This window comes from Vulpes vulpes, chromosome X (assembly GCF_048418805.1).
Source record: "Vulpes vulpes isolate BD-2025 chromosome X, VulVul3, whole genome shotgun sequence".
Taxonomy (NCBI): domain Eukaryota; kingdom Metazoa; phylum Chordata; class Mammalia; order Carnivora; family Canidae; genus Vulpes; species Vulpes vulpes.
In genome coordinates this window covers 120,249,580-120,361,879 of record NC_132796.1, presented here as the reverse complement: position 1 = coordinate 120,361,879, position 112,300 = coordinate 120,249,580, and the positions used below count along the sequence as shown (strand labels likewise).

The following is a 112,300-nucleotide window of genomic DNA, read 5'->3' as shown; positions in this document are numbered from 1 at the left end:
CTCCCCGTGTGCGTTAACCCCTTCGCTCCCTCCGATGAGCCCAGAGGGGGTACAGTTATTTCCTCCAGTTCGCAAGCGGGGAAACGGAGGCACTGGAGGCTAGGAAGCTGCATGGCCAGTTGGTGGCCAGGCCGAGAGTCCACTGCAGGGCCCCTGTACTTCACCATCGGGCCACGTGGTCCCGAACCCTGAACCAAGGGGAGAGGGCCTGCGGGTGACACGCGCACGGGGGTTTCCCCCTGCCCGGAGCACAGGCATGCTCGAGGTGGGTGCAGAGGTGAGCAAATGAGGGAGGACCTGGACTTACGTACGTCACCACGACCTCGTAAATAGCTGTGAATTTGGACAACTGTAAGCCGGTGGCCCTGGGTGGAGAACGTGGGGGAGCGTGGAGCAGTGGTGGCTGTGGGCATGGAGAGAGGGGGGCGCGTGGCAGATACACTGGAGGGGACGGAACCCTAGAGGCCTGGTGTTGGACGGGTGGGGTAGTGGATGGAGGAGAATCCAGGGGACCCCTGGCCCTTTCTGCTGGAGCGTTGCTCCCTGCAGGGCAGGGGTGCCCGCAGAGAGGGGTGGGCAGTGTGAGGAGGGACGGGCGGACTGAGGGCTCTGTGAGCAAGAGGAGCTGGCCAGGGGAGTCGTTGGGGTCTGAGTGTGAGAAGCTCAGCACGAGGTGACTGGAGCACTGGGATGGGGGTGGGGACTCGGAGGGGAGATCAGGGGTGGCCCCGGAAGCGGGCGACCCAGAGCCCAAAGGCCCGGCAGGTGTAGATGTGACTGCCTCCAGCCATGCACCCTCCAAGGGGGAAGACCAGGTCGCCGAGAGGGGGCCAAGGGAAGGGTCTAGAAGCTCCAGGTGGGGCAGGCTGTTGGGGAGGGCCGAGGAGGGGCTGGCTCTGACCCATAGGATCGGAAGGACTGCCCTCAGCAACCCCGTAGACAGCTGGCCCTCTCTCCCCAAACGTTCCTCCGTCCACACCTAACGCCCACGTGTGTCCCCGGTGACATCAGGAAAGACAGCTTCCAGCTCAGTGGTGGGAACAGCTTTCCTACCTTTCCACGGAAGAAAAGAAACCTGCCCTCACTCCACCCGGTTTTTAACAGGTGTGTGCGCATGTGGCCTGCAAGGGCCCCTCGTCCCAAGGCGGTGGCGCCCGTGGACGCCGCCCGCTGGCTTTGTGGGCTTTCCTCCTACAGAAAGGGAGTCGAGCTGGAGGATTCGGGCGGTGACCCCGGCCCCTCGCCACTGCCCTTGCCCGTGTCCCGGGGAGGGCTGGGGGGCGGCCTCCACCATCCGTCGGGGCGCCCCGTGCTGCCGCGCCCAGCGTCCGGGTGAGCGCCGGGGTCCGGGGCACCGCGAGGAGCTCCCCGGGTCCCCGGCCAGGGGCACTTGGGGTTTCCAGGCTGGGGCATCGTCCCAGCTGCTGTCCCACGTCCGCCACCGCCACCGCGTATGCGTTTCTGCGGGCCGCACGGTCACCGACACTTGCTGCGAGGGCTTTTCCTTAGTCCTTCCTGTCCGTGCTGTGGGTTCCAGGTGGTGACACCTCACGGCGCTCTGACTTGTCATCCGCTGCCTACCAGTCCCGTTGAGCTTTTCCATGCTTCCTTTGCTGCAAAATGTCCGAGCGTGGCTTTGCCAAGGTTTGTTTTTTGTTTTTTTGTTTTTTGTTTTTGCCAAGGTTTTGATGTGGGTTGTCTTTCCCCACCAGCTGACGGGTTCTGTGTACAGTGTGGGCACCAGTGTCCGATCTGTTGCATCTTCTCCGGGCCTGTGACTTGTCTTCTCAGATTGCCAGTGGCATCGTTGGGTAAGCAAGTCTTAATGTAGATTTAATTGCCCCATCATTCTTCTCTTTTATGCTTTGTCCTTTTAGTCTTGCTTGAGAAATCTTCCCCTACCCGAGGTCAGAGAAGTTGTCTCCTGGGTCTCTTTTCTCAATTTTCTTTAAAGATTTTATTTATTTATTCGAGACAGAGAGAGTGAGCACACAGGCAGGGGGAGTGGGAGACCGAGAGCAGGGAGCCCGATGGGGGGCTCCATCCCAGGATCATGACCCTAGCTGAAAGCAGATACTGAACCCACTGAGCCACCCAGGTGCCCCTTTTCTAAATATTATAAAATTGGTTTTCATACTCAGGTGCTCTTTAATGCCTCTGGAGTGGGTTTGTTTGCAGCTGGTGTGAGGTAGGGGTCACGTTTTTCTCCTTTTCCATGGGAGGGCTGTCCACTGATGTGCACTGAGCCCTTGGTCACATGCCCTGTCCGAGGTCTGGGCAGCTGGCAGCTCTGTCCTCTGTCCCTTTGGTGTCTTTGTCTGCCTCTACTACACTTACGAAAGCTTGAAGGCTTCCTTTTCCTTCTCCTTGCTTTCCCCGTCAGATTGTTGCTCCCCCTCCTCATCTTCCAAAATTATCTTGCCAGGGCACCCGGGTGGCTCAGCAGTTGACTGTCTGCCTTTGGCTCAGGTCGTGATCCCGGGGTCCTGGGATGGAGTCCCACACTGGGCTCCCCGCAAGGAGCCTGTTTCTCCCTCTGCCTCTGCCTCTCCCCTGGCTTGTGTGTGCACCCTCTCTCTCCTGCTCACTCTCTCTCAAATAAATAAATAAAATCTTTTAAAAAAATTATCTTGCCTATTCTAGGGCCTTTAGTTTTCCTTAAAACTTAAAAAAAAAAAAAAACCCAGCTTGTCAAGGTTTTGGAAAAAGTCTGTTGGGATTTCTTTGAAGGGGTAAATAGAGATTTTGTTGAATTCTGAATTACTTTGGAGACTAGCTGTCCCTAGAATACTGTCTCCCCATCCATGAACATAGTGTATCTCTTTTTATTAAGATCGCTTATTTTTTTTTAAAGATTTTATGTATTTATTTGAGAGATTTCGAGAATGAGCAAGGGTAGAGGCAGAGAGAAGCAGGCTCCCCACTGAGCAGGGAGCCTGATGTGGGGCTCGATCCTAGGATCCTGAGATCATGAGAGCTGAAGGCAGACCCTTAACCGACTGAGCCACCCAGGCGCCCTTATTAAGATCCCTTAAATACATTGTTTCCTAGAGGACTGGCATGTCATTACTTATGATGCCATAGTAAATGCTATCTGTCTTCTTTCTCAGTGACCTTCTGTGTCACTGATGTGAAATCTTTTTTTTAAATATTTTTAATTTATTTATTCATGACAGGCACAAAGAGAGGCAGAGACACAGACAGAGGGAAAAGCAGGTTCCCAGCAGGGACCCTGATGCAGGACTTGATCCCAGGACCCTGGGATCATGCCCTTAGCCCAAGGCAGATGCTCAACCACTGAGCCACCCGGGCATCCCACATTAATTGATTTTCTAATGTTAAACCACCTTTACATCTTCTGAGCTAGACTCAATCTCATCATGGTGTTTTTTTTTTTTTTTAAGATTTTATTTATTTATTCATGGAAGACACACACAGAGAGAGAGAGGCAGAGACCCAGGCAGAGGGAGAAGCAGGCTCCCCGCAAGGAACCTGATGTGGAACTCGATCCTAGGTCTCCAGGATCACTCCCTGAGCTGAAGGCGGCGCTAAACCGCTGAGCCACCAAGGCTGCCCGTACTTTTTAAATATATATATGTATATATAGTTCTGGATTGGCCTGCCTGCCTGTCTCCCTGCCTTCCTTCCTCTCTCTCTCCCTTCCTCCTTCCCTCCCTCCTTTTCTTTTGTTCTTTTTTTCTCTTTCTCTCTCTCTTTCTGCCTTGTATTACTCTCATTGAGTTTTGGTATAGAGACATCATAAAATGTGTTGGGAGAGCGTTTTTTCTTTTTCTGTTCTTTGGAACAGTTTATCAGAGAGGGGATATTTGTTTCTTGAAGATCTGATAGACTTCATCTACAAACCTTGGTTTTGCGGTCTCTTGCCCCTCTATCCATACATTGTAAACTACTGATCCAGTTCCTTTTTTTTTCTTATTTAAATTCAATTTGCCAACATATAGTATAACACCCAGTGCTCATCCCATCAGCTGCCCGCCTCAATGCCCGTTGATCCAATATCTTTTTTTTAAAAGATTTATTTATTCATTTATTTATGATAGACATAGAGAGAGAGAGAGAGAGAGGCAGAGACACAGGCTCCATGCCGAGAGCCCGACGTGGGACTCGATCCCGGGACTCCAGGATCATCCCCTGGGCCAAAGGCAGGCGCTAAACTGCTGAGCTACCCGGGGATCCCCTGATCCAATATCTTTAATGATTATGGGACCATTCAGGTTTTCTGCTTTTTCTTGAGTCAATTTTTCTTGGCAGTAAAAAATTCATCACATAAAACTTCCCATCATAGTGACTTTCTAGACTTTTCTGACCTTGATTCTCAAAGCTCTCAAAGTTTACTTTTGCTAAACTCAGAACAAGGCAGAAGCACGTGGATGGGGGCTCACTGGCGTCTGAGCAGTAGGGGCTGGTGTTGGGCCCGCTCTTGGGCAGGGCCAAGCGTGTAGTTTTAAGTGTACAGTTCAGTAGTGTTAAGTATGCTTAAACTGTTATGAAACAGATCTCCAGAACTTTCATCTTGCAAAGCTGCAACTCTATACCCATCAAACAACTCTCCTTTGGCCCCTCCCTCCAGCCCTTGGTACCTATCATTTTACTTTCTGTTTTTAGAAATTTGATTACATTCACTACTTCATAGAAGTGGAATCATACAGTATTTGTCATTTATGACTGGCTTCTTTCACTTGGCATCATGCCCTCGAGGTTCATCCATGTTGTAGAGTATGTCAGGATTTCCTCCCTTTTTCAGAAAGAATAATATTCCATTGCGTAGATAGGCCACATTTTGCTCATTCATTCATCAGCTGATAGGTGCTCAGGTTCTATTGTGAATAGTACTGCTGTGAACTTGGATATACAAATATCTCTGCTTTCAATCTACACATTCAATGCAATCCCCGGACTTTCTTCACAAAGCTGGAACAAATAATCCTAAAATTCGTATGGAACCAGAAGGGACCCTAAATAGCCAAAGGAATGTGGAAAAAGAAAACCAGAGCCAGGGGCATCCCAATGCCTGATTTCAAGCTGTATTCCAAAGCTGTGATCGTCCAGACAGTGTGGTGCTGGCACAAAAACAGACACATAGATCAAGGAACACAATAGAGAACCCAGAATAGGCCCTCAACTCTATGACCAACTAATATTCAACAAAGCAGGAAAGAATCTCCATGGAGGGGATCCCTGGGTGGCTCAGCAGTTTGGTGCCTGCCTTCAGCCTGGGGCGTGATCCTGGAGTCCCGGGATCTAGTCCCGCATCGGGCTCCCTGCGTGGAGCCCACTTCTCCCTCTGCCTATGTCTCTGCCCCCCTCTCTCTCTCTCTCTCTGTCTCTCATGAATAAATAAATAAAGTCTTTTAAAAAAATGAATCTCCAATGGAAAAAAGACAGTCTCTTCAACAAATGGTGTTGGGAAACCTAGCCACATGTAGAAGTATGAAACTGGACCATTCTCTTACACCAGACACAAAGATAAACTCAAAATGTATTGAAGACCTAAATGTGAGACAGGAAGCCATCAAAATCCTAGAGGAGAACACAGGCAGCAACCTCTTGGACCTCCCAGCAGGGTGCTGGGATCAAGCCCTGAATCGTGGTTCCCTGCTCAGTAGGGGATCTGTTCTCCTTATCCCTCTGTCATCTCCCCACCTCCTGCTTGTGGTCTCTGGCTCTATCTCTCTGTCGAGTAAACAAATAAAATAAAAAAATAAATAAATAATAAAACAAATAAATAATAGATAAAACAAATAAAATAAAATAATTTTTAATTATTTAAAAATATTTTTGAAAAAAAGAAACAAACTGAGGGTTGCTGGAGGGGAGGTAGGTGAAGGGACGGGATTACTGGAGGATGGCCATTGAGGAGGGCAGGTGATGTGTTATATGCAACTGATGAATCACTAAATTCTACCCCTGAAACTAATAATACACTATATGTTAATTAATTGAATTTAAATAAAAATCTAAAAAAATTAAAAACCCCACAAATATCTCTGCTTTCAATTCTTTTCATAAGTAGGATTGCTGTATCATATGGCAGTTATTTTAGGTGTTTTAGGTACTTAAAATTTTTTCAGGAACCTCCATACTGTTTCCAGAGCACTTGCACCATGGTATCATTCCCAACAGTGCACAAGTTTCCAATTTCTTAACATCCTTGCCAACACCTGAGATTTTCTGGGTTTTTTAAAAGATTAATTAATTTATTTGAGAGAGAATGTATATGGGGGGGGGCAGAGTGAGAGGGAGAGAATCCTCAAGCAGATTCCTTCACCACCCTGAGATCATGACTTGAGCTAAAACCAAGAGTTGGACCCTTAACCAACTGAGCCACCCAGGCGCCCCTTTCTGATTTTTTTTTTTAAGGATTTTTAAAGAGGTTTTATTATTTATTCATGAGAGACACACACACAGAGAGAGAGAAAGAGGCAGAGACACAGGCAGAGGGAGAAGTAGGCTCCCTGCAGGAAGCCCGATGCGGGACTCGATCCCGGGACCCCGGGATTACACCCTGAGCTAAAGGCAGACGCTCAACGCTGAGCCCCCCAGGTGCCCCCTTCTTTTTTTAAAAAAAAAATAGTAATCATCCTAATGAATGTGAAGTGATACTTTATTGAGGTTTTGATTTACATTTTTAAAAAAGATTTTATTTATTTATTCACGTGAGACACACACGGAGAGAGAGAGGCAGAGACCCAGGCAGAGGGAGAAGCAGGCTCCATGCAGGGAGCCTGACGTGGGACTCGATCCGGGGTCTCCAGGATCACACCGCGGGACCGCTGAGCCACCCGGGCTGCCCTGATTTACATTTCTTGATGATCAGTGACATTGAGCAACTTTTCATATACTCGGCCATTTGTATGTCATCTCTGGAGTAATGTCTATTCGAGTCCTTTGCCCATTTTTTAATTGGGGAATTTGATTTTTTTGTTGTTGAGTTGTAAGGAGTTCTTTATGTATTCTGAATATTAGGCCCTTGTCAGATGTGTGATGCGCAGATATTTTCTCCCATTCCAGAGGGGGCCTTTGATTGCGTGGTCCTTAGATGCACCGGTTTCTCTGTTTGGTGTAGTCCTCCCATTTGTCTACTTTTTGCTTTTGTCACCTGCACGTTTGGTGTCATTTCCAAGAAGTCATTGCCAAGTCCAATGTCATGATGCTCCCCCCCCATATTTTCTTCTAGTTTTATAGTTGGAAGTCTTATGTTTAGGCCTCTAAACAGTGTTGAGTTGATTTTTGTGTATGATGTAAGGAAGTGGTCCAGTTTCATTCTTTTTTGCATGTGGCTGTCCAGTTGTCCCAGCACCATTTGGTGAGGAGACTGTCCTTTCCCCATTGGATGGTCTTGCGCCCTTGTCAGGATTTATTCCGGCGTCTCTATTCTGTTCTGTTGGCCTATTTGTCTGTCTTGACGCCAGTGCTGCACTGTCTCGGTTCCTGTAGCTTTGGAACATGTTTTGAAATCAGGAAGTGCTACTCCTCCAACTTTGTGCTTCCTTTTCAGAATTGTTTTGGTTATTTGGGGTCCCTTGAGATCCCATATGAATTTTTGGATGACTTTTTCTATTTTGAGTTAGTTTTTTAAAAAAAAATTTTTTATTTATTTGACAGAGAGAGAGAGAGATCATACATGCAGGGGGAACAGCAGGCAGAGAGAAGCAAGCTCCTCACTGAGCAGGGAAACCGATACGGGGTTCGATCACAGGACTCCAGGATCATGACCTGAGCTAAAGGCAGACGCCCAACTGACTGAGCCATCCAGGTACCCCTTGAGTTAGTTTTTGATAAATAATATTTTCTTAGGAGCATGCCCACTCCATCACCGTTTACATCTATTAGCATAAAGCCTTTTGGGTTTTTTTTAAAAGATTTTATTTATTTATTCATGAGAGACCCACAGAGAGAGGGAGAGACACAGGCAGAGGGAGAAGCAGGCTCTTTGAGGAGAGCCCGACTCGGGACTCGATTCCAGGACCCTGGGGTCACTCCCTGAGCCAAAGGCAGATGCTCAAGCACTGAGTCACCCAGGCTCCCCAGTCTTTTGGTTTTATATTATTATCATGAAATTTGGTAGGTCAAAAAGCAGATGAAACTGCTTAACACCCAGCTATTTTGACCTATAAAAAATGGCAGGTTCATCTCATTCAACTACGCGCATACACGAGAGCACACAGCAGCTCTGTGACTCGTCTAGACAACGATGGGAAAGCCCGCTGCCCGTGTCCCCGCCAGCAACTGGATGACCCCACTCTCCCAGCCTCCGAGGCCCCGGCGGCCCCCTCCTCCCTCAACAGAGGGCACCGCTACCCTCTCCTTGCCTTCCTTTACACTTTTCCCCAGTATGCCTTGTCCCTAAACAACGCCGCTTAGTTCTGCATCTTTGGGGCTTTAGACAAATGGCATCAGACCAGGTGTACGTTCCCGCAAGTCGTTGCTCAAATTGCATCGGCGACGTAAGCCACGTTGGTGCATACAGCCGTCCTCTAGTCACTCCTGTGGCGCGCTCCCTCCGGCGGCTTGTGCACGACACTTGGAAGGATACGGAGAAGACTGGCGTGGCCCCTGTGCAAGGGTGGCGCTGTCCTTGCTGAGTCGCTTCCCGTCGTAGGACTTGGGCATCGTGCGCTTACTCTCCTGCTAAAGGACAGTTGGCTTGTTCCTAGCTTTGGTGTCTCATCAACAACGCTGCCCCGAACTGCTCGTGCACGTGATCTGGTTCGTTCGGGGAGGCCCCAGAGTTGCCCTAGGATGTGCCCGGGGGTGACGCTGTTAGCTCATGACCACGGACGCCTTCCACTCTACTAGATAATGGCAAATTGTTTTCCAAAGTGGTTATACCAGTTTCTAGATCACGGCCCCCCTCCCCTGCAGGGTACAGATTCCCGCCAGTCCGTGTTCCCTGCCACGCTTTTCCTTCCTGCCAATCAGTGGCAATAAAAGGATATTTCACTGTGACTTTAATTTGCATTTCCACGGGCCTTCTTTTTTTTTAAGCTTTATTCATTTGAGAGAGAGAGAGATAGAGAGGAAGGGGCAGAGGGAGAGGGAGCAGCTTAAGCAGACTCTGCACCGAGCCTGGAGCCCGACACGCGGGTTGATCCCACGCCCCTGAGACCACAACCCGGGCCGGAACCAAGACGGCTAACCCACTGCACCCCCAGGCGCCCCTGCATTTCCACCCTTCTGTTCTAACCTGATGGAGAGTGAAGTCTGGTCTTCTGCAAGAGGTGGGGCAAAGATGGGGCTATGTAGCAGCTTTTTTTTTTTTTAGCTTCCGTGTGTATATGTGTGTGTGTGTGTGTGAGATCTAGCAGCTTTTTTTTTTTTTTTAAAAAAACTTATTTGAATAAGAGTGAGAAAAAAAAGAGAGAGAGTGAAAGAGAGAGCATGAGCAGGAGGTGCAGGGGCAGAGGGAGAAACAGACTCCCCGCTGAGCAGGGAGCCTGATGCAGGGCTCCATCCCAGGACCCCGAGACCACAACATGAGCCGAAGGCAGACACTCAACCAACTGAGCCACCCAGGCGCCCCTCATCTAGCAGCTTCTTATACAGATTTTCAGTCCACCCCCCTCCCATACATGCATATTCTCTTCTGAGATATCTGCCGCTTCCAGTTCTTGTGCAAACCAGGTCCTGCTCCCGGCTGCCTCCTCCTGCTGGGTTAAGAGTGTGCTCTGGTCTCCTATGTCACTTGTTACTCCTCCACCGGTTTTCCAGCTTCTAAAACATTCTTGGAGGGCAGCCCGGGTGGCTCAGTGGTTTAGTGCCGCCTGCAGCCTATGGTGTGATCCTGGAGACCCATGATCGAGCCCCATGTCGGGCTCCCTGCATGGAGCCTGCTTCTCCCTCTGCCTGGGTCTCTGCCTCTCTCTCTCTCTCTCTCTCTGTCTCTAATAAATAAATAAAATATTAAAAAAATAAAACATTCTTGGTAGGCACTCCTCTCATTTTCCATGGCGAACTTCTTCCACTGTACATTTGTCACCCCCTTACTGTCATTTTCGCGGTGTTTTTAGGAGCAAGGGTTCCACAGGTGTCCGAGCTCCCCTGCTTTACAGCCTCCCACTGCACCTGAAATGGCTGTCAGTGGAGGGCACCTGGGTGGCTCAGTCGGTTGGGCGTCTGCCTTTGGCTCAGGTTATGATCCTGGGGTCCTGGGGTCGAGCCCCATGCCGGGCTCCCTGCTCAGTGGGATATCTGCTTCTCCCTCTCCCTCTGCCCCTCCTCATCCCCCACTTGTGTTCTCTCTCTCTCTCAAATAAAGAAAATCTTAAAAAAAAAAACTGGCTGTTGTCTCTGTGGCTATACCCCTTTCCCTCCTCGCATCACTTTACGTGTGCATTCTCTTTTCGTTCCTGCCAGAGACTTGTTTATTTTACTAATTTTGGAGAACAAACTTTTTTGGCTTTATTGATTTTTCATTTTTCCATTTCCTTAATTTTTGCTGTCTTTATGATTTCTGTTTTTCTATTTTCTCTGGGTTTATTCTGCTGTGGTTTTTCTAGCTTCCTGAGTTGGTGCTCATTGTATTCTTTTTGAGGCTATACATTTCCTCCTAAGCTACATCCTATATATATTTTTTAATATGTTATTTGACAGAGAGCAGAGTGACAGCGAGCATGAGCTGGGGTGGGGGGTGGTTTGTGCAAAGGGAGAAGCAAGCTCCCCGCTGAGTGCAGAGTCTCATGAGACAAGGGGCTCCATCCCAGGACCCCTGGGGGTCATGACCTGAGCCCAAGGCTTAATCAACCGAGCCACCCAGGCCCCCCCTGTTCATTTGCACATGTAGTGTTTTCATTGTTGCTCAGCTCTGTTGTTAGGTTTTCATCATAATTTTTTTTTTGCACCAGTTACCTGGAAGTGCATGTTAAAATTTACATCTGTACATTAAAATTTCCAAACATAGGAGAGGATGTAATTTTAGTTTTATTGTGGACTAACAATTTTATTCTATCACAGTTGGAGAATGCGATTTGTATGATACCAATTCTTTTAGTACAGTCCTCCGCTCCTACCAACTGAGCTATCGAAGGCTCCGCTAAATTCTTTACTTGTCGAGACTGGTTTGGTGGCCTACGACATGGTGAATTTTAGTAAATGTTCAAGGTGAACTTGAAAAGAGTATGCAGTCTCTAGTTTGGGGTTGTCCATTCATCGAGCTCGCTCAGTTTTTCCTATAGTCTCGCAAGCTTTGTCTTCTCGAGCTCCCGATTGCAGTGAGAAGTGGTGGGATGTATTGTGGCAAATGTCCTGTTTAATTTTTCTTTTTTCTGCTTTTTGTTTGATAGATATTTGAGGTTCTACCATTAGGCAGGTGCGCACATGTTAATGGTTAATGCTTGTGAAAGAGTTATTTCTTTAATCATTACGCAGTGACCTCTTTTATTCCTAACAATGATTTGTGCCCTGAGGTCTACTTTGTCCAAAGTTAATTTCTCTCCACTAACTTCCTTGTGGACAGGCTCCGCCGGCTACGTCTCTTCCCATCTGTATCAATTACGGTTTGGTGGCAGACCACAGAACCATGCTAACTATGTAAGTTAAAAAAAACAAACAAACAAGGATTTATCATCAGGTAGGAATGACCTCAACAATCTTCCAAAGAAAAGGAGGGAAAGCTCCTCACCCTCCAGATCCGCTACCTCTCCCGGGATCGAGAACAAATCCTAACCCCTCAATTCAAGTCAAACGTAGGCTATCTCCCATCCCCCAGATGGAACGCCAGGCACCTCCTCCCCAGGTTGTCCACTTCTATCTTCTATCACGGACTGTCCTTCCTTCAGCTAAGGGTGCCCTTGCTCCCCTGGCCACCTAAGCCAGAGTCCAAGGGTCACCTGGGCGGTCCCGCTCCACTCCCCCCAGAGTCTGACCCCTGCCCACATCTCGACTTTCGTCTACCCTCACTCTACATCCGGGATTCCAAGCGTCAGCACACCTTGCGTGGGCTGCTTTAAGTGGTTGCTCTCTCATCGCCGCCCCTATCTATCACCAATCAGCTCTCTGTATATACCATGCCTCTATTATCTATCAATCAGGTGTCATCTAGCTATCATCAATCAATCAATCAATCAATGTCTCCATCGTCTATTATCCATAGATCGATTTTTTTTTTTTAGGTGAAATTCACATAACATGAAATCAAGCCTTTTAAAGGGCAGAGTTCGGTGACATTTAGTACGGCCACAATGTTGTGTAACCGTCACCTCTACAGCTCCAGAACATTGCCCCGAAAGGAAACCCAGCCCCTGGCAACAGCTCCTCTGCTTTGTGTCGCTACAGATTTGCCTATTCTGGACATTTCCTACCCACGAACTCACACAGTGCGTGGTCTTCTGTGTCTGGCTTCTTTCACTTACTGTCATGTTTCTACAGTCCGTCCATGCTGCAGCGGGGCTCAAACCTCATTCTTTTTTAGCCGAATAGCATTCTATCGTATAGACAGAGCACATTTGGTTGGCGCATTCCTGCTGATGGACTTCTGGGCTGTCTCCACTTTTGGCTTATCATCAACAGCCCTGCTACGAACATTCACGTCTAAGTTTCGGACTGAGCACCTGCTTTGAGCCTCACTTCCCTTCCCACGAGCAGTGGACGGGGACCCAGCTGTGCGCTCTCGCCTCCCCGCAGCATCGCTGTATGCGGTTTCCATCCTGCCTCCCAAGGCCCTGCGCCTCCCTTCCTCTCCCTCCGCATCACATTGACCATGATGCCCTGTGGCGTGCTCAGCATGCACCTCTGGGCGTCCCTACGAGCGTTCCCTCTCCCTAGAAGGTCTAGGACCACTTCTTCACTGTGGCCCTCCTCCTGCTCTGTGCCCGCCCCGCAGCCCCCCAGCCCACTTTGCAGCTCACGGCTTTTCCCACAGCGTCTCTCCAGAAGCTCCTCCTGCAGGGACCGGGCAAGCGTCCTCTCCGCTCCACCCCAGCACCCGGCCCACGATTGCTCCAGAGTCCTGTTTGTGCTCAGCCAATATTTTTGTGAGATGTTGCTAAATCTACCTCCCCACCGAGTCAGCTGGAGAATATGCTGAGCTGTGTCTTTGCGTGGGGGCAGGGGTGGCGGTGCCTCCTTCCACCCCAGGCAACCTCATGCCCCTCCCCATCTGCCCCACAAGCCCCGCCAGAGAAACAGGCCAGGAGGCAGGACTGCACTTTCTGCGGGAGGCTTTTACTGAGGGATTGAGGGATGCTCCCCGGCCAGAGGGCAGAGGACCTGGAAAGGCACATGCGGTGGCTGTGGTGGGGTCTCCCTCTTGGGTGGGGGCCGGCTCTGCAGAGACAGCTCCCCTGGCTGACCCCTCTTTGGCACTGAGCTGGGCACACAGGTGCCCTCATGCCCGGCAGCCCCAGCCCGTTTCCCCGTTCGGTTGGCCTGTGCCCCCCACCCCACCCCGGGAGGTGGCTGGCAGTGTACGCTGGTGGGGCAACAGGCCACCAGGGGCTGGCTCAATGGCTGGCAGGGTGCTTGTGTTGGCAATCGAGATGGCTCCCGATGGGACTCCAGTAAATTAGCTTGTAGAAGGAAAGAAGGCCAGGGGCCAACAGGAGCAGGGGCTACATTCTTACCAGCGCTTGCTCAGAAATGTTGTGCAATCCTTCCTCCTGAGGGCTCTTGGAGACAACCGGCAGGGAGAAGGGGTGCACGCGAGGGGCCCTGTCTGGCTGCTTCTATGGCAGGAAGGGTGTCCCGGGGGACAGGAGCCTCGCTGGGCCATCCGGGCGGTAGCAGTGGATGGCCCGTGGGGTCTCTGAGGGACTGAAGAGGAGGGCGCCGGGGGGACCGCAGCGTCAGGAGAGCAGGGCCCCGGAAACGCAAGGCTCTGCACAGACTGGCTGGCGGTGCGAGTGGGGGGCTCATCTCCACCCCTGCCCCCGGGAAAGAAGGCAGGACCACCTGGCCCGGCCAGGGGAGGGGGCCCGGGGACAGGCACGTGGTTTTGCCGGCAGTCCTCGAGGCGGGGCAGGCCTGTGCCAGGAGGCCTGGGAGGGAGAGGCATGCAGGGTGGGCCCGCGGCAGGGCTGGGTGCAGGGGTCGGCGGGCAAGTGCCGCTGTTTCCTTCACATGACCGCAGGGCTCAGGGGGGGACGGCACCCTGGAGGACCCCGGAGCCTTGGCCCAGGATTTGGCAGAGCTCCTGGAGGCGCCGCTGCATCTTGGGGATGCCCGCCAGCTGCTGCTCCAGCCGCTGCTTCTCCTCCGTCAGGCTCAGGCGGGCGGCGGAGTCCAGCTTCTCGAACTTCCAGCCGCCCTCCCCGTCAAACTGGAGCAAGTGCGTGTGGTACTTCCTGGGCCGGCAGAGGGACGGGGGCAGGGGCTGTTCAGCAGGAGACGCTTGGCGGGTCTCTCCCCAGCTGCCAAGGTGTGGGCGGGGAGGGAGGGCACCTACCAGAGGGAGGGCCGGTGGGTGATGGAAAGCAGGGCAATGCCAGCGTCCTTGGCCGCCTGGAAGATCTTGCCTTCCACGTCGATGCTCACGGCGCTGGTGCACTCATCCAGGAGTGCGTACTTGGGCCTTGGGGTGGGGTCGAAGGCGCCAGGCTGTGGGGTCCTTCCGAGCCTCGGCCTCCCCCACCCCCACACGGTGGGCACCCCGCTCTGCCTACCGGATCCCGCTTCTTGGGGCTACGGTGAGGCCTCCTCGGGCCCCCCCCCCCCGCCTGGCTGTCCCGCCCGGGCCCCTGGACACCCCACGCTGCCCCTGGTGCCCGCTGCAGGCTGGGCGCCCGAGGGAGCCTCGCTGCCCCCCGACAGCCCAGCTCACCTGTGGTAGAACATGCGGGCCATGCCGATTCTCTGCTTCTCGCCCCCCGACAGCACGTCCTTCCAGTCGCACACGGCCTCCCAGCCTAGGCAAGGACAAGGGGCTTCTGTTCAATTCCGCAGGGGCTGTCCCCGACCCAGGGACAGCGGGAGGGGCCGAAGACGCTAGTGACCGTGGGATATGGGGCTCGTGTGACCATGCTGAACGCTGGCCACTGCGGACGCGCGCCCCGGATGCTTATCCATCTGCAGGTGACACTTGAACAGTCAAAAAAGACTTGCGGACAGCATCGTGTCCCCTCCAAGACATGTGGGACCCCCACGCCCCAGGGCCTCCTGGGAGCCGCGGCCTTCCCAAGGGGCCCGCTGTCCGAGGTCGGGGGGCTGCGCCCCGGTCCCACGGGCCCGCCTCCTGACGTCACGGGACCCCCTGGACCCCCCCGAGGGCGGCCACGGGCAGACGCAGGGCGAGGACCGCCGCCGGCGAGCCAGGGACCCAGGCCCGCACGGCCTCGCTCTCAGCCCGGAGACCCCCGCGCTTCCGGCCGCGGCCCTGGAGGGGCTACGTGGCAGGTGCTCGGCCACCGGGGCCCCGTGTCGAAGCCGCCCCAGCCAACGCACGCAGGACACACGCAGGACGCACGCAGGACGCGGCGCGGTGCTGAGGGCCAGCCAGTGCTTCCAGCGGTGGCCCAGTCCCAGGGATGCCGCAGGGGTCTCTCCAGAAGGCTTCTCACCCGCAGGGACCGGCTGCTGGTGTCATTGCCGGGTGCCAGGGTCTCAGCAAGTGTGAGCAGAAGTGAGTCCTCGTGTCCTACCTCCACTCTGCCTTCCCACGGGCCTAGAAGTTTTGTCAGGCCGTGTGGCCACCCACAGAACACTCTCCTCGGTAGCTTGTCTTGAAGTGACGTGTGACCATGTGACTGAACTCTGGCCAGTGGGGTGTAAGCATGTTACACGTGTCAGCTTCTGGAACTTTCTCTCAAAGACACAGGGTGGGTACCCCTGGCCCTTTCCCCCACGCTACCCCTTTCTCCATCCCGCGGCCTGGGATGTGACGTGATGGCTGGAGCACCCGTCTTGCAACAGGAGGTGACCTTGGGAACGGAGGCCACACACCGCTGAGTGACCCGAGGGGCCCTCACACGGCTGGGGATGCGCCTGCTTCCCTCAGGACGTCTGTGTCGTGGTAAGATAAACCTGCGACCCATCTGAGCCCCTGTTGGGGGGGGTGGTTCTGCTACTCGCAGCCCAACTCAGTGCTAACAGCCCGGGGGCCCCGGATGATAGGAGAAGGGGTGCGCTCCCAGGTGCGGGGCGGCTGGAACATGAAAGGGCTCATCGGGACAGAGGGAAGCTGGGGATGAAGCCCGGGGGTCCACGGCACCCAGGGGAGGCCCGGGAGGGGCGGCGCCACTCAGTGCCCCAGCTCGGGCCAGCCGTCTTTGTGACACGGGGGACGACACCCGGGCAGGAGCCTCGGGAATCACCTGCGGTTCCCTGCAGGCCTGCTCTGAGCCCTGACGGGGCTCACGGCCTTTACTGGTGGTGCTGAGGGAGGGAGCGGTACCTGCCCTTCTCGGGGAGGAGGGGGGGGAAGAGTCAGGGGCCCAGGTCACTGCTTAAGTAAGGTCAAGCGCCCCTTAAGGGGTGGAGGTAGGGGTGGGACCCCACTTGTCAGATTTCCCAGAGGAAACTGGGCCCAGCCCCACCTTGGTGGGGCCCCCTGCGGCTGGGCCACCCTCCCCGCCTCCTGCCCTCTGGGCACCATGGGTATTTGCAGACAAGCCCGGTAGGCCCTCGAGCAGTGCCTTCTCCTGCTACCAGGCTGTCCCTGCACTCCCGCGGGCTCCTACCCAGGGGCTGGCACCTCCAGGGCTCTGTCCTGCCTCCCACGCTGGGGGCCCTCTGCACACACACCTCGTGCTCACCCAATCCCCAGCTGCCCTGCTCATGCCCAGCGTCCGTCCTCTTGCTGAAATGTGACACTGACCTGTCACGTCCCTGCCTAGAAGCTTCCAAAGGCTTCCTTCACTGTCAGGGAAAGCCCGAGCTCCCCGCTGGGCCCACTGGGCCCTCCCTGCCATGAGCCCCAGAGCCTGGAGAGGGTGTCCTGGGCCAAAAGTGAGCGCGCCCGCTGGATGCCTCCCCTGCCTCGGGGACTCAGGTCCACACTGGTGGGTGGGGCTTCCAGGGCTCCTAGCACTTTGGACTCCTGGACGGCGGGGCTATCTGTGTCCCTCCGGGGCTGGGGCGGGGGTGGCGGGGGGGGCAGCAGCAGGCCCTTCACCTGAGTGTTGGGACAAAGGGCAATGTTGAGGGCTCGCTCCGTGGCGCTGCCAGGTGAGAGGCGCCGCCACCTCCCTACCTCCTTCCCGCTGCAGGATGTGGTTCAGGTGCACGATGTCCAGAATGGCTTCCAAGTGCTGCTCCGAGTAGCCTTTCCTGCGCATGTCCTCCACGGAGTCTGGGTAGATCACCTGGTCCCGCAAGGAGCCCACGGACATGTAGGGCCTGTGGGAAGGCTGCGTGTCTACCCGGGGCAGGGCTGCCCTGTGCGCCAGCGGGGCCCTGTCACCGGCCCTGGCTGCTGGGGGCAGGGCCGACCCCCGCCGCTAAGCGACCCGGGCAGGGCTCACAAGCCCCCCTGCACGCACGCTCACAATGTGCACCCCCACACCCCCACACCGTACAGCACACGTGCACAGATGCCTCGCACCCCCCTCCTGCGCGTGCACACACACCCCCCCGGCTACCAAGTTGCCAGGTGAGTAGGCCACGGCCCGACGGCAGGTGGAGGCACCACGGCCCCTCCGACTCGGGGGGCACGACCTCGCTGAGCTCTCCCGATGCCCCCCGCTCTGCTGCTCCTGGGTGGCAGGTCCCACGGGTGAAGGGGTAGGGGCGGAGCGGCGGGACGCCTCCCCTCACCTCTGAGGGATGTAGAACATGCGCTGGGGCGGGGGCTTGTACAGCACGCCGCCGTAAGTGGGCCAGAGACCGCCGAGGATCCGGAACAGAGAACTCTTGCCGCAGCCGTTGGGGCCGGTGATGAGCAGGTGCATGCCTTCTTCCACCTGCGGAGGCAGCGGCGCTGGTACCTGGGGGGGGCTGCACGGGCCTCCGTCCCCTCCCCTGGGGCCCCCATCCGGGGCCGTGCCCAGGCTGGTAGGCGGGCCATTCTCGGGGTCTTGGTGTCGGACAGCAGGGCATGAAGGATGAGGTGTGGCAGCCAGAGCCCTAGCCAGACGCCTGTTTGGGGTCCGGGTCTGATCCCTAAGCCCCTGCCACGCACCAGAGAGCAGGGGTCCAGCGTGAGGAAGGCCCCAGGAGGTCAGTGGCCCCCTCTCGCCCGCCGTCCCAGCTCACCAGGACTCCCAGTGTCTTCGCTTCCCAGGCAGACTTGCTCTCCCGGGAGGCCCGGGTCCGGGCCAGGGGCTTTCTTTCGAGTTCTGGGTGGACAGTGATAACCCCCCACTCTGTTCCTAATGCCTGGCTAGTCCCCCTTCCCCCTGGGCCTCTCACTGCCCCTGCGGGTGCTAGGGCGCTGGCCGGATGCCGCTGTGACCCCTGCGCTCAGCGTGAAGGGCCTCGGGCTCTCCAGTTAGCCCACTACAGGGTGCCCACTGGCCTTAGGGAGATGCCTCCCGTAGGAGAAAGGCCAGCTGAGCTTGGGCGGAGTGTGCAGGAAGGAAGGGGTCAGGCGGCAGGGCACTGAGGCCACAGCTCCCCCCGTCGCCAGGTCCGAGTGGCAGTGTTGTGGATTGAGCGGGATCGCCCCCAGACGCGTGTGTTACGGTCCTAACCCCTGAGACCTCAGAATGTGACCTTATTCGGAAAAAGAGTCCTTGCAAATGCAGCCAGTTAAATTTAGACAAGCTCATCCTGGAGTGGGGTGGGCCCCTCATCCGCTGTCACCGGTGTCCTTAGCAAAAGGGGACTTTTGGACATGGAGACGTGCACACGGGGAGCAGGCCACGTGACGAGGAGGCCGAGACCGAGGTGAGGCTTCTGGGAACACCACTGATGGCCAGTATGGCCCCCCGGACTGGGAGCGGCCGGGAGCAGACTGGGAGCGAAGCGCTTCTGCTGTGCGAGCCCATCACTTTGTGATCCTTTGTCAAATTATAAATGCCCTGGGGCAGGGGGGGTGCTGGGCCCCCCTCCTCCATGGTGGATGCGCAAGGGCCAGTGCCTCAGGCCTGGCTCCCCCCCCCCCACCGTGGCGCCCCGGCGGCCTCCCTGGTCCTCTTTCCCGGGCCTCTCCCTCCTCCACCGACCTGGCCCCACGGCCTGGCCCATCATGACCGGGAACCGCTCCCGTCTGTTCCGGGCATCTCCCAGCCCCCGAGCCCAGCTTCCGCCTCGCCCCGCACCCCGGCTCCTCCGTCCAGACACCCCTCCTCACCTGGCCTTGCTCCCTAACCAGCTGCGCCCTGGAGAGCCAGGGCCCCTGGTCTTTGCCTACTTGGCTGCCGCTGGGCCTGCAGGGAAATCGTTTGCCTTGGATAAACCAGCCATTGGTGGCTCCCTGTCACACCCCAAGAGTGAGCACGGCCAGGGGCGACGGGGATCACGCCACCATCCTGTGCCGCTCCAGGTAACGGAACGTGCCCAGCCTCCGAGCGGCTCTCGGGGCCCCTCTTGGCAGATCAGGGCAAGGAGCCCCCACTGGCCCCAGCAGCCGCTGACCTTCCACTCGCCTCTCCCCAGGCCCTCCCCGCCGGGCCACGGCTCTAGGCCACCCAGCTGCGGCCCCTCGGCTCCCCGCTCCTGCCACTTCACGGCCTGCCCTCTGGGGGAGGCCTTCTTCCTCATGCTGCCCACCTCCCCGAGCCCCCGTGCAGCTTCCTGTGACCTCTGCTCACCTCAGGGATAGGACCATCCTTCCCGTGGCCCCCACGGGATCCCGTGCAGCTCACTGGGACCTTGGCACTACTTTAGGGGACCCGGTGTGGGGCCTCCCTGAAGGCAATGCCCGTCCAACTTACGTCTGCCTCCCAGTGCCCAGCCCAGGAAGGAAGGAATGATTCCCTCTCACTTCTTACACGGACCGCCCCAACCCCAGGCCTCTCCTTCCCCTATCAGGCCCCGACCGTGTCGGAAGCTCCGACTAGGGACGCCGGAGACTGGTGGGTGTTGGCCTCCGGGGCTTCCTTTCTGCAGACAGCCTCTGCAGTGGCTGGGAGCCCTCCCGCTGGACCAGGCTGTACCCAGCACACACCCACGCTGGAGGCTCCTTAAAGCAGACGGAGGGGACCCTAAGCCCAGGTCACTGGAGGAATCTACTTCACCATAGTTACAGTTGAAGCAGAGACCCCAAGTCCTGGGCTTCTCGGGGATGGGGGCGGGGGGGGGGATGGCAACATGGGGCCAGGGCCAGGAGCCCCTGGGTGCCCCTTGGCTCCTCCTAGTAGTCGCTAGTCACTTTTATGACTCTGCTGCAATAGAACCAACAGTCAGAGACACGTTGGCATCTCACCTTGACCTTAGCCCACTAGCCAAGTAGATCTGGGGAATGACAACACATCCAGGCCCAATAAGCCAGACACCGAGGGTTGGGGCTTGCAACTACAGAAGGTTAGGCCCAGGGCCCCATAGCTGAGCCCAGCCAGGCCAGCACTCCTGGGTCAGGCGACCCCCCACCCCGTCCCCCACTTGACCTACCCTGATATTGAGGCTGGCCACCACCACCTCTCCTGTGGGCGTGATGATGGGGATGTTCTCACAGATAATCCCCTGTTCCACATCTACCACTTGGCCTGGAAAGAGAACGCAATGAAGGAATAGAGGGAGCAGCAGCACTCCCTCTGCCTTCTGGTGGGTTCCACGTGCCACTCCACCGCTAACGGCATGCCAGTGTGTGGTCCGGGGACCCTTGGGAATATGGGTCTTCCGGAAGCCTGCCCCCAACCAGCGTGTGGTGCTCTGCTCTGGGCAGGGGAGGGGCAATGTCAATTCTCTGGCTTCTGGAACCTGAGGCACGGAGTCCGCCTTTGCTCTGTAAAACCCTCTGCTCCTGGCACTATTTTAATGGCAGCTTTGACGTTTGGGCCCCTCTTCCACAGTGCCCAGCCCCTGCTGTAGTCTCGAACTTTCGCTTGCTGCCCACATGGGAGAGTGATCCCTTCTACTCAGGGACTGCATCTCCCTCTTTTGCGAAGAGAAACAAGAGAAATCTCTGGCCAGAGCACTGGGAAGGAGCTGGCAAGTGAGGGGGATGACTAGCAGCTACCACTCGGGGAAAGAAGGCGACGGGGGTCACGGCAGGCCCCGGAAGCCCTCCCTGGGACACAGCTCAAAGATCCTGCCCTCCGGGTGGGGGTGTCCGTGGGGAGCGCGCCCTTACCTCGGATCTGCAGGGGCCCCTCTACATGGACACCAGACCTCGCCACAGCCCCGGGCCCTGCCTGAGCGTCCTCCAGCTCCCCGGGCCTCTTGAAACGGCAGTGCTGGACATCTTCAAATACCTGGAACATCTCGTGTACTCGGGCTGTGTAGCCGGCCAGCTCTGTCACCTGCGGGGATGGTGACCTGGCTCAGACACTGCCAGCTGGGGGAGCGGTGGGAGGCACGGCAGGGGGCGGTGCTGGGCTGGGGGGTACCTCCTTGTAGGATGACATGATCCGCTCGATGGCATCCGCAGCAGCTGTGAGGAGGTTGCGGGCAATGGTGAAGGCCTCCGTGCGCTCGCTCACGAGCTCCTCCTCCCTCATCTCCAAGGCTGCCTTCTTCACTGCCTCTGAGTCTATGGGGCACAGGGGAAAGGAGGGGACTGTGGAAAAGCAAAACTGACCCCCTGGGGAAAAGAAAAGTCTCTCCAGCAGATGGTGCTGGGACAACCGGGTATCCACTTGCAAAAGGATGACCCCTGCTTCATACCCCCCCCCCCCAAAACTAACATATGGCTCCTTAAATATGACGCCAAAAGCACAGGCAACAAAAGAAAAACAGATCAATGAGCTTCATCAAAATTAAAACTTTTGGGGTTGGGATGCCTGGGTGTCTCTGGTTGAGCACCTGCCTTTGGCTCAGGGCGTGACCCTGGGGTCCCGGGATCGAGTCCCACATCGTGCTCCCCAAAGGGAGCCTGCTTCTCCCTCTGCCTGTGTCTCTGCCTCTGTCTCTTTCTGTGTCTCTCATGAATAAATAAATAAAATCTTTTAAAAAATTAATAAAAAATAAAACTTTGGGCAGCCCCGGTGGCTCAGCGGTTTAGTGCTGCCTTCAGCCCAGGGTGTGATCCTGGAGACCCGGGATCGAGTCCTACATCAGGCTCCCTGCATGGACCCTGCTTCTCCCTCTGTCTCTCTCTGTCTCTGTCTCTCTCTAATAAATAAATAAAAAATAAATAAAACCTTCGGGGGCACCAAAGGGAACCATCCGGAAAGTGAAAAGACAGCCTAGAGACTGGGAGAAGACTATCTGCAAATCACATATCCGAGAAGATCTCGGATCCAGAATACCGTAAGGAACCTTTTCCACTCAACAACAAAGAGAACCCGATGAAACCGTGGGCAAAGGATCTCAACAGATGATTCTACTGTATTCTGAGATCTACAAATGGCTAAGAAGCGCGTGAAAAGATGCTCAACATTATTAGTCATCAGGGAAATAGAAATCGAAGCCACGGGGAGATACCGCCCCACGCCTACGGGGACGGCTGGTGGGGATGTAGGATGGTGCAGCTGCGTGCAAACCAGCCAGGCAGGTCCTCCAAAAGTTCAACGTAGACTTCCCACGGAACCCAACAACTCTCCTCCCGGGCATGCATCCACGAGACACAAAAACACGCGTTCGCACGAAAACCTGTACACAAATGGTGGTGGCAGTAGTGTTCCTAATCATCAAAACGTATAAACGACCCGAATGTCCACCGGTGAACGAACAAACTGCGGTATGCGTAAATAATGGACGATTATTCGGCCATAAAAAGGAGGTGCTGATTCACCCTACAATGTGAATGAACCTTGAAAATGTGATGCTGAGTGAAAGAAGGCCGACACAGAAGGCCACAGATTGTGTGATTCCATTCATGTGACGTGTCCACGAGAGGCAAATCCACAGCAAGAGAAAGATGAGTGGGTGCGGGGGGCTGGGGAGTGCTGGAGAGTGACTGCTAATGAGTCCAGGGTTTCTTTTTGGGGTGATGACGATGTTGTGGATTTAGTGGTGATGGTTGCACAATTTCCTGAATATATTAAAAACCACTTAATTGTACACTTTAAAAGGCTGAATTGTACGGTATGTTAATTACATCCGAATAATCTGGATCAGAAGATGAGCCGTAAGCATTTGCCTTTCTTTTTTGGCACAACCAGCTCCTTTTCCCTAAAGTGCCCTCGCTCTGTGTCTTATGCTAAGGATGGCAGCCCCTCTCAGGGCCACACCTGCACCCCATCATCCAACACCCAGAGCCGTCGTCCCCCCGGGTCCTTCCAACACGTGTGTCCCTTTTGGACCTCGTTTCTCCCTCATCTCATGCCTCGACACTGTATTCTGTGGCCCTCATGAGAATGGCCATCCTCGACGCCCCTATTTCTCCCCGGGAGCCTGTTTCTGTCTCAACTTGCTTTTCTAGTTCAGTCTAGACTCCGTGGTTGCTCCCTTTAATCCTCTTCTGTCAGTGGCCTTGATTCCCTTGACCCTTAGAGCTCCTGAGTGGGCAGGGCTTTTACACAAGGAATGTTCTGGAAATGGTGATGGGGAGCAAGGGGAAGGCTGACTCTGAGCTTCTTGGGGTGTGGGAGAGTGAGCAGTGCTCACTGGGGTATCCAGGGGAAGCTGAGGCTCCTGGGGCCGAAGTGGTGGGAAGGGATTTCCCATGATGGGCCCAAGGACTCTATCCGGGGTGGGGGCATATGTCAATATGTAAATTCAAGGTGGAAGCCTGAGAAATATGACGGCAGAGGTGGGGTGGGAAGGGGTAGGTGGCCTCAGGGCCACCTGGGTACAGGGTGGAAAAGGCACGGGATGGACGGCCTGACTGCCTCGCATTGCCTTTTCTTGGGCCTGGCCCAGCAATCCAAGGAACAAGACACGGGTGGGGGTTAATCCTGACAGTTAATGGCCCTGGGCCTGCCTTCCCACTGTGCCCCCAGGGTCATAGCCCCCAACAGGCAGGGGGGACATAAGCTGTCCTCCCCAGACATCCTAAAAGCCAGACAGTGACTGCACAGAAAGAGAAACGGTTTGCAGTTGCTGGGGGCGTCCTGGCCACAGCGGGCACCTCCCCGGAGACAGCACCGACTGCCCTCTGTGGGCTTCCTCAGAGGCTCAGGCAGCTAAGACCAGAGCCCCGGGGCAGGACACCAGGCAGCCGTTCACGGTAAGGCCATCCTCCCTCTGGGCCCTCCGGCCTTGCAGCTCCGGCAGGCCAAAGGTATCTGAATTTCCCGCATTTGGTAAGTGTCTGACTCCTCCCGTCGGTCCCCAGGGCCCCAGCCTCCTGGAGGAGGCCCCCGGAGCCCTCACTGGCCACCGGGTCCTGGAGACACGGCAAGGACAAAACAGACAAAAATCCCCACCCCCAGTGAGCACGCAGAGCCTAAGGTGACAAGAGTGACGACAAACCAAATAGAGAAGTGGAATAGACAGTGTGGTCAGCGGTGGGAGAGCAACGGGCGAGCGGGGAAGGAGAAGAGGGCGGTGGGGCGGTGGGTCCCCAGAGGAGAGAGCGTTCCCGGCAGAGCCCTGCTTCAGGGGAACAACGAGGAGGCCGGTAGGACGGCAGTAGTCAGGAAGGAGCCTGGGGGTCTGGGGCCCAGGGACAGCTATAGAGGAAGGGGGCTGCAGGCGCTCCCTTGCAGAAACCACAGGTCGGTGTCCTCGGGATGGATTCCCATGCTCCAGGCCAGGGGTGCTGACTGGGTCCGGCACCTGTGCCTAAATCAAGGCCACCACCCTCATGTAAGGCCTTTGCAGCCGAAAGTAATATCCCCCTCCAGTTAGAGCCTTCCTCTTGGGGGTCACCCAGGGGCGGACAGGTAGCAGAGGGTCCAGAAGCCCCAGGGTAGAGACACAAATAGGGAGAGAATCAGACTTCTGGTTCTGAAACAAGTCAGGCTCTCTCTCTCTTATATGCAATTGAAAACCCTCTTGCTACCAAACTGCATGAAAGAACACATCTTTAACTTTAAAAATTTTTTTACAATAGGTTTTGTTTATTCTTTTTTTTCAAGATTTTATTTATTTATTCACAAGAGACAGAGAGAGAGAGAGAGAGAGAGAGAGAAGCAGACACACGGGCAGAGGGAGAAGCAGGTTCCCCGCAAGGAGCCCGATGTGGAACTCAATCCCAGGACCCCGGGATCATGCCCTGAGCCGACAGCAGGTGCTCAACCACTGAGCCCCCCAGGCATCCCTATTTATTCTTTTTAAGTAAGCTCTACACCCAACGTGGGGCTCCAACTCACAACCCTGAGATCAAGAGTCGCCCACTCCAGCAATGGAGCCAGCCAGGCACCCCACCTTTTCAAGCAGAGCTGTGCTCCAAGGAAAGCAAGGAAATTTCCAGGAGCACAAAGAGAAGCCAGTATTCGGGTGCTCCTGTGAAATCTCCAGAGATGGGAGAAGACAGGGAAGTCTCTCTTGCATAGCTGGGGCTCTGGGTGCACCAAACAAAAGGTCTCCCCTAAGAATATGTAATTATGTGTCTGGAGTTCAAATTAATACCGCTGCCAAGGTCACGAGCCCCTCCTCCCCAAGCCGAGAAGCTAAGGCGAAAGGGCCTCCAAGTGGTTATTTACCCTGGCAGGCAGGTGTGTGTGGCCTGAACAAAAAAGCAAGTACACACCTTCCTGGGGAATGACCCCCCAGTTAGGCCACTCAGGGTTCCCACGGAAGTCTGGTTGCAACACCCACGGGGAAATGATCCACTGTGAGCGAACAGCAGCCGGTGGAAAATAAAGCTGGTTTACACGCCCAAGAATCCCCAAGCTGGACAGACACCATGGAGCGTAAAAAAGGAGCAGTCCAAGAATTGAGAGAATCAGACATCTACGAAAACAGTTTGAAATTCCTATTTGAGGGACGCCTGGGGGGCTCAGTGGCTGAGCATCTGCCTTCAGCCCAGGGCCTGATCCCGGGGTCCCGGGATCGAGTCACGCATCGGGCTCCCCGCACGGGGCCTGCTTCTCCCTCTGCCTGTGTCTCTGCCTCTCTCTCTCTGAGTCTCTCACGAATAAATAAATAAAATCTAAAAAAAAAAAAAAGAAAAGAAAAGAAAAGAAATTCCTATTTGAAAAAAAAGATGTCTGTTTTCAAATTTCTGTGTGAACAAGAAGCAAAAAGAACTTATAGAAATAGTCACTGAAATTTCAAAAAATTTCAAATCAGATGCAGCCAAAGAAAAAACTGATGGACAAGTGAGCATAAAAGATCCGTGGGGATGGCCCCGAATTCAGACGGCGAAGTGGTGAGGAGTCGCAACGGAGTCAGTGAGAAGAAAAGAGTAAAGGAAGGAGACCAAGGCCATATTTGAAAAGATCGCAGCTGAGAATTTTCCAGAATGACAGGACACCCTGAATATCCGAAAGCCATACAACAAATCCCAAGCAGGATAAACAGAAGCCTACAGGTAAATACTTCACAGGGAAGCTGCAGGATGCCAGGGAGGAAAGTCCAGAAGTAACCAGAGAGACAATGCAGACTGTCCCACAGGGACAATGGGATGTTGTCAAGGGGCTGAGAGATAGTAATCGTCCCCCCAACTCCCACACCCAACTAAACGTTAGTCTAGAAAAGAGTAAAGTAAAGATGTTTTCAGACAACAGAACAATCTCAATGTTTCCATAACAAAAGCTTTGCGGGGGAAAAACTTCTAGAAGATGTCCCTCTGGAAGAAGGTAACTGGGCTGTGGGAAAGGACCAGCGGGCAAAGAAATCGGTGACCAGAGGGCTGAATTTAAACACACATTGACCCAATCAAGCAAGAAGCAAAGCGTAAAAACAACAGGAAGGCAAACTTGACCCCGGGCTACATCAAACGTGGGCCTGGCGGGACCCTGAGCTAGAATATTCTAAAGGCTAGGTGGAGGAGGAGCTCGAGGCTAACAGGGACTCTTCCCAAGCCAGTGTTAACCTTTCAGAGGGCGGCCACCAAAAGACTGCCAGCAGAGGGACAAAGGGGAATCCTGATGACCCAAGAGCTAAAGTGACAAGCAAGGTAGGCTTTCCGGTCTCTCCTCACCCCCACCGCAGGCCTTAGGGCCGAGGTCCACGCCCGTCTATACCCGCGGCAACCCACGAGAGTTGTTTTAGGCACAGGAAAGCCAGGGCCCAAGCGACGAAGGAGCCGAAGCTGATTCCCCCTCCTTCCACTCCCAGGTCGCGGCGAGCCGAGGCCAGGACCAGGTGGGCGAGGGTGCGTGCATCTAAGAAAGGGACACAGGGGCTCCCTGAGTCACAGTCCCCAGGCTCAGCGGCGCGGTGCCACGGGGCGTGGAATGGCGGAGAGGGGAGACACAGGCCGAGCAGAAGGCAACCAGGAGCTCCGGGCGAGGGTGACCGGTGCAGAGCCCGGGACCCCGGCAGGGGTGTGGGCCTAGCAGAAAGGGCAGGCAGGTCAGCCAAGCTCCGGGGCCTCCCCAGCCCGGGAGGACAGGCCCCCTGCGACGCCGCGGCTCTCACCTGACTCCGAGTAGCCCGTGGCAGTGATTATGGGGACGGCCACCATGAGCAGGCCCGAGGCGCTCCACACGTACTTCATGAGGAACTGCTCCAGCATGATGTACCACAGGCGTTCCAGCAGGATAAGGTTAATCTGCGAGGCCAGGTCCTGGTACGAGTGCTGCAGCAGAGCGAGCTCCACCTGCGGGAGGGCGGGAGAGGGAGGCCAGGCGGCCTCCTGGTAAGGCCCACGGGCACCACCAGAGTCTCCAAGCACCGCTCGGACACGCTATGCCATTTGGTGGCCACGACAAGGGCAAGGGTACGGGGTTACAACTGGGCCCTATTCACAGGGGCCGGTTTCGAACTTCGGGACTGCCTGACGTCATAGTACCAGGGTACGGTCGCCACCAAGAAGGGCCTCCCCACCCCCACCTTCCGAGGCCCATGGCCCCATCCTTTCTTTCCACCACCTGTCTAGCGGGCATGCTTACCACACCCCTGTTTTGCCCCGCGCAGCTTTGGGGCATCTCTGGGCAACTGCTGGCGGGGAGGGGGGTGCTAACCCTAACTAAGCAGAGGGCGGCACGGGAAAGCAACAGGCGGTACTTGGGTTTGAGGAACTCAGTTCCAGAGTCTCCCCGTCTCCTTGGGCCCCACTGCCCCAACCTGCCCAAGGTTCCCCTGGATGAAGACCCGACACCGTATTGTCCCCCCAGAGAGCTGAAGGGCAGGCTCCTCCGCCAGTGCCGCCCTTCCCTCCCCATTGCCACAGGGGCCACCACCTGCGACCCCAGGTCACTTGCACAGCCGGGGAAAGGGGCTCCCGCAGGGTCTGGAGAAGATAGCGGCGAAGGGAACGGAAGGCAGACCAGAGGGGTCCGGAACCGGTCATGGCAAGGAGGCCATTCGGTGGTGGCTTTCTAGGCTCCTTACAGGGGTCTGTGCCCCAGCCCCGCCTCCCACCCCTGGCTGAGCCCAGCTGCCCAGCCTGGCACCGTCTCCTTTGCCGAGTATTTTCGCACTTGACTCTCATCACACGCCACAGCGTGTGTGCTCTCACGCCCGCTGGACTGTGGGACGACGAAGCCCAAGAGCCAAAGGGACCTGCCCGAGCTCACACCACTTGGAGGCAGCAAGAGGCGTGACTTTGCACCATCCTGGCGGAGCCATCAGCAGAGAACCAGGTTCTCATAAACCTGCTTTGATGCTTTGATTTGCTGAGAAAGGTTCACCTTGTTCTCCAGCCAGCGGCAGTTTGTGTGTACGTGTGTACGCGAATGAAATCTAACTCGGCCTCCTTCAGGGAGCTCAGTGAGAACAGGACACTGTGATGTCTGCCCGCCAGCCAGCCAGTCACCTCTGCCCTAACCTGTTGAATGGAGCCTGGGCCAGTGTCCATAGGGACATCAGCTGGTGGAACTGGGGTGAGCCACGTGCCTGCTCAGTGAAGGCACCTGACGCACCCACGAGGGCCCATCACCCCACACCACTTTCCAGCCCTTGAGCCGAGGTGGAAAGAGACAGGCTGTGGACACACACCGGGGCCCTCCTGCCCCCACCAGCCAGGTCTGGCACACTGATTGGCTTTGCATCGAGTCCAATCCTGGTTCCTGAAGTGAGCACGCCTCCTCCGAGCACCCTGGCAATCCAGGCTCGTGCTGGGAGCTGGCAGGAGCGCCAGCCGGGGCTGACAATGTAGCTGCGGGTAAAGTGCCAAGCGCCTCACCCAAGGCCGTGGCTGACCGCCAAGGCCCTGCAGTCCAGCATGCGGGAGAAGAGACCCGGGCTGTAGCTGCAGACCAGGCATTTTCCCCCAACCTGGAGCCCAGCCCTACACCTGGGATGCCCGCTGTGCACAGTTTAGGGACAAGCCTTTAGGAAAAAAAATCACGGCCCCTGCCCAACATGCAGCCAATGGGACAAGGTCAGGCGACAAGAGGCCACCTGAGCCGGGAAGGACACACACGGGCCTCCTCCAGGAGGCGGCTATACCGTTGTGCCTCGTGCCCTTCCCTCCAGAAGCCCTCGGGAACCGAAACCGGAGTCGCAGAGAGCAGGGCCCGAGGCAGCCGCAACCCCAGGCACGAGGAAGGGGAGGGGCGAGGCGAGATAAAGGGAGCATTGGCCCCGAGTAACCTTTCCCAGCGCCAGGCTCCCGGCCGGCCTGCTGGGGAGCTGCGCGCCTGGGACCCGGGCGGAAGGGCGGCCGCGCGGGGGGCAGGGTGGCCGCCGGCGGGCAGGAAGTGCGTCCCGCCGCGGTGGCGGCCTGGGCCGGGCGGGCCTGGGGAGGCAGCCGAGCAGGTAGCCGGGCCGCCTGCGGGCGCAGGCGGGGGAGGCTCTGACCCCGGGCGCCCAGCACCGCCGGCGCTGCTCGTTAACGCCCGCTCGGGCTGAGTCATGCCCCTAACGCCGGCCTGCCGGGCCCACCAGCTGGGCCAGATGCCGGCCTTCAAAGGGCCCCGGGCCCAGCAGCCGGCCGTGCCCCCCGCCCCCCCCCCCCCCCGGGTCCCTGCTTCCAGATGGCAGGAGCCTCCTCCCGGCTGGCTGTAGGAGCGGAGCAAGCAGGGAGCTCCCGCACCCCGAACCGCTAGGCTCCACCGCCCCAGGCCAGGATAAGCACCCCGAGGGGGAGAGGAAGCAGAAGTGGCCCCGGGCGGTCCCCACCCAGCCTTCCTGCTTCTCCATTTCTGGGGCCTAAGCCTGGGCTGCCCCAGGCCCTGCCATCCCCAGTCTGGTCTTCTGTGGCCTACCCACACCTCTGGCCTCGGCGCCCGCCAGCGCTGCTGTCCGTGGCCGCCTGCCCCCTGCCTGCCCCCTGCCACCAGCTGTCGTCTGCGCCCAGTACCCCGACCTGCCCCACCTCGTGGCCCCCATAGAAGGCGATCTCCTCTGAGTTGGCCACCACTCGGGAGTGCATGTAGCGCAGCTCTCCCTTCCTCCGCGCCTCCTCTGCCACCAGCTCGCCAAACTTGGGGGAGAAGGCTCGCAGCACGTTGGCTGTGAGGAACACAACGAGGCCGGCAATGGCCGAGGGCCAGGCTGTGCCGGCCCCACGGGAGCGGGCCGCCCGAAGCAGGGTGTAGGCGGTCACCGCCACGTCCAGGAGCGGCTTGGTGAGGTTGGAGTACAGGTGGGCCACAGAGGCGGCAAAGGCCACCACATCCTCGGTCAGGGACTGGTCAGGGTTGCGAAGCCGCCCGTCCATGTTGCTGACTCGGTAGTAGGTCTGCTGGGAGAAGTAAAGGCTGTAGGCATGGGCCACTAGACGGCTGCGGAAAGACAGGGCCAGCTGGCCCTCGAGGTACCGGATGGCACTGTTGATGAAGGTGGCAGGGAGCGCGATGAGCAGCCACTGCAGCAGCTGCCAGCCGAAGGCCCGCGGGTCCTTGCGCACGATGCAGCGGGCCAGCCGGCCGTCCAGGCGGGCCACGTACACTGACAGGAAAGTCCGGCTCACCAGGGAGGCCGAGTGCAGCGCCAGCAGCCCCGTTTCCCGGCACAGTGTCCTGGGGAAGAGCAGCCGCAGGAGTCCCAGGAGCCGCTGCAAGAACACCCGGTTCACGCTGGCCTTGGCCGCTGTGGCCCCAGACACCTCCTGCGTGGGCTCCCCTGCCGGTACCTGAGGGCCCCTGGTTGCAGCCAGGTAGTGCCGCACCAAAGGGTAGATTTTGTGGGCTCCATAGGCCGTGAGGGCCAGGACCAGGGCTGTGCGCTTCAGCGTGGTCACCCGCGAGGACCGGGGGGTGGAGAGCACCGGCATGTCACCTGGGTTGGATGCACAGGGCTGGGACTGGTGCCTGAGGCAGAAGTCGAGGCAGGTGGCTGGAAGGGTTGTTGCTCTGACCCCCGGTTCCTTGTCTAGGCAACTGGAAACCTTGCAGTGGTTCCTGAGACTGTCGCGTTAGGCCACCGGGGATGGTGCTGGGGACCCTGGTGCGGTGGGCTCGGGGCCCTCCAGCGTAGCGGCCTCTTCAGGCAGCCAAGGTGGAGAAACTTGTCAGGCCCCCAGCCCCTGGGGGCAGAGCCTCGGGGGTGGGGGTAGGGGGTGTCGGCAGAGAGGGCGGCTCTTCCTCTCCACCTCCTCCTCCTCCTCCTCTCCCGGTGGCGCCCCTTCCCGGGGCACCGGGCGCGTCCGTCCGCTCCGCAGCCCGGCTGAAGCCGACAGTGACTTCGCCACCCGCCCCGAATCCCCACCCACCCACCCCTCCCCAGGGGCGAGTCGGGGGGAAGGGGCGGAGGCGGAGGAGGGGCGGGAGGCGGAGCCCGGGCGCGGCCGGCCCCACCCCGTTCTCGCTCTCCGGCTGGGCTCCGCCCCTTCCCCGACCACTGAGACGTGGGAGGACCGCGCGGGCCAGAGAAGCGCGCGCAGGCTTTCCCGCCAAGGCCCCGCCCCCCTCCCGGCGCGCCCGAGGCGTCCCCGCCCAGCCTCGAGGCGCCTCTTCTCCTCCAGTCCTGGGCTTTGGAGCCTCGGCTTGGGGGCGGGGCTCCAGGTGGCCGTGGGCGGAGCCCCGGGGCCTGGGTGCGGCTGGGAGCGGGGGGCGGGGCGCGGCGGGTGCTTCCGGTTTCCGGCCGCGGGGGAAGGGGCGGGGCCAGGGCCGTGTGGGAGCGTTGGTAGCGGCGGCTGCGGCGGCGACGGGGCGTGTGCGTTGGCTGTGGGGAGCTCGGTGAGCGTGGTTGCGCGCCCGGCTGGGCTCTGCGGACAGCCCGTCCTCCGGGCCTTCGACGGGGGCGGCGGCGGGTAGCGCGGAGAGGCGGGAGTCCGGGGGCAGGGCTGCGCGGAGGGAAGTCGGGGCGGCGGCCGGAGTTGGGCTCTGGGGGCGTGAAGGCGTGGGGGCCGGCCGCGGGGCTGAGGGGCGGTGGCGAAGCTCCTCGCGAGCGACGGGCCGCCGGCCTGAGGCTGGAGGAGGGCGTGGCGGGCTAGGGCCTCGTCGGGGGCCGCGCGGGGCAACGCGGGGGCCCGGAGCCGGGTGGGCGGCTGTGGTCGACCCGCGCTGCCGTGAGGGCTTCGTTCCTCCGGTTTCTCAGGGGACCGCTTTTTCTAGAACTTTCTCTAGACGGGGCCAGGAGATACTTAACACGAGACCCGCATTTGCGCTTGGTCCCGACTCCCGCCCGGTAGGAGTCGCTCTTGTGGCTTTTCGGAGGTTCCCTGAGTTCTCCCACCGCCTCGGGAGTTAGATGAACGGCGGCGTCGGAAGGTTTTTTGTTTTGTTTTGTTTTTAGCGCCTGCTTTCGCCCGAGAGAGGGATGCCGGAGGTTTTCTCTCGGCTCCGTTCGTTCGAGAAGGCTCGGGAGGGAAGGGCCTCCGGGGTTCCCTGGGGCTGGGTGTGGGGGCGCCGCGGCTCCTGGAGAAAGTGCGTTACTGAAACACTGCCGCCCTGAGGCTGACTGGGAAGGGAGTGTGCCTGATGGATGTCGAGAATTTTCTCCCGTTTATATAATCTTTATTAACACTTTCCCAGTTAAGCAGGCGTAAGGAGTTTGCTGGACTCCGTCGGGAGAGGAATTCGCCGGAAAGGTGGCTCTTAATGCGCATCCTGGAAGGCAGCAAGCAATTCTGTCCTGGCAAACGGGAGTTTGTCAGGCCTTTGAGCACTGTTGGCCAAGTATCCCTGCTAAGTTGAGGCCAGTTTCAGCCAGTGGCTTAAAAAGACCCGAATAGACTGCTGGGGTAGAGGGTAAACAGCGGCTGCTCAGCTCTCACAACAGCTTCTGTCCCTTTTGTGTCCTGTCAGGAAACAAGCTCGCATCCCACTGTTGGAAACCTTCTAGCAACAGCATGAGTCTGCAGTGGACTGCAGTCGCCACCTTCCTCTATGCAGAGGTCTTTGCTGTGCTGCTTCTCTGCATTCCCTTCATTTCTCCCAAAAGGTATGGTCTGTGCAGCAAGCAGGCAAGCAAAAGGGTGATTGTTGCTGAGCCCCAAAACCTTGTGCATGCAGAGTTGGTAAGACCCTGGAATTGGGGCCAGATGGAAACAGGTAGAACCTGTCTGGGGTTGAGGTGGCAGGGGTTGTGTTTATTATTGCCAACCTTCCACACAGTTTTGCTTTGTCACATCTTTTTGAATTCCTTTCCCGTGCACACTGCCTTCTGGCCTTCAGAATGCTCCAAAAGAGAGAAGACCTCTCTCTGATTATGTTTCTTTCTTGGAATGATACCCTCTGCCTTCCCTCGGGGGTTCAAGGGGGTGGCAATATGGCATCTGGAACACTTGCACTATGGGGTCATGTTGTAGCTGATTTGGTAACTTCTGTCCTTCTAAGCAGCCCCGCTGGCACTGCATAGCAGCCTTGTGAGCATTACTCAGCCTATGAGAGATGAAGCCATATTGCTTTTAATGAGCAAGGATCTGTTAAAAGTTAATTGGAAATTAACGTTTAATTACACATAATATGTGAACATCCTCTGATTTTAATTAGACGATTGTAAATAAGGCTAAATCTTTATATTTTTAAAAATGATTTTTTAAAAGATTTTATATTTATTTATTCATGAGAGAGAGAAGAGGGGCAGACGTAGAAGCAGGCTCCATGCACGGAGCCTGACATGGGACTCGATCCCGGGTCCCCAGGATCACGCCCTGCACTGAAGGCGGCGCTAAACTGCTGAGCGACCCAGGCTGCCCCTTAAAAACGATTAAAACAAAAACCTAGATCTCTGACGTGATAAAATAGGAAGCATATGATGTTGTCTAGGACATATTCTAGTCAAAAGCCAGATCTGAATTTCTTTGCGTTTCATACAGTTCAGAGGAAATGTAGAGACAGAGGCCTTTTTGGAGCTGCAATCTGGGCACCTTTGTGGGAAAAACAACCTGGTTTCTGCAGAAAGTCGATTGGGAAAGAAGGTGGAAGAGGGCGAGGAGAGATTGAAGCTACTTATCAAAAATGCAGAGTCAGAACCTTGTCTGTTCAAATTCAAACGAACCAAGTGTTAAAAAAAAATTGTAGCAATTAAACTTTGGGACTCTGGCTCTGATAATGAGGGATTCTTGTTCATTTTCTTGAGGTTTCGTGATAGCATCATGATTGCATTAACCGTTCCTAAAGGCTCTTTTCTAACAGTTACCTCCTGAAGTATTTATGGAAAGAAACAAAGGGAAGTCTTGGGTCAGCTTCATAATAATCCAGGGTGGTGGAGGTCTACATGAATCCACTTTGGTCATGTGGAGAAACTGTTTGAGGAAATAATGGGTATGTGGCAACCATTTTGAACATTACATAGAGGAATGCAAAGAAAAGTTTAAGTTTTCTGTTTCGCTGCCTCTGAAAGCCATATGTTAATTATCGTTGAATAATAGTAAAAAAGAACATTTTTGTTGTCTTCCCCAGAGACTACTAGTGTTTTGTTTTCTTTTTACTACTAGGGTTTTTAAGAGAGTGGTTTCACAGGAATTTCTGTATATGGCCAAGCATTCCCCCCCCCCCCACACACACACACACACTCTCAAACAGATGTCCTACATTGAAGAACTGAGGACACTTGAGGCTGAGGCCGTTCAGGATATTTAGCCATTGGAGATGAGTGCTAGACTGGCTTTCTGTTCTCAGGGTCCTGGGTCCCAAGTGTATGTTTCTACAGCTTTTTTTTTGTCTCCTTCACAGATGGCAGAAGATTTTCAAGTCCCGCCTGGTGGAGTTGGTAGTAACTTATGGCAACACCTTCTTTGTAGTCCTCATTGTCATCCTTGTGCTGCTGGTCATTGGTGAGTGAGCCATGGCTGAGGGCAGCTACGTGCCCCAGCCTCTCTGCCACAGCATGGCCTCTGCTGTAAAGCCTTGTGCAGTGTTCCATGTATAGCCTATAAGTTGGATTTCTCCGAGATAGACCACCTCAGTGCCTCCGTCTTCCTCTTGGAAGGAGGATCCCTCATCCCCGAAGAGAGTGCTCCTGACTGTTGGCAGGGCCTTTACTTTGACCGGCAGCCTTTGTGCACCCTGTGATGACCACTTCACCTTTTTGGGGTGGCTCCTCAGGTCATTTCAGAACTTAATCCGAGAGAAGCTGACTGACTGGCTGATGTTGATCTTGGTTTAAGCAGCACTGCTTTTCAGTTATGTAGACAGGCTGTGAATAAGGGACCGAGTGACCAAATGGTCAGGGAGTGGGGCTGGAAAGGAAGCTGCCGTGACCTGTAGCATAGTGGGGACTGAGGTCTGGCAGTGTATCCCAGAGCCTTCTGGATTGGGTCAGGCTTCAGGGTCTTTATGGGTCCTTCTAACTGTGGAGTTCTGTAAACACCATGTTGAGGTACACACTAACCAGGCTTGAAAGATAAGCTGGTCTCAGGGCATTCTCAGGGATGAGGCTTGGGGCCTTATATGGTACTAAGGTGGAAGGCAGGCATTTTGTGACGTGGTGATGTGATTGTTTGGAGACCAGAGGCAGCAATATAGCTTTCATTTGGCTGTTAAATATGTGTTTTGTTGTACTAAGTGGTCAGCATATCCCTCAGCTTGGACTTTAAAGTATTGGCTGGGTTCTGTGGCAGACAGTGGTTCTGTCTCCAAGGTGTTGATACCTGCTTAGGCTCAGAGCACTCCTCTCTGAGTCTCCAGGAGAAATGTGGCAGTGGATCGGAGGCCAGGGAGCTATAGTTTGGCGGGGCGAGGTGGGGGGAATGTATAAGGCACCATCCACTAGCTGTAGCATTAGGCATTTTTCCTCCCTAATGTGTTGGTGCCTGATAGAATATGTTCAGACTTCTCTGAACAAGCCAGGTGCAGCCTACCCGTTCCCACTTGTATAGGGTGGGCATCAGCTGCCCACATGTGCATACTGTGCTGTTCTTGAAATACTTGGCAAGGCCCCATAAGTAGCTCTTTGCAGTCAGAGTTCCTTCCCTGTGTGGTCTCGGAGGCCAGAAAGGGTAGAAAATAAGGGTGTCATCCTTTGAGCATTAAAAAACCAGGCTTTAGGGGATCCCTGGGTGGCGCAGCAGTTTAGTGCCCGCCTTTGGCCCAGGGCGCGATCCTGGAAACCCGGGATCGAATCCCACGTCGGGCTCCCGGTGCATGGAGCCTGCTTCTCCCTCTGCCCATGTCTCTGCCTCTCTCTCTCTCTCTCACTGTGTGCCTATCATAAATAAATAAAATAAATAAAAATTAAAAAAAAAAAAAAAAAAACCAGGCTTTAGAGTTGTGGAATAGAGTATGTGTGATTCTGCTTTTAGGTGTAGGATAGGGGTAAGGGGGTGGGGAGAGGCTTGCCAGGGTGCTGCCTCCGGGCCTTGCTCCTCTGTAAAGGATCCATGAGCTCCACATGTCTTGGCATAGCTGATCGGCCAAGGAGGTCCTGTGAGAACCTAGGAGTTGGCAGAGGTGCCATTCTTCTTTTTTGAGGTCAGGGAACTTGGAAGTTCTAGAGAGACACTGGTTTTGATGACTGGCTCCTTCCTACCGTAACAGTAAGAAGTGTGATCTAGATAAGCATGTTAAGACTTCTATGGGTATAAATGTTACCTAGCAGAAATGTTTTTTATTCTTTTTATTTTTTTAAATTTTTTATAAGATTACTTTTTTTAGAAGATTTTATTTATTTATTAATGAGACGCAGAGAGAGAGAGAGAGAGAGGGGGGTGGGGGGCAGAGAGGCAGAGACATAGGCAGAGGGAGAAGCAGGCTCCTTTCAGGGAGCCGGAGGTGGGACTTGATCCTGGGACTCCAGGATCATGCCCTGGGCTGAAGGCGGCGCTAAGCAGCTGAGCCACCCGGGCTGCCCAGCTAGCAGGAATCTTGATGAAAGGTGATGAGCATAGCTAGCTGGAGCTGCAGCCCTGGCTGGCCCCTGAGGGGGAGGAGTCTGGGCAGGTCTAAGAGGGAAGGTGAGGGAGTGGGCTTGATGGGCATCCACGGTCAGCTGCCCTGGTCCAGAGCTTTGAGATACAGAGGGCAGCACTGTGTTGCGTGATTTGGACTAGTGGCCTAAACCCCCATCCCCAGTCTGCTCCCTGCCATTGACCAAAGTGGTCCTTAGGGTGTTGGGGTCCCTGGATGCAGATGATGGAACAGAAAAACACGTTTTTGTTTTATTTTAGTATTTTGTTTTTTATGGATTTATTTATTGTAAGGAGATCAAGAACTTGAGTGTGGTCGGGGTGGGACAGAGGGAGAGGTAGTCTTAAGCAGGCTGCACTGAACATGGATCCCAACCTGGGGCTTAGTCTTATGACCCTGAGATTATCACCTCAGCTGAAACCAAGAGTTGGATGCTTAACTGACTGTGCCACCCAGGCACTCCAAACATGTTTTTGGTTTTTTTTTTTTTTTTTTAATCACAAAATAACATGTTTTTTTCCTAAGATTTTATTTATTCATGATAGACATAGAGAGAGGGGGGCAGAGACGTAGAGGGAGAAGCAGGCTCCATGCCGGGAGCCTGATGTGGGACTCGATCCCAGGACTCCAGACACAACGCCCTGGGCCAAAGGCAGGTGCTGAACCACTGAGCCACCCAGGGATCCCCCACATGTTCTTAAAAATTCAGAAATTTAACCAGAAAGTCCTCCCATAATCCCATATCGCAAGAAAAATGATCATTGATGCTTTGTTGTACATGTCCATAAGCATTTTTGATGCTGACATCTTTATTAAAATACTATATACTGTTTGGGATTGGATTCAGATCATAGTACACCCTGTTTTGGATTGTGCATTTTGTTTTGTGTTAGATCTCTTTTTACAGCAATCTCATCCTTTTTCAACATTGTGTGGTATCCTGGGGCACCTGGCTGCCTCCTTTGGCTCAGGTCGTGATCTTAGGGCCCTGGGATCAAGCCCCTTGTCGGGCTCTGAGCTCAGCGGGGAGTCTGCTTCTCCTCCTCCTTCTGCCCTTCCCCCCACTTGTGCTTTCTTTCTCTCTCAGAATCTTTAATCTTAAAAAATAAATATTATGTGGTATCATAACACACGTTTTGCTGTGATTCAATTTTTTAAAAATATTTTATTTGAGAGAGAGCATGAGAGAGCACAAGTAGGGGGTAGGGGAAGGATAGAGGAAAAGGGAGAAGCAGGCTCCCTGCTGAGCAGGGAGCCCAGTGGGGCTCTAGTTCAGGACCCCAAGATCGTGACCTGAGCCGAAGTCAGATGCTTCACTGACTGAGCCACCCCTCAATTCTTTATAGGTATACCGGTAAGGTCATATATTTATGCAAATGTTTACATAGGATAAATCCATAGAGGTGGAATTTTGATGAATCCAAGGATATGAATGTTTTCAATTTTAGGTCTTACATTGGGCTGCTATAACAAAAATATAATAGACTGTTTACTTAAACATCAGATGTGTATTTCTCACAGTTCTGGAGGCTGGAAGTCCAAGATCAAGATGCTGGCAGGTTTGGTGCTGGTGAGGGCCTGTTCCTCAGTTCATAAAGCCTTCTCACTTTGTCCTCACATGGTGAAAGGGGTGAGAGAGCTCTGTGGGGTCTCTTTTATAAGGGCACTAACTGGGCAGCCCGGGTGGCTCAGTGGTTTAGCGCTGCCTTCAGCCCAGGGCCTGATCCTGGAGACCTGGGATCAAGTCCCGCATTGCTTCTCCCTCTGCCTGTGTCTCTGCCCCCCACCTCTCTCTCTCTCTCTTTCTCTGTGTGTGTGTGTGTCTTTCATGAATAAATAAGTAAAATCTTAAAAAAATATACAAGGGCACTAACCCCATTCACAGGGGCCCCACTTTCATGACCTAACTCTCTCAGAGGCTCCACCTCGTAATCTTGTAATACCATCTTTCGGGGGGTTAGGTTATCAATATAAAAATCTTGGGAGGGAGGCAAGGGACAGGAACATATATAGTTCATAATAAATAGCATGTTTTTGGCCTGGTTTAGATCTCTACTAATAGGGTAGGAGGATGCTTGCTTCATGATACAGATTAACACAAGGACACCAGTAAAGGGAGGCAGGTTTTTTAATAACGTAATATCAGCTTAAAAAACAAAGCAGGCTCTTGGGACACCTGGGTGGCTCAGTCGGTTGAACATCTGCTTTCCGCTCAGGTTGTGATCCCCGGGTCCAGGGATCAACTCCCCCAATGGGATCCTTGCTCAGCAGGGAGCCTGCTTCTCCCTCTGCCTGCCGCTCAGAGAAAGAGCATGTCTGCACTCGGCAAAAGAGCACGTCTGCGTGCTCTGTTTCTCTGACAAATGAAGTCTTTAAAAAACAAAAAATAGTCTGAAACCAAAAATTAACCACAGTATCCATATACTGTGGTACTGCGGTACCTTGTTCTCTCCTGTTTGGGGGGGCAGTTCTCTTAAGAAACCTTTCTAGGTAGATCCTTATGTACTGACTTAAAAAGATGTCTCAGGTAAAGGGTGGGGAGTAGTAAATGGTTCCTTTTCTACAGTATAGACAAATATGTAAATATACTTGTATACTGCAATACTGTATTCCTATTGGTGCCTCTCAGGAGTAGAGGCTGCTCACAATTCAGTTATTTGCATGCCCCCTATGCACCCAGAACTGTGCTAGGTCCTGGGTGTAGTAGAAAAGACTTCTGCTCTCGTGGTTTGTAGTTTATTCATGAGAGACACAGAAAGAGAGAGGCAGAGACACAGGCAGAGGGAGAAGCGGGTTCCATGCCGGGAGCCTGATGCAGGACTCCATCCCGGGTCTCCAGGATCACACCCTGGGCTGAAGGCAGCGCTAAACCGCAGAGCCACCCGGGCTGCCCCTATACATTTATTTTCTAATCAGAATAAGACCGTTCTATTTGCTTTTTTAATTTAAAAAAATTTTTTTTCCTGTTCTGTAGGTTGCAGTTTAGTTTTGTTGATTGTTTCCTTCACTGTGTAGAAGCTTTGTATTTTGACGTACTTCCAGTAGTTTGTCTTTGCTTTTGTTGCCTTTGCCTCAGGGGACAAATCTAGAAAAATGTTGCTATAGTCGATGTCAGAGAAATTAATGCCTGTGCTCTCTTCAAGGATTTTCATGGATTCAGGTCTCACATTTAGGTCTTTCATTCATTTTGAGTTTATTTTTGTGCCTGATGAAGCAAAATGGTCCAGTTTCTTTCTTTTTAAAAATTTTTAGGGGATCCCTGGGTGGCTCAGCAGTTTAGTGCCTGCCTTTGGCCCAGGGGGGGCGCGATCCTGGAGTTCCGGGATCGAGTCCCACGTCAGGCTCCTGGCTTGGAGCCTGCTTCTCCTTCCTCCTGTGTCTCTGCCTCCCCCCCCCCCCCCCGTCTATCATAAATAACTAACTAAATAAATAAGTAAGTAAATAAATCTTTTTAAAAAAGAATTATTTAAAAAATAAAAAAATTTAAATGATTTTATTTATTTATTTATGAGAGACACACAGAGGCAGAGGGAAAAGCAGGTTCCCTGTGGGGAGCCTGATGCGGGACTCAGTCCCTGGACCTGAGATCACACCCCGAGCCGAAGGTAGATGCTCAACCACTGAGCCACCCAGGTGTCCCGAAAGTGGCCCAGTTCCATTCTTCTGCATGTGGCTGTTCAGTTTTCCTAGCTCCATTTGTTGAAGAGATTTTTTTCCACTGGATGTTCATTCCTCCTTTGTTGAAGATTATTTGGCCATACAGCTGTGAGTTTATTTCTGAGTTTTCTATTGTATTCCATCGATGCCTATTTTCATGCCAGCAGCATACTATTTTAGTTATTACTGCTTTGTAATATAACTTGAAATTTGTAATTATGATACCTCCTACTTTGTTTTTCAAGATTGTTCTAGCTCTGAAAAATGTTCTAGCTAGATTGTTCTAGCTGTTGGTATTTTGATAGGGATGGCATTAAATCTGTAGGTGTTTCTGGGAGATACGGACATTTTAATGATGTCCATTCCTAGAATAAGGCAGTTTATTTATTTATTTTTAAAGATTTTATTTATTGAGACACACAGAGGCAGAGACACAGGCAGAGGGAGAAGCAGGCTCCATGCAGGGAACCCAACATGGGACTCGATCCTGGGTCTCCAGGATCACACCCCGGGCTGCAGGCGGCGCTAAACTGCTGCGCCACTGGGGCTGCCCCAAATAAGGCAGTTTAAATAGTAAAATGCTTCATGAACCTTAGAAATGGAAAAGCTTGTCTTTGGCAAGTGGCTTTGGGGTCTTGACTCCTAGGCTGCTCATGCCTCCTTCGTGGGGATTTACATGAACAGGATGACCCTGGCTTGTCACTGGGGTAGCTGATGGCCAGCCCGACTTGAGGTAGATGGAACCAGACACTGAGGGCTCCATGGCTGTTGTCAGCAACACCTCAGCCTTGGTTAGCACCTTGATACAGAGCAAGTTTGTGGTCTGGGTAGGAATGGGGCCAGGGAGTGACATGAAAAAAGCCGGAGGAGAATGGGTCTCGAGGCCAAGCTTCTGACAAGGCATCCCCTCAAGGTGTGTATAGAAGGGGAGATACCTGGGGTGACAGATGTGAGGGAAGTGGGGTCACCTTGACTTGTGCCACGTGTCTCCCCTAGACAACCCGGTCTTGTCTGAGAAGGAGCTGATGATGCCCTTGTGTTTCTTCTGTGCTGCAGATGCTGTACGTGAGATTCGGAAGTACGACGACGTGACAGAGAAGGTGAACCTGCAGAATAATCCTGGGGCTGTGGAACACTTCCACATGAAGCTTTTCCGTGCCCAGAGGAATCTCTATATTGCTGGCTTTTCCTTGCTGCTGTCCTTGTGAGTGAGGAGGAACAAGGGGCTTAGGGTTGGGAAAGGACTTGTGGGCTAGCCAGTGACTTTGGCTTACTCAGTCTGTGGCCTTGAACTGGGGACCCTCATTCCCCCAGAGGCCTCTGATTCTCCTTCTGACCTCCAGGGGCAGTGTGGTGAGTGGGAAAGGTCTGACCAGAACGGCAGAAGACTTGTGTCCTGGCTCTGCCGTAACTTGCCACGTGCTCTTTTAAGGCAAACACATGCCAAGCTTGCTTTCTCTATGTAGGCTGAAGTGAGTGATGAGGTGTTGCCCTCTGGGAGAGGGTCTTTGGAGGCCAGTTTAAAGGGACCACTGGAATAGGGACCTTTGGGCATGGGAACCTGACCTGAGAAGAGTGAGCAGAAGTGGCACTACGAGGCTGAGACCGTGTCTGTCCCTAGTGCCTTCCCCACTGTAGTTTTGTTGCAGGAGCATTTTGTGCTCCATGGCAGCCCGAGTATTTCTGGTGGGTTTTCTGGTGAGACTGAGGGCCTCAGTCAGGGCCGTGTGGGTGGCTAGCCTGGGTAAGACTGAACTGATAGCAAGTGCCTATTTGAGTCTGGAGGCCTTCTGCTCACAGGGGTTCTTTCTCATCAGAGGGGCCTGGCTGCCATTGAGTGTGCTGATTGGCTGGGAGTAAACATTGTACTCAGGCCAGGGGCTTCCAGAGGTTGGCAGGGTAGTGTATAAATTCTTGAGTTAGCCTCTTTTGCCTCTGGTCTCCGGGATGCCCCTTTTCACTAGGCCTTAGAATGACGGCCTGCCTGGGTTTCAGGTTTTCAGAGGAAAAGACAGTCAGGTGACCTTCACCACTCTGGGTCCAGGTTGGAGTGTGGCAGGGTTGGAGCTGGGAAGGACAGAGCTTTACCAGGTGGTCTGTTGGATCACTGAAGGGGTCTGCAAGCATGCTGTCTTCAAACTGGAAATTTCAGTCAGGCAGTGAGAAGGCTGGGAGGACAGGTATCCTGGAGTTGGAGGGTTTCGGGAAGCTCTAAAAAAGAAGCATGATTTTGTGGTCTGAGACTGAAAGGGAGGCAGGTCCACATTTGAGTCTAACTACAGGTGAGCTCCAGGGAGGAGGAAGAGTTCACTGTGTGTAAAGCGCCCGCAGAGGTGGGGGTGCCTGGCTGGCATAGTCGGTTGGGTGTCCAACTCTTGGTTTCGGCTCGGGTCCTGATCTCAGGATTGTGGATCATCAGGCTCTGTGTTCAGTGCAGAGTTGGCTTCAGATTCTCTCTCTCCCTCTGCCTCTCCCTGCTGCGTGCCCGCGCATGTGCTCTCTTTTCTGTCTCTATCTGCCTTTCTTCAATAAATATTTTTAAAAAATAGCCCACAGAGGCTGGGGGGCGGAAGGGTAGGGGGGGACTCCCAGGCAAGCCTATGTTTCATGAAAGATAGGAAGGACAGAAAGAGAACTAAGGACTGCTCCAGGAGAGCACGCAGAGCTTTAAGAAAAGCAGCGTCAAGAAGACAAAGCCCTCAGTGGGCTCTGGATCGTGAAACACAGTAAGACCTGGGGCAAGGGTAGTTTCCTTGATGTTTTTATGTAACATAAGGAAAGGGTGGGCAGGAGGTCAAGGATAAAGGAAGCCTTGGAATGAGAGAATGGAAATCCCAGGTGAGCAATGTAGCTTTCACTAACACTGATGAAATCGTGGCCAGAGGCTCTGGCGGTCTTCTGCAGGTGGAATTCTTAGTCCTTGAGGAGCTGCAGGGTCGGATCGATGCTGGAAGGCTGCAGACAGGCAAATATCCTAATTTCCAAAGGAGAGAGAAGGCCGGTGAAGATGGAAGTAGAACCGGAGGGTCTGACTTGATTTCAGTTCACGTTCTAGAAAGAGCATCTGGTATTGCTTCTTGGCCTTTTGGCCAAGGTCAAGTGTAGTATCTGTTCCTACCAATTTAGGACTCTATCAGAGAACAGTAGAGTAAATGTGTTTTTCCAGCAGGGAAGTGGAGTAGGAGCTTGTTCCTTCTACTCCATACATCCACTGGGTACTGCAGTACCTCCGGGAACGGTGCACCTCCACCTTAGAAAGAAAGGAAGAAAGGATAGCTTGTATGCTTTCAGAGAAGAGGGAGGGACCATTCGGTTACCATGAATTAATAGAGAACGAGTTCTGTCGGGCTTGCCCTGCCCTCCATCTGCTTCACCATGGTGGATTTTCTGCACAGTGTTTGCCAGTCTCTCGTTGGATATCTAGGGATCGGATGCCGAAGCGTGAGCAGGGTGCCGACCTCACGGTGTATACTCAGGTGGGATCCTCACTGCTGTGAGTGGCTGCTGCTGGGAGCCACCCTCAGCCTGTCTGGCGTTTCTCTGCTGAAGATGCTGGTGGCTTGTCCAGCAGATGCAGGGAGAGATGGACTTGAGGTGGTGGGCAGCAGGCAGGTTAGCTCCCGCTGGGAATCCACAGCTATCAGACAGACTCAGTGATGGGGCCAGTTCTAATGAGACTCGAGTTTTGAATGGGGACACCTGTGTAAATAAGCCTACAGGTTGACAGAGGACCATGGAGCTGCGGCTGGTCAGGGACTCGGTCAGGTGTGGGGTTGTGGCTTCCTGCACCCTAGAAGGAGTTCTGGCAGAAGTGCAGGAGCTCCTAGTGCCCTTCGTGAAGGCTGGGGCCGCCAGGATGGAGGTGCTCTAGCCCTGTTGAGCTCTGTGTCGGCCAGCACTATCTGGAGGATTGCATTTGGGGCCCCACGTGTGCAGAGAGGCTGGCAAACTGCAGGTGGCCAGTTCAGGAGCAATTGCGGTGGTGGATGGAGGAGTGGTGCTTGTTCCGCACCTCTGTCTTTGAAGTCACACTTCTGATGCTTCTGTTTTTGTGGTCTCTCCCAGGACACCTCTGGGGCAGATACTGTGTGGCTGGGCCAGGGGCCAGTGGGTGGCCAGCATGCCAGGCGCGTGAGTGCGTGCGCGACTTGTCCTCTCTCCACAACACTGTGTGCTTGGGCATTCCAGCTTCATTCCCGCGGTTGAGTTAACGCTGGTGGATAGTACAGAGAGTTGAGTTCGGTTCTTGACGAATGCAGAGTCAGGTAACAGCGTCACCATCAGGGTTACAGAGCAAGAGCAGTTGGCAGTTTCCTTTGTAACCTCAGAGGGGTAGCCTTGGAGAGAAGCAGTCCTTGTTTACACACCCTGCTTGTTCCCTGAAGGACGCACAGAAGTTAGGAGAACCGAGTGAAATTTGGGCCGGCCGTTCCAATATGCTCTTGCAGTCCCACTCTGCCCTTTGCCCCACTAGCTGCCTCCTCACTTTGCTGTGACTTGTCCATTTCATAAGCATGCAACAGTCGGTTGAGTTTCCTTTTAAACAAGTCAGACATGACTAGTTGGGCCTGTGTGTTCCAGCAGCCACAGATCTCTTACCTCTCTGTTGTGGCTAGAAGATGCTCTGCTACACCCTCCCATGTCCCTGTCCAGTAGCCGATCCAAAAACAGGCAAGATTGGTCTTGTGCAACTTCTTAGAAAAGGAAACAGTGACTCTCAGGGATTAGTGTGGATTCACCAGTTGCCTGAAAATGACCTATTGAATAGTTTCTAGAATTTTCTAGAAATACATATTCTTCCCTAGTCTAGGGCTCAGATCCTATGTGGCAGCTGTGGTCCTTGAGCAACTTCTCTTTGCACAACGTTAGCTATGGAAAATTCTTGTCCAGACTTGATGTTCACACAACCCGTATGTAGCTTGCAGGAAATACTTTAAGAACAAAACTATAGTCTTTGTTCCTCTGATTATAAAGTTATTCTTGCTCATCATAAAATAAATAAAGGCCCCTAAACTTCAAATAATACAGAAATGTCAGGCACGAGAATGAGCGCTTTGTCTCATCCACAGAAGATGGGTAATAATGGGATGTTTCCGAACTTTTAAAGTAGTGTTTTATATGATGTGTAACTTTGCTTTCATAAGTGCCTTGGGGTTTTTTTGCTCTGCTTTGACTTGCCCCTTTTCACTCAATGATATGTTTTAGTGATTTTTCCATGACTCATGCAGACCTCTCTTGTTTTTAACAGTCATGTAGTCTGTCATGTGAGGGGACCATTTTGTGTTTCACCACTTCCCTGTTCTCAGATACATGAGCTGGTTTGAAATTTTCACTGTAATTATTATTGTTACTATTATTTTAAGGATTTTACTTATTTGAGAGAGGGAGAGCACAGAGGAGGAGGGAGAAGCAGACTCTCCACTGAGTAGAGAGCCCGATGTGGGGCTCGGTCCCAGGACCTTGAGATCATGGCCTGAGCCAAAGGCAGGCGCTTAACCGAGCCACCCAGGTACCCCAAATTTTTACTGTTAACAACCACTCTCAGACATCAGTCCTTCGAGGCATTCTGTTCTTTTTTGCCTCTTACTCTTTTTAGTCGTTGGAACTGGATCGGTAGTGTCCTGCTCCCCTGGTACCGTGCTGCTCTGACGGCCTGGAGCCCAGTAGTAGCCTCAGTGGGAACTAGAGGCTTGTTGGAAATGCAGACCCTTAGACCGTCCCCTGGCCTTCTGGCAAACAAGCTCCGGGGTGAGCCTCATGCACATGTGTGCTTGGATAGCACTGCTCTGGCACATTTGCACTGTGCACTTCCTGGAGCCCACTTTGGATGGCAGCTCTGGCTGTGCCGAGGGGTTTCACTACCTGGGATAGGATTTCTCTGGGTCTGGATATAGTCAGATGCATCTAAAACACCGGGAGCACGGTCTTGCTCTCCTCATTTAACCTGGGTGGTTCAGAGACTGCTGTGCCTGCCCTAGAATGTTTGACACACTTTCTCTTTGAAGAATGTCTTCTCTCATCTGTGCACACACTATTTGCCCAGTGCAGAGGGCTCATTCCTTGTTTTGTTCTATAAGTCTTTGTTTATGGGCCTCTCCGAGCTTTCTTTTTTAGTATTTTAAAATTTTTACGTAGTCTCTACACCCAACGTGGGCCTCTAACTCACAACCCCAAGTATAAGAGTTGCATGCTCTACCTACTGAGCCAACCAGGTGCCCTGCCCTCTCTGAAATTTTACACAGATGAGCTACTAACTTGTTTCTTAAAGTTTATTTATTTATTTAAATGATCCTTGCACCCAGTGTGGGGCTCGAACTCAACCCAAGATCAAGAGTCAGTGCTCTACCGACTGAGCCAGCCAGGCTCCCCTGAACCAGCTGTAACTCTGGTTAGCTGTATGCAAACCTGTGAAGGAATGAGCGAGAGAGGTCTCTTTCTTTCTCTGCTGGGTCAGGTTTGGTTATATTACAACAGCTGTTTTGTGGGGTCCCACTCAGTCTTAGCTTGGTGGACACGTGAGCATTATTCAGCATGAGACAATAGCTGGGTTATTGCCACAGAAAGAAGACGACAGAGTAGTTGCCAGAGGTGTGCATGTGAGTAGCCCTTACTGCCCCGTGTTGGAGGTACAGAAGAGGGGTGCCCCTGGAATGCCATTCTGTACAGATCTACACTTAGGAGGGCTGACAGTGACTGAAGAAGGACTCAAAATTGAAAGTCAGGAGACTGGCTCCACCAAGTCAGGGTGTGGCTTTGGGTTAGCTCCTCCCCTTTTGCTTGAAGTGTTCACAACCTGTTACAATGAGGGCTTATCTCAGACTGCAGCCATGTGGCCTCTCCTCTTTGTGAGCTGTTTGTGTGTTTTGTTTGGGTTCTGGTTTTTTTCAAAACCAATAAGAGCTTTAATGACTTGAGTAGTTCCGGGGGCTTATGAATGGAAAAGGGCAGCCCGAGAGAGATGGAGTGGCTTGAGCAGCACAGGTTCTAAGAAGTGGCCATGCCCAGGTTCTCACCTAGTTCCAATCGACTGTTCACATTCCAGCTTGTCTGCATTGGTGTGAGCTGCCAGTACTAGGTTGTTGGTTTTCAGCCCACCTCTGACTGTAGACCAGATACTGGGCTATTTCTTTTCTCTAAGTAGTTACTGCCTGGCTTTTGGTAGAAAGGGTCTTGTGCTATCTGTAAGCTAACGTGTACTTCCCTGCATGTCCTCGTCATTAGTCTTGGTTTCACGAGTCTCATGACTCTAATCTTTTAGATGGTTCTGAGTCCCTTTTCATCCATCTGAAGATGGTCATCTGATAACCATAGTCTTTGGAGGAAGATGAGGCTTTAAGTAAGTGAAATAAGTTCTTTGAAATGTTACTACTACTGTAACTGCTGCTGACCTATATATACCTTTGCCGTATATCTTCCTAGAGGTTTTTATACCTTGATCGCCGCTACCACTTGCTAGGTGTTCCATATACTGCAAAATAATTTTAACAGCTCTCCAAAGAAGAAACGGGGGTTTAGAGAAGCTCAAAAACCTCTCCTGAGCCCCCACAGCTGCCTGTTGGCAGCGCCAAGAAATCAAACTAGAACAATGTGACTTCCATGCCTGGGTTCTTTCCCTACAGAGTCTGACTGCTTCTACCTGTTTCTAAGAAACAGGATCAGGGGGGTGCCTAGGTGGCTCAGTCGGTTAAGCATTCGACTCTTGATCTTAGCTCAGATCTTGATCTCAGGGTTGTGAGTTCAGGGCTCCCGTTGGGCTCCATGCTGGCACCAGTTGCCCACTGTTGAACATTGAGTCCGTCTTCCCCCGTTTTTCTGGTCATAAACAATGGAAAACCTCCCTCAATTGCTGTTTTGCATGCTCATCAGCTAGGCCAGGTGCTATGGGCCTCTCAATGCTGTTTGAAGCATCTGCCAATGTTGCTATGTTAGCACACATTGCACTGGCAGGACTGAGCCCCAGTAGGCTCCGGTGGAGTGCGGGGAAGGGTGGGCTGAGTGAGCAGGGTGGATGGGTCAGGAGTGGTGAGAACTGGGGTGCAGCATTTTGAATGCTGGTTCTTGAGTTTGTACCTAACCTCCATGTGGTTGAGGGCTGGGTTGCTCCAGTGGCACTGCCCCATGGTCACAGATGTGTGTGCATGTTTGAGCAGTGGTCAGAGGTTGGAGTGGAGCAGGAGAGCCTAGATGTAGGGAGACCAACTTGGAGGTTACTGGAGGGAGAGCTGCCGGTGGCCTGAACCAGGGCATGGTAGCAGGGGTGGTGAGGGGCAAGTTGGAGGGGTACTGACGAGAGAAGGGGAGAAGCTGGTAGGAATGCCAGGTTTCTGAGGCTGAGGTGCTGGTGGTTCTGCCAGGGGGCACTCACGGAGTGGCAGTGCCAGAGGTGCGCTGGGCGAGAAGGGAGCCGGCAGAGCTCACTGAAAGGTGGCTGGTCAGCAGGATGGCGTGCTGTGGCAGTTTCAGGGAAGGGTTGAGGGATGGCGGAGAGGGATGTGCTGACAGCACGGCTACTTCCCTTGAGATGGAGGGGAAAGGAAACATGCCAGGAGAGGCAAGCCTGGGGTAGAGACCTAGAGACTGCAGGTTGGAGGATGTGGGTGCCACAGAGGAAGAGAGGGATGCTCAGAAGAGAGACTGGTGGCAGTCCTGGTTCCTCACAGGGCCCCGGGGCAGGAGCATGTGGTGGTGTGGAGTTGGGTGGAGCAGGCCTCCTCGTTGGAGAAGTTGGCCTGGTGCTTAAGGAAAGCATTGCATCTTTAAACAAGTTGGCTGCAGTGGTGGGAGCGGGGTCTGGGCTTTGGTCTTGTGTCTACTGCGCCTCAGCGCTGATGTGGGCAGCTTTTTCCCTGCCCAGGTCCTTGTGCTCCTTTCTCTTGAGTTTGAGAACTGCTTTCCCAGCCCAGAAGCCTAGGGGGGTGGGGGGAGGGTGCTCTGTCCTTTTTCTTTCTCCCATGTGATCTTCCCATGTGGGTCTTTCTAAATTGTGGTAAAATTACACATATTGTCCAGTTAACCATCTGAACCATTTTTCAGTGTCTGAGTCGGTAATGTTGATGAGTCTCTGTGCACTGTTGTACAACCAAGCTCCAGAATTCTTTTCACCTTATGAAAGTGAAACTATACCCATTCAACAGCCTGGGGCTCTGACCTCCTGAGCCTGCCTTCCTCCTGGTCCTTGGAACCGCTGTTCCAGTGGTGCTGGGATTGTTCCAGCCGGGCTTCCTGATGCTGTTTTTGCTCCCCCAGTTGGTCCCCCTTTCCCTGGAAAACTGACCCTGCTACCCCTGCTTCCAGTGCCTTCCTAGCACCTTTGGCATAAACGCTTGACACCCAGTTTTTTCAGGATGTGATCCCTCCCTGCAGCCCTCTGCTCTGTGCTCTGGCCTCCCCAGGTCATGAACTGGCCATATGGGTCCCCATCCTCAAGTGTTTCTGTGGCCTCTGCCTGGAAACCCGCCCCCTTCTCATGGTGGCCCAGCTAATAACATCACCTCTTCGTGCTTCTCTGAGGTTTCTTATGCTGAGTCTACTCTGTGAGATCTGCGCCATTAGCTGGCTTAGGTGCCGGGCAGCCTGTGAGGGGCGGCATGGGAACCTGGTCTTTTCTCCTGTAGGCCAGTCAGCTCTGCGCCAAGGGCTGGGCACACGCCAAGGGCTGCGTAAACCTTAGGGCCTGTATAGTAGGGGTAGGGAGATTGGGACAGCGTCAGGCCTGCACCCAGGTTGAATTTGTCAGACTGCTGTGCCAGGTGTTGTAGATTGCAAGCCCACATCTTCAGGTCTCCTGAGCTCCCACAGTAGGGACCCCAGGGGCGTTAGAAAAACACAGGGTCTAGACTCCCCCAAAGTGCTCACTGGGGGCCTCTGGTCTGAGACAGGCTGCTTCTGAGTGCTGATCTGGGCAGCTGTGGGCTCTGGCTAGTGAATTATTATTGCACACTCGTATCCTTGGTCTCTACATCCCTGCTTGGAGACTGGCAGCTGGCCATCGTCCCTCTGGAATCGCTGGGAGTGTAGCCACACGGCAGCTCCTACTGGGCTGTTTCGAGTGTTCAGAGGGCCACACTTTTCTCTACTTTTGCTAAAGTGTCAGAGTCAGAATAGTGCTCACCATCCAGATGCAGGAAGGTCTACCCCTCCATGTGTAATGACCTGAATTTGATCCACAGGGATCTCTTCTTTTCTGCCTACCCCACCGGGCTGGATGGTGTCACTGCAGTCAGCCCCTGCAGTCAGATGGGGCTGCCTTTGTGCTTCTCTGCCAGGTTCCTCTCCTTCATGGCCAGTGATCTGAAGGCTAGGTTGTCTGTTTGAAGGCAGTCGAGTCCCTTTTAACCCACAAGGTAAAATCCATCCAGACCCTCTGAGGCAATCAAGGGGTTCTGTTTTGCCTTCAGGTCAGCGCTGCATCTCCCTGATGTTCAGGTCTGCAGATAGGTGATTCCTGTGTCACTACTGGGGTGTGCGTGCGTGCGTGCATACACTCTGGGCAGGGGCCAGTGGCCAGTCTGGGCTCTGTCATGCTTTAACCATGGCCACTTCCCCCTCCTCTCCATAGTGACCCATGCCCTGAGAGGCAGGCTGGTATGACCAGAGTGGGATTTGGAATTGGACCTGAGTTTGGATCCTGGGTCTGTTATTGGCAGTTTGGTAACCTTGGGAAAGTCACTTAACTTCTTGAGCTTTTCCCTGGTGTGAGGATTGAGGTGATTCGGGTGATGTTCTGCACATCATTTCTGGCACATGGGGAGTATTTAGTAAATGGTAGCACTTCTCAGTATCCCCTGAATAGTGATAAGGGTTTTGTGGGATTTTCCCAACTGTGTGGTAGGCAATGCCAAGCTCAGGCTAAGAGACGAGAAGGCCCAGTTTTGGCCTCAGGGACCTTGTGTTCTGAGTCGGGCATGGCGGTGGCAGAGTAGAGTGAGATAGGCTATGCAGTAGGAACAGAGAGGGTTGGGGGACACGCATCCTGAGGACACCCAATTAGATGGTACTTGGGGGCTCTCAGCACTGGCCAGGCCCTGGAAACAACCCGGGGCTGCTACTAGCTTTGTTGACGTAGATGACATAACCATTTATAGAGGCAGAAAAGGATAGCCCCCACCCCCCCAACATGACAGCTTCAGCAGTGGGAGTCTCCTGGCCACTCCCATTTTATCTCCCCACCTCCACTGTGCCCTGGCTGTGGATTATTTGGTTTTTTTAAAAGATTCTATTTATTTAATTTTTATTTGAGAGAAAGAGTGTGTGTGCATGCACACGCCCTAGTAGGGCAGAGTGCATGGGGCAGAGGGCGAGGCAGTGTCTCAAGCAGACTCTGCACTGAGTGGAGCCCAGTGCAGGCTGATCTGTGTGTCTCTCATGAATAAATAAATAAAACCTTTTATTTATTTATTTTTTTTAAATCTTTATTTATGATAGTCACAGAGAGAGAGAGAGAGAGAGAGGCAGAGACACAGGCAGAGGGAGAAGCAGGCTCCATGCACCGGGAGCCCGATGTGGGATTCGATCCCGGGTCTCCAGGATCGCGCCCTGGGCCAAAGGCAGGCGCCAAACCGCTGTGCCACCCAGGGATCCCTAAATAAAACCTTTTAAAAAAGTAAAATCATAAGCAACACTAACATCTCATCTATAAGAACTTTATAGTAACAAGTTCATAATGTAAACTTGGTAGTGTCTACTCACGTTTCCCTGATTGCCATGCAGGTTTGGGGTTTAGGTTTTTATAGTTTGTCTCTTTAAATTGTTGTCTAGAATAAGGTAACTAGGGGATTTTTAAAATCCTGATGCTCAGGCCTGCTGGAAGATCGAGTGATTTGGGTGGAGGCCCCATCACAGAACATCAGGTTTGGGTTTGGCCTTCAGTTCTATTGGTCTGTCACTCCATCTGCTGCTATATTGGCTGTTGTCATTTTTCTAAGACTATGACTAGAATAGAAAAGTGCTGCAGACCTAGGCACTGGGTAAGTCTTACAGAAGTCTTCCCTGCAGCTGCCCAAGGCCCACTCATCCCAGTTATAGCATGCAGTGTCCTGTGGGTGCTGGGCCAGAAGGGACTCTCATGACAGGACAGCAGTAAAGCAGGTGGGGGGGAGTTCTCTACATGTTGTCCAGGAAAGACCATCTGACGTGCATTGGAACAAGCGTCAACTTTTAAAATACAGATCGTTCAGTTCTTTGGGACTGAAGAATTCTCTTCCTCATGCTCTAAAAGCAGATGGTGAATGAGCTCCTCCTTTTTGGGGCAGGATGCCAAGCAAACAGAGATTCCTTCTTTCTGATTCCAAGGTCACTGAAAAAGCCTGACGTTCCAGGAGGGCCCCTTTTTGAGGCAAAGGGTAGGGGAGTGGGGAGCAGGTTTCTAGTGTGTAGGCTTAAGGTGCTCAGGCTGTGAAGGAGCATGCTGGTATCACTGATGAATTGGGCTTGCCACTTAGTCATTTTAATTCATTTAAACTGAAAAGGACACATGTGGCAAGTGGCCTCCACATCATCAGTATAGCTGAAGCCACCTCTCAGTCCTTTACGCAGATGCCCTGGTCCAGGCAGGTTTCCCAGGCTCTGAGCATGGCATGTTGCCTGGAGGCACTGCCTTGTTTCCTTTCGACTCAAGTTACTACTGTGCTGGGCACACCCAGGGCTGATGGCTCCCTTTCTCCCACTCCCTCAATTTCTCCAGTCACCAGGTAGGATACCCGCATATTTGAACCCTCCTTGTCTGCCCTCATTCAGTTGCTGTCTGTCCCCTGGGTTACACAGCTCTCCTAACAGGTTTCAAGAAAGCAACATGAGAAAGCTCAAGAAATAGTTTGCTCCTGTCCACTGGTTCTCTTTAGCTCTAGGGGGTGGATGGCCACGTGCTTCTGCTCCTGTCCCTTCTAACTGGCTTCACTGGCCTCAGGGTGGGTGAGTACTCCCTGGCCATGAGCTGGAGTTGAGGTGAGCATCGGTATTTATCCTCATCCTAGTCCCCCTCCCCATTTTCTACAACCTCTGTACATGAGAGCTAAGAGGCCATTTGAGGTGACTTTCCCTGCATCTTAAACTATTTCTGCTGTTCTCCTGCCTTCTTCTTATGATTCTAAACTGTTTAAGGTTGTGTGTTTCCTGGGATCGTTTCTGTCATTATTACCATTCGACTTTGCCCAAAGCCTTTCTTGGGACATCACCTGGCTTTTGGTTCCTTGTCAGGGTGGCCTTTCCTTCCTTCTCCATGTTTTTTCCTGGACAGGTGGGCTGAGTTCACCCAGAACCCACCAGCAGCCCTGCCAACCTTTGTCTGGCACAGGGTTGCAATCAGCCTGGAGAGTCAACAGGTGGCACTGTGACACTAGCTTGTGCCCAGTGGGCAGTGGGCTGAAGGGGAGTTGCTTGCCTACTTGTCCCTGTGTTGGGGTCCCAATGACTCAGTGACCCAACTCACCTGTGGGCATGGCACCCAGGAGATGCCTGGTAAATGCTAAGCGGGCAGTATTAGCAACAGGGTCGAGGTGAGGGTGTTACCACAACCATAGAAAATTTTAGTTGGCACTTTGGAGAATGCTCCCCTTGCTTGTGCCTCACACCCTATGAAGTCAATGTTTGCCTCCTCTATTTGCCCACAGGAGGGAGATGGGATTGGTGCAAAGCACATATGAACCTCGTCTTCCCTACTTGATATGGTTGGCACTGTTTCTTTAGTGTCCACATAGAGAGTCTGTTTCTCTCTCTTTCTGTTGTTTATTCAACCTTTTATAAAAGCATGAGAGCTCCACTCAGAGTCCAAGAACATCTTACAAGAAAGCTGAGTTGAATTCAGGTATTTGGGGATGACCTTGGTCTGCCAAGGACACATCTAGGTGTTCTTAAGGTTTATGTGCTGGCTTTCCCATCCATCACTGGGTGCATTTAACCTGGTCCCTGGGTCCCTCTGTCAGCCTTGTACTTCGGCAAATCCCTTTGACTTGTGGGTTCTCATGTGCTGTCCAGAAACGGATGGCTCAGAACAGTTTTGTGCGTGATAGTACTCGGACAGTAGAGCAGAGAGTGTTGGAGGTTAAGGGGCAGGAGACAGCAGAAAACCAGTACATCAGCCTTTCCTCCAGGATGATGTCTTGGGGGCAGGTGCAAAGACTTGGGCCCCGTATATGAAGGGCAGTTCCAGGAGGCCAGCCCCTGGGCTTGCTGCTCTTGGCTTGGCCCTGGGCCCCCCCGGCCTTGGTGCTGAGTGTTTTTCCACCTGCCTCTTAGCTACCACTGCAGTCCCAAGCCTGGCTTGCTCATCAGCACGGTTTTCCACTGTACTTCTCCACTGCTGGTCCCTGTCACCCTGTTGTTGCCTGTGTCCTGTTGCTGTGGCTGGGCAGAGGGAAAGCAGAGCCGGGGAGAGCTGTGGCTTTGGGGAACAGAGGATGACTTGGAGAGGTGGTAAGGGGGAGCACAGAGTAAGAGCAGTGTGGCCAGCCACGTGGGGGTGTGCGGAGATGCTGTGGGAGAGCCGAGATGGGGGCCCAGGAGGAGTAGGAAAGGGTTTTGGGGGAAGGTGGTGATTGAGTTGGTCTGAGTCACCAGAAGAGGGGAGGCTATCACAGACGAGTGCTGTGGCATGGAGACCAGGCGAGCGAGAACCCGGTGTGTTCAAGAACGGTTAGCCGTTGGTGTTCCTGGAGCAGAGCAGGGCCCTCCATGGCTGGCAGGGGGAGAAGGCCCAAACTGGCATCGGAGGGTTTAAGCAGAGGGGTGACGTGATCAGGTTGCCTCGGAGAAAGATCACTCTGGTTGCTTTTGGAGTGTGGATTGCAAAGCCATATTGTCATGGATAGGAAGGAGGCTACTGGGAGCTGTTCATCACCCAGGACACGAACACTGAGGCCATCCCCGTTGGCAGTGGGGATGACCTGGAGGTGGTCTGTGTGGAGGTGATGTGGACAGGACTGGGCTGGGGCTGGGGGGAGAAGGGCGCGATGGGGCACATGCAGACTGTGGGTAGACCGGCTACACCCTTCAGTACAGGGGGGTACAGGGATGGTCTGCCCACAGACCGACTGGGCTTGGCTCAAGGACCCCCAGGGGCCAGCCTTTAGGAGACAGTTGGGTGTGAGGGCCTGGCCTGAAATGAACCCTGTCGGTGATGAGATGGGTGGGCAGTGAGGGTTGCTTGAGTCAGGGGCGGGGGAGAATCCTGCAAGGAGGGCCACCTATCAGCTGCGCCAAGTGCTGCCGAGCGAGCGCTCCAGGGGTTTCAGGGCACTCCTTGGAGCAGGTGGTTAGGCCAGCGGTGGTCCTGGTAGTGACTTGAGCAGGGCAAGTCCTAGGTTGGTATAGGTTGCCAAATGGAGGGAGGGAGGGAGAGGGAGGGAAGAGAAGAGAAGAGTGGCTTGGGCCAGCAGGAGGGAGAGCTCCTTGAGAACAAGGTTCCTGGAGGGAAGAATTAGCATAGCAGAGTTGTCCAGGGCAGGGTTGGAAGAACAGGTCTAACAGGAAGCCGGAGGACGTGGACTCAGGGTCTGGGGTTGGCAGGTGCTGGAGGGCGCCTGCTCTGGTGGCTCCTGTCCTGCACTGAGGGAGAGATCCTGAGGAAGGGCTGTGAGCTGGAGCAGGCTGCGGTTTCAGGAGGCTCTTTGATCAGTTCTTGTGCTAGGGTCTTTGTGTTTGCCTGGGCTCATGGTGGTAGCCCTGGCTCTCCATAGCTGGGGACGGGCTTGGAGGGCACTGAGGAAAACCGGACCCCTGCTGCATTGCTACTGTTGGCACCACCATCCTGGGCCCGGCCTCCTTGGATAACCTGGGGGACAGCCATGGTCACTTACGACGCTGCTGGAGTCCTGTTCTTGTCGGCCACCTGCCTGGCCTTGTTGTGACAGGAGGTGTGTCACTCTTGGGCTTATTTGCCCTATCTTTGCTTGCTGGGTCCACCAGGTGGCACACGTGCCCTCCCCCCAGCTTGTCGCCATCTGGGAGGAGGGGCCTCTTCAACATCACCAGGATCTGCTGAGAGCTGCCGGAGTGCTCAGAATAGGGAGGTTGGGGCTTAGTCAGACTTGCCTTTCTTTCTGGGTCCCTCCGGTGACTTCTGCCCTGCTGACATAAGTCAAGTGTGTTGTTTCTCTCTGGCTTCTGGGGTGCTTGGTAGCTCCTTCCTCTTCCAGGGCTCCAGCCCAGTGGGGGGCAGGCTGGTGTATAGTCAGGGGCTGAGACAGGGAAACCTGAGCCCTGGGCCACGAGGTCCAGCTGCTAATTTTAGAGAGCACATGTCATTGGAAACTCTCCCATCCTGCCAGGAACCAGCAGCCTGGCTTTCCCCATGCTGCCAGGGGCCCCTGGAGCCTTTCCGCAAACCAGGAAGCATGATGGGCTTCTGAGGGCCCCTGTGTGCCTACCTCTCCTGCCCCTGCCCAGTACTTATTCCTGACGGGGACTGTGCCACGGCCCATGCCAGCAGGGGAGTGCACCTGGTTTCTTGCCCCATGCCCTCGGGCCGTCTAAACTACAGGTGTCCACGAGAACCCTGTGAAGGCTGGCCCAGGAGCAGGCATCCAAGGCTGCTTTGTCTCCTCTGAGCAAGCCCTTTGTTGTGGAAACACTGTACAAAGCAGTCTTTCCCTGTTCCCCAGGGGTGCTTGTAGGTGCCTTCCTCATAGCTATGACCAGCCAGGGCCTCTTGTCTCAGGTGTGTGGGGAATGTTCCCTCCCTCCTCCCCACCCCATTTTTTTCTTTTTTATTTTTTTTTACTGTTTGAGCTGTGCCTTTCTCTGTTCCTCTCTTCTCTTGTCAGGTAACATCTCGAGGACAGGGCTGGCTATCAGGGAAATGGAGTGGCAGGTGCCCCCAGCTGCCACCTGTTTGCCCTTCGTGGCTGGTCTGGACCTGAGATGTATGCTTGGGTCCTGCTTCTTCCTTTTCTGTTCCTCCAGCCCCAGAAGACCTTGTTGTAGCAATGTTCTCTAACAGCTGCCTGTAGACCATGTGTAGAGAGAAGAGTCATTTTTGTCCTCCTCTTACTTGGCTTGGGAGTGGTTCCCTCTAAATTGAGAATGGGTGATGGTTCCAAGCTTGGATCTTGGGGTCAGACAGCCTACAATGGGGGCTTTGCCGTGTCCATGTTTGGCTCTTGACCTCTACCAGTTGCCTTAGCCAGTTTCCCCTCTGAAATGGGGCAGTGATTGTGCCTCCCCTATGAGGTGGGTGTTGAGGATTTGGCCCAGAAGCTGGAAGTGCCTCTGGACGCTGGCTGCTCTCGTTTACCAGGGCAAGCCTGACTTCACAGCTAGAAAGATGGTGCTGTGGCTTCTCTGGAACATCCAGGCCCTGAGCTGGAAAGGGCTAGGTTCAGGGTCCTCCAGCTGTAGCCAGGCCTGGCCTGGGGTATCCTGTCAATCTGCTGCTTCCTGTGCCTTTGGGACTGAAGGACAGCCTCAGCTTCGAGCAGCTGTTTTGGGGCAGTATTAATCATTCTGGTGGCAGAAGATGGTTCTTAGGCTCCACCTTTTCCCTTTTGTTGCCAGACCCAGGCTGGCGGCGTCTTGCTTGGCTGCTCTGGCAATCCAAGAGGACAGGTCTAGGCTGGAGGCAGGCTTGGGGCAGGAGCAACCAAGAGAAGTTCATGCCAGCCATTTCCCTTGCTGCTTCTGTTCACTTCTCCCTTCCTTTTCATTTGCAGCCTGCTTAGACGCCTGGTGACTCTCATCTCCCAGCAGGCCACGCTGCTGGCGTCCAATGAAGCCTTTAAAAAGCAGGCAGAGAGTGCCAGTGAGGCGGCCAAGAAGTACATGGAAGAGAATGACCAGCTGAAGAAGGTGAGTTCTACCTGCTGGACTCTGCCACATGACATTCCCTCCGGGCCGCAGTGTCACCGCTGGGAAATGTGTGACACTGCAGCTGTTGGCAAAGCTGAGGGGTTGGGTAGAGGGACAGGGGTGGTTCTCAGTGGGGGTATGTAGGGAGAGGTTGTGGGACTTGACAGGGAAAGGGGCACCCTCGTTGCTCCCTTGTCTCTATGTGCTACATCCAGGTCAGACTCTTTCCTGATAAAACTGACTCTGGTGAGCTGAGCCCTGTGCTATGAAGAACCATGGGCAGGTTAGCATAGAAGAATGCAAGATAAGGCCTGTGGTTTCCTGAGGATTGTATCAGCTCAGGACAAGACAGGGATGGGAAGTGGCCAGTCTCAGAAGGCTTATCCGAGGAGGTGAGGTGTGAGCTAAGCTGGGAAGATGGGTAGATGGGGTTGGATTCATCCACAGGAGGGATAGAGTTGCATGGGCAGGGAGGTGTTTGCTGCTTCTGTCCAGAGTGAGCTCTGGAGCCTGGGGAGAGGAACAGAGGTCATTGGTCAGTTAGGGGTGACTGGCAAAAGTCTCCAGAAGGTAGCAGCAGATGGAGTCATTGGGCGGACTGGTGAACTCCCAGTGCTGCTAAGGAAGAGAGGTAGGGTGTGTGGCCTGTGAAGTGTGGCAGGTGGCCCTGCTGGCCCTTCCCCTTGCCTGGTAGCTGGGAACAAGCAGTGGCCCAGTTCAGTGCTGACATTTCTGAAGGGGCAAGTGCCCAGTGCAGCTTGAGGAATCACACTCAGTGGGGGAGACGGAGCAGGATCGCCTATCTCCCTCCCTCCCTCCCTCCCTCCCAAGTAACCCGTGCCCTTGGCGTTCTTCCTAGGAAGCTGCTGCTGGCGGGGTCAAGTTGGATGGTAAGGATGCCGAGGAGAAGGTAGAAGAGGAGAACAGGAGCCTGAAGGCTGATCTGAAGAAGCTGAAGGACGAGCTAGACATCAACAAGCAAAGTGAGCATTGTCCTCAGGTGTCCCCCAGCCCCTGAAAGTCTGGAAGCTCCACCAGTGCTGGCTGCCCCTCTTGTGCCAAAGTATTAATAACAGATGTGCACTTGGGCTCAGGAGCTGAGTGAGAACGTACAAATGGCCCCCTGCTTATCTAGCTGCTGGGGCTCAGTGGTGCAGTCTCTGTCTGGAGGCCCGGGGAGTCCCAGGTGCTCCGAGACTAGTTCTGGAGCATGTTGGCCAGCAATAGGCCCAGGGAATAGTGCTCTCCGCATGTGGCAGTGTTACTGAAGAGTTCATCTGTTCCCTTCCTGAAAGCCCCTCCCAACACGCTTTTTGCTCTCAGCATTCTGCTCCCTACCTCCTGCTGTCACCTCAATGTTCTCAGACTGTTGGTTCCAGGCCCACAGCCTCCCCGAAGTCACCCATGCCTAGGGCCACTCGGAGTCCCTCCATCAAATGGGCCAGGGGGTCCTTGGTGTTTTCCCGCTTCCCCCATCTGTGCTAGCCAGCCCTCCCCTGCTTCAGGGGCTCGCCCTACAGCTGGCAGGGGAACTTTTCTGGAGAGGAGCACCCTCCTAGACAGCCTCAGTGGGGACACATTCAGACCTGTCTCTGGTGTCTCCAGCAGCTGGATTTTTTCCTCCTAACTAATCCCTATCTTTGTGTTTTCTTTTTCTCCTTATCTGCATCATCTCCAGAACTAGAGAAAGCTGAACGCGAGGCCGTGGCCATGCGGAAGCAGTCTGAGGGCCTTACCAAGGAGTACGACCGTCTGTTGGAGGAGCACGCAAAGTTACAGGTCAGTGGCATGTGTGCTCTGCTCTGCCGGGTCGGATCTGCCCCCCGCACCCTGAGCAGCACCGAGCGGGCTCATCCCCAGCCTGGCCTCCCTCGACAGAGCCTTCAAGAGGCCCTGGTGGTGGGGCTGGCTGCTTTCTTCTTTCCCCCGTTCCCCCTTTCTTCCTCCATTGCTGCTGACTCTGGGTCTAGAGAACAGCCTGCCAAGCAGTGCCAATTTGGGCTCAGCAGCTGGAACTCTTTCTCTAGCAGGAGGGGTGTGGCTTGGCAGATGGCAGCCACTTGCTAAAGTGGCCTTGGTAGTGCGGTGGGCCCTCATGCCTGGCGTCAGTGTCTCTGAGAAGAGCGCCTTCCCCCACACGTGTACCTGGTCTGTGGTGTGGCGCTCCTGACTGGTCCAGGTCCATTGCAGGGACACTCTGCGACTGGCAGCTTGCCTCTTCTGCATGTGGGCTGTGGGGGTGATGCAGGGCTGGGGCGGCCTACCTGCCCCACCCTGCTCCTAGGACCTGTCAAGAGTCTTCAGATTGGCTGAATCTGGAAGCTCAGGTGGCCTGGGAATTGGGCCTGAGGGTCATGTAAATGCCCCTAAGTTCTAACAGTTTGCCTTGTCACTTGGCCTTAATTTGGCCACCACAGTGGCTGAAGAGATAGGGCCCAGGCCCCAGAGGAGGACTGCTTGGCCTCAGTGTAGGGTGGGATCACCAGCAGGACCCATAAAAGATGTGCAGAATTGTGCAGGGCCTGAGCTGGGACTTGGGAGGCACTTGAATGCCAGGTCTGCCACTGGCCCAAGACGGCGGTTGGTGTGGGGTCCTGTGGCTTGAAGAGAAGCATGACAGCAGAGGCGTCCAGCTACACCCCTCTGGTTGGCATTAGGGTCCCAGCCTTTGCTAGAGAGGGTCCACAATCACCTGGGCAGGCCTTTAGGTGTTGCTGCAGGTGGGGTCCCTTGCTCACCTGGTACCTGTTACCTGGGGAGAAGCCAGCAAGCTGGGCCTTTGGGGTGAAGGGGCTAGGGGGTGAAGGGGAGGGGTGCACCCTGTCGACCCGTTGCCTTGTGGTTTCTGTCCCTTCCAGGCAGCGGTGGATGGCCCCACGGACAAGAAGGAGGAGTGAGGCTGCTCCTCCCCACCTGCCACCTGGGCTGTGCCCGCTGCTGCCTGCAGCCCGGCCTCCCCGGTACCTCAGTTCGCCCCCTCTGCTTCCTGTCCCCTTGCACAGCTTGCAGTTCCACGCTCTCCCGGCATACCCCAGGGGACCCAGTTTCTGCCTGCGCAGGATGAATTTGCTGCCATCCCAGCCGGCCAGGCATGAGGCAGGCATTGCTTCCCACTGGGTTGTGCCTCTTTTGTGTTGCGTGTTGTTTGGGGTTCCAGGGCCCCTTGTCTCTGGTCCTGCAGGAGGGTAGACGGTGCAGGCAGAGTAGAGTTTTCCTGGGGCAATAAAGTTCGTTGTTATGTGACTATGATTCGTGCGTGTAACTGAGGCCACCAGGAAGCCGCGTCTTTCTCCCATCACTGGAGGGACCAGGAAGGGAGTGGCGGGGAGTTCTGATAGAGACCCCCAATGTTGGGTCCTAGAGGCCTTCAGGTTATTTTCTTTCAGTTTACTAATCTCTAAAGACCCCCTCATCCTAGGTTGGGCCCAGGCTCATACTTGCTCTCCCTGTCCCTTTGCCTTCTGCTCCCCAGGCAGGCCCTATTTTATGACCACTTGGGGTGTGTCTGACCTGTTGGGTTGGCCACTGGGTCCAGGGAATCTTGGGAGACTCAGTAAACTGCTGGGGCTTCCGGGTGGCAGACTTGCCTGCCTCCTCTGAGTCCTGTTCATCACATTTTAGGACAGATAGAACATGGCAGAGTGCCACCAGTCACTCCCTGCCCCACTTCCTCCTGAAGGTTTGCAGGATGACCTCTGACTCACGCCTACTAAGACAGGAGACTTGCCCTTGACAGTGACCTATGACTGGCCCAGGATAGAGCTAGGTGGTGGGGAGGGTGCCCCCTCTGCTGCCTGCAACCTTGGGAACATGTTGGACGTGCGTACCTGCTTGGAGAGCCTGCTTCTGCTGTGGTCTCCCCCCTTGGCAGTCTCCCTCCCTGCCCCCTCCCGCCGGCCAGCTTCAGGAGGTGGCCTTCAAGACCAGCCTGAGGGCCTGGGTGGCTGGGGCTGCTGTAGCCCCTGTCTTCGATGCAGTGCTCATCCTCTGCTGGCCCTGAGGACTAGGCAAAAAGAACAGGTTGGAGGTATTTTCTTTGGAATTGGGGAGCCCCTGGAGATGTTCGTGTTAGTGGCTAGCTTGTACTCCTACTCCTCCTGGCCAGGCCTTGGGCCAGTGGCTGCCTTCTCCTGTGTCCCCTCCCTGTGCTTTCATGAGCAGCAAGGTGGTGTCTGATGGGTGGTAGGGGTGGGGGACTGTGGGTGAGGCTGTGTGGTTGCTATGCTAAGGCTGAGGGATAGTCCCACTTTTCCAGGAAGTGTTCCCTGACTACCTTGCCCTCCCCCTGAGCTCACCGTTCTGTGAATTTCTAGGGGCCAGAGTCCAAACTGTGGGTTCTTCCCTGGCCAGCTTCGGGTGGCCCCTGAACCCCCATGGTGTCAGGCCCTGGGCCAAGCAAAGAGAATGTTGCACCATGCTGCTTTTGGCATACCCCGCCAGGGGTGGGGGGATGAGATGAGGATGGGGGTAACAGCCCCAACTGGAGGACCACCCACAGAAACTGGCCCGTAGGTTGTTCTAAGCACCGTTTTTTAGCAGCCTCCTGCTCTTGAGTGGGCCTGCGGCACCCCGCCTCCTGGTGCCCCACCCCTGGCTGTGGTAGCCCAGTACGTACCAAGTCCTGGGCTGACTGTTTTTTTTAAACATTTTAAGAATTTTTTCGTTTGAGAGAGCAAGAAAGGGAGAAGAGCAGCAGAGGGAGAAGCAGACTTCCCACCTAGCAGGGAGCCCGATGTGGGGCTTGATCCCAGGATGTTGGGATCGTGACCCCAGCCCGAGGCAGATGCTTAACCCACCGAGCCACCCACGTGCCCCAAGGACTCACTGCTTTCCTTACCTGTCTCCCACTAGATGGCCAGACCCCACATTTGCAGCCCCTACCACAGGGGCAGGTTCCAGAGTAAATGGTGATTACCGCTGCTTTCAGGGCCCCAGCCAAGCAGTCCAACCTCTGTCGACTTCCCTTTTTATGATGTTGATGTTTTCGGAGTCTGGTGGCATTGTGGCAGGTGGCTCATAGGCCATTTGGCAAGAGCCAAAGGTACAGTTGTAGTTGGGGGAGTGGGGATGGTAAGGAGTTGGTGTGAGCCCAGGGTGGGGAGCAGAGCGGGCCTGAGGATGACCCTGGGCTGCAGGCTCTGTTCTGGGGGCGACGAGGCAGGGGCTGTTGCTGGAGGAGTCGACAGGGCGAGGCACATGTGAGGGGCCCGGGACATTGCTCGCATGGCCCGCTGGGGAGGCGCCTCCACATGCCAGCACAGGCCCGGCTTGAGTTGAGTCGGGCCTGCTCAGCCAGTGTTCCTTTCTGAGCTCTGTGGGGACCTGTCCCCTGGTTATTGGTGACCCTCAGACATGGCCCACCCTTGGCTGTATAGTTGAGGGCTAAAGCTCCTCCTCAGTAGGGGGGGCCATGCCTTGCTGGAGAGCAGGGACTGGCCAGGGAGGAACTGCAGGGGCAGCAAGCCAGTCCCTCTGAGGGCCACCACTCCCTTCCCAGGCTGGCGTCCAGAGTGCGCACCAGGCCCCGAAACCTTGACGTACCATCGTACTTTCTCTGTGGGTGTGACCACTCTTGTGTACCTCGTGGACGCAGACTGCTAGTGTCTGTGTCTGGCTGCTTTTCTCAGCATGTTTTTGAGGTTCTTTCACATCATAGTACATGTCAGGGTTTCCTTTTCCTTAAAGCTTTTAGGTACTTAAGGAATCTCTACCCACAATGTGGGGCTCAAACTCGCGACCGAAATCAAGACTCCCGCTCTTCCCACTGGGCCAGGCAGGTGCCCTGCCCCGTTTCTTTCCTTTTTAAGGCTGAATAATATTCTACTACGTGGATAGGCACATTTTATTCATCCATTTCCTCTATCAATGGACACTTGGGTTGCTTCTACACCGCCTTTCTTAATCCCACTCCGGTCAAGCTTTTGCATGCACCCAGCACCCCGGGCCTCCTGTGTGGGTCTCTGGGACCCCGTTGCCGGACCCAGCAAACTTTCTCAGGGCCTCCTGTCTCTTGACCATCAGTGGCCCCCCAGCGCAACCCTATGCTCCCGGCTTCCTGACCATCTCCTCTCTGGGGGGTGGGCCGTGGAAGCGGGAGAGGGGTGCTCATTCCTGTGCCAGGAGGCCACCCTCCCCTCTCGGGGTCCCTCCTGCCCCTCCCCCCTCTCCACTGCCGGCTCCCCCTCTGCCCCCTTGTGAGTGTCCCAGGGCCCCAGGGCCGGGTGCTTGGGCCACTTCTCCCTCTGCCCCTGCTCTCAGTCACCCGTGGGGAGCTTGGGGGGGGGGGCTCGGGGCTGTCAGGGCTGTGTTTACATGCTGAGAACCGCTACTCTTCTCTCTCCAGTCCAGACTCATTGTCCACGTGCTGACTGGATGTTTGCACTGAGGCGACATCTCTGATACAGCAGGCCTAGTTAGCTGCCACCGTCACCCCCACACCTTCTCTCTCATGTCCCTGGGTGCAGGGCCTGCCACCGCCACCCTTCCTGGTGCCCAGGAGCTCAGGATCTGTCTGTGTCTCACAGAGTCTCCTGACTCGTGTCTGAACCCCTCATCACAGCCATCCACACCTCCACTGGCTCCACTTTGCACATGGGTCTCTAATCTGAAGACTTGGCCCTTACGGTGCTAGCACCCCAGTCCCAGTGCTGTTCACCTTCTTGGGTCCTGCTGCAGCTGTCACTGGCCGTGCCAGCACTCCTGCTCACCTTCCCTTCCGGAGGTCACCTGTTCAATGCAGCATTTGGGCAACCCTCAGGAATCTCAGCACCCACGACTTCCCACCCTCGCGTTCCTCTTTACCATCCTCGTCATCCTATCTCCCCAAGTATGTCAGCTCCGGGGGGAAAAGGCTTCTGCCGGCTTCGGTACCTGCTCTCTTCCCAGCTCCCGGAACGGCACCGGGTGGGCGCGGGGACCGAGGAAAGCTCGAGGGGAGGTGGCCTCCCCTACCCCACCCCTGCAGCCCCAACACCCTCCCCGCACAGCCCCCCTCCTGACAAGCAGAGGTGGAGCAGGAGGCAGCTTTGGAAAATGACAGGTTTTTATTGCTATGTTTGCAGTGGCTTTTTAGCACAGTAAGAATGTCCCCGCCGGACCCCCACCCTCACCCGGTCCCACCCCTCCGACCGACGTCGGGGTGGCGTGGGGGAAGCCTTTCTAGGGTCCACTCGGCTGTCTCGGGATCGGACGTGACACACACGTGGGTTAATTAAAGCTGCTACATGGAAGACTCGAGACGTGGGAAGCGCATCAGCTTTAAGCTCGCAGGTGGGAGCCCGGCCCGGGATCCCTTCCCCGGCTGGTGCCCACCTCAGATCCCTGCGGTCGTGCCCGGCCCCGGGGGGCAGGGCGCACGTGCCAGGCGAGCGGCCCCGGGGTCCCGGCACCGCATCCACCTGTGGGCAGCGGGGGCATGGGGGGTGTCCCCGGAGGCCGCCCGCCGTGCACTCTCCCCCCCAGTCTGGGGCCGGGGACGACACATGCACACCCACACGACAGACTCGCACGCTCCACGGCTTGAAGCTTTTGCCTATGAAAATTAGATCTATAAATTCACACTCCTTGGCTGGGGCAGGGGACTAAGGGGACGCTGAAAGGGACGGGTGGGGAGTGGCAGGGGGAGGGACGTCGGGCTGTTTTCTCTTTAGAAATATACAAGCAGAAATCTCTTTCCTCAAGTTTTTATAAAATGTGCAAAATACAAGCCTCATTTGCCCACAGGCACAGTTTACACCTGGTATTCACCTTTGCTAAGAGAGATCTAGGTTCCCCCTACCTACATACTCACGCACACATGCACTCGTACACAAGCTCACACAATTGATATTGGTGGCAATTGGCGCGGGAACCGGGAGGTTCCGTTGCTGGCTGGCTCTCTAAGCTTCTAGAAGAGGGACGGGGAGAGGGGTCTAGCCCAGCTGAAACAGCGGCCTTGGTTCTGGTTCTGCTGCCCCTCCCCCACCTCCCTGCCCTGTGTCCCCCCCCTCCCGCCACTGCTGCCTCCAGGGTGGCCCCCCCCCAGAGGCAGGCGTGGTGGGGCTGGGGAGACACATCTGCAGCGGGCACGAGGGGGCTGGCGGTCGGCAGGGCCTGGGAAGCAGCGTGTGTACCAGCTTGGTTGGGGGGTGGGGTGGGGAGGCATCTATTTTTGGTGGGTTGTGATATTTTTGGCGTTTTATTAAAAATGGAAAAAAAAGTTATTTTAGTTAGCACTCGTGGTGCTTCCTCCCCCCCTCCCCAGGCAGACCCCAAGTGTCAGGGAAAGGCAAGCCCCCTGGAGGGGTGGGGGGGCTAAAGCAGGGGCTGCTATGGCTACAAGAGGGTGAGCTGGTGATGGGAGCCCGGGTGCCCGTCACATGACGCTCTCTACCACCACCACCTTGCTGCTCTCGGACACTGGGGTCAGGGTGGTCAGGCCCCTGACGTCGGAGTCCTGAGCTCTATACTCCAAGTGGTGGAGGCCCCACACCGGCTGCGTCAGGTGCTGCCAGCGCTGCGGGAGAAAGGGACGCGTTGAGTCCCCGGGCCATGGGGGTCGAGGGGGCACGCATGGTGGCCCTTGACCTGTCCGCTGCCCACCACCTGCCGCGGCTTGGGGACAGGGGCCCCTCCTGCGGGGACTGACTGCACCCCACTCTGACTAGGGGAAGGGGTGGGAGGCCGGGGACAGACCTCTGCCCCCCCAGCCACGACCTCAGGCCCCGGAGGGTCTGCGTCCCCTCCATGCCACCCTCCCCCAGCTGGCCCGGAGACTTCTAGCGCACTGGTGCATCCTAGCGGGTGGGAGACCGGGCACTTAGGAGCTGATGCCTCGGCCCGGGGGCGGGGGCGTGTCGCGCAGGGCACACTGACCTCGGCCATGGTCCCCTTGGCCCTGAGGAGGCAGCCCAGGAGGTGGAGGGGCACACACAGCATGGAGGAGAGCGCGAAGCCCCAGCCCACGGCCTCGCCCCACCACGGGTACACGTAGGTGTTGTTGTAGACCAGCGGCTTGTAGTACACCACGTTGAAGATGAAGATGCCCTGAGGGGGACGACCCCTGCTCAGCCGGGGGCGGGCCCTCGGCGCTGCTCCCCCCGCCCCCGCCCCCGCCTCCCCTGGCCCTTACCATGCAGACCAGCGGGGTGAAGAAGGACCAGCACCATTTCATCCAGGGGCAAGGTCGGTAGCCGATCATGCAGGCGACGTCGTCCATGAAGCGGTCGGCTCCTGGGGCGGGAGGGCTGCAGCTGGAGACCCCGGCCGCGCCCGCCCGCGCCCCGCCCGCCCCTGCGCCCGTAGGCAGCACCTACCGTACACCCAGGCGACCACCACGCACTCCCAGAAGGCCTGCCAGAGCAGGGTCGTGCCGCTGGCCGAGTAGTAGTCGAACAGCTGGAAGACGTACATCCCGCCCTGGGGACAGAGCCGTGTCAGGGAAGGCGACAGGGAAGGCGATGGGCGGCCGGAGGCCCGGGGCGGCCCCCCTCGCCCCCACTCACATCAGTCACCATGGAGAGGTCGATGACAAAGCAGAGGGCGCAGCACAGGGCCACAGAGATCTCCCTTTGGAAACGGAAGTAGTAGGAGGCCGGGAGGAGGTCGAGCAGGCCGGTGATGAAGCCTTCCACACCTACAAACTGTGGCCGGGCGCTGAGGCCACGCCCTCCGCCTACCAGCGCCCCCCTGCCACCCCCCCCACCCGCCCTGTCGCCCCCTGCAAACCTGGCTGTCCAGGCCGAGCAGCAGCAGCATGAAGAAAAACAGGGCAGCCCAGAGCGGGGCCACGGGCATCAGCGTGACGGCCCGGGGGTAGGCGATGAAGGCCAGGCCGGGCCCTGAGAGGGGAGGGCAGGTCTGCACACCCGGGCGCCTCACCCGCTGCACCATCGCCCCCTCCCCTTCCCACGCCCACAGATGGGGCCCTCCCGCCGGGGTCAGGGTGTTGGCGGCCGTCGCTCCACCGACTCGAACCCCATCCCGGGTCACCGGTGACCGAGGCGCCCCTCCTCGGCAGCCTCTGGCACGCGGGCGGGGCATTCTCCGAGGCCCGGGGCTCAAGGCTCCGCGTGGTCGGGGGCCCCGGGCTCCCGCTCCGAGCCGGCGGGGACAGCTGGGCCGTGCAGCTGCTCGGCCGGGCCTCCCCGGGCCCAGGGTGACGCGGCCAGTGCGGCGGGCGCGGGGCCGTACCTGACTCGGCCACCTTGGAGATGTGCACGCCCTGCTCCGTGGCCATGAAGCCCAAGATGGAGAAGACCACGAAGCCAGCAAAAAAGCTCGTCCCGCTGTTGATGAGTGCCAGGATGATGGCGTCCCTGGGGACACAGGGCCACGGGGCGGGTCAGGGCACCCGCCTCCTGGGGCCGGGGCCGGGGGGAGGGGGGGGGCGGCGGCGGCACCTACTTGTAGCAGTTGTTGTTGAAGCGGTTGTAGCTGCCCAGCGCCGTGAGGGCCCCCAGGCCGATGGCGTAGGAAAAGAAGATCTGGGTCCCGGCGTCGATCCACACCTGCGGGGGGGCCGGCCGGGGATGCTGTGAGGGGCTGTGCGCCCGGCCGCGCCCTCCCCCCTTTCCGCGCACGTGCCCTCACCTGCGGGGACCCCAGCTTGGACCAGTCGGGCTTGAGATAGTAGATGATGCCATCCAGGGCGCCGGGCAGCAGCACTCCGCGCACCAGCAGCACGACGAGGACCACGTAGGGGAAGGTAGCGGTGAAGTACACGATCTGCGGGGGGGCGGGCGGCTCAGAGGGGCCCCCGGCCCGGCGGGATGGCCAGGGGACCACGCGGGGCTCGCAGGTCCAGCGGGAGGCCAGCCGGCGGCCGCGCCGTCCTCCTCGAGGCCTCGGCTCCTCCCAGGGAGGCTGTGTGCTCGGCTCGGGCGGCAGCAGCAGCCCCGCGGCGTGCAGGGGAGGCCACGGGGGGGTGGGGGGCAGACGGCCAGGGGCAGGTCCCACGCCCCCTGGGCCCCTGATGCCAGAGAGGCAGCATCCAGCCAGGGACAGGGGCAAGAGCCACGTGGACCGCAGACCTCTGCCTCCCACCGCACGGAGCAGAGCGGGCCAGGCAGGCAAGGGCAGCTGCAGCCCGGGTCCCCGCAGAGAGGCCCGGACAGCAAGTGGGGGAGCCGGGGTGGCCCCTCACTGACAAGGGACAGTTGCCGCCTGGGCCTCTCCCCCGAGGGAGGGAAGGCTCCCGGGCTTGAGCGTGCAGGGGGGGATCCGGCGGCCTGGGTTCCACGACCCGCGCCCTGCTGGGGCCCCGGCCCCCTCCCGTTGCAGCAGTGGTCCCTGGCAGGGGCGCCCCTTCTCCCCCCACACCCCCACCGCGGCCATCACCCCCAGCCCTGCCAGCCTCTGGCTGTACCTTTCCCGTCGACTTGACCCCCTTCCAGACACAGAAGTAGACCAGCACCCAGCAGGCCAGCAGACACAGGGTCACCTCCCAGTTGAGGGCTCCCGGCACCTCCAGGCCCCCGGAGAGCCGCAAGACTTTGTTCCTGGCGGAGGGAGGGCCCGTGAGGGGTGCAGGCAGTGGGCAGAGCGGCTGGGGGTGGCCCCGGGGGCGGTGCGCCCCGTCCAGCCCCCCTCCCTCCCATGCCTGGGGCCTGGAGGTGCTGCAGGATGTGAGCCTGAACGGGCCGGAGGCTGTAGGGCTGGGAGCCCGGCCCCGCAGCACCCACAGCACCCACAGCACCCACAGCACCCACAGCATGCCCGCGAGCCACCCCCTCTCAGGCTGGCGGGCACGATGGAGTGACAATGCCTGGGACTGAGACGTGAAGGAGCCAGGTCCACCCGTTCCCGCTCCTCTAGGGGCTGTGCTGGGGGCTCCCCGAAGACAGGCCGGGCCCCAGCGCACGCAGACTCCGGCCATATGTGGAGCCCGCAGCGGGGGACAGGCAGGGCCCGGCCCAGAGGCGCCTGACTCACTCCCAGAACTCGATGACAGGGGACCGGCGGTCAGCAAGCTGGTCACATGTGAGGTTGGCCAGGCTGGCATTGGCACAGTCTTCATGGCGGAAGATCTCCACACAGTCAGGAGTGTTCCAGGTATGGCCACATGTGGCCCAGGGCAGCGTGGTGGTGAAGGACTTCACCAGGTAATAGAAGCCCCAGGCCAGCACCATGATGTAGTAGGTGTTGCAGTAGAAGACGATCACCATGGAGGCGTAGCCCAGGCCTGGGGAGGAGTTTTTGCGTGGGCTTCTCACGAGCCACTCCCCCCCCGCCCCCCTGCTTATCTACCCAACCAGGCTCCGAGAAGCCTCCAGAGCACGACTGCGAAGATCTGGTGGGAGGATCGTGGGGAGTGGGAGGACAGCAGATGCAGAGAGCCCCCTGGACCCTGGACTCCCTTGTGCAAGTGTGGCAACACCAGGGCAGCTCCCCCATCTGTGTCTGGCCCCCTCAGCCTCCCCGCCAGCAGAAACCTGCCCCTGCTCCCGGCTTCACCTCCTGCAGCCTCCCTCGAGTCCTCCCCTCTGGCCCCGATCTCAGCCTTCGGTCCTGTAAGTTCCCTAGCCTCACACACCTGTCCCCTCCTCTTGGGTCCCACTGCCACCATGGTGGTGGAGGGAGGGCCAAGCCTCCACCTGGGCCCCCAGTGGCCTCCAGTCCTCAGTGGCTGGGGGCTTCCTGGTGACCTGGGGCCGTTTGGGACATAGTCCCCCTCTCCCTCTCGGCAGGCAACCTTGGCCAATCACTGACTCTTCCTCAGGGTACTTCCTAGGGCCTGAGAGAATGGGAGCGCACTGCCCACACGCCCAAGGAGCTCTAAATTGACCTTTGCCAGTAGTCCTTCCCTCCAGGCCCTGGACTGCATGGCTCCCATCCAAGCTCCTTTGGTTGGCCCTCTGGCCTTGGGGGAGCAGGCCCTTGGCGGCGTGTCTTGCTGTCAGCTCTTGCACCCGCCACTCAGCCTCGGGGGGCCAAGTGTGCTTGGCAGGGCCTGTTCTCAGCCCTGCCGGGCCTGGGCGTCCTGGCCTCAGCGGAGAGGCCAAGTCCCTGGCTCCCGTCCCCACCTGCCCAAGATCATGCGGGTGGTCTGCAGGTCCTCTAGCTTTCCCCTCGTGACGTGGGGGGCCCCCGTGGAGCCCCAGCCTAGTGCTGAGATAGGACAAGATTTCTCAAGTGGGTGCCAGCTTTGCCCTCGCAGTGGGAAGGGCGAGGGATCCCAGAGGGAGAGGACAAGAGGGACCAGCCTGGGGCTGCTCACCTTTGAACAGGGGACAGATGTTCCAGACGTTGATGCTGCCGGCCTTCATGAACTGGCCCAGTGAGATCTCCAAGAAGAAAATGGGGATTCCTCCAACTAGGGCGATCAGGACATAAGGGATAAGGAATACACCTGGGGGAGGAAGCAGAGGGTGGGCACCTGCACAGGCAGCCCCTTAGCCCCTGGCTGGCTGGCCCGCCTTCCGAAGCCCTGGGACGTCAGGGTGGAGCCAGCTCTGGGCCCCACCCTGGCCCCATCACAACTTCCCACTGGGTGAATCAGTGCAGGGGGTGGCCACTGACTCAGAGGTGCAAGGTGAACAGCCTTGTGGGGAGAAGGCTGGAGTGTTGGGAGGGCTGTGGCAGTCCTCGGCCCTTGCAACCCTGTTTCTTGGGGTGGGAGGGGGCCCTATACCCACAAGGCTTCTGGCCCTACCCTCACCTACGGTGACCTAACAGGCGTGGAGGACACACACACACCCTCGTGTCGCAGTTCCCTGTTTCCTGGGCAGCGCAGGGGAGGACGGGCATGTGTATGTGTGCTCCTGCGCGTACGTGCGCTGTGGCTGGCACTCAGGCCTGGGGGACTGGCTGGCTGGGGCCAGGACAGGGAGCCCTGGGGTCCCGTGTGCCCAGGCAGTCGCCTGCAAGTACGAAGGTCCGGGGAAGAGGGCAGGTGGGTGGCTGAGTGGCAGTCCTTTGCCAGGGAACGTAGGGGGTGTCTGGAGGTGTTGGTGAGCAAGGACAGGGGGAGACGAAGTGGGGTACAACAATGTCTGGTGAGCGGGGCTCGAGGCCCCTGGCGCGGCAGGGCCAGAGAGCATAGGCCCGGGGGGTGGGGGGTCAGGGGAGCTGGGCACCAGCAGCCCGCCTGCTCCCCTTCCCTCTCCAGGCCCCCTACTGTCGGCCCCGCTCAGCTCTGCACTCCTCAGAAGTCAGGCTTGGCTGCAGCTTGCCTGGCTCCTGGTCCCAGCATCCTTCTTGTGCGTGACCTTGGGCCAAGGCCTTCGCTCTGGGCCTCAGTTTCCCAGCCATCGCCCAGTCCCCGTGGCTTCCCCCCAACCCCAGTGCCGCTCTGCAGTCACAGGACACACGGGTGCCTACCGCTGTTGCTAAGCTGGGCCCGGGCAGGCGGGCATGGGGTGTGCATGCAGTGTGTCCAGCGGCGGCGCCAGGCGGCCCAGGCCGCAGGCTACCCAAGCCTGGCTCAGGCACCCAGTGTTCCAGGCCCAGGCTGGAGGGGAGGGGAGGGAGGGGAGGGAGGGGAGGAGAGGGGAGGGGAGGAGGGGAGGGGAGGGGAGTGAGGGGAAGAGAAGAGAGGGGAAGGGAAGGGAGGGGAGGAGAGGGCAGGGGGAGGGACAGAGTAGCCCATTGTGTGTGTGTGTGTTCGTGTGTGCACACGTGGGGGCCCCGCACAATGTGCCACTTGTGTGCCCGAGCAGCGGGGGCAGCCTGGGCTCCTCACCTCTGGGAGCCCCCCAGGGGGCAGGCCTGGCCTTCCCACCTCGGTGGCCAATCAGTCCCGGGGCTTCGGCAGGAGGCTCGCCGGCCCCCTCCCCCCACACGCTGCCAGGCACATGACCGGCCAGGGGGGTGGAGGCCGCCAGCCCGGGCCACCGAGCGGCGGCGGCCAGCGAGGGGCGGCCTGCGGGCCCCCGGCCCCCGGACTTCGGCCCTGCGCCCCGCTGGGGCCGGCCGCGGGCAGGGGGCGGGGGCAGCGGGGGCCCCGGCGGGGCGGGGGCGCTCACCTCCGCCGTTCTTGTAGCACAGGTAGGGGAAGCGCCACACGTTGCCCAGGCCCACGGCGAAGCCCACGCACGACATGATGAAGTCCATCTGGCGCGTCCAGGTCTCCCGCGGCGGCACGGCCAGGCGGCCGCCGGGCGCCCCCAGGCCCGCGGGGCCGTCGCCCTTGGCCGGGGCCCCGTCGGGCCCGGGCGCGATCAGGGGGCCCTTCTTCTCGTCGCCGGACACGCTGTAGATGCCGTTCTCGGCGCTCTTCTTCGCCATGGCCCCGGCGGGCCGCGCGGCCGGGCCGGGGGGCGCGGCGCCTCGCGGGGGCGGGCGGGCGGGCGGCGGGGGGCGCCGGTGGCGCGGGGGGGGCCCCGAAGGCGCGGGCCCTCCGGGGGCCGGGGGCGGCCGGGCCGGGGGTCGGGGAGGCGGGGCGGCGCGGTCAGAAGCAGTCCACGAAGCACTTGAAAGTGAGCCTGAAGAATCTCATGTGTGTCGGGGGCCCGGGGGCGCGCGGGCGGCGGCGGGGCCCGGCCGGGCGGCGGCGGTGGCTCCCGAGACTCCTGCCCGCGGCTCGGGCGGCGGCGGCGGCGGCTCGCCCGGCCCGAGATTCAGCCTAGCGGGGCGCGGGCGGCATCGGGCGCCCACGGTCTGCAAGCGGCGGCCGGAGCAGGGGCCTGCGGCCCGCGCCCCCCGCCCCGGTCCGGGCCGGCGCGGCTGCCCGGCTCGCTCGCGGCTCCGGCGGTGGCGGCGGCGGCGGCGGCGGCGGCGGCGGCGGCGGCGGCGACGACGACGACGGCTCGGGCGCGCTCGCCCCTCCTTCGCGGCGGCGGCGGCTCCAGCCGCTCTCGGGGCCGCGGCGGGCTCAGCGACTCGCCACCGCGCTCCGACCGTCCCTCTCTTTCCCGGTCCGATCGGCTGCCGCTTAAGAACCGACTCTGGGGTGATGTCACTGTCGCCCCACCCCCACGACCGGGCTGGTCCCCCTCCCCCCCGTCCCGCCCTCCCCGTCACTCCGCCCACCTCCTCCTTCCCTCCTCCCGAGGAGGAGACGCTGCTCCAGCGGGAGGCAGGATGGCTGCTACCTGGGGCGCCCGCCAGTGCCTCGCTCCGGGGACCCCACCGCGCCTGGCCCCAGGTTCACCTGGGCCCGCCTGCCGCCCAGGGCGCCCCTCCCAGCCTCCCTTCCCGGCTCGAGGAAAGCCACTCCCCTGGCTGCCTCCGGCCATCCCGGGCCCCTCCTGCTCTCCCCATCCTCGCAGGCCGTGCCATCTCCCTGACCCTGGTCTGACCCCCAGCGAGGGCCTGGGCCAGTGCTGGTAGGAGGCCTGCGGCTCCCCGGCTCCCTGCTCCCGGGGGGCTGCAGGCCGCTCCGGCCTCCCGAGGGACCCCTCGGCTGGCAGGCAACGGACAGGCTGCCGGCGGCTCTGCCTCCAGGTGTGCTGGGGGGCTTGGCCACGGGCACCACCTGCCTCCTGGCAGCCAGCGAACGAACCCTGGGAGCTGGAGGTCAGGGTCCCAGCTCTCGGGGTGACAGGTCTCTCTATGAGTCTCCCAAGTGGACAGAGACAAGCCTGCCCAGTAAAGCTACACGTTGTCACCAAGGAGGGGTCCCGGGGACCCTGGCTGCCCCCCACTCCCGGGAGACCCGCAGGAGATTCCGGCTGGAATAGGCCAAGGCTGCCCCCTGGTGCCTGCCGCCTGCACAGACCCTCCCCCCAGGCGTCAGCTGGGAGGCCCCAGTTCCCCACCTGCAGACCTTCTCTCTCCAGGGACTTTCGGGCCTTCCTGGCAAGGGTGTTGGGCCACTTCCCCACCGGCACGGGACAGCCTGTTGGGGATTTTGTAGAGCCAAGAGCAGCCATGGGCGGGGGGGCGGGGGGAGGAAAGGGTCATTGTCCTGGCAGGGAGGTGAAGTGCGCCCCCCCCCAACCGGTCCCACACTTTGATCACCAGGCTGTAGTCCCCAGATGGCTCATCCCGTTAAGCTAAACCCTCGGCCATCCAGCGGCTTTAGGAAGAAAAGCAGTTCTGGGCCGAGCCAGATTGAGCCTGCCGGTGAGGGAGGGGCAGCCTCTCCACCCAGAATCGCTGGAGGAGCCTCCAGGGTGGCCTGTGCTTAGGTCGGGTGGGGGCACAGGGCACTCAGGGACCCTCGAGGCAGCAGGGCTGCACTGCTCATCAGAGGCCCCTAACCTGGGTGTTCTCTGCCCCGTCTCAGACCGACGCTGGCCCATAGACAAAGGGGCCGGGGAGAAGTACAGGGGCCGTGGGAGGCCCGGGGCAGGGGGGCCGCGGGGAGCAAGGACTGGGGAAAGACGAGCAGCCCCAGCCCGGGACCGCAAGCCCCTCTGTGCTCCTGTGCGAGGAAAGAGGAGCCAAGGAAGTAGGCTGAGGATCTTGTCCCGGGGGAGGAGGGGGGGAGGGGCCGGGAGCACTTGCAGGAGTGGAGTGAGGGCGGCAACTGCGATGGAGAGGTTCGGGCAGAGGTCAGACAGCACCCTGAGGAGCCAGGGGAAGTGGGGACGTGGCCGGGTGCAGGCGGCTCTTTCGAGAATTTTAACATCTCGCTCATCTGAAGAGAGTGGTGGGGGGAGAAGGCGGTGGCTGGAGAAGGACGCAGGCAAGTGGGTGGCACTTTGGGGAAGTAGCTCAGCTGCCGGGAGGGCAGAGGGGACAAAGGGCCAGGCCTCGGGAGCCTGTGAAGGGCCTGCAGGAGCCAAGGGTGGGGACTCTTGTCTCCCCTGGGAGGGGAGGCAGGTTCAAAGGCCAGTGGCACAACCCTGAGTGAGCTGCCACCGAGGCTGCTGCTGCCTTTGCGAGGTCAGAGGGTGTCAGGAGGGAAGGCGGCTGGCCTGCAGGAGGCCAAAGGGAGACGGGAAGGGCGTGGTGGATGCCCACAATGGCCTGCGTGAGCTCCAGGACCCCTAGGACCTAGGCCCCCAGTGCCCCAGGGGGGCCTTCACGGGGAGCGTTTAGGCCCTCGTAGGCCTCCATAGGCCTCCGTATCTGGGGGTGCCACAGGGCCCCGGACCCGACTTGGCAGGGCTGCACCTTCCCTCCCCCGCCGCCCCAGTGGTCCTCAGGCAGGTGCTGATGCCACCCCCATGGCCGGCCCCGGGCCCGGACCCCACTGGTGGCTTCCTCCCCTGGCCGAGCGCCGCGGGCTTGTCTCAGCAGCACAAAGCCGCCCTGTGCCTCCGTGTCCGCTCCTCCGGGGCCGCGTCGCTGCGCCCGAGATCAGATGGAGCTCAGGTCCTCTCCAAGGGGTGCACAGTTGGACAGGAGCCGGCCTGCGGGCTCTGCGGCGCCGAGGAGCGGGGTGCCCCTGGGCCCACCCCGTGGGCGGACCTCCCTCCCACCCTGCAGGCTCCGCTCAGCTGCCACCTGTCCCAGGACGGAGGCCGAGCAGGTGGGCGCGCGCTGCCTCCCACGCAGAGCCGAGGCGGGCAGCCTGACGGGGTGCCCGAAGTTCACGGACCCATCCTCGCCTCTGGCCAGGGTGACTTGGCAGGAGCTGCCCAAAGTGGGAGCTGGAGGCCGGAACTCTGGCCTCCGGTGTGCTGACCCCAGCAGCCCGCGCCCATAGAGGCGGCTACAGTGTTCCCGGGGCGGCTCCCGCGGAGGGGCCGTGGGCCTCGATGGGCTCTCGGGCTCTGCAGCCGCCCTCCCCGCCCCTGGGGCCCTGGCTGCTGGGGTGAGCGGGGTGCCAGGGCCCCCTGCCTGGAGCCCCTGGCCGCTGGCACCGGGAGCTGAGGAAGAGGGGGAGGAGGGAAGGAGAGAGCTGGGGGGAGGGCAGGAAGGGAGCGCCAGCGGAAGGCCCTCATTGTCCCCGGAGGCCTGGGAGTGCCCGCTGGGAACTGGGCCCCGGCCTGGGGCGTGGGGGCGGGGGTGGGAGCCGGTGCACGGGTGGGAGGACGCCCCACCCCGGGGCGCCTGGGATCCTTGGATCCCTGGAGAGGCCTGGGGGCAGCTGGAGATCGGGTGGGGGCTCAAAGAGCTTTGGAATTCAAAATAGCCGGAGTCCACCTTGAAGGGCTTTGTGCTTTTGACAGCTGGTGGGGGGAGAGCGGCTCGAGGGCACCCCTGGGGCTGGGGGCTGGAGCCTTGGGAGGGTCCCCAGTGCTGGGGAGGGGCAACCTGACCCTCCTCCACCGCAGAGGCACAGCAGCTTCCCCTGGTACCCACACTGCCTCGGCGGGGTGCCTTTGAGAAGGGGTTCGCTGTCTCCACCCTGACCTCAGACTTGCCAGTTGGGGTCCGCCTTCCGGCTGGGCTCTGGGCTCGGGCGGCAGAAGACCCCGAGGGCAGAGCATCCCCAGATGGGCTCCGGGGGGCTGCCCGCGGCCGAAGGACTCCCTGACCTCGAGCCCTTTGACCCTCCCTGCCCGCCAGCAGGTGCGGCGCATTTTCCTTCTGGAACCTGGAAGGATTTTGGGTCTTCTGGAAACGTCTTTGACATGCAAGTCTGCTCCCTTTGGGGCGTTGGCCTCCCTCAGGTAAACTTTCCCGATTCGGTCTCTGGATTTTGTCCGGGGCCCCGCGGTCACCATCATCAACCAGCAGCGCACAGTGCTCCCTGATGACCGGAAGCCCCCAGCGACAACTCAGGTTTCCTCGACTTACCGGAGTGTCCTGTCTCTGCCCCAGGACCACACTGCCTCGTGCTTAACGACCTGGACACTTTGCTTTGGTGTTTCAGGAGGCAACACGGGCGGTTATTGGGAGGACGACCGCAGGGCTAACGTGCCTTTCCCGTCACATCCTTGCAAGGCTCCATGCCCTCAACGTGACTCGCCCCCGGCCACGGCCACGCCGGTCACCTGGCTGGGGTCCCGCTGGCTCTTTGGGTGTCTCCACTGCAAATTGAACCTCCCTGTTTCCGATCCATCCCGTTTGGAAGGCAGGCACTCTGCACAGCCCACACTTGAGTCCATTATTTACAGTTTTCTGTGCCAAGGTTGTCCCTTCCCCCCTATTTATTTATTTGACCATTTATTTATAACAGTGGATATTTATTCTCTACTTTGGATCACAACCCGATGCTACTTTATTTATTATGTGGCTCCATCTTTGACCCCTGGGTGCTCTTTCAGTTGACTCCTGCGGTCCTTTGTCATACCCTCGTCACTGTGTGTGTGTGTGTGTGTGTGTGTGTGTGTGTGTGTGAGCAACAGAGGAGGAGAGAGAGACAGAGCGGGTGAGAGCTTGAGCACGCTGCCTTTCCTTACTTTCTGGCAGTGTAAGTTGCTTCAGGCTCCCGTGTGCACTTCCTGTCCCAGCCCTACACGAGGAGCCCTTTACGGGAGAAAGCTGTTAGAGACCCTGGTCGTGGCTCTAGTGTGCTCAGGGCTACTGGGGTGTCATAGCTTCCACGTCTCTTAGCTGCCAGAGCAAGGAAGTTTACGTGCATACTAACACGTATCTATGAACATACCTGTACGTGATGTCGGAATATAACATACAACAAATTGCTGTATGGTATATAGGTAGACACGGTGTATGCATCTGTTATACATTCTATATATACATACGCACCTGTATAGTCACGTAAACGTCCATTCATACTGATGTCTCCAACTCTGATCCATCGTCACATGGATCCTTCTAGCACCCCCCTTGCTTGTCTGTGTCATCCCACTGCAACAGTGAGAAACCTGCCTCCCTGTCTCTGCCTTCCATGTACTTAATTGTTGAATGCCAGTGTACGTGTCGAGGGGTTTCAGCATTGTTAACCCCTACCCTTGTGGGGAACAAGAGTTGCTAGAATGCACTGTTCCTTTAGCCTTTGGTCTTACGGACTCCACTCAGTTCCTACTGACTCACATCAGCCCCCAGTCCCCTTCTGTGAAACGGTTTCATACACTTGAGATACAACTAGCTTCTTTTGTCAGAGTCTATTCCTCCCTGAGATCTCCCAATTTCCTAAAGGATTATTTTTAAATTGGCAGATTTTTTAAAAAGATTTTATTTATTCATGAGGGACACACACAGAGAGGCAGAGACATGGGCAGAGGGAGAAGCAGGCTCCATGCAGGGAGCCTGATGTGGGACTGGATCCTGGGACCCCGGGATCATGCCCTGAGCCAAAGGCAGACGCTCAAACACTGAGCCACCCAGGCATCCCTAAATTGGCAGATTTTTAAAAAGATTTTATTTATTTATTTATTTATTTATTTATTTATTTATTTATTTATTTAAGACAGAGAGTGAGCATGAGTGGGGTGAGGAGCAGAGGGAGAAGCAGACTCCCCACTGAGCAGCGAGCCTGATGTAGGACTCGATCCCAGGACCCTGGGATCACGACCTGAGCTGAAGGCAGATGCTTCACCGACTGAGCCACCCAGGCACCCCAAACTTTGTTGATGTTAAGCTTCGCTCTTTGTGCTGCACACTTCCCTGGGTCTTGACTTATCCACAGTATCCACCATCACAGCACCACATACTGTAGCCTCACGACCCTAAACATCTCCTGGGCTTCCCCTAGTCAAACGTTACTCCCCTCTCTCCAACCCCTGGCAACCCTCTATCTGTTGACTGTCTCCATAGTTTTGCTCTTTTCTGGAATGTCATATAAGGGGACTCACACAGTCTGTCACTGTTTGCAGACTGCCTTCTTTCACTTAGCAAAATGCAGTAGGTATCCAAGAGTCAACCATTTCTTCATGGCTTCATAGCTTTTCCATTGTCTGGATGGACCATAGGTTTTTGGTTTTTTTTTTTTTAAGATTTATTTATTGGGACGCCTGGGTGGCTCAGTGGTTGAGCGTCTGCCTTTGGCCCAGGGCATGATCCCAGGGGCCCGGGATCGAGTCCTGCATCGGGCTCCCTGTAGGGAGCCTGCTTCTCCCTCTGCCTGTAGTCTGCCTGTCTCTCTCTGTGTCTCTCATGAATAAGTAAATAAAATCTTTAAAAAATAAAAAAAAGATTTATTTATGTATTTGTTTATTTGAGAGAGAGAGAGGGAACGAGGGGAGGGGCAAAGGGAGAGAGAGAATCTCAAGCAGACCCCCAGCTGAGCAGAGTGGAGCTCGATCCCACGACCCTGAGATCACAACATGAGCCAAAGCCAAGAGTCGATTGCTCAACTGACTGAGCCACCCAGGTGCCTCCGGATGGACCACCCTTTTCTTTTTCTTTTTTTTTTTTTTTTTTAAAGATTTTATTTATTCATGAGACACAGAGAGAGAGAGGGAGAAGCAGGCTCCATGCAGGAAGCCCGATGTGGGACTCAATCCCCGGTCTCCAGGATCAGGCCCTGGGCCGAAGGCAGGCGCCAAACCGCTGAGCCACCCAGGGATCCCCACACCCTTTTCTTTTTAATCCATTCTCCTACCTAGGAACATCTGGGTGGCTCCCAATTTTTGCCTGATTATGAATAAAGCTGCTCTAAACCTTCATGTGCTAGTTTTTGTGTAGACATAAATTTCCGACTTCTTCGGGTTGAATCACCCAGAAATCACCCAGGAGTGTGATTGCTGGGTCATATGGTAAGAGTACGTTGACTTTTGTAAGAAACCGCCATAGGGTAGGGGTATCTCGCTGTTTTAATTTGCAGTTCCCTGCTGACATAAGATGTAGGATGTGGAGCATCTATTCATATCCTTCTTTTTCATCTGTATTTCTTTCATGGTGAGCTGTCTGGTAAGGCCTTTTGCCCATTTTTTAATTGGGTTGCTTCTTATTGTTGAGTTTTAAGAGTTCCATATATATATATATATATATTTTTTTTTTTAAGATTTAATTAATTTATTTTTTTCTGAGAGAGACAGGAGTGAGAGAGAGCATGAGCAGGGCAGAAGGGCAGAGGGAGAAGGAGAAGCAGACTTCCTGTTGAGCAGGGAGCCTGACTCCGGGTTCGACCCCGGGCTCGAGACCTGAGCCGAAGGCAGAGGCACTTCACCAGGTGAGCCACCCAGGCGTCCCTGAGTTCCTCGTATGCTTGGAATACTGGTCCTTTATCAAACACATGTTTTGCAAAGATCTCCCCCGCTCCTGTGGCTTGTCTTCTCATTCCCTTTAACACCGTTGTTACAGAGCAAACATTCAAAATGTTGATACAGTCCAATTTCTCGTGTTTTCTTTCATGGGCCGTGCTTCCCATATTATATCTAAAAACTCATCACAAGCCCAAGCTAAGACAGATTTTTCTCTTCTGTTTTCTTACAAGAGTTGGGTGTTTTACATTTAGGCCTACGGTCAACTTTCCACTGATTTTTCTGCAAATGGGCCTCTGAAAGGATTTGGAAAAGCTCTTTATCCCAACCACACGGGCATTTCGAAGTGGGAGTCTACAATACTTCAGCAGATGTTTAAACAGTTGCAAAGGGTGTGATTTCTGGCGTATTGTAAACACTGTAAGAAAGCGCAGCAACCGTGATACCTACCACCTCTGACGTGAGGCCGGGGCCCTCAAAAGCACCTGCTGAGCTCGGAGCTGTGTCCATCGCAAACTCCGATGCCGCCTCTTCTTTCCATGCTCCCTTTGGAAGTGAGCCCTCGTCTTCCTGCCTCCACATCTCACGTGCTGGCCCGCGGGGACGTCCCTCTCCAGGCGGGCGGGCTTTCCTTTCTCAGACATCGCGCTTGTCTGAAACACAAACGCACACGTATGTGAATTATATTCCTTGTCATCACCCGTGACCACGGGGCTCTGATAATCTTTCTTCTGGCTGAGCCAAAGCGGCCGCAGTGGATTAGACACGTTGATGGGTAATTATTAGACGAGCAGGTAAGACGAGGCTCGGGTTTGTGTCAGTCGGTCCAGGCGTCCCGAAACAGGCCTTCCGGTCAGGGTGAGCTGCGGGTCACGGTCAATTCCATTCCTAGGAAACCCTGTTCACAGAGGTGAGCCAGCTGCCGAGGGCTAGGGCCCCGGGAACGTTGTTGGGTGAGCTTGGGGGTCCTTCTCAGATTGACCAAGTATTAGAGACGTGTCCGAGCTGAGTTCTGCAAAGATGATCTTGACAAATGTCTGTCGGGCCTGGGGAGCCTCTTAAAAGACTTTGTGTGGGGCAGCCCCGGTGGCACAGCGGTTTAGCGCCACCTTCACTCCGGAGCGTGGTCCTAGAGACCCGGGATCGAGTCCCACGTCGGGCTCCCTGCATGGAGCCTGCTTCTCCCTCTGCCTGTCTCTCTCTCTCTCTCTCTCTGTCTCTCATGAATAAATAAATAAAATACTTAAAAAAAAGACTTTGTGTCACGCCAGGGCCTGCAGACCCCTGCGAAGAGACATTCAGCAGGCCACCCGTGGCCCCTGTGGCTCCGAGAAGCCCCTGCAGCCCTGGCAGGTCTGCATGAGCTCTGGTCAACAGCCAGGACACCTGCATCCCTGTCCCTGGTGGGGCACGGACGTCCCTGGACCCAGTGCCTGAACTGAGATGGAGCTGGAGGGGAAGAATCCGACAGTTGTTGGATGAAGGACTGAGTCCAGTCACCCGGCGATTACTTTCCGGAGCTGGGTCAGCAGAGACACTTTCCAGGAGCGGGTGTGTTGAAGAGGAAGACAAGACGGAGAAGGTGACACGGCAATGATGGATCTTCTGAGGACAGGGCAGGCAGGGTGGTGTACTAGGGACTGGGGTGGGCGGGCAGGGGAGGCCTGTTCCAGGAGGGCACACTGGAGCTGCGACTTGATAGAGTGAGGCGGCAGGGACTCAGAAGTCTGAGGGAAGTGCATTCCCGGGGGAGAGGCAGCCAGTGCAAAGGCCCTGGGGCAGGTGCAGGGGGGGGGGGTTTGAGGGCCACTTAGGGGGCCGGCGGGGTCGGAGCTGCTAGAGCTAGTGGAGGGGGGCGGGGGTGAGAGGGGCCTGAGCATGATCGGGAAGGAGGACCAAACATGCAGCACCCTTGGGCCCCTGCAGGGACTTGTGCTCTGACTCCTGGTCACGTGGGGAGCCCTGGGAGGGTGTGGAGGCCGCGGGAACCGTCCTGGATTCGGGAAATGGCCTGACTTCTTGGAGGGGAGGAGACTGGGCGTGGGGGGGCAGGGGGAGTCCAGTGGGGAGGCTCGTCGTGGCCTCCAGCTGCGCTCACCGCTGGGGGCTCAGGCCAGGTGGCAGAAGTGGCGGGGCGGGGCTAGGGAGGAGACCCGCAGGCACGCAGGGAGCCCCGTCACCACGCGGCCGCGGTGCAAAGGCCCTGGGGCCGGTCCAGCGGAGGCGGCAGGAACTGGCGTGGCGGGCCCAGGAGGGAGGCGGCGGCGGCGGCGCCGGGCCCATTGCCTTACAAGGCGCCCTGCGGCTCCGCGGCAGCGCTGGGCCACCGCCCGCTCTGGTCGCCGGCGGCCGGCGGGGGCGCGCGCGGAGGGGGCGGGTCCGGCGGGGCGCGGGCGGGGGGCTCGGCGCGGCGGCCACTGCGCGGCGACGCTGCGGCTTCGGCTCCAGGTCCGCACCGGCGCTGCCGGGAGCGGGGGCGCGCGCGGGCGGGGGCGCGTGGGATCCCGGCCCCGCCGCCGCAGCCCCCGCGCCCCCGCGCGCACCTGTCAAGCCCGGCGCGGCCCACGCAGCGCGGGACGCGGGAGGCCCAGGCAGCCGAGTCCCTCCCGCCCCGAGGCGCCCAGGCCCGCGCTGCACGGGGGCGGCCGCGTGGGTGGCTGTGGCCGCGGCCGGCGGCGGGGCGCGGGGGTCGCAGGTGCATCTCGGGGGCGCGGGAGGCCCCGAGAGGCGCGTGCCCGGCAGCGCCGGGCCGAGGGCGGCGGGGCCAGGCCCGGGGGTGGAGGGGGCCGCCCGTCTGTGCGCGCTGTGGGTGGGGTGGGCCCGGGGGGACGGGGTGGGGGTGCGCCGACCGCGGCGGGGCCGCTGTGTGGAGGCAGAGAGCGGGTGTCGGTGCTGACCGCCGTCGGGGTGCGGGGGTGGGGGCACCGGGTCGTGGCCTCGCGTCCGGGAGGGGGCAGCGGCCCGGTGGCCTCGCTGGGAGTCGCCCGCCTGGGGGTGCGGGCCTGGGCGGTGGGGGAGGGGCAGGCGGCTTCCTGGCTCTCGCGGGGCTGCCACTGGGGGTGGCTTCCCCAGGGGGCGCCCCTCCATCTCCGCCCGACCCCCGCAGACATGCTGCTGCTCAAGAAGCAGACGGAAGACATCAGCAGCGTCTACGAGATCCGGGAGAAGCTCGGCTCGTGAGTGTGTGTGTCAGTGAGCGCGGGGTGCGTGTGCGAGTGTGAACGGGTGAGGCGGGTGGGGGCGGCCGGGTGGCCTGGGCCCGCAGCGCCTCCCGCCTTAGCCTCCCCACCCCTCCCCCTTCCCTCCTGCCCCCGCGGCCTGCCCCCAGGGGCGCCTTCTCGGAGGTGGTGCTGGCCCAGGAGCGCGGCTCCTCACACCTTGTGGCCCTCAAGTGCATCCCCAAGAAGGCCCTGCGAGGCAAGGAGGCCCTGGTGGAGAACGAGATCGCAGTGCTCCGAAGGTGCGCCCGGCCTGGGGCTCCGACGGACGAGAGGAGGGAGGACGGCTTGGGGTGGCCCCGGACGGAGCACTCCTAGGCCCCGAGAGCGCAGCGGGGGCTGTGGTGGCCCAGCGGCGCCTTCCTCATGCCGTTGCAGGGTCAGCCACCCCAACATCGTGGCCCTGGAGGACGTCCACGAGAGCCCTTCCCACCTGTACCTGGCCATGGAGCTGTGAGGAGGGCAGGGGCAGGCTGCCGGGCGGCGCTGGGGGGGCGGTGCGCCACGGCCGGGTTAGCTGAGCCCCCGCTCCCCCCAGGGTGACAGGGGGCGAGCTGTTCGACCGCATCATGGAGCGTGGCTCCTACACAGAGAAGGACGCCAGCCACCTAGTGGGCCAGGTCCTCGGGGCCGTCTCCTACCTGCACAGCTTGGGTATCGTGCACCGGGACCTCAAGGTGCCTGCCCTCCCGCCTGCCCCCCTGGGCCTCGCCCGGCAACCCTGCGCCCCGAGCGAGCGTCTGGGGGACTCCAGGGGGCCCCGGGGCTCACCTGGCACTTCCTTTGGCGTGTCGCAGCCTGAGAACCTCCTCTATGCCACGCCCTTTGAGGACTCCAAGATCATGGTCTCCGACTTCGGCCTCTCCAAGATCCAGGCTGGCAACATGCTGGGCACCGCCTGTGGGACCCCAGGATATGTGGGTCAGTGAGGGGGGCACGCTGAGGCTTGCTGGGGGCTGGGGGCCTGGGGGACACCGCGGGAGCCGTGTACCAGGGTAGGGCAGGTGGTGGGTCGTTTGTGGGGTTAGCTCGGCCGAGCCTGGCAGCACTGAAGGCGCGGTGCGTGTGCGTGCGGGTGTGTGTCTGTCTGTCTCTGGCCGCCAGCCCCGGAGCTCTTGGAGCAGAAACCCTACGGGAAGGCCGTGGATGTGTGGGCCCTGGGTGTCATCTCCTACATCTTGTGAGTGACCCCTGCGAAGGCTCCTCTTCGGCCTGCCTGCTTTCTGCTGGGTTGGGGAGGGCTGGGCAGCTGGGTGATTCATGTGTGGGTGCCAGGCTCTGTGGGTACCCCCCTTTCTACGACGAGAGCGATCCTGAACTCTTCAGCCAGATCCTGAGGGCCAGCTACGAGTTTGACTCTCCCTTTTGGGATGACATCTCAGAATCAGGTGAACTTGAAGCTGGCCCCGAGCTGCGGGAGGGGGGAGTGACGGGGGGAGTGGGGATGGGGTGGGCTGACCTGGCGTCCCCACTCCAGCCAAAGACTTCATCCGGCACCTTCTGGAGCGAGACCCCCAGAAGAGGTTCACCTGCCAGCAGGCCTTACAGCATCTTTGGTGAGTGGGGACCCCTGCCAACCTGGCCCGCGCCCGGAGGGACCACACCCTCAGAGGCTGCCCCGCCACTGACCCTTGGCCTCCCTCTAGGATCTCTGGGGACGCGGCCTTGGACAAGGACATCCTGGGCTCCGTCAGTGAGCAGATCCAGAAGAATTTTGCCCGGACCCATTGGAAGGTCGGTGAGGGACGGGCCCGTGGACCTGGCTCAGGGTGGCCCCCGCCCCTCAGGGAAGAGGGCCCGGGTGGCCGGTGGCCTCTGGGCTCCTGGGAGTCTTGGGGCCATGGCCGGGGCCTGGCCCGACAACCCTCTGTCCCCACAGAGAGCGTTCAATGCCACCTCCTTCCTGCGCCACATCCGCAAGCTGGGCCAGAGCCCGGAGGGTGAGGAGGCCTCTGAGCGGAGGATGGCCCGCCACAGCCACCCCGGCCTCCAGTCCTGCCAGCCCCCCAAGTGGTGATGCACAGGTGTGCAGGGGTGGGCCCCGCACCCACGGGGACCTGACTCCTGAGGGCACTTACAGGGGGCGGGCTCCGTGTGGCCAGGAGCTCAGCGGGGCGACCCCAGAGAGCGGAGGGCGGCGGCAGGGAGGGGATGGGGGCTGGTGGCCGCGGGCCCATGAGGGTCAGTGCGGGCCGGTGCCAAGGACCCAGTGGGCGCCGCTGCCGAGAGCCTTGACTGGGAGCAGGGGCGCAGGGCAGGCTGGGGGCGCCCCCTGACTGCCCCCCCGCAGGCAGGTGCTCGGGTGCGTGCAGCCTCCCGGATTCCCTTCTCATGGGTGGATCCTTTCGGGCCTCTCTCCCCACCCCCAGGACCCCGCGGCCTCTGCTGGAAAGTCGGAGAGGTGTGGGTGTGGCGCACGGCCCCGGGCAGGCGTGGGACTCCCCCATCTGCCACCCTGTGCCCTGGCCTCCGTGTCCGCGGGGGCTCCCCCACCGTCACCACCACGCCCCCTCTAGGAGCCAAGGAGGCTTCGGGGGCACTTCCTCCTGCACGCTGTTCTGTGCTTTGCTGACTGTGGTGGTCCCGCTTGCGTCATGGCCCTCCAGCCCCCTCGAGTTGTCCCCAAATCAATAAAGACAGACAGAGCAACGGGCCCATGGTGAGCTGGAGGGAGGGGTAAGGGACAGGGGTGGGGGACGAGTGTGGAGGGATGAATGTCACCTGTGGAAGGAAACCGAGGAGGTGGCCCCGCTGGCCGCAGGCCCCCACCATGCGACCTCGCCCACCGCCACCTGAACTTGTGTTCCCTCCCATGGTGGCAGGCGAGCTCCCAGCTGTTCAAGAACTTCCTGTCCCTGTCCCCCCAAAGTGCCAGCGACAGGCGGCCTGGCTGCCAGCTCTGCTCCCCTAGAGGCCGGCCTGCATGTGGCTCTGGCTCCGCGGAAACGGAGGGCTGCCAGCCGAGGGCGGTGGTGGGGGGCCGAGTGGCGGTCTGGGGAGCCCTGTCTCCGGTGCCCTGGGGATGGGCTTCGGGGACAGGCTAGGAAGGGCTCACAGGCAAGGGGAGACTGTGTCCCCCAACCTCTCCCTTCCGTCCCCCACCTTCCATGGCCTTGGCCAGACAGAGAGCATTTCCAGTGGGCACCTCCTATGTGGAAGGCTAGGGAACCCCGGAAGGTGGGAGGAGCCCCCTAGCCAGGACAGGGCACCAGTGGGGACTCAACACCCGTCCCGTACTGTGGCTTATGGAGCCCATGAGCTGGGGGCAGGGAGGGCATGACACCCCCGGGACAGGAAGATGACACGAGACACCCAGCCTGGGTTGTGATGGCTTGCGGCGTGAAGAGCGGTGGCCAGTCCTCCGGGCTGTGTGGCCCCTGCCCCTTGCAACCACACTGTGGCCGGGCCAGGGCTCCAGAGTCCTACCTTCCAGGCCCTGAGCCTTTCCTGGCCCCACTAGGCCTCCTCCCTCCTCCCTCCATTCGAGGAAGACCCCTAGGGCCGCTCTTCAGCCCTAACCGAGCAGAGGAGCACCCTGAGTCCCGGCCCAGCTGGCCGGTGCTTCCTCCCCACTGAGTCCTGCCCGCTGCTCCCTGCCAGCCCCCGTTGCGGAGCGCGATGGGGGAGACCCTTCTCCTTGTGAAGCTCTGGGACCCGCGAGGTGGCAGGGAGGCAGGGAGGCCCAAGCAAGGCCGGCCTGGGTGTCGGGGGGCGAGGGCAGGGGGCGCGGGAGGCCTGCAATGGTGCTTCGGGTCGAGCCAGGGGGCCTGGCACCTGTCGGAACCGCCGGGCATAGCGCACCTCCAGGCGGCCGGCAATGGGCACATCGTAGGGTGGGAGTCCCAGGCGCACCAACCCCTCTAGCTCTCTTCTCCTAGCCTCCCCTCACCTCCTTCCTGCTCCCTATTGCCCTTAGCTCCCATGGGCCCTTGTGCTCAGGGCAAATCCAGAGGGTGGCGGGCAGTTTCGCCCTTTGTCCCCGTGGCCCACTTCTAGGCCCACTTCTAGGTGATGCTGCGCTCCGGGCTTTTGGGTCACATGATCCAGTCCTACCATGCCTGCGCCCCTTTCCCGGCCCACAGTCCAGGGGCCCTCAGGCAGCCAGGGCCGAGGCCAGGTCCCAGCAGCTTGGGGTCCTCACCTCCAGTGACCTGTTTGTCCCCCCCCTTAGCTCCTACTCAGGCCCTTGTCACCTCCTGACACCTCTGACGTCTTCACCCCGGAGTCTCAGGACACCTGCTTGTTCTTGTTTTGTCCAAGTATCGATTGGGCCTCTGGTTTGTGGCCGCCCCTGGGCCCGGCGTGCAAGGTGCCTGCCCTCGAGGAGGAGGCCCCGTAATGGAGGGGGTGAGCTTGCTCGGACGATAGGCATGACCTGCGTGGGGACAGCGCGCCGGCTGCTCCGGGAGCCCTGCGCAGGAGCCGCTCGGTTGGGAGACGGCCAGACCCTCGGCCGGTCGCGGGCTTGGGGCTGCAGCTCCGCCGGCTGCACGCGGGTGCCACTTGGCCTCCGGCCAGCAGGCGGCGCCATGGCCACATCTAAAACCATCCATCAGGCCTCCTCGGACGTCACCACCTGGGCAGCCGCTCAAAACCATTCCTCTCCCCCACTGCCACCCTCCCCACCCCACCCGCACCCCTGGAATCGGGCCCTGGGGGAGAAGTCCTGCCCTTCCCATCCGGGAGCCGGGAGATAAGGGGACCCCCAGGGCAGGCGGGGGGGGGGTGCCCTGTATCCCTCCCAGGGGGCAGTCTGTGAGAGGCAATCTTTGGGTCGCCCAGGTGCCTAGGCTGCAGGTGTCGCGGTCTGGGAGAGAGACTGGCCCCTAAGGCCGGAGCTGGGGGTGGGCCATGGAGAGGGAGCTGGGGGCCGCTCTGTGAGACCGTTGCAGGCTCGGGGACGGGCAGGTGCTCAGGCCTGGCAGGGTAAGGGCTGGACCTTAGTCTGGGAGCGGTGGCCAGCCGCTGGCGGGTGGCAGGAGCTGAGCTGGGGCAGCTGGAGAGGGTGGGTGCTGCTTGGGAGCGGGGCCCAGTGCGCTCGCGTCCTCCCAGCTGTCAGGGACCAGTCCGGCAATGGGAGGACCCTGTAGTCCTGGTTCTGGCCCACACAGGGGGGGTCCCCGCGAACCTGTGGGTGGCGCTGGGGCCGGGGACACCGGCTGGGTGGGGCGGGGATGCTGGTCGGGTGGGGGTGGGGAGCGAAGGAGGTGCAGCCCGGTGGCCTAGGCGTCGGACCATTTACCAAGAGGGGTTGGATGGGGTGGGCTTGGGGGAGAGACAGGGTGGGTGGTGGGCACGGCCAGTTTCCCTGCAGGGCCCGAAAATAGAGCCAAGGGGACTGTTTCTCGTCCTCCTCTGCAAATGCGGATGCAGCTTTACATCGGGCCACCCGCCGCCTCCGTGTGTCACTCGAAGCCCCGTCACCATCTCCACCTGACACCTGCAGAAAGGGCAGCGCAGAGAGGCCGAGGGCCGGAGCCAAGGCCACGCAGCCGCGTGCTTGACGCCCCCGACTGCCTGCGTGCGAGTGACGAGGCTCCCTGGGAGCATGAGGGTGCCTGGGGACTTGCGGAGAACGCGGGGGGCTCTCCACCCTTCCCTGCGCGGGTGCAGGCCGTCAGCGCGAGGAAGAACGGGGAGCCGGGGCCTCGGTTCCGTTTCATGACATTCGCTGGCCAGTGGGGACCTGGAGGTCGTTCCACGGAGCCAGAGGCCGAGCGTGGGACCCGAGCCCTAGAGAGACCCCGCGGAGCTCGGCGTGGCAGCGCTGGAGGCAGGGACGCGGGTCGGGTCCACGTGGGGGCCCGAGGCGGGACATGGGCAGTGGAGGGGCCTGGAAAGATGGGGATCACTCGTGGGTGACATGGGGGGGTGAAGGAGTCCACCCCGGGAGAGAAGCAGCTCCCTCGGGAGGCGGAGGGGAGCACGCAGGACCGCCAGCCACTGGTGGCCACAGGCCAGCCACGTCCTCTGCCCATTCCTGGCTTAGCCCGGGCAGCCGTGCCTCCGTCCCCGTGGCCGCAGGTGGGCAACACACGAAGCGCGAAGTGTTTGGGAAAGAACAAATAACCCGCTTTGGTGGATTGAGGACACTTGTGCCCAGTGGCTAGCGACTGGCCTGGAAAGTGAACTTTCTCAAGTGGGCGCTGGGGAGCCGTTGCACAGCTGCCTGTAGGCAGGGCAGTGACGGGATTAGATTTTTGCCTTAAGAGAGGTTTTCGATATTTTTCAACCCCACCTGGCCTTTTGCGATGAATATTAAAAACCTCATCTCCGGGGGAGGGGGTCCCTGGGTGGCTCAGCAGTTTGGCACCTGCCTTCGGCCCAGGGCGCCATCCTGGAGACCCGGGATGGAGTCCCGCGTTGGGCTCCCTGCGTGGAGCCTGCTCCTGCCTGTGTCTCTGCCTCTCTCTCTCTCTCTCTCTCTCTCTATGTCTATCATAAATAAATAAATAAATCTTAAAAAAAAATCTCCAGAGCCTGTCTCCAGGCCCCACGGAGATTTCAAAAAAAAAGAAAGAGAGAGAGAGAGAGAGAGAATCCCAAGCAGGTTACACCCTCAGCACAGAGGCCGAGGTGAGGCTCGATCCCACGACCTGGACACCATGACCCAAGCCGAAATCAAGAGTTGGGCGCCCAACCGGCAGAGCCACCCGGATGCCCCGAGGCCCCACGGAGATGTCCCTGAGTAGAAGCCTGATGGCTCTTTCTTATTCCTCCAACTACTGCTTTGTGTATTTTTTTTTCTGCTTTGTGTATTTTTAAGTTAGTAAGTGCGGGTGCTACATATTTCAGGTAAGTTGATCATTTCATCAAAACGGAGTGACACAGGGATCCCTGGGTGGCTCAGGGTTTGGCACTTGCCTTCGGCCCAGAGCGTGATCCTGGAGGCCGGGGATCGAGTCCCATGTCGGGCTCCCTGCATGGAGCCTGCTTCTCCCTCTGCCTGGGTCTCTGTCTCTGTCTCTGTCTCTCTCTCTCTCTCATGAATAAATAAATAAAACCTTAAAAAAAAAAACGGAGTGACACGCGCATTGACACTACAATGCTTTTGCCTCATGGTCCACTTGGCCTGACAGTGACATAACAACTGTCACTTTCTTTTGGTTAATATCTGTCCGGTATAGGATCTTTGATCCTTTCCCTTTCAAAGTTAGAATTTGTTTTATTTTATGGAGATATAATCCACATATTGTAAAATTCACCCTTGGAAATGTACAGTTTGTTGGTTTTTAGCATATTTACAAAGGTGTGCAAACCATCACCACGATCCAATTCCAGAACCTTTTCATCACCTCCCAAAAAAACCCTGTAGCCATTAGTGGTCACTCGGCATTCCCCCCAGCACCCCCACGCCCCCCACTAGTCTACATTCTGCCTCTGTGGATTGGCCTGTTCTGATGTTTCACATAAATGCAATCATACAATACGTCACCCTTCGTGCCCGGCTTCTCATGTCCAGCGTAACGTCTCTGAGGTCGTCCGCCCCGGAGCGTGGAACAGTACTTCCCGACCTCTTCCTAGCTGAACGATGTTCCACGGTATGCGGGGACCACGTTTTGCTCATCCGTGCACCCACTGATGGGCCTTCGGGGTGCCTCCACCTTCTGGCTGTTGTGGATAATGCTGCTGTGATCGTTTGATGCAGGTTTTTCTTTCTCTTTTACACTCAAGTTTTTCTATGGACATAGATTTCCGGTTATGCTACGTCATGGAATTCACCCGTGAAGACTTCTGGGCTTGGATTTTCTTTGTGGGACCATTAAGTGATTAATTGGTTGATGAAATCCCAGGATAGTTAACACGCAGTGTTCTGTTAGTTTTAAGTATACAATCTAGAGATCCAACATCTCAACATCTCCGCATTGCACACACCACCCAGTGGCCGTGGGGACAAGTGCACTTCTTTTTTTAATGTTTTTTTTAAGTTTTTATTTATTTATGATAGTCACACAGAGAGATGCAGAGACACAGGCAGAGGGAGAAGCAGGCTCCATGCACCGGGAGCCCGACTTGGGATTCGATCCCGGGTCTCCAGGATCGCACCCTGGGCCAAAGGCAGGCGCCAAACCCCTGCGCCACCCAGGGATCCCACAAGTGCACTTCTTAACCCCGTTACCTATCTTCCCCATGCCCCTCCCCTCTGGTGACCGTCAGCTTGTCCTCAGATGTAACTACAGGTCTGTTTCTCGGTTTGTCTGTCTTTATTTTGCTTGGTTTTTGTTTTGTTCTCTTGTGGTTGGGTTTCTTAAAGTCCACAGATGAGTGAAATCATATAGTATTTGTCTTTTTCTGACACACGGCCCTTAGCATTATACTCTCTGCTCCATTCGCGTTTTTGCAAATGGCAGGATCTCTTTCTCTGGGAGTCCTATTCCACTGTGTGTATACCACGTCTTCTTTATCCATCCATATGGATGGACACCTGGGCTGTTCCCATAATTTGGATATTGTAGATAATGCTGCTTGAAACATAGGGGTGCCCATATCCCTTTGAAGTAGTGTTTTTGTATTTTGGGGGTAAGTATCCAGTGGAGCGATCACTGGATTGTACGGTTGCTCTATTTTTAACGTTTTTTTAAAAAAAGATTTTATTTATTTATTCATGAGAGACACACAGAGAGAGAGGCACAGACACAGGCAGAGGGAGAAGCAGGCCCCACGCAGGGATCCCGACGTGAGACCGATCCCGGGACTCCAGGATCACGCCCTGGGCCAGAGGCAGGTGCTAAACCGCTGAGCCACCCAGGGATCCCCTATTTTTAACTTTTTAAAAATTTTTATTTATTTATTTATTTATTTATCTATTTATTTATTTATTTTTAACTTTTTGAGGAACCTCCATACTGTTTTTCAGAGTGGCTGCACCAGTTTGCACTCCCACCAACAGTGCAAGAGGGTTCCTTTTTTTCCTCATCCTCGCCAACACTCATTTCTTGCATTGTTGATTTTAGCCATTCTGACAAGTGTGAGGTGATATCTCAGTGTAGTTTTGATTTGCATTTATCTGATGATCAGTGATGTTGAGCATCTTTTTACGTATCTGTTGGCTGTCTGGATGGCTTCTTTGGAGAGATGTCCATTTCTTCTGCTATGGAACATTGGAAATTACTAATTCAATTTATTTGCTTATTATAAGTCTGTTCAGATTTTCTCTTTCTTTGTTTTTTTTATTAAAATTTTTTATTGGAGTTCAATTTGCCAACATATAGCATAACACCCAGTGCTCATCCCACCGATGCCCCCCTCAGTGCCCATCACCCAGTCGCCCCAACCCCCTGGCCACCTCCCCTTCCACCACCCCTTGTTCATTTCCCAGAGTTAGGTGTCTCTCATGTTTTGTCACCCTCACTGATATTTTCACTCCTTTCCCTTTATTTTCTTTCACTAATTTTTATATTCCCCAAATGAATGAGACCATATAATGTTTGTCCTTTTCCGATTGACTTATTTCACTCAGCATAATACCCTCCAGTTCCATCCATGTCGAAGCAAACGGTAGGTATTTGTCGTTTCTAATGGCTGAGGAATATTCCATTGTATACACAGACCACAGCTTCTTTATCCATCATCTTTCGATGGACACCGAGGCTCCTTCCACAGTTTGGCTATTGTGGCCATTGCTGCTAGAAACATCGGGATGCAGGTGTCCCAGCGTTTCACTGCATCTGCATCTTTGGGGTAAGTCCCCAGCAGTGCAATTGCTGGGTCGTAGGGCAGCTCTATTTTTAACTCTTTGAGGAACCTCCACACAGTTTTCCAGAGTGGCTGCACCAGGTCACATTCCCACCAACAGTGCAAGAGGGTTCCCCCTTCTCCACATCCTCTCCAACATTTGTGGTTTCCTGCCTTGTTAATGTTCCCCATTCTCACTGGGGTGAGGTGGGATCTCACTGTGGTTTTGATTTGTATTTCCCTGATGGCCAGTGATGCGGAGCATTTTCTCATGTGCGTGTTGGCCATGTCCGTGTCTTCCTCTGTGAGATTTCTCTTCCTGTCTTTTGCCCACTTCATGATTGGATTGTTTGTTTCTTTGCTGTTGAGTTTAATAAGTTCTTTAGAGATCTTGGAAACTAGCCCTTTATCTGATAGGTCATTTGCAAATATCTTCTCCCATCTGTAGGTTGTCTTTGAGTTTTTTTTTCTCTTTCTTTGGAAGTCAATTTTGGTTATTTGTGTCTAAGAATTTGTCCAGTTCATCTGAAGTGTCTAATTTGTTGCCATAAAGTTGTTCAAAACATTGCGTTAGAATCTTTCAAATTTGTGTTTTATCAGTGGTAATGTCCGACCTTTCCATTCTTGATCTAGGTAACCATTTTCCTTGATCAGTCTAGTTAAGGTTGGTTTAGTTGATCTTTCCCAAGAGCAAACTCTTGTTTTCATTAGTTTTCTTCTGTTTTCTATTTCAGTCATTTCTACACTGATCTTATGTTGGCTTGCTTTGGATTTAGTTTGCTTTTCTTTTTCTAGGTTGTTAAGGTAGATCACTACTAGGCTGTTGACTTGAGACCTTTCTTATTTGCTGGTTGAGGCATTTAAAGCTACAAATTTCCTTCTAAGTACTGCTTTAGCTGCATCCCATAATTTTGATGTGTTGAATTTTCATTTTCATTCTGTTCAAAGTATTTTATAATTTCCCTCGTAATTTTTTTTAAGATTTTATTTATTTATTCATGAGAGACATACAGAGAGAGAGAGAGAGAGAGAGAGAGGCAGAGACACAGGCAGAGGGAGAAGCAGGCTCCATGCAGGAAGCCTGACGTGGGACTCGATCCCGGGTCTCCAGGATCATGCCCTGAGCCGAAGGCAGGCACTAAAACCACTGAGCCACCCAAGGATCCCTCCCTCGTAATTTTTTCTTTGGCTTGAAGGTTACTTAAAAGTGTTCTGTTCAATGTCCAAATATTTTTGAATTTTCTAGATGTCTTTCTGGTTTTGATTTCTGATTTAATTCTTTTGTGTTTACTTTATATAAAATATAAATATAATATAAAATATAAAACATATTTTGAGTTATTTCATTTTTTAAAGTTTTTTTTTAAAAGATTTTATTTATTTATTCATGAGAATACACAGAAAGGAGAGAGAGAAGCAGAGACCCAGGCAGAGGGAGAAGCAGGCTCCATGAGGGGAGCCCGAAGTGGGACTCGATCCGGGGTCTCCAGGATCACACTCTGGGCTGCAGACAGTGCTAAACCACTGAGCCACCGGGGCTGCCCTATTTTGAGTTATTTCAATCCTTTTACATGTACTGAAACTTGTTTTATAGTCTAAGTTATAATCCTAGTCCTAGAGAATGTTCCACACATATTTGAAGAGTACTCTGCATTTGTTGAGTGGAGTGTCCCATAGATTTTAGTTAGGTCAGCCTTGTGGATAGTGTTGTTCAAGATTTCTGCATCTTGCTGATGTTCTTTCTAGTTTTACCAATTATTGGAAAGTCGGGTATTGAAATCTCCAACTGTCATAGTTGAATTGTCTCTTTCTCCTTTTGTCTGTGACCTGAGATGAAGGTAGATGCTTAACTGACTGAGCCACCCAGGTGCTCCTTTTTTAAAAAAGTTTTTAAAGGATTTATTTTAGAGGGACAGAGTGGGCATGAGCAGCGGGAGGGGCAGAGGCAGAGGGAGAGAGAGAATCTTGAAGCAGACTCCCCATTGAATGTGGAGCCCGATGTAGGGCTTGAACCCATGACCCTGAGATCATGACCTGAGCTGAGATCAAGAGTTGGATGCTTAACCAACTGAGTCACCCAGGTGCCCGTCCATTTAGTTATTAAAAAAAAAAAACCTCTATAGCCTTATCAAGAATATCTTTTTGTTGATTCATTGTCATTATGCTTTCATTTAACTATTTAAAGGATAGTTTTCTTTAGTACTTTGAACATATTTGTAATAACTGCTTTGAAGCTTTTATCTGCTAATTCCAACATCTAGGAGCATGCAGAGGTAGTTTCTTTTGTTGATTGTTTTCCTGAATGTGGGTCACACTTTGCCATTTCTTTGTATGTCTGTAAATTTTTTTGTTGAAAATCAAAAACTTTGGAAGATATTTTCCAGCAACACTGAATTCTGATATTCCAGTTCTCTCTAGAGGTTTTTTTTTTTTTTTTTTGCTATGCGTGTGTGTGTGTGTTTTGTCACTTGTTTGCTTCTTTGTTGTGTAACTTTTCTGGACTAAATCTGTGTAGCCTGTCCCCTTCAATGTGCAGTCACAAGTGTCTGTTTGTTTGTTTGTATTTATTTATTTATTTATTTATTTATTTATTTATTTATTTGAGAAAGCACATGAGAGTGGGCATGAGGAGGGGGAGGGGCATAGGGAGAGGGAGAAGGAGAGGGAGAGAAGTAGACTCCTGGCTGAGTGCACAGTCAAGGTGGGGCTCGATCTCATGATCACAACCTGAGCCAAAATAAAGTCAGAGGCTTAACTGATTGAGCTACCCAGGTGCCTCTCCTTTCTAAGTAGGCTCAACGCCTAGTGTAGAGCCGAATATGGGGCTTGAACTCACTACCCTGAAATCAAGACCTAAGCTGAGTTCAAGAGTCAGATGGTTAACCAACTGAGCCACCTAGGTGACCTTCTGCTTTTTAAATATATTCTAGTTTAAATTTTCAAGCCTGGTTTTGTAGGGGCTGCCCCTGTATCTGCCTAGCTTAGTGGCTGGCCATTGATTGGATGGAAACTGCTAATAACATCTTCACCTAGTCAGACTTGTGTATACTGCTGATGGATCTGTGCATGGGTAGGGGACCTCTTTCAGTGTTCAGGGTATTTGCAGGTCTGTCTAATGTTTTCTTTTCCCTGGGTTCTTTTGAGTCTCTTTTTTAAAAAATTTATTTTATTTTATTTATTCATGATAGAGAGAGAGAGAGAGAGAGAGAGAGAGACAGGCAGAGGCAGAAGCAGGCTCCATGCAGGGAGCCCGATGCGGGACTCAATCCCAGGACTCCAGGATCGTGCCCTGGGCCAAAGGCAGGCGCCAAACCGCTGAGCCACCCAGGGATCCCCCCCTTGAGTCTCTTTTATATGCGTGTGTAGCCTCAAGATAGTCCAGGAGAACATGGAAAGTTTGAGACCTCTTCATTCTCTGGCTAGCCGAGAATATGCTTGCCCCAAGCACATTCACAATATCAGTCTAAAAGAGCTGTGTTGTTGGCTGTTTTGCCTTTGAGAAGTCACTTCCACTGAGAATGCCCTGGATGCAGGTATTATCCACCACTCCGAATTGAGTTAGCTTTCCTCAAACCTAGGCAGAGAAGCTGCTGGTCTTCATCAGCTGCCTTGCCCTGGCCCATGCCAAAACAAGCTGGGAGGGATGGGATCAAAGCTAGATCAGAATGCCACAGAGTCGCAAAGTTTATTTTATTTATTTATTTTAAAGATTTTGTTTATTTATTCATAGAGACACACACAGAGAGAGAGAGAGAGAGGGGCAGAGACACAGGCAGAGGGAGAAGCAGGCTCCCTATAGGAAGCCTGACATGGGACTAGATCCCGGGTCCCCAGGATCACACCCCAGGCTGCAGACGGCGCTAAACCACTATGCCAGTCCCAAAGTTTAGCTTCTTGGTTTATTATATACCTTCAGTTGATTTCCAGGTCACCAAGGTTGTTTTTGTCAATTTTGTCCAACTTTATAGTTTAAAAAAAATTTTTTTTATTAAGTAAACTCTATTCCAAATGTGAGGCTTGAACTCATGACTCCAAGGTCAAGAGTTGCATGCTCTACTAACTGAAGTTAGCCAGGTTGTTTGTTTGGGGGGGAGGAGGGAGATTATTTTTTATATATTCACTTGGCCATAGCTAGAAGTCCGGCCTTTTTAATCTTTTTTTTTTTTTTTTGATCCTATTATTTAGATGTGTCTCTTAGAAATGGCTTATAGCTGGATCTAAAATAATCCTGTCTTGGGACACCTGGGTGGCTCAGCAGTTGAGCATCTGCCTTGGGGTCAGGGCGTGATGAGCCGCCCCCCCCCCCCCCGTCTCTCTTTCTGTGTCTCTCATGAATAAAAAATAAATTAAAATAAATAAATAAATAAATAAATAAATAAATAAATAAATAAATAAAATCTTTAAAAAAATAAAATACTCCTGTCTTTTTTTTTCCTGTCTTTTTTTAAAAAATATTTTATTTATTTATTCATGAGAGACAGAGAGAGAGAGAGAGAGAGAGAGGCAGAGACACAGGCAGCGGGAGAAACAGGCTCCCCGCAGGGAGCCCTATGTGGGACCGGGTCTCAGGACTCCAGGGTCACGCCCTGGGCTGTAGGCAGGCGCTAAACCGCTAAGCCACCCAGATGTCCTTAATCCTGTCTTTAGCTAGAGAGTTTAGTCTATTTATTTTGCTTAAGTGATGTTTGGATTAATTTCTAAAATCTTACTTTATACCTTCTACTTATTCCAGTGTTTGTTTCTTTATTTTCGTCCTTGACTTCTTTAGGATTGAGATTTTCCCTCAATGTTTGAGACTTTTCCTCTACTAGTTTAAAAGTAATACACTCTATATAATCTTCACTCTAGAAAATCTAGCATTTAGCGTATTTATCTTAACAAAGCTTAATATTATTCAATGCTGATATGGCCATGAGGGAGTAACAGGGTCCAGAATTTACCCTCCCACCACGCAAAACTGGAAACCTTGGCAAAATATATGAATCAACTGTTCTTAGAAGGGAGACAACAGTCACTGAAGACCCTGTGGTACCTGAGAGAAAGGAAATAAGTTGTCAGCCTCACCATCCAGACTTTCTGACTCAAGTAGAAGAAACATAAAATGTAACCTACAATAATAAAAAAAAAATCAGCCAATCAAATCAGACTCGAGTGACTTCCAGCTTCTGGTCGGGCATGGAAGGAGCTTGGGAGTCACCACTGCACGCCCTCAACAAGTAAAAAGCTGAACACACTGAAAAGTCAACAGCTCTCCTTAGATCCACGAGAGAAGTGAGATCCACAGGGCGAACCACTGTTCCAAACACTGGCAGGCAGATACAGGGAGAGTCATAGCCTAACAGAGCAGACACCTGGGAGAGAACAGTGCCGGGGGGAGGAAAACCTGAACTTTAACTGATGAATTGCTTGAGGTTCAGTGTCGACACGTCTGAAAGTTAAAAAAAAAAAATCTGGGGAGGGGAGGGGCCCAATCTTAGGGAGGTTCCCACACTTTTATACATTTTCTCTCCAGGGGCCCTAACGGTTGGCGCAGTGAAGATGCGAGAGAGGTCTCCTGCTTCTGGCAGTGGGTGGGGGAAAGTAGAGATTTTGAAATACACCATTCTGTTCTTAATAAGGCCTGCCTTCGGGACAAACTCTTGCATCAGATCCTGAGCTACTGGGGCTGTATCAGGGTCTAACAGAGGGCAAATACCCAACTACAGCCCCCCCTTCATCATCCTAGCCCACCTTACAGGCCCATATTGAAAGGATGTCCCCGCACAGAGGATTTGTGCTTGCTCCTGCCAGGCACTCTGGGGGCAATACTCCTTCTGGACCACTTCAGTTAAAACTTTTAAAAAATGTATTTTCAGGGCAGCCCGGGTGGCTCAGCATTTAGCGCCACCTTCAGCCCAGGGCCTTATCCTGGAGACCAGGGATCGAGTTCCATGTCAGGCTCCCTGCATGAGGCCTGCTTCTCCCTCTGCCTGTGTCTCTGCCTCTCTCTCTCTCTCTCTCTGTGTCTCTCATGAATAAATAAATAAAATCTTTAAAAAAATGTGTTTTCAAAACTTCGCTATTTTTATTGGGCTGTTCCATTCCAAGTGAAATCCGTGTGCAAGCTAAGCAAATGGAGCTTCCAGACAAATCCCGGAGCTGTGCCCCCCTTCAGATCACTCATTGTCCCTTAGTCCCTCCAAGAAAAAAAGCTGTGGAGTGTAGTCCTCTATGCCTAGATTCTTTCAGTTAAAAATTAAGCTTGTAGGGCAGCCCCGGTGGCTCAGCGGTTTAGCGCCGCCTTTGGCCTAGGGTGTGATCCTGGAGACCCGGGATTGAGTCCCACGTTGGGTTCCCTGCGTGGAGCCTGTTTTTGTCTCTGTGTCTCTCATGAATAAATAAATGAAAATCTTTAAAAAAAATTCAGCTTGTGGCTATAAATTCTTGAGGGCCCAATTTCCCCTTTTTTTTCACACTTCTACCCATTTCCAAGGGCAAAATAAGTAAATATCCTCACCTCTTTTGGCGGGGTATTTTTTTTCTAGGTCACCAATTGTTTTCATTTTCCGCTGCTGCTGTTGTCAAATCACCATAAACCCAGGGGTTTATTTTATTTTTCTTAAACCCAGGGGTTTAAAACAGCACAAATGTGTTCTCTTCCAGTTCTGGAGATCAGCAACCCAACATAGATTTCACTGAGCTAAGCTCAAGGTATCAGTCGAGCTGATTTGTTGTTTTGCCTTCTGCAGCTTCTAGAAGCCACTTGCATTTCTTGGCTTGCAGCCCCTTTGTCCACTTTCAAAGCCAGTAATGTAGCCTCTTCCCATCTCTCTCCGGCTCTGATCCTTGTTTCCATTGCCATGTCTCCTCCCCTCACTCTCCTGAATCCCTCTTTCCCTTATAAAGATGCATATGATGGTGTTCGGGCCCACCCAGATAATCCAGGACAGTCGCCCCATCTCAAGATCCTTGACTTCAGCACATCTGCAGTGTCCTTTTTGCTACTTAAGGTAACGTATTCACAGTGGCCTGGAATTAGGATGTGGCCGTCTTTGGGGGGGGGCCAGTAATCTGTCAGCCATGCCTGTTGAGAGCATTGCCCTTCAAGGGTACTGGCTTTTTTTAAATTTTATTTTAGCGTGAGAGTGAGCGAGTGAGGAGAGGGGCAGAGGGAGAGAGAAAATCTCCAGCAGACTCCCCATCCAGCACAGAGCCTGATGTGGGGCTTGATCTCCTGACATGAGATCGTGACCTGAGCTGAAACCACGAGTCAGACGCCCAACCGACTGAGCCACCCAGGCGCCCCAAGAGTACTGGCTTTATGCGGGGCCCCAGGCATCATCTCCTGGCTCCCATGGGAGGTGTCTGGGTAGCTATAGGAAGAGGGTGTCCAAGGAAGAGGGGTGGCCTGGGCTCCTGCTTCCTGGGCATGTGCGCCCCCTGCACTTGTCCGCACCCACCTTCCAGCTTCACTTCCACCTCTTGCCACATCTCTGTGGTTGGGAGTCATGGTTTTAAAGATTTATTTCTTTGAGAGAGAGAGAGAGAGAGAGAGAGCAGGCACAAGTGAGGAGAGGGGCAGAGGGAGAGAGATAATCTCCAGCAGCCTGAGCACTGAGCCCGACATGGGGCTCGATCTCCTGACCCTGAGATCACGACCAGAGCCGAAACCAAGCGTCAGTTAACCGACTGTGCCCCCTGGGCGCCCTGGGCATCGAGGCTTGAGAAGGACCACCTGAGCTTCAGGGGTGTCGTCCGGCGCTGAGCCCAGGAAGCCAGCGAGGAGCAAGCCTCCTTTGTCCCTTGAGGTGGCCCAGCGGACGCTGCAGGTTCTCCCTGCCTCCGTCCCGGGATCTGCAGTCCAAGGAGCAAATTCCACGCGGTGCCAGCCAGAGGGACATGAGCTTGGCCACGCAGGTGTGCCCCCATTCCTCCCTGGCTCCCGTCCTCCGGTGGCTCCCATCCCCTCACACTGAGGCTCGGCTCCCACTCCGCGCTGAGCCTTGGGGCTCGGCTGCCAAACCCTGAGGTCACTGCTGGTGGGTCCCCGCTCCCCTGCTCCCTGCACAGAACCAGACACTCAGCCTCACTGGGGTCGGCTTAGAGTCCTCCCTGCCCCTCCAGGAAGCCGGCTCCGAGTGGCGAGCATCTTTGGCTCATGCGGCCTCCCTGTCTCGAGCAGCGTGTGGCCCAGGGTGGGGGCTCCGTGGCTCAGGAGCCGATGGGCGGCTCTGCTGGAGGCTGGGCCTACAGGCTGCGTGGGTGCCCGACGGCAGGTCACGGCTGAGGGTGGGTGCTCAAGTCCCCCCGCCCCCCGCAGTCCAGCACGGGGCTCCAGCATCCCCGCTCCGGGCCCCCCCCCCTTCCCCCAAACCCTCCAGGGTGCTCAGGAAGCAGTTCCCTCTGTTCAGTATCTTACATAAACCGTTTATTCAGGAACAATTAAAGAAAGCAACCGTGGTGTGGATTCCCAAGGGTGAGATGGCCCCGCAGGCAGCAGGGACTGCCGGTCCCGGGCCGGGTGTGGAAACAGGCCGGCGTGCGTGTGTGAGCACTGGCACATGCACACACACATGCATGCGCGCCGCCCGCGAGGGGTGTGCGCTGCAATGAATGACTCTGTATATGCAGCTTGGCCCCTTCCCCGCCCCCCCAGGCCAACCGTGGCTGTGTGGGACCCGCAGCGGCAAAATCCAGGCCTTCTTCCTCTTCCCCGCCCCCAGCTCTTGCTCCGAGACCCCCATCTCCCGCGGCAGCAGTTTGGCCACCCTCAGTCACAAAGAGCCCCAGTGATCCCGTTAAGACATCTGGGGGAAGAGGAAAAAAAGGCATCTTTTCAAACGTCAAGTGGATAAACAGGGCGCCAGATGTGTGGCCAGGAACCCGCGCAGCAGCCCCCAGGCCCGCACCCTCCCCTGAGGTGCGCCCAGCAAGGAGCCACCCAGAGAGGGGCGGTCCACGTGGACCCTGCGCTGCTGGGGGGGGCACCCCACCCCCGGGGCCGCATCCCCTGGGAGGCCCTCGCCCCAAGAGGCCTGAGGCCTTGGCAGAGAAGCAGGGAGGGGACTAACTGGTGGGGAAGCCTCCCCAGGAGCAGCCATCTGGGGACAGGGATGGGACTGGGGGCAGGTCTCTGCAGCAAACGAGGGAGCCAGAGCAAGCACACACCCTTCTGAAAGGAGAAGCCACAGGGAGGCTCGAGGCCCGGGAACGGGCAGCCATCTGGATGGTCCCTTGGAACGGGAATCCCCCCACCCTCACCCCCCCTAAAGAGAAAAGTAACAGTCGCAGAAGAGGCAGGTTCTGGAGCGTGGTTCCGCCCGAAAGCGGCGCGGGTCAGGCTGGCGGCCCTGGGCCCGGCTTATAGGCACATTTAATAGGATTCCCGTGGATGTTAAAAGTGGGTAGGACAGGTGTCTCCCCGCGGCCACTCTGGAGGGGCTCCTGGCTCCGGCCTCTTCCCAACAGCCCTCCCATGAGGTATTGCGCACCCCCCCACCCCCTGCTTATGGCTGAGACCCCCTCCCTCCTCACCCCCCACCGCCCCGCTCATGGGTGGGCGAGGGCACCCATGCGGGGGTGGGACGGGGCCCTATGTGGGGTCCAGCTCGAAGACACCGTCGCTGGTGGGGGTGGTGAAGAAGGAGGGCGGGTCGGAGGCAGCGGACTCCTGCCCCCCGCTGCTGCGCTCCCGGGCGCGCCTCTCCTCCAGCCGCAGACTGCGCTCGAAGTCCAGGAGCTGCCCCATGAAGTTGAAGTTGGGGGAGATGTTAGACTTCTTCCGCTTGACCAGGTCGTAGGCATCGTTGAGTGACAGGTGGCGCTTCTGCATGAGGTAGGCCACGGTGACGGTGACAGAGCGGCTGACGCCTGCCAGGCAGTGCACGAGCACCCCGCAGTTCTGGGATAAGGCCTCGTCTGGGGGGGCGGGGGGCAGAGCGGGAGGCAGCGTGACGCGCGGGCCCTGCCCCTGCGCTGCTGCGAGCCAGGTGGCCCCGGGGGCCCCGTCCTGCCTGAGGGGTCCTAGGGCTGTCGCGGGTGGCCGGTCCAGTCTGGGGCTCTGGGGACGGTGGTGAAGCCCAGGAGGGGCCCTCGGGGGGCGGGGGGGGGGAGGCAGGGAGAGGAGGGCAGGGCCGACTTACCAATGAAGGCGATGGCCTCAGGAAAGAACTGGGACAAGTTCTGGCTCCAGTGGTCTGAGATGGGGATCTGCTTGTAGTGGAAGTCGCCGTTCTTCTCGAAGAGGTTGGGCAGGTTGGGGGTCACGTTGAGGATGTAGCGGATGCCCAGCTTAGCCAAGCTCTCCACGTTGGCTGAATCCCGGGCGCTGCCCAGGTAGAGGTTGGGCAGGATCTGGACGGGGAAGGATGGCAGCAGCCCCGCGGGGGGCGGGGTGGCACCCTCGGAATCCAGGCCACAGCTCAGCGAGTCGCGGTCAGGCTCGGATTCGGCATCAGAGCAGTCGGAGCCCAGGCACAGGCCGCCCAGCCCCACCACCGGGCTGGGCACCGGGGCTGTGCTTGTGCCGCCGCGGCCGCTGAGGCTGGTCTCACACAGGTGGGGGCATTCGGCCTGGAATCTGCTGAAGCCACCTGGCACGGGAGGGGGAGCGTCCTGTCCGACTGGCCACCTGGGCAGCCAAGTGCCCCTGGCGGGGCATCGGGAACCCACCCCAGGCAACTGCAACACCCAAGGGGGCTTGCAGATGTTCCCAGAGGGAACTCGAGGGTCGGCAGCCCGGTCTATACTGGTGTCCCCCGGGGGGCGCATTGTGGGCAGCCCGACCACCCTCGCTCAGGCTGGTGGCTCTTCCTCTGGACCCCGAGCGCCCGCTTTGCTGCTGGGGTGCAAGCTTCTGGGCTCACGCAGAGCCACCCAGAGAGCATCCTACAGCACCAGGGCCAAGCCGAGGCAGCCACGAGGGCTCCTCGGGGTAGATATACCGCCAGCCTTGGGGAGGACAGCCACCGTCAGTTCCAAAGGGGGAAAGGTTCAGATGGGAGTTCTCTTCCTGGGGGCCACCTCCCATCCAGCTCAACCAGGAGCACCCCGAGAGGTGGGAGCCTGGGAGAGAGCGCAACATTCCACCCGGGCCAGGGGTGGCGCGTGGAGACCCAGCACTTGCTGTTTCTGTATCCCTGTGTCTTCAGGACAGAGCAAGGGGACACTCCGGTGACCCCCCTGCCCTTGATGGGGAGGTGGCGAGCTGGCGCTGTCGGTTCATGGGAACACTGTCCCTGCCCTGTACCTCTGGGTGTGTATTTGGCTCATTAAGGGGCCAAGGGGCCTGTCTCAGCCTATCCCCCTCCCTGCTCAGCCCTGTGGTGACTATGGTGGGATAGGTCTCTGTCCGGCCTTCACTGCTTCTCTCTCTCTCTCTCTCTCTTTCCCCTTCCCTGTTCTGCAGCCTTCGCAGAGTGGGACTTGGCCTCCTGTGGCCCCTGTCTCCTTTGCCCTCAGCCGAGCAGCTCTAGGAAGTGGTGACACCAACCGCCCCCCCCCCAGGGTGGCAGGGAATTGGGCGCTCGCACTTGGTCCTCCACTGCTTAGCATCCCTGAGCCAGGGCAGCTCAGGTAGATTCTCCCCACTTTCCAGACTCACAGACCGGGGCTCCCCCCAAGGGTGAAGGACTTGCCCAAGGTCCTGCTCACGGGAGGGGGTCTCACGTCCACTTTAGACAAACACGGCTGGGCTGGCCCAAGGCGAAAGGAACCCAGAGGAACCCGGAATCCCCTCTGAAGGCGCCCGGCCCTGCGCCCCCCACCGCGCCCCCCACCGCGCCAGCGCCCGCACCTACCCTGCAGGTAGTACGCCAGGTAGCCTTCCTCCCGCAGCTTCTGGAGCAGGGTGCCCAGCACCGAGTCGGCCTCCCACTCCTCGGCCTCGGCCTCCCCGCGCCGGGGCCGGCCGCCGCCCTGGTCGTACAGAAGCACCGGGGCGGGCGGGGGCGGCTGCAGCGGCGGCCCGGGCAGTAGCGCGCGGACCGACAGGCTCCCCCGCCGCAGGCGGCGCAGCAGCAGCGCGGGCAGGGCCACGCTCAGGGCCCCGCCGATGCGCGCCGACTCGTACAGCTCGCGGCTCCGGCAGTCGAGGAGCAGCAGCCGCGGCCGCGGGGGCGACAGCTCCCGACGCAGCCACAGGCACGAGCGGCCCAGCCCCTCCATGGGCTCGCGGCTCCGGGCACGTCGGACCCCTGGCGCTGCGGAGACAGGGCGGGCGCCGCGTGAGCCCGCAGCCTGCGGGCGGGTGCCTGGGGCCCCGCAGGGACAGCCCTGCACCGCCCGTCCCCCCTCGCGCCCGGCCCGCGGCGACGACGCGCACAGGGGCGCCCCGGCTCCCCGAGGGGTGCGCCGCATGCAGCCCCCGGGCGCCCGGCGCGGGAAGGGCAGGGCGAGAGGTCCCGCAGCCGAGGGAGCCCGGGCGCCCCTCCCTCGCGCCCGGCCTGCCTGCGATCGCTCCCCAAGTTCGAGAGTTGCCGCCGGGGGTGGGGGGGGGGCGGCCTCAGCCTTCTCGGAGCGCCCGGCCCCGCTGGGCCCCGCGAGGACAAAACGGCGGGACAGAGACCTGGAGCGTGAGCCGGCGGCGGGCGGCCGCGCGCGGAGGTCGGAGCCCAGGCCAGCGCGCCACGCGGGGCGCCGTCCCCCGGTGGGGGCTCCCGGGACACGCGGCGGCGGAGCAGGCGCGCACGTGGAAGCCGCGGCCCGCGCCGCTCTCGAGCCGGCGGCTTCCTGGCAGCGGGGCCCAGCTTCCACCTTGGAAGCCGCTGCCTTTGGACGTGGAGTTGCCGTTCGGAGGGGCGGGGCGCTGGGGGCGGGCTCAGGGGGGCCAGCGAGCCAACGGGTGCCAGCGAAGCAGTCGGGTGGGCCCCCAAGTGGCGCGCTGAGCCGGGGCTTCCACCCAAGCGGGACGGCGGGGCAGAGGCCAAGGGCAGGTCAGGGGCCCAGCAGGGGAGCGGCCTCCGGTCTTCGGTCTTCGCCGCACCAGTGGGCTGGAGGCAGGGGGAGGGGCTCGGGGAGGGATCGGAGCCCAGGGCCCGGCCCAGAAGCTGCCTCCAGCCCCACTCACCCGCTGGCCCTGACTGTCATCTCCTCCCACTGCACCTCGCGGCCCCATCTATACAATGGGCTCATCACAGCCACCACCTTGGGCTGCCGCGGGCTGCCACTGAGATCACGGTCGGGAGGAGGAAGCAAGGGCAGAAAGCCACTGCTGTCTTCTGGCCCTGAACTCTGCCCAAGGGCAGATGACAGCTTCTGGGGACCCCCGAGGGCCTCCCTCGCACAGGAGTGAGTGACCCCAGGCACCCAGGAGCTCTGAGCACCCAGCCCTAAACTTGGGTGCTCTGCTCTTGCCACGTTACTGTCCCGGGACTCATCCCTGGCATCTCCCTCTGCCTCCTCCCTGGTCGAGAGCCAGCGACTTTGTACTCAGCGCATCTCTTACACCTGCACGCTCCCGTCTGCTCCCTGCGCGAGCTGAGGGCTTGCACTGGCCAACTCTTGGCCAGGTGGCTGTCACGGCTTCCAAAGCCCCCTGTCCCTGCCTTCGGGGAGGCCTGTCCGCCTCAACCACCCCCCCACCCCGCTCTGCCCTGCCCCAGGCCATTTGTTCATTAAACACCAGCGGCTTCCATACCTTCCATGGACACAGGATGACACGCAGGGCAGGACGCACAGGGGCCCTGCTTGCACCGCACTCCCAGTTTAGCCGGATAGGTGCGTAATAAACAGGGAGACAGAACAACATAATGCTGGGTGCGATAAGTGTCCCTTCCCTGCTTAAAGCCCATCGAGAGCAAACGGCCGGGTTGAAGGAAAATGCAGAGCAGATAAGATAAAGCTCATACAAATTAATCAAAAGGGTAAGACTCTGATAAATGGGCAAGGAACCAGAAAAGACCGCATGAGGGAAGAGATGCAACTGAGTGCACCTGGGCACAGGACGTCTGGGGGAAGGTTCCAGCTCAGGTATGGAAGGCAGGCAGGCACATTTCAGAGACGAGGCAACACTCCCCACCTGTCACATTGGTAAAATGTTCTCCCAATGAGTACACTCAGTGCTGCCAACGATGCTGCAGAGTCAGCCTGCTGCTCTACTGCTGCTGGAGGATGCTCTATCTGTGTGGCCCTTCTGGGTATTCATTTGGTCATAGGCGTCCAGAGCTACGAAGACACCTACACCCTCCGGCCACTTCTGGGAATCGACCGCAGGGAACCAAGTAAAGGCGGGCACACAGGACGGGCACCACCAGATGGGAAACTAAGCCGCGGAGGACGCAAAACCGCGGGCAGGCCAACGTTTAGGATAACCAGGTTCAGGGCCGCGGATGAAGACTCCTCTCCTGAGCCACGGAAATAAGAAGAGAAAACCGGAGAAGTAACACTAGGGAGAGGGCAGGTTACGGGGAGCCAGGGCCTCCAAGGGGCCTCCAGGGTCCCCCTCCTCTTGCGCTGCCAGCCCAGGGCTCCTGTGGGGCTGAGGCCCACGGCCTGGCCTCTGGGAGGAGTCCCCGCTGTGTCCCCCTGCCCCCAGCCCAGACCTCCCTCCTCCGCAGCCTAGTCAGATTCCGCTCCTTTTGCAGCGGCCCCTCCTCCTCCCCCAGGTGCCCTCCTCCAGGCAGCCTTCCTGTCCTCTCCTTCCTCTCGCTCTGGGCCTCAGTTCCCTGAAGCCGCAAAGCCTAAGAGCTGCAGTTTGGGGGTTCCTGAGGTGCCCAGGCATGCTTTCTGGAGAGGGGTCCCTGTAAGGCTGGGGGGGAGAGCCTGGCTGGGAAGATGGTGGAGGCGAGGTGGGGTGGGGTGGGGGGTAACTTTCGCACCCCTGAAGGGAGACCAAGCTTGGCTCCAAGAAACTCCCCCCGAGTGGGCTGTGCCGAGCCTGCGGCTCCCAACGCCCGAGGAGGGGCTCCCCTGCACCCTGCTCCCGCCGCTGGCAAGCCCACCAACCGGGAGGGAACGCCCCCGGGGGGGGGGGCGCGGTATCCAATCTCGCAAGTGAGTAGTCGGTGCCCGGCGCCAGCAGCGCCCGCTGCGCCAGCAGCAGGACAAACTGGAACCTGTTGCCACCTCCGCAGTGCAGGGCTGCGCGCAGCCAAGCCCCCCACCCCCTGACCCCCGCCGGCCGCCCGCACCCGCACCCCTGTGGCGCCCGCCCCGCCGCGCCCCGCGCCGGCTCCCGGAGCCCGCAGGCCGCGCGCTCGCCGCAGGGTGGGCGCCGAGCCGGCCCCTCCAGCCCACCCCCGCCGGGCGCCCCCCCAGCCTCCACCCCGCCCGGCGGGCGCCCCTGGGGGGCCGCAGACCCCGCGCGCCGCGTGCGCCCTCCGGTGCCCCGGAGCCCCGGGGAGCGGCGCCCCCTCCCCCGCCACCCCTCACCCCGAAACGCCCGGTTCCCGCCGGGCCGAGCGGCGGGCAGGGTTTCGGCTGTGGCGGCCCAGTCACATGGCCGGGGGCACAAGTCCCAGCGCCAGCGTCCCTGGCAGATCCGGCGCCTCGTCCACAGATCCACTTTCCGCCGCGGATGCTTTCTGCTTTTCCCGGTCGGTCTCCTCGCAGGACTGGGAGTTCCTCCAAGGCGGAGCGGCCCCAGGCTGCCCCAGCCCCCCGCGCAGGGCCTGGCCGGCGCTCCCAGAAGAAATGCTCGCTAACAAAGAAGTCATGAATGAATGAAACCAATTGTTGCATGAGGGAGCCCCGGCGGGTGCTGCTTCTCCCGGAGGCTCACGCGCAGTTTCCCACCCCACAGACCCCCACGCACACGCACACACAGCCCGCCGCTCACCGCGCATGCAGGCGCGCACACACTGCAGCAGACTCCGGTCCTCGCCCAACCCACCTACTACGTGCGTGCCCGGCCACCCGCGGCGTGTGTTTGGCCGCAGCTGGGCCACCTCGCCCTGCCTCCCCTCCCCCACCCGCACCCCACAGCTAAGTACGGTACCTTGCACCCCAAGTGCCTTCTCTATCTCTTAGGGAAGAGGCCAAGCCAGTCGCTGGGGAGACTCAGGATCGCTTTAGCTTGGCACCCAGGGGGCCTCAGGACGCGAGCTGCTGGCGCCAAAGGCGAGCCAGAGGCACCTGGCAGGGATGCCACCAAATGCTGCAGCCTCTAGAGCCCGAGTGCCAGGTGTCAGGGGGTGGCGGTGGGAGGGACTCGGGCATGTGCTGGGTGGGGGGGGTGCTGGGGGCTATTTGCCACTGGGTTGGGGCAGGGTGCCAGAGAGGGTAAATCCAGCAGGTGTGCATACGTGTTGGGGCGTAGAGTGTGCACGCTGGGGAGGCAGGAGGTGTGCGCCTGGGGAATGGGCCTGGCTGCGGGCGGCGGGGAGTGTCGGCTGCTGGGGCATGAGTTAGTTTTGGGTCTTCACTCGGGGGTAGGTGGATCGCAGTGTCTCTGGGCTGGGAACGTGGGTGGGGTGTCTGTAATGAGCATATGGGTTGTTGGAGATGGTGGTGGCACGGCGAGGGGAGCTATGTTAGTGCAGCTATGGCAGGGATGTATCGCGTGTGTGTGTGCGCGCGCACGCGCCTGGGTGTGTACTGAGGCATGGCAGGGTCTGGGATGGGTGCTCGCCTGAGTTGGGGGCAGTGCCGGGCGGTGGGTCAGGGGCTGCTGCTGCGTTCGCTGCAGGACTAGGTCCCCGGTGCGCGGTTTGTGCGCGCGCGTGCAAGTGGCAGGGGATGTGCGTGGCGGAGGACAGGGAGGTGCACGGACGGGATGCGGGGGGTGTGAGGGGGCAGGATCGAGTGGGGCTCGCAGGGGCGCGTGCGTCGGCCCCGTGGGGTGCGCGCAGGCAAGACTTTGGGGTGCAGGGTGGAGGCGCTCACGTCGGAGGGGGCGGCCGGGCGGGGTGGGGGTGGGGTGGGTGGGCGCCGGGGAGCCGCGTGCTCCGCTCACCTCCGCTCACCTCCGCTCACCCCGGATCCGCTCGGCTTCCTGCGCCGGCTCCGCGCGTCGCGGCCGGGAAGTTTCCGAAGCCCGGGCGGCGGGAAGCGCCACCGCCGCTGCCACCGAGCGCCACCGGAGCCTCAGGCGGCGGCCTCGCCTGGAGCCGAGGGGCCGCCGCCGCCGCCGCTGCGGAGGGAAACTCCAAAGCCCGCCTCCGCCGCCGCCTCCTCCCCTCCCGTCGCCGTCTTCTCCGCCCCCTGCCCAGGAGGGGCGATGTCGCCGGCGGCGCGCGGGGAGGGAGCGCGGAGCGAGCGCGGAGGGAGCGCGGCCTGCACCTTCCCCGCCCCCGGCCGCCCTCCTCCCGCCTGCGAGACTGGCCGCCCCGCCCGCCCCGGCCCCCTGCGGGATGCTCGCGCGGCCCCGGCCCGAGCCTCGGGCGCAGGAGTGGGGGGACACCTGACCCGGCGGGACCTGGGCTGGGGGAGGGTGGCACCCAAGAGTCCACGCTGGAGGGAAGCCAAGGGGCCCGTGGAGGGCCGGGCACAGCTTGGCCCCCAGGGCCACCGCCTACTGCCACACAGGGTCCATCTGACAGTGCTGCCCGCCCCCCCCGCCCCAGTCCCAGGTCCGTCTGCACTGGCTTCTCCCATTCTCCTGTATCAGATTCTGGCTAATAATAATAGCGTTTGAGCCTCAGTGCCTGGAAGGGGTGGAGCCAGGGCGTTGGGGGAGGGCCCGAGAGGGGGCACTGTCGCGGCCCACTTCGCTGTCTTCCGCAGCCGAGGCCCCGAGCATCCCCACCAAGGACCTCATTTTGTGCCCACACCAGTCCGGGAGTCAGAGGGGACTGCCCCCCCCCCCCCCCGCCGGGGAGAGCTAGGGACACTGAGGCAGTGGCTTCCTGGGGTCATGCACCATGTAGTGGCGGCACCAGAGTGGGTTCGGAAGGAAGCCCCCCTCCAGTGTCAACAGCAGGACGCACTGGGTTCTGGGCCTCACTCACTGCGGGGGGGTGGGGTGGGGGGGAGGAGGCAGGGAGGGGGCGCAGGGGGCTCCCAGGTCAGTGGTAGCTGACTTGGCCCC

General features: G+C 57.2%; 5 protein-coding genes, 3 long non-coding RNA genes and 1 pseudogene across 19 annotated transcripts; 6 read left to right on the top strand and 3 right to left on the bottom strand.

Annotated features, from left to right (window-relative positions):
- The first annotated feature begins 966 nt into the window (after positions 1 to 966).
- Positions 967 to 2,171, top strand: LOC140596295 (uncharacterized). The gene is made up of 3 exons (XR_011998333.1): positions 967 to 1,104; positions 1,713 to 1,811; positions 2,142 to 2,171. It is a non-coding gene; the product is annotated as an uncharacterized lncRNA (long non-coding RNA).
- A 10,990-nt stretch (positions 2,172 to 13,161) lies between these two features.
- Positions 13,162 to 31,686, bottom strand: ABCD1 (ATP binding cassette subfamily D member 1). Its single transcript, XM_072744918.1, has 10 exons — positions 30,248 to 31,686; positions 27,406 to 27,586; positions 21,381 to 21,523; positions 21,125 to 21,293; positions 20,443 to 20,537; positions 17,707 to 17,852; positions 17,144 to 17,289; positions 14,777 to 14,861; positions 14,402 to 14,527; positions 13,162 to 14,300 (listed from the first exon to the last, which is right to left on the bottom strand). Exons 1-10 carry the CDS (start codon positions 31,145 to 31,147, stop codon positions 14,090 to 14,092), a joined length of 2,202 nt encoding a protein of 733 aa, XP_072601019.1. The 5' UTR covers positions 31,148 to 31,686; the 3' UTR covers positions 13,162 to 14,089.
- LOC140596292 (uncharacterized) lies at positions 15,623 to 17,292 on the top strand. Its single transcript, XR_011998330.1, has 3 exons — positions 15,623 to 15,770; positions 15,865 to 15,964; positions 17,160 to 17,292. It is a non-coding gene; the product is annotated as an uncharacterized lncRNA (long non-coding RNA).
- LOC140596294 (uncharacterized) lies at positions 17,879 to 23,005 on the top strand. Its single transcript, XR_011998332.1, has 4 exons — positions 17,879 to 18,777; positions 19,205 to 19,375; positions 19,864 to 20,046; positions 20,844 to 23,005. It is a non-coding gene; the product is annotated as an uncharacterized lncRNA (long non-coding RNA).
- Positions 31,687 to 31,826: 140 nt separating the features above from the next.
- On the top strand, positions 31,827 to 61,850 carry BCAP31 (B cell receptor associated protein 31). 3 transcript variants are annotated; one of them, XM_072744922.1, is made up of 8 exons: positions 31,827 to 32,051; positions 33,123 to 33,258; positions 34,995 to 35,095; positions 41,880 to 42,027; positions 58,466 to 58,601; positions 59,461 to 59,584; positions 60,280 to 60,380; positions 61,460 to 61,850. In XM_072744922.1, the coding sequence occupies exons 2-8, from the start codon at positions 33,167 to 33,169 to the stop codon at positions 61,496 to 61,498; spliced, it is 741 nt and encodes a 246-aa protein (XP_072601023.1). In that variant the 5' UTR covers positions 31,827 to 32,051; positions 33,123 to 33,166; the 3' UTR covers positions 61,499 to 61,850. The 3 variants fall into 3 exon arrangements, with proteins under 3 accessions (XP_072601023.1, XP_072601024.1, XP_072601025.1); XM_072744923.1 differs by having other exon boundaries at positions 32,023 to 32,125; XM_072744924.1 differs by lacking the exon at positions 31,827 to 32,051 and adding an exon at positions 32,486 to 32,585.
- LOC112911514 (U2 spliceosomal RNA) lies at positions 43,893 to 44,072 on the top strand (annotated as a pseudogene).
- Positions 61,851 to 66,759: 4,909 nt separating the features above from the next.
- Positions 66,760 to 73,853, bottom strand: SLC6A8 (solute carrier family 6 member 8). The gene is made up of 13 exons (XM_072744907.1): positions 73,544 to 73,853; positions 71,797 to 71,928; positions 70,512 to 70,761; positions 69,946 to 70,078; positions 69,171 to 69,305; positions 68,985 to 69,088; positions 68,772 to 68,896; positions 68,307 to 68,419; positions 68,084 to 68,221; positions 67,895 to 67,997; positions 67,711 to 67,811; positions 67,455 to 67,625; positions 66,760 to 67,095 (listed from the first exon to the last, which is right to left on the bottom strand). The coding sequence occupies exons 1-13, from the start codon at positions 73,803 to 73,805 to the stop codon at positions 66,955 to 66,957; spliced, it is 1,908 nt and encodes a 635-aa protein (XP_072601008.1). The 5' UTR covers positions 73,806 to 73,853; the 3' UTR covers positions 66,760 to 66,954.
- A 9,890-nt stretch (positions 73,854 to 83,743) lies between these two features.
- PNCK (pregnancy up-regulated nonubiquitous CaM kinase) lies at positions 83,744 to 87,330 on the top strand. 4 transcript variants are annotated; one of them, XM_072744928.1, is made up of 12 exons: positions 83,744 to 83,911; positions 84,570 to 84,639; positions 84,792 to 84,923; positions 85,060 to 85,134; positions 85,220 to 85,358; positions 85,479 to 85,602; positions 85,786 to 85,861; positions 85,957 to 86,069; positions 86,159 to 86,237; positions 86,328 to 86,415; positions 86,561 to 86,705; positions 87,051 to 87,330. In XM_072744928.1, the coding sequence occupies exons 2-11, from the start codon at positions 84,572 to 84,574 to the stop codon at positions 86,696 to 86,698; spliced, it is 1,032 nt and encodes a 343-aa protein (XP_072601029.1). In that variant the 5' UTR covers positions 83,744 to 83,911; positions 84,570 to 84,571; the 3' UTR covers positions 86,699 to 86,705; positions 87,051 to 87,330. The 4 variants fall into 4 exon arrangements, with proteins under 4 accessions (XP_072601029.1, XP_072601028.1, XP_072601030.1 ...); XM_072744929.1 differs by lacking the exon at positions 83,744 to 83,911 and adding an exon at positions 83,983 to 84,158; XM_072744927.1 differs by lacking the exon at positions 84,792 to 84,923 and having other exon boundaries at positions 83,782 to 83,911.
- Positions 87,331 to 102,741: 15,411 nt separating this feature from the next.
- DUSP9 (dual specificity phosphatase 9) lies at positions 102,742 to 111,542 on the bottom strand. 7 transcript variants are annotated; one of them, XM_072744940.1, is made up of 6 exons: positions 111,227 to 111,541; positions 110,270 to 110,406; positions 109,705 to 109,972; positions 106,134 to 106,535; positions 104,478 to 104,927; positions 102,742 to 104,253 (listed from the first exon to the last, which is right to left on the bottom strand). In XM_072744940.1, exons 4-6 carry the CDS (start codon positions 106,498 to 106,500, stop codon positions 103,928 to 103,930), a joined length of 1,143 nt encoding a protein of 380 aa, XP_072601041.1. In that variant the 5' UTR covers positions 106,501 to 106,535; positions 109,705 to 109,972; positions 110,270 to 110,406; positions 111,227 to 111,541; the 3' UTR covers positions 102,742 to 103,927. The 7 variants fall into 7 exon arrangements, with proteins under 7 accessions (XP_072601041.1, XP_072601040.1, XP_072601042.1 ...); XM_072744939.1 differs by having other exon boundaries at positions 111,237 to 111,541; XM_072744941.1 differs by lacking the exon at positions 109,705 to 109,972 and having other exon boundaries at positions 111,237 to 111,542.
- Between the last annotated feature and the right edge of the window lie 758 nt (positions 111,543 to 112,300).

Bases quoted from the DNA above. Each gene is read 5' to 3' on its own strand.
- ABCD1 (XM_072744918.1), bottom strand. From the start codon at position 31,147: ATGCCGGTGCTCTCCACCCCCCGGTCCTCGCGGGTGACCACGCTGAAG. The intron at 20,538-21,124 runs GTAAGGGCGCGC...TTCTCTTTCCAG, and splicing joins GGGGCCCCTGCAGATCCGAG to GCCAAGTGGTAGATGTGGAA. The intron at 14,528-14,776 runs GTGAGCTGGGCT...CCCCACCCCAAG, and splicing joins GCCCGCATGTTCTACCACAG to GCCCAAGTACGCACTCCTGG.
- BCAP31 (XM_072744922.1), top strand. From the start codon at position 33,167: ATGAGTCTGCAGTGGACTGCAGTCGCCACCTTCCTCTATGCAGAGGTC. The intron at 33,259-34,994 runs GTATGGTCTGTG...TCTCCTTCACAG, and splicing joins CCCTTCATTTCTCCCAAAAG to ATGGCAGAAGATTTTCAAGT. The intron at 59,585-60,279 runs GTGAGCATTGTC...CATCATCTCCAG, and splicing joins GCTAGACATCAACAAGCAAA to AACTAGAGAAAGCTGAACGC.
- SLC6A8 (XM_072744907.1), bottom strand. From the start codon at position 73,805: ATGGCGAAGAAGAGCGCCGAGAACGGCATCTACAGCGTGTCCGGCGAC. The intron at 71,929-73,543 runs GTGAGCGCCCCC...TTCCTCCCCCAG, and splicing joins GTGCTACAAGAACGGCGGAG to GTGTATTCCTTATCCCTTAT. The intron at 67,998-68,083 runs GTGAGTGGGGGC...CTCTGTCCCCAG, and splicing joins ACCTCTCCATGGTGACTGAT to GGCGGGATGTACGTCTTCCA.
- PNCK (XM_072744928.1), top strand. From the start codon at position 84,572: ATGCTGCTGCTCAAGAAGCAGACGGAAGACATCAGCAGCGTCTACGAG. The intron at 85,135-85,219 runs GTGAGGAGGGCA...CGCTCCCCCCAG, and splicing joins CTGTACCTGGCCATGGAGCT to GGTGACAGGGGGCGAGCTGT. The intron at 86,070-86,158 runs GTGAACTTGAAG...TCCCCACTCCAG, and splicing joins GGATGACATCTCAGAATCAG to CCAAAGACTTCATCCGGCAC.
- DUSP9 (XM_072744943.1), bottom strand. From the start codon at position 106,500: ATGGAGGGGCTGGGCCGCTCGTGCCTGTGGCTGCGTCGGGAGCTGTCG. The intron at 104,928-106,133 runs GTAGGTGCGGGC...CTCCCGTGCCAG, and splicing joins CCTGGCGTACTACCTGCAGG to GTGGCTTCAGCAGATTCCAG. The intron at 104,254-104,477 runs GTAAGTCGGCCC...CCGCCCCCCCAG, and splicing joins TGAGGCCATCGCCTTCATTG to ACGAGGCCTTATCCCAGAAC.